Source organism: Schistocerca piceifrons, chromosome 3 (assembly GCF_021461385.2).
Source record: "Schistocerca piceifrons isolate TAMUIC-IGC-003096 chromosome 3, iqSchPice1.1, whole genome shotgun sequence".
Lineage (NCBI taxonomy): Eukaryota > Metazoa > Arthropoda > Insecta > Orthoptera > Acrididae > Schistocerca > Schistocerca piceifrons.
The window spans coordinates 535,699,118-535,843,296 of NC_060140.1; the positions used below are offsets into that span (position 1 = coordinate 535,699,118).

General features: G+C 42.3%; 1 protein-coding gene and 1 long non-coding RNA gene across 2 annotated transcripts; both read left to right on the forward strand.

Annotated features, from left to right (window-relative positions):
• Window positions 1-23,151: 23,151 nt before the first annotated feature.
• LOC124788804 (venom carboxylesterase-6-like) lies at window positions 23,152-72,998 on the forward strand. The gene is made up of 8 exons (XM_047256086.1): window positions 23,152-23,252; window positions 24,912-25,046; window positions 31,385-31,661; window positions 46,633-46,818; window positions 48,596-48,801; window positions 52,793-52,934; window positions 54,063-54,244; window positions 72,828-72,998. The coding sequence occupies exons 1-8, from the start codon at window positions 23,190-23,192 to the stop codon at window positions 72,996-72,998; spliced, it is 1,362 nt and encodes a 453-aa protein (XP_047112042.1). The 5' UTR covers window positions 23,152-23,189.
• Window positions 72,999-83,230: 10,232 nt separating this feature from the next.
• Window positions 83,231-86,258, forward strand: LOC124787704. Its single transcript, XR_007015993.1, has 3 exons — window positions 83,231-83,364; window positions 85,656-85,841; window positions 86,090-86,258. It is a non-coding gene; the product is annotated as an uncharacterized LOC124787704 (long non-coding RNA).
• The last annotated feature ends 57,921 nt before the right edge of the window (window positions 86,259-144,179 follow it).

The window sequence follows — 144,179 nt, forward strand, 5'->3', positions numbered from 1 at the left end:
AAAACTTTTATCTCTCAACAACTTAGAAATGGAGGCTGCTGCCCTCGTCGAAGTACAGGGTGATTATAATTAAAGTCAAATTTTCAATTCGCTGTAAAAGTAACACCACTGGCCAGAAGACGTCAAATTGCAAAAGAATATTATCGGAGAAGGGGGAAACATTTGGTACAAGAAAAATAAATAGTTACAAAATGTAGTAATAGATGACGCTGTAAGCATCATAATATAATAGTGGTCGACTATAAATGACAAATCAATCATACGACAATGCCTAAGGTGTACGTTTGACGTTAAACAAGCTGTACTGCTCAGTGTGCATAGGTGTACAGGTGTGAGACTGTTAGTTACGTAAGCCCATCCACCACGGCAAGGTCATATCACATCGGATGGGAAAAATCGGTTTTTTATTGTGTGGTCAAAAACCGCACAAAAAGCATCAATCACATCGGTTTTTAATTGTCCTCAAGCCAAAAACCGCATCAAAAGCACCAATCAAAATACAATTAATTATTAATTTCCGTGTGACTGGCGCAAAACATGTTCCATATGCTGTCCACCGTTTTTTGCAACAAGCTGAATTCGAGAAACAGCATGTTTCCCAAATGATAGAAGTGTTTCCAGGGTCACGTTCAGAATGTGTTGCAAAATGCGTGCCTTCAGTGCAGCTAAGTTTGCAAGCGGAACACTGAACACAACATCTTTTAGATAGCACAACAGCCAGCAGTTACGCGGACGGCCAGGCTGTAGAGACATGGCCACTGATAATTCTAGCATTTACGAAATGGCGCTTCAGCACCTGCTTAACGGGATTTGCTACGTGCGGAGGTGCGCCACCTTGCACAAAAATGATCCCATCCACACATCAACGCTGTTGGAGAGCTGGAATGACGTGGTTGCACAAAAGACACTCATAGTGCTTACCAGTGACGGTGCAGGTAACAGGACCAAGAGCACCTGTCTCTTCGAAAAAATATGGCCCTATGATAAATGTTCCCGTAAACGAGCACCACACACTGGCCTTTTCAGGATGAAGTTGTGCTGGTTGGTTTGCGTGTGGGTTTTCCGTTGCCCATATTCGACAGCTGACATATCCAGTCAGACTGAGGTGGGCTTCGTCTGCTCGCAAAATCTTCCATTGCCAATCATTTTCCACTACCAACCGAGCAAGAAATTCTAAAGCAAAGGTCTCTCTTGCTGGCAGGTCGACAGGAAGCTACTCGTGCATATGGGTAATTTTGAATGGGTAGCAAAGAAGGGTGTTATGTACGATTTTACGCACCGTGTTCACGGGTACGTCCAATGTTCGGGCAATTCTCCGTGCACTACACGTTTGCACACCACCACTCGTCTCCTCCTGCATTGCTGTGGCCACTGCTTCCATTGACGTCGAATCAATTAGTTTCCTCCCTCTAGCAGGTTGGACACCAAAAGAACCTGTCTTTTCGAATTTCCGAATCATTTTCTCTAGACGCACGGCGGTCTTCGGACAAAAGCCTTTTTTCAAACCCTTGAGTAGAAAATTCTTAAATTAGAACGAACTTGGTGGGCCACGGCGATGAGGTTTTGAAAAATAAATAGCAAGAAATGACTGCTGTTGGAAAAAACTTGTCAATTTCTTGGAGTGATTTTCTAAGTTCGACTAAAGAAAGTATACAAGAATAGCTTTCACTAACGCCTCCTAAATTTAATTATTTTTTATTTAAAGAAAACCAGATGAATTGGTTAATCTTCGAGGCTTTTTAGCGCTTGCCGCGCTGAAAAATCGTGAAAAACATGTTTCATATTTATAGTAAGAAAGAAATGTGGTTTCAAAACTTACTGCAATTCCATGACTATAGAAGTATCCTTCCTCTTCCTCAGACAAGCTCTGGTTCTGAATTTGGTGCTGTATATTTTGTCCGGGCTCGTTTAATAAACTGAGACATCCCTCGCCTTGGGACGGCTACGCGTTTCGTACCAGATAACGCCGCGAGATTTCCCTTTTCGTCCCTGTGACAATTCCAAATAGTCGTACGTTCACGGTCTTCAGAATACACGATCAACCTTTGTCGACTATAACTGCAGCTGTATATGCTGCTATTTCAACAGGTTTTCCCCGCAGTGAAGTTGTTTCGCATTCAGTTTCAAAATGCACGCATTGGGGGGTTGGGTTCTTGGGGAAGAAGACCAGACATCGAGGTCATCGCTCTCATCGGATGAGGGAAGGACGGGGAAGGAAGTCAGCCTTGCCCTTTCAAGGGAACCATACCGAAATATGCCTAGAGCGATTTAGGGAAATCATGGAAAACCTAAATCAGGATGGCCGGACGCGGGATGGAACCGTCGTCCTCCCGAATGCGAGTCCAGTGTCTAACCACTGCGCCACCTCGCTCGGTAATGCACGCATTAAAGCTGTCTTCATCATTTTGAATATTCACAACAGTGCATCTTTTGAGCAAATATTCATTGTACAGAAGTTCATACATTGGTCTTGAACTAATTCATCGAGTGTCTACAGTCCATTCAACACGCACTAACTTCTAAAATACTCCCACAATCAAAAACTCCTCTTCCAGGCTCAGTTTATATACTTCGTTCTCGACCAGAAGCTCAAACTATTTCGCCGAAAGGCGCGTGGGATTAGTTATGAGATTTGTGACTGAAACAATGTCTTGTTTGTGAATCAGTAACTTTCATGGAGGAGCATATTAACAGTAAAATGTTGCTGAAAATACTTGCGTGGTTGGTGATTGGCTGTTTACTTAATGTGGAAACGTCAAGTACCTAAGGTGTGAATGTGAAACAAGCAATATTATTAACACTGCACAGGATGAGCTTAGGCACTGTAAGGGAAAAGTGTTAACGTGCCGCCGGCCGGAGTGGCCGACCGGTTCTAGGCGCTACAGTCTGGAACCGCGCGACCGCTACGGTCGCAGGTTCGAATCCTGCCTCGGGCATGGGTGTGTATGATGTCCTTAGGTTAGTTAGGTTTAAGTAGTTCTAAGTTCTAGCGGACTGATGACCTAAGAAGTTAAGTCCCATAGTGCTCAGAGCCATTTGAACCATTTGTTAACGTGCCAGAGGGACAATGAAACAAAGTAATTCTTGTTGTACTGTTGTTGCTTGAGATTTTCCATTCTTTAATTGAATAATATTTGAACGTGTCAGACACATATTCGCAGTATGCACATGGTCAGGCTGACTTTGCAAGGACCATGTTCTCTTCGTAAAGCTGCCATGCTCGAGTCTAATCGACCGATAACCGCAAAAATTATTCAAAAACAAACTGAAAAAAAAAACATTATCCGAGCTTTACAGCTGCCTCAAGGTCCCCCTACTCTCTTGCTGTCCGGCCGATTGCATCTCTCTTTGTATCTCAAATAACTGCTCACATAACTCACAGACGATCCGAATTTTCCGTCGTATCGGCATTGTGATCATCGATCTGAAATTGCAGTTCCATCCAATGGCTGACGAACATTTCGTGACCTTGACATCGTGCAGGTGGACAATTTCAGATTTTGTGGTAGCTCGTATGAGGCTCGGGAATTCCTACTTTTTCTCGCAAGTTCTATGCCGCCGAGTTATCAGCACTCGCTGCAATCTCCCCAGCATTTTGTTTCGAGTGTTCGGCTGCGTTCTTGAGTTGTCGAGAGTGCACCCACTCTACAGATAAATTTATCGTTTGTTATGGGAAAGCCTGCTCTTCGTGAAGGCGTCGGAAGGTGCCCGTGGCTTATCGGTATCTCTCTTGGTGTCCGTCAAACTTTACACAGGGCAGCTCTTCGAGAGTGGGCAGGCACTTCACAACAACGATGCATCCAAATGTCTGAAGGCGTCTGTGACTTATCAGCGGTTTGCTTTCCGTCAGCCAGACTTTAAGCGGGGCAACACTTTCCAAAGGAGTTAGAAACCCCAGTGCGCCCTTGCAAATGCACGCACGCCAGCCGAGGCTGAAATGTCACTCTTGTCCGTAGTGCATAGCGGCAAACTACTACAGTACCAAATTCCATAACGAAAATAAATCTAGATTCGTCTTGGTAATTTACCACGTACGCACCTGGGGCCCCTTTTTTAATATTACTATTCCAAAAGTAGATTTCATCTTTTCACAGACTGTCTTAATAAAATAAGTTACTTACAGTACTGATCCAAATGCCTGATTCTGACCAATTTATGAGAGTAATTTCACATAATTTACGTATCTGTTTATTCTAATCCAGTCCTGACTCATTTTCCTCATTTCTGGGTCACAATGTATTTCGGTGATTGGGTCTGCGTTGTGTGTATGTAAGTGTGAATTATTTAAAATGTTTAAATAAGCGTGATGAATGTGTTTACGGTGTGCTTTTATGTCCCTGTTGTTAGTTAGTTACATCATTTTAGTTAAATCATTTGAAAGATGGTTTTATCGAAATGACGTAACGAGTCATATTACGGGGTATGTATAAAGGATCAGTGTTAACACTGATCAACATATCCTTATTGTAGTACCACTCATGCAAATACACTTAAAACACGGCTTTCATTTACTACCAGTTTTCAAGTAGAAATTCATCAATGGAAAAGAAAGAGTTGTCCAGAGGAAATGATTTTAAGTAATGTTAAACGCTTGCTACCTGCCGGACATTTTATGTTTTGGAGCAAATGATCAAAGATTTTTGTTGTAGCGTACTGAACTCCCTTCTGAGCCTCTGACAGCGTTAATAGCGGGTAAGGTTGGTCCCTCCAATGTTTTAGGTCTGTACATCACTGCTCTTCTCCAAATGTGATGGATTAAAAATATGTATACTGTGACAGAGTAGCTGAAATTCGTAGCTCCTTGAAAAGTTACCTACATGATGTCCATGTGTGAAAATCCAGAAAATGATGAAATGGGAAATTACTGAGTGAAATATGCAAAGTAAATTAGGAGGCTGATTCGTTTGTCTCCAAGATTAGCAACTATATAGAGAGCGAAAGTAATTGGACGTAATTGTCTGAAAATCTCAGCAATATGCTCCCTCCAGTTCAAGTTTTCATTAATAGGTACACTCACAAACTTAAAGCATTCTACTCCACTTATAGACTACTTTTCGTATGGTAGATCTGTTGTTGGTATGACTAATCGTTGTACAGATCTGTATGCAATGTGCTTTTTCTTTTCAAAATTTATGGAGAGTATTTTCTTAAAACCACTTTATAATTCTTTGGAAAATATAATTTACCTTTTATTCTGTTACTTGCCCTCTAATGGAACCTATTATAACTAGTATAATCTGGAAAAAGGACAAATTCTGTTTGTTCAACATTAATTAGCAGGTCATTCATATATTTGAGATACAGGAGTGGACTCAAAACTGAACCCTGGGGAACGTCTTTTCGATTTATCTCATGTTACTTAAACTTTCTACCCTTTATACATTGCTTGGATTATTCTGCACAACCTTTTTCATTCTGATTGTTTAGAATGATTCAAACAAGCCTGGTACAAAGCCTTCAATTCCGTTAAATTTGAGTTTTCTGAAAGAGTAATGTGATGTGCACAATAAGACGTCTTGGAATGATCACCAAAAAAAACCAACTGGCCATATTTTATTATTTAAGACTTGTACTGTTTTATGAGTGAATATGTAAGTGTCATGACTAAGAACTGGGTTTGATGCGAAGTCTGTTTGTTAGGAAATCACCACCATGCCTGCTGTGCTTAACGCCCACATCCGAGAAATGGATCACCCTCAACCGTGTCATATGCTCGTATGAAACTGACGCGGAAGCAGTGATCTACACAGCTTACATTGTACATCGCCACTTCACCTCACTTCCAGGCCGTCATATACTAGTAGCTAAACTTTCTTTCACTACCTGGATTCGAACTTCCTACCTACAGGTTGAGTGTTAAATCACTAATAAGTTAGTGATGTCAGATACAATTCACGCAAACGACAATACTGAACTCAGAGAGTACTTATTTTCTCAAATACAGCGACCGAGCGAGGTGGCGCAGTGGATAGCACACTGGACTCGCATTCGGGAGGACGACGGTTCAATCCCGTCTCCAGCCATCCTGATTTAGGTTTTCCGTGATTTCCCTAAATCGTTTCCGGCAAATGCCGGGATGGTTCCTTTGAAAGGGCACGGCCGATTTCCTTCCCCGTCCTTCCCTAACCCGAGCTTGCGCTCCGTCTCTAATGACCTCGTTGTCGACGGGACGTTAAACAACACTAACCTAACCCTAACCCTCAAATACAGCGTAATACAGTGTAACCGTACTTTTATAACCGTACTTTATACTAGATTCTCTCAAATACAACGTAATACAGTATAACCGTACTTTATATTAGAAATGTGAATATAGAGCTGCCCTCCTTTCAGTACAGAACGGGGCCACGCAGTGGTAACACAACGGATACGTATTCTGGAGTACGGCGGTGAGTCGTCCAGGACATAGATAGTGAGGTGGACGCAACCTTCGTGTCAGATCAGACTTGAACGCGAGTCTTCTTGACTGGATAGCCACTGAGCACCTTGATATAATGGAATGAAGTTTTCACTCTGCAGTGGAGTGTGCGCTGTTATGAAACTTCCTGCCAAATTAAAACTGTGTGCCGGGCCGACACTCGAACTCGCGACCTTTGTCTTTCGTGGGCAAGTGCTCTACCATCTGAGCTACCAAAGAACGACTGAAGACCCGTTCTCACAGCTTCAATTCTGCCAGTACCTCGTCTCCTACCTTCCAAACTTCACAGAAGCCCTCCTGCGAAACTTGCAGAACTAGCACTCCTGGAAGAAAGGATATTGCGGAGACATGGCTTAGCCACAGCCTGGGGGATGTTTCTAGATTGAGATTTGCACTCTGCAGGGGAGTGTGCGCTGATATGAAAGTTTCACACTGATATAATATTTACTTCACAAACTTTCCCTTTGCACAGGAACACTTTGCTACAAATGCGCACAATTTTACTAAGAGATATACATAGCGGGCCTTAGCCCCTTTAGCAAATATTATTAAATCTTAAATAATTTATTCTGTGGACGTTTGCCTTAGTCGACGTGATAATTCCAATTTTAATGTTGACTTAGACATCAGGCCCTCCTCGTTCTTAAGAAAATACTTTGAACAGTCAAATATGCAATAGATGCACCAGAGAAAGTCGGATTTGCATTTCAACAACCTGGCTTAGTCCTAGCCCTTTATCAAATATTATTTAACGGTGCATTACTCCACGGAGCCACTGTGGTCCGAAATTCAAAGTTTACTTAGACCACAGGCACTGCCCCTTCTTAAGAAAATCATTTGTACAGTTAAAATACATAAGAGAGACACAAGACGTCGATAGATAAACATTTAATCAGGGGGCGACGCCCTTTTGTCATAATAGTATTAAATTTTGAATTACTCCACTGATTGACTAACTGATACCTTGGCCATTGGCCCTTCTGTAAGAAATTATTTGTACAGCCGAATGGCGATGGATAAGATCTACACTTAATCACTGGCTGAAGGCACGTAGAAACCGCAGGGAGCAGCCGACAGACAATTAATGGCGTCGCCATTCAAAACATTGCAAATACTGAGGCCAGGCACGGCCCCCTCTTACGACATTTATCTGAACAGTTAAAGAACACAAATAAGCGAGAGTACACTCGGTTAAGAGGTCTTACTCTTTTTATCGTAAAACAATCTGACGATCAAAACTTCCAACGCTATATCACTGTATAATAATCAACTCGGCGGGTATCGCCCTTTGATAAACACACGGTCGATACTAGCTAGATACCGGCACCACCCTTTCTTAAGAAGATAATCAGAGCAATTAAAACAGGCAAGATATGCGAACTACTAACCTACCATCAGTTAAATTCAGCAAATAATTCACAGGAAGAGAAATTTTACGGGCATATCCCTGCCGGAAACTTGCATATGTCTAGACAAGGAATCAGAAAATAGTTTAGCACTGAGTAAATCAAGCAATGCAAAAGTACTGCGGTAGACACTCAAGATTAGCAGAGAATGTAAAATTCGCTTTGCCATACATACATGTTTTAGGACTATTTTTTGCGGGGAAATTCCTATGTTGATGCACGCTCTGCTTCGAAGGGTGTACGATTACATTGTGTGCAGTTTTAAGAGTTTGTTGTGGATCTGAGACGAAAAACTGTCCTTCCTTGCTAGCCAGCGACTTAAAGCAGCTATTTACAAATTTCGGTGGTATCCAACCAGCCGCTGGAGACCCACCGGGCACATAAGACCAGAGGACTTCAACGCAGGTCGTCGCTTTATACTGCTTCACCCTGCTCTGCCTTAATACCAACTAAATTTTCGCAGGTTTCTACAACAGAGTAAATGCGTAATTAAACACTACACAACTTGCACGTTGTCGTAGTTCGTCCTCATAACACTTCGTCTGTTTACCAGTATCAGCTGGTTCTCTGAATTTTCGTTTCCGTTTAAACTGTGTTGTGCTACATCGCGAACATTAACAAGTCTGTATCTCGACCAAACATTTCCCTGTGTTCAGTTACGCCTGACTAGCTGTGTTACTTGAGCCGTACAAGTCTTTCACGCTTTTTTACACGTTCTTTAACTGCGCGACGTTTCTCTCCTATGTAATATTTTATCACATGCGCAGCTAATTTCGTGTACAATTTCAAACTGTAGCTGTTCTAATTGGTCGTTCTCTGATCGTAAAATAATTTTTGGCTTCTAGCTGCATGAAAGACACCTCCCTCCTCGACCTTTACGCCGGGGGATCTTGCAGATACGATCAGTCATGCTCCAGCTGTGGCTGAACAACCAACTGTCGTGATGCTCAATTCTCTTCAACATTCTGATCTGACAGTATTCTACACTTCATAGCCCCGTCTATTGATGTTTCATCACAGCCATTCAATTAAAGTTGTGTTCATAGATGACGTAAGTCTTGTTCTAAATTACCTTCGTCACTATTACTGTATATTCTTGCGAGATTCAGCATGAAGGAGTTTTTCGCTATTTGTAGATTTCCTGTACACTTTGCATCAGGGAAACACAGTAAGGACCCCAGGAACTAAATATCGATCTCTCTGCTGTGCCAGTCACACAAGATATTCCAAAGAACGCCACTCAGCCGCCTCATTCAGGGTGTTGAGCTAAATACAGCTCATCTCACAACAGGCTTCAGACCAGGCAAGATCGCTGTTGCACACATCTTCGGCCTAACTCGACATACTGTAGAAAGTTTTGAAAAGAGACACATCACAAGAGTAACACTGACTGAACTTAGTCCTGCATACGATACGGTCTTATGACCCTGTACCTGATTTCGGATTCTCTATCTGACCATGGTGTAATGTGACTGAAATCTTCCCATATCACCCGGCCTTTTCCAAGAACACCTCCTGATCTTATGATGCTTGAACAGAATATTCGCTGTTATTTGCGAAATTTATTACGGAACTCAATTAGTCTTCCTCCTCTCTCATTCCTTGTCCCAAGCCAGTATTCCCCTGTAACCTTTTCTTCTGTTCCTTCCCCTAGAACTGTACGTCAATCCCTCATGACTATTAGATTTTCATCTCCATTTACGTACTGTATCACCCTTTCATTGTCCTCACATACTTTCTCTATCTCTCCATCTTCAGCTTGCGACGTCGGCATGTATAGCTGAACTATCTTTGTCGATGTTGGTTTGCTGTCGATTCTGATAAGAACAACCCTGTCACTGAACTGTTCACATTAAGACACTCTTTGCTCTACGTTCCTACACATAACGAATGCTACTTCCGTTATACCATTTTCTGCTGCTGTTGATATTACCCGATATTCGCCTGACCAGAAATCCTTGTATTCTTTTCACTTCACTTCGCTGACCCCTATAGTGTCTAGATTGAGCCTTTGCATTTCCTTTTTCAGATTTTCTTGTTTCCCTACTGTGTTCAAGCTTCTGACATTCCACGCCCCGACCCGTAAAACATTATTATTTAGTCTTTTTCTCGTGGTCACTTCCCACTTGGGAGTCCGCTCGCGGAGATCCTACTAGGGGGCTATTCTGGAAACTTTTGACAATGGAGAGATCATCATGACACTTTTTCAATTACAGGCCTGTGGATACACGTCACGTTTCTTTACTGCAGAGGTTTCCTCATGCCGTTGATCACTGCTGATTCTTCCAGCTTGAGGGACCGTTTCCCACCCCCTGGGCTAGCTTTGTCTGTTCCTCCACCCTCTTTGACCATGACGTTGGCAGGATGCGGGTGACTTCTTATGCCGGAAGCCTTCGGCCGCCAATGCTATTAATGAAAATTTAAGCAGTGGTCTGTTTCGAACCAGGGAGCAAGCATGTCTTGATTAATAATCACAGGCGCTAAACGTAGAAAGAGTAGAAAACAAATAAATAGCCAGGTATAGATAGAATCCCAATTTTGTTTTACACAGTATTTTGCGATACTGGTCCCTTACTTTGCCTGGATTTAGCGCGGATCTCTCGCCCACCGCATAGTCCCAAGCGACTGTAGAAAACGGCAGGTGACTCTTGTATTGTTCTTAACATTGGTTCGCTGCAGAGTTCTCAAGCATATTCTCAGTTCTAATATTTTAAATTTCCTTGATACGGAGAAGCTTCTTTTAGAAAGCAGTGCTCGTGCAAAATTCAGTTTGCTCTTTTCTTACATGATATATTGCGAACTATGGATGAAGGGCAACAGCCAGATATCATATCCCTAAATTACCGCAAAGTACGTTGTCCTCGACGGCAAGTGTTCATAAGAGACAAGGATATCGTCAGAAGTGCCCCAGAGAAGTGAGATAGTGCCGCTACTATTTTCTGTATGCATAAATGACCTTGCAGACAGGGCTAGCGGCAATCTTCTGCTATTTGCTAATGATGATGTTGTGTACGGAAAGATGTCGTTGTTGAGTGATTCTAGTAGGATAGGAGATGAATCAGACAAAATTTGTAGTTAAGGTGATGAATGGCGGTTAGCTCTAAATATAGAAAAATGTAAGATAATGTAGATGGAGAGGGAATACATATCCGTAACATTCGAATACAGCATTAGCAGTGTGCTGCTTGACAGAGTTACGTCAGTTAAATACCTGGGCGGAACGTTGCAAAGCGGAAGGCGAGGCGTTGAGTAAAAAATGCAGTAGAATGTGGATCTTCCGTAAAGAAGATCGTATATGTGGCCTTGCAGGACCCATTATTGGGTATTGCTCTAGTGTTTGGGATCTGCACCAGGTCGGAGTAAAGGAAGCATAGAAGCAATTAGTAGGCAGGCTGCTAGATTTTCTACCGGTTAGTTCGAACAACACACAAGTATTGCAAAGATGCTTCACGAATTCAAATGGGAATGCCAGGAGGGAAGGGGGCTTTTTTTGGAGGAACACTACTAAGAAAATTTAGAGAACCGGCATTTGAAGCTATTCTACGACCGCCAACGTACTTCCCGCCTAAGGAGCACTTAGGTAAGTGAAGAGTAAGTAGGGCTCGCACGGGGGCATATAGACAATCGTTCAATCGTTTTGCCGTCACTCTATTTGCAAGTGGAATATGGAACAATCAGCTACGCACCTGAACGAAACTTGCAGGCTGATTGCAGGGCCCTTGAAACCTACCCTTACTGCCTTGTGATTTCGCACCTCCAAATGTTTGTCAAGAAGTTTCCGCCGATCATGATCGATTGAAGGCTGTGAAAGTTGAATCTCCCTCGTTGCCCGGCCATGATCTACACCAGCCTGAGCTAAAATCAAGAAAAAATATCATACGAACAGAGAAATCCTTGAAAGTTTCTTAAGATAGGCAACACTTTTTCAATGGAAATCCGTACAACAAAACTGAATACAAACGCTGGAATATCTTCCAGAGAGCTATAACGAGGATTGGAATGTTTCGAAGTCCGTTGTATGGAACTGGTATCGGTTGGGCGAATTCGCCCTTAAACTATGGGATTCCGCGTAGGAGAATAGCTAGTGTCAGTGTGAAGAAGTGCAAACCGTGGATCACCTGTGCCAGTGTCCATTTTGCCCACTTACTTGTAACAAGCGGGACGTTCCAACGATAGTGCCCTAGGAGTGGCTTGGTCAATTACCTCCTGATGTGCAAATCTGGTCCGTGAGGTTTCTGAATGTTGCTTTTTGTAAACATTATATACTGTGTTTAACAGTGGGTACTGCAGTGGCAGGTCTCCGAAGCAAGTAAACGAATAAATCAAATTCTACGTGTGGTAGTACGTCACGGAAAGGCAATATGCTTGTACCCTTCCACTGCGAAATTTACTTAAGGTTGGATTATATTAAGATATCTATATAAAGTCATTTCCGTGTGCACAAATGACCGAAGTATCATCCACGTAAAGGAATCATTGTTTCCAAACAATAAATTCGTTAACACATAAAATCCGACAAACATGACAGCGGCAGCTACAAACGTACGGTAGATTGATAGGGAGATTACCGAACAACCCGAACCGAAGGTTGCTCCAACCCACCCTTACTCCACAAGAGGAAAAACGGACCGCCCAATTTATAAACAACCACCTTCCCGGGGGTGGACAAACGGAGAAGAATGGTGGGACGACCCCAAAGAAAACGGCTGGTGACCTCATCAAGAAAACAAGTAGAATTTAACAAGAGTAAATCAAACAAAATATCACCAATCACTTAACTTCTAATAAACTGCGATTTCTCAAGAAGACCTGGCACAGCATCCCCAAATCGCTCTCCCGAACCGTCCGCTGCCAGCCGCTTCAACGGACGCAGGGAGGCGCGCCGATCTCCCGTCTCACGGCGTCGCAGCTCGCACCGGCCAGACTGATGTCGTGGGTTGACTCCTGTTACTCTAGTGTTGACCGCGAAGTCACTACACCTCCCTATACACCGCGGCCCACTGGACTCAAGTGGCGACCTCGCATGCGCCGACGCTCAAGACGGACAAGTCATCTTGTGTCCCAGTGCGCTACCGGCCAACCGATCGATCCAACCGCCAATGACCACTGCTTGAGCAAGCTCGGGCAGACTGGCGGCCTAACGTGCAGACTCATGCAGGAACTAAGCCCCGACCAGGCGACCACTGGCTGAGTTCTCTTACTGGCGGAGTGGAAAGACTTTCATTTTGCCGGCTTTAAAGGTTGATCCGAACGACAGACATACTAGCACTCTGAACGACAGACAGACACTAACTGCCTAACAAATGCGGACGAGAAACAGACTAGCAAGCTGGGGACTAGAGACTGACCCCACTCTGACTCTCTGGCGAGCTCATAGCGCCCCTTAAGTGCACGTGAACAGGCAACCTTTCCCCTTTCCCACAAGAGGGAGACACCAAAGCTGCGATTGCCACAGCGGCGCCACCGCCAGAAATGGAGGGCGACTGCTTCACACTAAACGCTGCGGCGCACTCTTCGAAAGATCAATTTTTACCACGGCTCAGTGGTGTCGATGGTGTTTCATGTCCCTTGCTGCAAATGGTGCAACAAGTCATTATCCAATCATGAAGATATGAGGTGCACACTGTATCACAGCTGAAAATCAATCTGTCATAACATGACAGCAAAGAAGTCATTTGCACTGATGGGACATGAGACCTACCACATGCGCACTGTTCATTTGAGTGATACAGTCTGTGCATGTGTGTTGTATATATGGTGAAAATGGCTGTATGCATGTGGAATGTTAATACCTGTTTATGATAGTGTGTATGTAGGTGTATAAATGTCTGTATCTGTAAGTGCATGTACACATTATTTCATCCTGTGTACATAAGCTAATTTGTGACTGTGCGTGTGTTAAATTGTTTTGCACATTATGTGTTTAAGAGTATACTGCATACATGACTTAGTTTGCTTTTACTCATCATGTGTGCCAGTTACATTGTTTTACACGTTTTACACACCATCTATGTACTGTATATATTGTCTGAGCATTACGTTTTCACTACTGCTGGCCATACCAAAAAAGATCTTATTTAGTTTTAACATTATGTGTCACAAACTGTTAATATTCTATGTCAAATTTGTCAAAGTGCATCAACTGGAAACAAAAGTAAAAATCCATCAACTTATAAATTGTGTTATGATCGTTCTAAACTACTGGAAGGAAAACGTATAATTACATAAAATGTAAAGAAAAGAAAAGAGAAAAGCCTGTGAGGCATGTAAAGTATATATTCCTTTCTTTATGTACATTATTAAATTATTTTTTCTGAATATTTTACATGCAGAAATTTTTATCTTGTTTTTTTTTCTGTGTAAGAACTAGTCCGACATTCATTGAAACAAATATTATGACATATTTAAAGTCAACAGGCTAGCCCTAAATGTAAAATATACATGTTTTATAAAATCATATTAATAAAATATTAAATTCATTTTGAAGAAAAAAGACAGAACAAGGAACCAAGTTTGTTAAACTGTATTTTTTTTCATTCTCGTCTCTCATACACATATACATGGTGGTTAGAAACAGTTGAAACGCTTCTAAGGATGTTGCAGTGTATATTGTTCTGAGACATATATGTTAACAAAAATGTTAGATGCACTGCGCCCAAGTTGCACTTACCTGGTCAGGCTGTTGTGCACACAAACTCAAGGGCAAGCCAGAGGCAGTATCGCCAACCATGCTCTCCGTCTGGTTTCCTACAACTGTACAAGAGATTTATACAAAAATTGGACATGGGACTACAGTAAGGATCAAAGCCAAGCCAACAGCTGAGCAGTCTTGTGCACTATCACCTACGCTATGAGGACAGCTGGCACTAATTGATCCTAGCATACCTCTTGAATCTGTGTGCACAGTGGTGTGATTGGCCAATTTCAATTCTAATGAGCTTGGAAGCAGTGCTAAGTATCAAACTTTTTCTTAACAATTATTACTCAGTACAACCCACTCTATAACACCCACACTATCTTTTCAGACCGTTTCTGACCACCCTGTGTATGTTTATAATGTGCATTTACTTACGCATTGCAAACATTTCATTTTTAAGATTGGTTGCATTCATAAAATTTAAGTGTTCGGTTTTACAGTTACATCTGCATTGAATGCATATACACTCACTGGAAGCTAAGTTGACATTCAATGTGGCGGTTGATGACAGTAACTATTTACAGTCACTGCTACAAGCCTCATCACAGAGTGTCAACTCAGATTGAATGGACGGAATTAATGTCAGACAGACGAATGGACTTAGCATTAGCTCTGTGAAGGGAGTCACAGTGTGGCACATGGGAGTTGGCTAGCTGATGAACAGTGGTCCTTTGTGTGGTAGCTGAGGCTCGGCATGGCATGTGGCTATGGTCTTTATCTGGCGCCCATGGCTTGGGGGGTGAGGTGGCATCCCCAGGTCTCTGACAGTAGCGTGTGCAGAATTTGCAGCAATTCATGGTCTACAACCACTGAAACTCATGGACGAGGATAGTGGCAGTGGCAGGGTGAGGGCAGTGGCAGAACGTGCAGACTGCAAAGGACACACTGATGTGGTGGTTGTCTAAGTAACGACACTTTTCTTCCCACCCCATCTCAGCACTTGTTTAAGCACAAATGGACTTACACTATGTGTAAGAAAATGGGTAACAGAAGAAATACTTCAGCTGATAGATGAAAGAAGGATGTACAAAAATGGTCACGGAAATTCAAGAATACAGAAATACAAGACGCTGAGTAATGAAATAAATAGGAAATGCAGGCAAGCTAAGTTGAAGTGACTGCAAGAAAAATGCGAAGAAAGCGAAGTTAAGACATACGTTTACACGACTCCTCTTGGCCAGGAAAGCCCTTTTTTCCGGTGTTAGTCTGCTCTTTATGTCTTCCTTGCGTCCTCCATCATGGGTTATTTTGCCATCTAGGTAGCAGACTTCCATAAATTCATCTACTTCGTTATCGGAAATCCTGATGTTAACTTCCTCATATTTCTCACTTCTATTACTTGTCATTACTTTCGTCTTTCTTCGATTTACTCTCAATCCATTCTCTGTACTCATTAGACTGTTCGTTCCTTTCAACAGATCTGGTAATTCTTCCTCAAAATCAAATGGCTCTGAGCGCTAAGTGACTTAGCATCTGAGGTCATCAGTCCCCTAGAACTTAGAACTACTAAAACCTAACTAACCTAAGGACATCACAAACTTCCATGCCCAAGGCAGGATTCGAACCTTCGACCGAAGCGGTCGCGCGGTTCCAGACGGAGGCGCCTAGAACCGCTCGGCCACTATGGCCGGCTAATTCTTCCTCACTTTCACTGAGGACAGCAATGCCGTCAACGAATCGAAACACTGATCTCCTTTCCCAGAGAATCTTAATTCCACTGTTGAAACTTTCTTTTATTTCCGACATCTCTTCTTCGGCATAGAGATTGAAGAGTAGGGGCGGAAGACTGCATCCGTGTCTTACTCTATTTTTAATCCGTGCGTGTAGTTCTCGGTCTTCCAATCTTATTGTTCCCTCTTGCTTCTTATAGATATTGTATATCATCCGTCTTTCACTGCAGCTTACCGCTTTTATTATCAGGATTTCGAACTTCTTACACCATTTTACGTTGTCGAACGCTTTTTTAAGATCGACAAGCCCTAGATTCTTCGTATGTCTTGGTCTTTATATCGTTATTCCAAACAAACTTTAACTAAATGTTTTAATTTGCAGACTCGACGGCTATTGATTTCACTTAATTTGCACAAGGGTTTGAAAGAGATGTGCATCCTTCCGCTGATGTTCGCGATAAACTATCGGTTACAAAGGATCATGTATCAGTCATACATCCCATGGGTAAACTGTTACGTAAACTCTGATTAAGGGATTAGCTTACCATCAGGCTTCATTTCGTTGCCTGAAGGAGGTTACATGGTACTTATTGAAATGCTGTAGGGAGACGTAACACTCAGTTTCGTTCTGTCTGAGATATTCATTTACTGCCGTTTTTTCCAAATGTGGAGATATTAGCGTTAGAATCGTCTTCTTCTGTATCAGCTTGACTATGTAGGCATGACTCACTCAGTATATTCCAGTTTCCTCCGCAGAAACTGAATTTATATGCTATTTCTTCTTCAGAAACGTTTATATAACATCATACACCTTCTTGAAGTAGCTGATCGCTGTTATGATTGCTGTATTTCTTTTGACACACAACATGCAGTGACTGAAACAGATATTCGATCGAGGATACGTTCTTGGAATGCTAGTTTGGAACATTTAGAATCTTTAGTCTGAAAAGTTGTTACTTCTATTTTGTTTTAGCCATTACCACTACAAAACTGTGAAAAACCGATATTTTCGGGCAACTTGTAAAATACTGTACTAATATTTACAATGAAAACCAGTTGTTTTCCTTCACTTTCTGAAAAGCTCATCCATGAATGGACTAAAATGTGTATGGGAATTAACACTAACTTTGTCTCATTCCTTCCTTACAATGAATATATCTGAAGCGAAACTTTCTGACAAATTAAAACTGTGTGGTGGATCTGGGCTCCAACTCAAACTAGTATTTTTCTGATTTCTTTCTCCATATCACTCTAAATGTTACTCGTGTATGCAGCGTAACAAGCCTAGTCTTGGATTACGTCGAGACATTGCGGTGATACGTACTGTCACTGACCTCCCTCATTTAGGCTCCTAAGTGTTAGAATTTCCAAATCTAACGAAGAGAACAGTTATAAATATAAGCTTTATGGGTGTGGATTTTTATTTAAGAGAAAATGGTACCAAATGCATCGTGACTGTGTCCGGCTCTCGTATTATATTATACTGCAGGTTAGGACTTTCGCTGTTAGCTTTTTTCCATGTTTAAACCAAAGAACGCATTGACCAGGAATAATTAGTCAGAATTGTTGATTGTGGCCGCCCCTATTCCAATCAGCGTCAAAAATTTAAATAAATTAAACTGAATCACTGTAAGTTCAAATGTGTTCAAATGTGTGTGAATTCCTAAGGGACCAAACTGCTGAGGTCATCGGTCCCTAGACTTACACACTGCTTTAACTAACTTATACTAAGAACAACACACACACCCAAGCCCAAGGGAGACTAGAAACTCCGGACTGAGGGGCAGCGCAGTCCGTGACACGGCGCCCTTGGAACGCGCGGTCACTCCGCGCGGCTCACTGTAAGTATTTTAACGTGTTTCAACGTGTGTCTCCTACGAAACGAAAAACGACATTTCTTACCGTTTCGCTGTCTCCGATTCCATGGGAGATTGGAACGACAAACTTGATTGGGCCACAGGAAGTTTCCAGCAAACGGACTATCACTGCAGAAAGGAGATGGATTAGCGAGTCTACCTCCAAGTAACGTACATTACGCGCAGTCGAAAACAAAGTGTCCAGGCTATCCATTTCTACTGTAAAGTAAGATAATAGCAAAATCTGACTGCTAACTAAATTACGTATGTGATCTAGAGGCATGGCCCTACTGTTGGGAAACAGTACTATGCTGACGTTTGTGAAAACGATAATTTCAAAGCTTTGCTATAGTTTAGGTACATCACAATGCATATATGTTCCAAACTCACTCAACAAAGTTGCTCTCCGCTGTCAACTGCGCACTGAAACATTTCTTACTTTACTTCACAGAGTGAGGAAGGTTTCGCCTCCAATGGTTTTTATTGGACGCTGTGTTGTCTTCCAGACTGATCCCTTTCACTGGTCTAGTTACAGCGCCTACGCAATTACATCCAGCAAGCTTTGACGTTCCTATGTTCTAAGGTTTATGGTAAATTGTACAGGCTGAAATAATGGTCATATATTAACTTCATAATGTAATCTTTTGGTGAAAGTTGCGTATAGTGTTTATATCTGTCACAATACTGACGTTGGACGCTAAGGATAACGTGTCTCCCCTTGGGTTTTCTGGTTGTCATCTTTCAATTGTTAGTTTATAACTGTACATTATCGCAATAGCTTCTTAATCTGTTCATCTGATGTTATCTGACTGCTGTAAAATATTAGTGAGAATCCGCAACATGCAAAGTTTAATCGTCATCAAAGGAAATCCCGAGTCCTTATCTTGATACCACGTTCCGATGTACCTTCTACTTTGGGGAAGGTTTATGTTGCTCAATCGTATAATCTTTTCTGTGTTATCTTCAAGGTAACAGTGACCTCCAGTTCAGAGCATAGATCTTATCTTGGTCTTGATTCTTAGGGAGATGATTAGGTCTACGTGAAATAACGAAATCCCTTTTGAATTAAAACTTACTATTACCAGTTACTTTTATGGCACCAACTGTCATTATACACACTTACAAGTGATGGTACCAACTTATTCCACTGAGCTGAACACTTCACTGAAATAAAACTTGTTCGATAATGCTGCTATTATATAGTAATGTAGGTCTTCTGCCCGCAGTGTTCTGTCTTATATACACTGACAGAAGAAAAGATCGCAACACCAAACGATAATTAATTTAGAGTAGTGAAATTTAGGGAATACATTTGTCTAGGTAACATATTTAAGCCTTTAACGTTGCAAGGTAACGGGATAACGTAAACGCATGAGAAGCGGTTGCAAATACGAAATGCTGGTACATTAATAATCCGTTTAACCACCAGAATGTTGACTGCAGGCATGCAAACGTGCATGCATTGTGTTGTACAAGTGCCGGATGTCAGTTTGTGGGATTGAGTTCCATGCCTGTTGGACTTGGTCGCTCAATACAAGAACGGTTAATACTGTTCGTTGATGACACTGGAGTTGTCGACCAATGATGTCCCATATATGGTCGAGTGGAGACAGATTTGATGATCGAGTAGATCAAGGCAGCCGGCCGAGGTGGCCGAGCGGTTCTAGGCGCTTCAGTCTGGAACCGCGCGACCACTACGGTCGCAGGTTCGAATCCTGCCTCGGGAATGGATGTGTGTGGTGTCCTTAGGTTAGTTAGGTTTAAGTAGTTCTAAGTTCTAGGGGACTGATGGCCACAGAAGTTAAGTCCCATAGTGCTCAGAGCCATTTGAACCAAGATCAAGGCAACATGTCGACACTCTGTAGAGCACCTTGGGTTACAATAGCGGTAAGTGGGCGACAGTTAACCTGGTGGAAAACACACAGTCGAATGTTGTTCATGAATGGCAGCACAACAGATCGAATCACCAGACTGACGCACAAATGGGATAACTATGAGTGTGCTCCGACCGTCATGCGAAGTCGCACCCAGACCATAACTCGAGCTGTAGGTATAGAATGTCTAGCACACAGACGGATTGGTTGCAGGGTCTCAATTTGCCCCCTTCTAACCAACACACGGGTACCACTGGTAACGGGGTGGGACCAGCTTCATCAGAAAACACAACAGATCTCCACTCTGCCCCCAATGAACTCTCGCTTGACGCCAACGAAGTCGCAAATGGTGTTAGTTTGGGGATAGTGAAATGCACGCTAGAGAGCGTTTGGCTCGGAGCTGGCCTTGAAGTAACCGATTTGTAACAGTTCGTTGTGTGACTGTGGTGCCAACTGCTGCCCAAATTGCTGAAGCAGGTGCAGTACGATCCAGCAGAGCCATATTACGAGCACCATTTTTTTTTTGTCGTCTCTGTAGTGCCACGTGGCTGTCCGGAGACTGGTCTTCTAGCGACAGTACATTCCAAGGACCACCACTGGCAGTGATTATGTGCGGTGGCTGCATTCCACCAAGTCTTTCTGCAGTGTCACAGGCAGAATATCCAGCTTCTCGTTCGAAGTCAGTGAGGTGTTGATAATGGCGACTTTGTCACCTTAAAGGCATTATTCACTAACATCAAATCACGACGTGCACTCTCAAAGGAAACTAAAGCTCGCTACCGTTAGAGTGTGTGCTACTAGCGCCACTCTTATATGACTGGCGTCGATATGAACAAACATAACTTTTCAAATGTAGAAACACGCCTACCAACCTAAGCTTATGTCGCGTAACTCCTCGGTTTTATGACTTTTTTCTTCTTTCGGTGTATTTTTCTCAAATATTTCCGAGGCACTCCCACACCACTTACGTTCTTCGCTCCTCCACCCATCACCCTGGACGTCCGACGCCGTTACGCACATTTGCTGTTACGTGCTCTAACACTACTTGGTGGCCCGCTCCCTCAATTCTCGTCGCTGTGTCGCCCGCCTGGCTTCTCACGAATTACATCGCATAGCCTCAAGTAATTTGCCGATGAATATAGTATTCTTTCAAAGAGTTTCCTTTTATTTCTGGTGCTCGCTTGTTGTCAAGCTCCTGCATAAATTTGGGGGTGAGCGCAGAGTGAGTTAACATATTGATTTGCCTATACAAAAGTTCTAATGATGTTACAATTAATAAAAATGTGACGTAACATCGAAGATTTTTGATGATACAGTCAACTTAGAACTTGCACGGTTTGAGTTAGCGATGAGGGGTTGACGGTGCAGAGAGACGCCACATCCACAGGAATTGATGGGGATTCTTTATACGTCAGCCGAAACCACAGTGTAAACGTCAGAAAAGAGCATTCCAAAGACAATGATTTGTGAATGTGATTTTGTGTGAACGAGGCAGAATAATCTAATCCCAGGGAAGATATTGGTAATATTTCAGGTCGTAAGGGCATAGTGCCTGAACTGTATGTTTATGGATTTCGTAAATAAACGAAGTTCGTACGTAACAGCGGAAGTTCATTATACCATGTTTCAGAATGGCTGACGTATTGTCCATACAGCCTTAGCTTACATATGTTCTCGATATTGCTTCATGGGCTGTGGACCTTTCTGTGTCTACGGTTCGACCCATTCTGCAGTCAGCTAGTCTGGCAGCATGCATGCTGTTTTCACAACTTCCTGTAGCTAGAGAAATATATCCTCTAATAACGCAGTAGACATGTAAACATCGTCTCTGGTGCGGTGGGTTGCACTGTGTAGAGCTTCCAATCGAATTTAGTGTCAACTTGATTCTAAAGAGATAGTCATATTTGTCTTCCACGCCGACACAATGACTGCAATCTGTCAGCTCACATTGTTTTGCGGCGTAGCTCAAATACCACGAGTGTAATGGTTCAAGAAACCAATGTGTTGAGGAAAATCAGATCAGCAACCACTAAATCAAAACGTTATATAGCAACATGCCATGCAGCCCTGGACGATGTACAGTCATCTATGGTGAGAACTGTACAAGAAACTTTTGTAGGACTGAAGGGTACCACTGCTCTCACGATCTACACAATCGCTTGTTTTTTTACTCATCGATATGTGTAGAGCACAGTCCATCGTCAGACCTTTTCCTGAACACAAATTGCAGTTCCTCTTTCATTTCAAACCACGACGTTTAGAGAGTGTGGTTAGCGCACCGAGCAGCCTCAGTTCTCTACATAAATACACTGCCCGGTCACATTAATGTGACCACGTGCCAAAAGCCTGGAATAATCGCCAAGGATAGATGCGTTCTTGTGTCGGTCCACAGTTGCACCTCTTTTCGCGCTTACACATCTCCGCAGCAGTCATCCTCGGCCCACAGGCGTCACTGGATGCGGATATGGAGGAACATGTGACCAGTACACCGCTCTCCAGGCCGTATGTCAGTTTACGAGACTGGAGCCACTACTTCTCAATCAAGTAGCTCCTCAGTTTTGTCTTACAAGGGCTGAGTGCACCCCGCTTGCCAACAGCGCTCGGCAAACCGGATGGCCACCCATCCCAGCCTGACAGAGCTTAACTTCGGTGATCTGATGGGAACCGGTGTTACCACTACGGCAAGGCCCTTGGCTTATTTTTAAAACACTATATTTTTAATATTTCGCTCAACTGGTCAGACTGAATAAATCCTCTTGTCGACAATGACTTCGCTGAAGGAATTAGCTAACGTTTCTGACACTCTGCAAGATGATTAATGTCAATGCCATGAACCCACCCAAAAAATGAAAAGAACACTTCATGACTTAAGCGATGTTACAGAACAACTGTATTTAAAGCGAAATAGGAAACAAACTAATTCCAGATTCCTTCGGTGAACATTTCCTAAGCCAGTGTAACCAAATTGTGAACCGAGAAAGCAGTTAAGTCTGAGAATTCTTAATCGTCAAGATGCGAGTCTATATAGTGTTTATATTTAGAGTTCTAACAAGAAACAAATTGTTTTTTAAACTCCTATGTTTTTCTAGTCGAACTGTCCTTCCTCTGTTCAACAGTGCCTCTCATATCAGTTGAGTAACAGACGCCAGCATGTTATCTAATCAGGTTATACCCGCTACCAGCTGGCCTCCATATAAGAGCTTCCGCTTCGCAGTCAGCTTCACTGATCGCCCATTGACGCCACGATCCGTTGGAAGCACCAGCAGACATGGAGTTGAGACTTCCATCTTGTCTATGGTTAACGCTCCTCACCATAGCATCTTTAGCAAAGGTGAATATCGTACACATTGTTTCAGCAAAACACTTGTCAGTTTACAAAGTGATCAGAAGAGTGTGTTCGTATTACATGGACTCACAAAATATTTAAGTGCAGAATATTTACTCGTACGTCACCAGGAGTAGATTTCTGTTACAGGGGAAATGCGTATATCCGCACAGAATATTTCGTTGCTTTTCTAAAGCACCTTTCCGTACTGTTTTAGACTTTCCACGCAAGAAGGATACTGGAAATTAGTTTCATTATGCAAGGAACGTGTACACCAACAGTTTTGAGAAAAATTCAGTATATTTCGACGATTTCGTGACTTGTTAATCGTCATACTAGCTTTAAGCAGTTTCTGCCGGTTATGCGTCACGCTGTACAAAGTCCTGTTTCAGGTATCGTTAATTCTACCCGATGGACGCTGAGACCTGGCCGTACATGCCTACACTATTTTGACCTCAGAAACTTTCTTCAGGTTCTACACTGACCTGTTTGTAATGACGTGAATGTCAATAGTATGTTAAGATTGTAACCATTCGCTATTTACGTCTTCCGTTTCCGAGACATTTTTCGGACATGGCATAAACTGGGAATATATAACTTACAGTCACTCCATGACTGGACAGAATAGCTCCTTTGAAATTAATAGATTCATGGGATAGAAAGGAGCGTGACCGACAGAAACTGGACCATTGAGGACACACAATGTAGGTTATTATGGAGGCTGAGATGCGGCATGCGGCAAGAACCTTAGGACTCCCACCAGTATATGTATAGGGACTCTCCCCTGAGGGTCGTCAGGCGCATTCTCTCTGGTATTTCAGTAGATACTTGAAATTTAGTTTTTGCATCTTATAGTTGGACTCAGCCCAAACAATTGCCGGTCGTCACGTCTTTTACGCGACACCCAGTATCGTCGAAAAGCATCAGTTTGTTTTCCATTACAAACAAAATGATTTTTTAAGTGTAATTTTACGTGTCCATTCGATAGAGCTGTCTCAGATTAGTCTAGTGTGATATTCGTTTCATCGATGTGCAGTAACGGGAACAGTAGAACTCTGAGAACATCCAGTGCTCCAGCAGTGGCAGCACTACCCTGGCCCGCGGCAAGCATGAAATGCTGCAGCGTCTTCGCTGGATTGAAGGTTATTTTTCTAGTTTTACTGTCCGTATTACCGTAAGCCGATGAAACGATTATGACACTACACTAACTTCGGAATGTGAACTTTAACTGCGGAAACAATCCGTCTTAAGGACGCGGGGAAAATGCTGAATTTTAATTAATTATTTATGTATTTATTTTGTCAAATTCTTTTGGTGGTGCAGTGCTTTGTCCGGTCAATTGATATAGAGAAGGCATTTATCATCTACTAACATCTTACACATGGTTGCTGCTGAACTTCCCCTCTTTTCTAGGGGCGGAGCGAGGTAGCGCAGCGGTTGGAAGACCGGACTCTAATTCTGGAGCACGACAGTTCATATTCGCGCCTCCGCGCCAATTTTCCATGTCCTTAAATCGCTGAAGGCAAATTCTGAGATGCTTCCTTTCAAAAACCACGGACGATTTCCTTCCAGATCCTTCCTAATCCGACCTTGCGCTCCGTGTCCAATGGCGTCATTATCGACGGGGCGTTAAACATTCATCTTGCTTGATTTTTTTTGTTATAGGGAGAGGATGTGCTGGTGACTGTCAAGCAAGGAGTGCTAAGGGGGACCACAGCCACGAGCGTGTACAACGTGTCTTACACGTCCTTTGTGGGCATCCCGTATGCTACGCCGCCATTAGGGAAACTCCGGTTCCAGGTAAGTGTTCACCTGATGGAGAGTACATCTGTACATTTGTGACGAAGTGTCTCGCAGCAGACAGTCTCTAAGTTACATTTGTTCCAGTGGAACGAGAACTGTTAAAAGGCTGCAAAACGAAAACGTATCGAAACATAACATGCAGCAAATTTTTGAAAATGAAACCTGGAGACGTGGTTTCTGAAAAATAATTATGTTGGAACACAGAAAGTATTTGAAACTGACGAATGTGACGTGCCAGTTTACGATAATACAACTAACTTCCACACGAAATGTGATTATGCTACTCAGCATTTTGCACTCGTTGTGGGGCATGAAACTAATATAGGCTGTGTGCAGGGCCTATAAACAACTAAATTCTGAACCCAAATAAATTACGTCACAAATCCATATCATGGATTTCATCGATAACATTAATTAATTAAACTGGCTGCAGCCAATCTAGGAAATTGCTGTAAGAGTTTACTTACGCTAAAGGTGCTGTGTTCCATATAACAAATAATACGTCAAAACATTGATTCAAAGTACGTAATTTATTAGCAAATACAATTTCCTGAGTTCCCAATTCACAATAACGGTCATCAGCCATTTTTTTCCTTGTTACCAACTTAATTTTGGCAGGCCTGCTCAAAAAACTAAGTTTTGGAAATCTCAGCATCAGTTCAGAATTGGATGTGGTTTCCCTTAAAAACCTATGTATACACATGCCTCTAGCCATCAGATTAAGGATTGTGAGGTCACAAAACAAGTATCAATATGTACTCATAGAAGAAGTTAGCTGTCAAGAAGAAAGCACTAATTTAAATCATGATACTTTGAACATGAAAGAGATTGAACGTAAAATTAGTTAGAATGTATAAAAAATATGCAGCAAAAATACCTGAGCCAGTCATTCTCTCCATGAATCTTCTAACGTCTTAGTAAATTAAAATAAATATAATACTTAAAAACTTTAGAATGAGTGAAATGACGTGCAAAGTATCTCTTGTTAAAGGAATTGTTGTACTGATTAAAAATGGGTCTTAGATTTTGCAGGTCAGTAATGTTTCCAAAATTTGTGAATAATTTAATATTGTAGGTAATATTTTATCAATATTAATTCACTTGATGGGAGAGTGGAGGAATGGAGGGGGGAACCCATCATGTCTTCAGTGCAACGTTGCCACATCTACACCAGGGGGCAGGGGAGAGGGCTTGATGGAGGGTCGGTCATCTTTAACAAATTAAAATTGGCGTTGTTCTGTCTTTATGTCCCCTACTAGTATGATCCAGACTGGCTATCCAGCAGTACCTGACACTAGAGCTTGATGAGCACCTCCGTGACAATTTCGTGCATGCTAAATCAACCGATAACGAAACGTGCTACTCTTCTTTGAATCTTATTATTTCCTCTATCAATCCCATCTGGTTTGGATTCCGAACTGACAATTAGTATTCAAATATTGGTCAATGGTTAGTGAGCGACACCTCTTTTGTCTCCTCAGGATTCTTCCAATGAATCTCAGTTTGGCTTGTGACTTACCCATCGTGAATTTAATGTGGTCATTTCGGTTCAAATCGTTTCGTATGCATAGTACTGCATATTTTATGGAAGTAACTGCTTCCTGCAATTTTTCTGGAATCTGCTGTCCAAACAATAACGGCTATTTATGTCTATGTATACACGGTACGTTTCATTTGATTATGCTGTGGTTCAATTGCCTCTGCATGCACTTAGCGTTAATTCTCCGAAGGTCTTTTTGTATTTTGCCACAATCCACTGGCAGTGCGTCTCCTCTGTATACAACAGCATTACCTTCTAAAAGTCTCAAGGAATTTCTGATGTTATTCATTAAGTTTTTATACTCACTGTCAAATGTAATGGTCCTACAACACTCCCTTGAGCATACGCCCAAAGCTATTGTACTTTAACTTCTGAAGACTTTCCCAGTTGAGAATGATGTGCTGTGTTCTTTTTGCTAGGAACTCTTCAGTCCTGTCACACAGTTGGTCTTACCATCCAGACACTTTAAGTTTACTCATTAGGTGACGGTGCAGAATTGTATCGAGCAACCTGCGAAAGTCAAGGAACAACACAATATTTTGTTCAACACCAAAAAAACAACACTCTGAGGTACTAGTTTAAAAGCAAAGTATCCGGAGTAATAGAAAAATCCAACCAAAGCTCATCTCTTAGATAAACCGAGGCCGTTGTGAAGTCTGTCGTCGTTAAGTGCGAGCTACAGTTGAGAGCTGGACATGTCGTGCATATAAGGAGCTCTGTTTCTTTGTAGCTTCTGCTTAATTTATATTTCACTCCGGAATAGTCAACTCATTGTATTACCTGACGGCTGGAAACGTCGCCTTCACTTGCTGCATCACTCCTGCGACATGTTTCGGATTTGATGCGCCACCCACATGGTTCATAGACACATCGTGTCGTCCTCATTGGCTACCATTTCGCCGTCTCTTACTGTATGGGTGGTAACAGATTCCGGCTAGTCACTTTTCCAAGGCAAGCTAGCTGTCACACTAGAAGTAGAAGATCGATTTTGCTATTTGGGCAACAAAATAACTGATGATGGCCCAAACAGAGGAAATATAAAGACTTGCAGTCGTAAGAGAAGCGTTTCTGAAGAAATTTCTTAACATGGAGTATAGACTCAAGTGCTAAGAAATCTTTTCTGAAGGTATTTGTCTCGAGTATAGCCATGTATGGAAGAAGAACATGGACACAAACAGTTAAACAAGAAAAGAATAGAAGTTTTTAAAATGTGATGCTGCAGAGGAATGCTGAAAATTATATGGGTATATCACGTTACTAATATGGAGGGACTGAACGGAATTGGAGAGACAAGAAATTTATGGTATAACTTTACTAAAATAAGGGATCGATTGATATGATACATTCTGAGACATTAAGGGATCACCTATTTAATATTGCCTGGAAGTGTTAAGACATGAAGAGGCTTGCACACGATAGAGTAGGATGGACAGTTGTAACAAACCAGTCTTTGACCTGAAGACAACAATAACAACAAAGCGTCATAACGGCGTTAACGAAATGTGTTAAGGAAGTGGAACTACAAAAGGCACACAGGGACCCCAGAAAATAAGTTACAATGTCGTCCCCAGCTAATGTCACTGAGCAACAAGAGTGGTGCATTTTCAGATCTGCGTACCAGCCACTGCGTTTCCAGCAGACGCGTGCGTCACAGTGTGCGAGTTACGTGTCGCGGCAACTATAAATGTACTACAAAGTTGAAGTAAGTGGGCCAGTAGGATTCTCGTGTGCAAAACGTCTAAATTTCAACCAGATTCAGAAATGTTGCCAAAAACTTGACCAAGCTCGCAAAGAAGTTGGGACGCTGATCGGGGAGGGAGGCTATGGACACAGGCCACAGACGACTGCGTTCAGGCAATCGAGGATCTGATTTTCAGCAACCGAACAAGAAAGAGATTTCCGAACGATGAGGATATTCACGCGGCAGTCCTCGGATGGCGGATAGTCCAGGAACTTGACGATAGGTAGAATGTTTCGAGAGGGTTTAGAGGAACTTGGTGACTATGTTAAAAATTAGTACCATGAATATGTGTCACTTTGAAGTGTAGTTAAAACAGTGACATGAATATGTTTCACTTAACTTTATATGTCCGCTCTTACTGAATTGTCACTGTCGTTTGCCTCCATTTGTTACTTTCATTAAATGATAGTTTGCTATCGTTAATAGGGATATTAATAACCATTCTCCATTTCATTGACGTACTACGCCTGGTGGCTGAAAAATAATTTTATTTATCTCTAACACTAATTTTTTCTTCCCTCCATTTCCATCCTGATGTCAGGTCTGACGAGTGATACTAGCGGCCTAGTAGAGTCTGTACCAACTTTACTCTGTGAGCAAAAGGGACGCTAGCACCAAAGATAAACAAATTTAGCAGAGAAGAGGGTGTCATATTGCTCACTGCCGAGGAGAAATAATACCTCCCTCCCCTCACTGAATTCGAAGAGAGAGTCGTTGCCTTCTAGTTCCGCCCTTTAGGGCAAACTTGGGCTGGCTAGCAAACTGTGTGGACGTAGCTGTATACGGCTCCTCATATTATAGCAAAAAGAAGGTATCAGAATGTACCGTTTAGTCGTGCACAAAGCTAATACTAATACCTTCAGAGTCACTTCAGTCAGAAAAACTTTAAATAATGTTTTAATTGTCATCATGTTGGTGGATTAGATGGTGAAAGGAGGGGACTTGGCCGGTGCACTTTTAATTGCACGATCTACTTGAATTACACGAAGTGAAATATTGATGCACCGACACCAATTTTGTGGGAAAATTTTACTGTAATTTGAGTGTTTCCTTTGTGCTCAGTATCAGCCTGTGTCTACATGTTATTTATTATTGTGCCAGATCAAGGCACTCCTAGAGATCCAATTTAATAATTTTATGTTTCTTCCGAACTTATTTGAGTGCTATTTACTGTCGATGACACGTTTCGTGCAGGGCGTTTGATCAATTTGAAGTGATTTCGTTGTAAGTCAGCTTGACCAAGCGTTCTCACGTTTAGCGTCCACCGTATATTTAATGTTGACAACGCAACCATTATTAATCCTCTCGTATCCACTCTAAACTCAACTTATGTCCAAGTTTAAGTACGGATTTTTTTTAAACTTCCTGGCAGATTAAAACTGTGTGCCCGACCGAGACTCGAACTCGGGACCTTTGCCTTTCGCGGGCAAGTGCTCTGCCATCTGAGCTACCGAACCACGACTCACGCCCGGTCCTCACAGCCTTACTTCTGCCAGTATCTCGTCTCACTTTTTATTTTGTTTTATTATTATTATTTGACGTTCAGACCTCTCCTTGTCAGTATCAGGTTACGGGGCCACGTGGATAGATTTCACTGTGCATTTTTATGTTGTTGTTAAACTGACTGAAAGAATATTATGCGGATTATACGAAAGAAATTGAACCAGTGATATGTTGTTCCAATTCTAACGGACTTGCCTCAGTAGCGGTTCCGCTTACGAAAACTGACAATGGCTGAGAGAGGGGGCTGCTGACTGTTTGAGTTTATATGTAAGCAGAAGAACAAAAGCGGCACAAAGAGTATGTATTACTCTAATTTGCTGTATTTTTCATTCCACGTTTACTTAGCATCACTAATCTCAGTACGTATTTTCCCCACATGTAATGGTACTTAGCGTATTACACTATGTGTTTTCATGTTTTTCACATAATCTAGTCTTGCTTAACTGATTGTGGAGCCAAAATCAACTAAAATTCAGTTAATCTGCTCAATATAAATTCAAAACGCGTAGGGTTTAGCCAACTGACATTTCCTATTGTACGTGCTTGATACTTTCTATACGATAACAAAACGCTACTTTGAGAAGAAATTAGCCTGATCCAGGGTGAAAGAGTGAGTGAGTGAGAGAGAGAGAGAGAGAGAGAGAGAGAGAGAGAGAGAGAGGTTTATTATTATAGCCGTTATTGTTATTATTTTTTTGGTTTTTATCTCTCCATTTGGGCCATTATCAGTTATTTTGTTGCCAAAATAGCAAAACCTATCTACTACTTTAAGTGTCTCGTTTGCCAATCTCATTCCCTCAGCATCACGTGACTTAATTCGACCATATTCCACCATTATTCTTTTACTTTTGTTGCAGTTCGTCTTATACATCCCTTTAAAGGCACTGTCCATGCCTTTCAATCGCTCTTCCAGTCTTTTGCTGTCTCTGGCAGAATTACAATGTCATCGGCAAGTCTAATAGCTTTTATTTCTTCTCCATGAACTTTAATACCTACTCCAAATTTTTCTTTAACTTCTTTTGCAGCTTGCTCAATGTACAGATTGAATACCAACAGGGATAGGCAACTAACCTGCCTCACTCTTTTCTCAACCACTGCTTTCCTTTCATGCTCCTCTACTCTTGCAACTGCTATCTGGTTTCTGTACAACTTGTAAATAGCCCTTCGCCCCCTGTATGTTACCATCTTCAGAATTTCAAAAAGAGTATTGCAGTCAGAATTATCAACGGTCTGCAAATCTTATGTACGTTGGTTTGCCTTATCTTAACCTATCTTCCAAGATAAGTCGTACCGTCAGTACAGCATGACATGTTGCTACATTTCTCCAGAATCCAAACTAATCTTCCCCGAGGTTGGCTTCTACCAGTTTTTCCATTTTTTTATGGAATCCATGTTAGTATTTTGCAACCATAACTTATTAAACTGATAGTTTGATAACTTTCGTAACTGTCAGCAACTGCTTTATTTGCAATTGGAATTACTACATTATTCTAGGAGTTTGAGGGTATTTCGCTTTATCGAATTTTAAATTACTAGACAAATTCATTACAGGCTCCGCAACCGGCAGCAAACTGGGAAGGAATACTCAACGCCACCGAGTACGGCAGTGACTGTGTCCAGGAAAGCGGCAGCGGCTCCGAGGACTGCCTCTACCTGAACGTGTACGTGCCGGGTGTGCCGGAGGAGGGCGCCCAACTGCCCGTCATGTTCTGGATTTACGGCGGAGGGTACAGAGTCGGCAGTGGTTCTGGAAAAATGTCCAGCCCAGAATTTCTCGTCTCCTACGGCGTTATATTCGTCGCTTTGAACTACCGCCTGGGACCGCTTGGTAAGTATTGCTTTGAGAGAATCCGATCTGAGGGTAGTGTATTTGATTACCGCTCAAACGGTCCTGAATCGTGTGTTAGATCTAAGGAACTGGTTAAATTTTGAATAAAGTGTATCAGCAATACCTATCAAAGACTTTAAGTAGTTACCGTCATTCTGTCAACGGTCTGTTCAAGGAGGGCGTAGAAGTGGATAAAGTGTCAGGTCTCTTGCCCCTATAGTGGGAAACTGCCTTAAGAGATGCAGAGTTGGCAGTTAGCAATGACATTAGGAAGTTAATGGAAATCATTATAATAAATCAGAAAATAAGCATCCACAAGGATTGTGCCCTATAATTGAAAAAAAGTCATGACCATGTCGCCTTTGGCAAAATATTTCGGATTAAATCACCATTTGGATATCTGAATGGCACTACCAAAGGGGGAGGTACCCATGGAAACAAGATTAAAAGACCATCAAACGTGTACACCTCACGATACGGAGCGTGGACTGTTAGAAGTCTGAACCTCGAAGATAAAACTTCGAAAATCTGAAAAGGGAAATGAAAAAATTCACACTAGTTGCAATGGGGACCTCTGAAATGAGATGCTAAGAAGGTAAGGGTTTCCAGTGACACGAATATAGGGTAATATCAACAGCAGTAGAAATAGGAAGGTAGGGCAAGATCAGAGAGGGAGCTGTCATAAAATAAGGAAGAGCTTCGGAAGGCACTTAACAAGGATTCTGGGTTATTAGCTTTTAATGCTGAACAGGATCCTAGTAGTACTGCAGCTCAAAATTGCTTAGGGCTCCGTGAACACCTGCTGACATACTGCCTCTTGGCTTCTGTTTCAGGTTCTTCGGCCGACGTTTGTATGATGATTTTTGTGACTTTCGTCAGCATGAGTTGCTGGCATTGTCAAAGCTTCACCCTCCATCGCTGGCGGTTGACTGGAGCCGAGCTGGAGGCCGCAGATTATATGTACCTGTCGCGCCAACGTCCAAGTGTTTTTCCGTGGTAATTTCCGGTACGGTTCTCCTCTTGCCGCCTGAAAAGGTCGTTCACTGCAGCACGAGAATCCAAGATCCGTTCACCTTGAGGTTTTCTTCTCGTTGAAGCTATTGACATGTTTGCATATTTCTATAGCTTCACCGAACAAGCGTGTGTGATTGCTTTTATCTACAGCAATAACTTCTGTGTTGGCGAATTTTACTGTGTGGTCGGTTTCATACAGCGTGTGCTTCGTCACAGCCGATTGTTCCACCTGTCCCAGATTGCAGTGTCGGTTATGATCTGTGATCCTGGTGTTGACCGATCGTTCAGTCAGTATATAGTGTACCATGTACATGCGGAAAAGTTTTTATTGTTTCAGTCACATCAACATAAACTTTTCCGCATGTACATGGTATACAATATATTCCTGCCACTGCACGTGGGTACCACTTTTCCTTTGCGATCTGAGCCACTCTTGTATCTTCTTTGTCGGTTTATAAACAGCCTTTACTCCGTGTTTGCGCAATACACGTCGATGCTGTCCGTCACTCTAGGCATATATGGCAGAAAGGCCATACACTTTGATGTTGCTTCTTTGTTTAACAAAGTGCCACTCAGAGACTCTCTGGAGCACATAGGTTCAATCTTCCAGCAAGACATCACCAAGCTCTATTATGCGTGTCTCACTATGAGTTGTTTCGCTTACAATGATATCTTCTACGAACAGCTCCAAGGCGTCGCCATGGGTAGTTCTCTAAGTCCAGTGGTGGTCAACTCCTTCACGCAACATTTCGAAGCTCATACACTGGTCTTGGCACCTTGTACACCTAAGGTGAGATTCAGATACGTTGATGATACCTTAGTTGCGTGGAACAATGGTGAGGAACAGTTCGGTGACTTACCAAGACACTTGAACAGCCTCCATGCCAACATAAAATTTACCATGGACTCATAAAAGGACAAGCAGCCGTCCTTTCTATATGTGCTGGTCACAAGGGATGGTTCAAAACTGGGACACAGAGTGTATCGAAAACTGACACACACGGACCGATACCTTCGCATACTGTCAAATCACCACCCGAGCCAGAAATGAGGCATGATTAATACGCTCATAACGAAAGAAAGACGAATATGTAAGCCGCAGCACCTCAGTCGCGAAATGCAACACCTAGAAAGCGTTCTGAGGAGCAGCGGGTACTCCCCCAGTTGCATAAGAAATGTCACAGAGTCAAACACAAGGCGAAGTGAGACTTCGGAAACAGAAACATTGGGCACGACCTTTCTGCCATACAGTCCAGAGTAGTGGACAGAATCGGCTGTATATTCCGCATACGAGGCGTAAAGACTATTTATAAACCAACAAAGAAGATAAAAGAGTGTCTCAGATCAGTGACTTGCAATGTCGGAAATATATCGCATACTACATAGATCCGGAAAAGTTTTATGTTGGAGTGACTGGAAGATCAATCAGCATCACAGAACATACGCGACATTGCAGGTTGGGGTAGGTGGAGAAATTGGTCGTGGTAAGGCACGCGCTGTGCGGAGCGACCACACAGTAAAATTCGCCGACACGGAAGTTATTGCTGTAGAGAAGAGCTATCACACCCGCTTGCACAGTGAAGCTGTAGAAATACACAAACGTGACAATAGCTTAAACGAGAAAGAAGGAAACCTCAACGCGAACGCATCTTAGACTCCAGTGCTGCAGCGAAGGGAGAACCGTATCGGAAATGACCACAGCAAAAGCCCTTGGACGTTGCCGCAAGGGTACACATAATCTGCGGCCACGAGCTCGACTCCAGTCCCCCACCAGCAATGGATGATGAATCTTTGACAGTGCCAGCCACTCGTGATTGTAAAACGTCAGAAAAATCACCAAACAGACGTCGGCCAGACCCTTGCAATTTAAATTGACCTTTCTGTAACGAAACAGCTTCGGTTTTTACACTTGAAATCCTGTCATGAAAATCAGAATGCATCTCTTTCATTAAATGAGCGATTACCACATCAACTGTCCCTGAAATATTTTTTCCAGTGGATTATAATTTCTGCTCTAAATTCTATATCTTTCCCTATAAAGTGATAACCTTAGCTTGATGCTACCTTGCACTCGCCTCCATTCCCTCAGCCAGTTTTCTGGTTCTTCCATTTATTCCTTCTGAAAATTCCAAACCCAGTGTTATTTTACTAGTACCTAGCCTTTCGCCTAATTTTTCACTGACAAAAAAAGTTGTCGTGTTCGAGCAAACATTTATGTATGAAATTTTTGTTGCAGAATTTTACGTACCTCTCAATGTCCTGGTGACTGCCGATGTTTTCAAAACTCTGCAAACGTACTCTGTAAAATTCATACGCATTGCAGATATCGTAAACTATAAATGAGGACTATCAGTAAAATGCTCAGAGGAATACGAATTACTACAGCACGCACAGTATCGTCAACTTCGTAGGCAGCGTTCTGCTAAGAGTAACGAGGTGTTGGTGTCTATACTTCTGCAGATCATTGATTGTAAATGACCGAATGCATTTTCATGATAAAGAAACTCTCAATAAATTTTGGCTGCATGCTCCTGGAGCGGAGTTGAAGAATGTCTGTCGTTCTCTTGGCATATATTTTATAATGCCTAAAAAAATACAAGTCCAGAGGTTGTGTATATATTGTAGTTTTGGTTGAATGATTTTTACAACTACATCTTCTTCTCCAGAGGTTTCAATAGTACTTGTTCATCCTTATGTCTAGATAAAGAGTGTCAAAGTACTATTGATTCTGAGAGAAAATTTACAGGAAAAACCCTCCTCAGATTTTTCTTCGTCATCTTTCAGATCGCACTTGCATCTGTGAAGACATTAGGAGAACATCGTTTTACTGTTTCCCTTCACAAGCGAAGTACAAACTTCCCGTTTGGTTCTTGGAATCATACATGGAATTATTCTGCCAATCGTACGTTCACTGATATAGCAACGTCGATCGTGTAAGTGTATGTTGGACTATTAATTGATTGGAACGTCGAGACTCTTTTTCTCTCTCGTTTAACGTATAGCGTTCTTTCGGAACAAAATGTTTGAGCACCTTGAATGATCTCTTCCTCATCGTCTTTAACTTTTCGTGCATGGAGCATTGTTACACGGCGTGATGTTATCCCAGACATCTTCTTCGACTTTGTCCCAGTGACGCTATAAAGTTCGTTCACTCGAGATCTCTGGCTACATCCAATGCCCAGCGCTGAAATGCCGGTAATGAACTAAAGAAAAGCATTCTCGCGTTTCGTGTTACTTCGCCTTTACACACTGCTTGACGGCACTGAATACAGCCTACGATTTCCCATGAAAACTTATGTCTTTCCCTGTCACATAATCCAATACGCTATTAATATTGCTTTCAGTCTTCATTTTATGGTATCTTTTCAGGAATGTGTCACATATATTGAAACCTCTGCCGTCATAATCATTGTATATGTTGTCTACTTGCTGAAACCATCGCCTGTTCTCGAACTAGCCGTATCATTACCTCTTGCCGTGAGGTATTCGTCATTATCATCACTAGCATCATAAATATGTGTTAGCGTTACAGTAGTAACCGTTTCTAATCGGTGATAATATTTTTGCACTATAATAGATACCAGATAACGTGCGAATGATTCATACTTTCCAACAATACCATCTTCACGAAGAACCAATCGCAAAACGTTATCAGGGTTGATTCCCAATCGCCGACCCGCCTGACGCTTCACTACACAAATAACATCACAAAATGCAACTCCACGTACACATAGCACTGTCTCTACTGATCTCCACTGGCGTAGCGGCAGGAAAACGTCAAATTCGACGTGGCATACTCAGTAGCCTGTAATGGACGACTGTAGACGTTTGCAGATAAACGAATATCATAGGTGCAATAACGGACCTTTCAATGATTCCTTCCTCGTATGGACCTTGCCGTTGGCGGCGTGGCTTGAATGCTTCAGTGATACAGATAGCCGTACCGTAGGAGCAACCACTACGGAGGAGTATCTGTTAAGATGTCAAACATGTGGTTCTTGAAGAGGGGCAGCAGCTTTTTTAGTAGTTGCAGGAGCAACAGTCTGAGTGATTCACTGGTCTGGCGTTATAACATCAACTGAAACGGACTTGCTGTGTTGGTTCTGCGAATGGCTGAAGGCAACAGGAAACTGCAGCCGTGCTGTGTGGTTAAACGACGATTGTAAGCTCTTGAGTAAAATATTCAGGAGGTGAAATAGTGTCCCTGTCGGATCTCAGGGCGGGGATTGGTTAGGAGAATGTAGTAATTGGTGGGGAACAAAACTGGCGTTATACAGATCGGATCGTGTAATGTTAGATCACTTCGTCGGGCAAGTAAATTAGAAAATTTAGAAAAGGAAATGGATAGGTTGAAGTCACATATAGTGGGAATTAGTGCAGTTCAGTGGCAGAAGAACAACAATTCTGATCAGGTGAATACAGTGTCGTCAATACAAAATCAAATAGGGGTAATGCGGGTGTAGCTTTAATATCTAATAAGAAAGTAGGAATGCTGGCAAGCTAAGATTAAGAAAAAATGCAAAATGGTTAAGCAGGAATGGAGACAGGACAAATGGATGCCTTTAGAGAAAGGAGAACTATGAAGAAAGCTTGGATACCAGAAGAAATACTCCAGCTCATCGACGGAAGTAGGAAGTACTGAAATATAGTAAGGAATACAGCATTATAGCTCAGTTAACAATACAACAAATAGTAAGTGCAGGAAACGCATGGTAATATTATTACAGGAAAAACGTGAAGAACCCGAAAAAGAAATGGTCGTTGGAATAACTCATTCGAAATATAGAAAATGAGGAAACAGTCGTCTGTGAAATTAAAAACAAGTGCGTCAACATGAAGAGTGCAATGGGAATTCCATTTTTAACGCAAAAGAGAGAGCAGATAGTGGAAAGAGTACAGTGAAGATCTCTTGAAGGGCACTGATTTGTCTGATGACGTGATAGAAAAGGAAATGGGAGTCGATATGGAACGCACAGGGAATTCAATATTAGAGTCCGGTTTAACAGAAATTAGGATGACATGGAATCAAATAAAGTAAAATGGATAAATATCGTTACTTCGTAATTTCTAAGATCATAGAAGGAAGTGGCAATTAAAAGACTATCCAATTATTTGTAGATTCTATGACACAAGAGATATATCATCTGACTTTCAGGAAAATCTTCTTCACGCAATTCCGAAGATAACAAGGGCAGATACACTTGAAAACTGTTATATAAGCAGCTTAAAAGATCACGCATCACATTACTTACAAGAATAAAACAAACTAGAATGAAAAGTACGACAGTTTGACATTATGAAAGATAAAGCTAGCAGAGCGACAATTCTGAACTCAGGATACAGTCGTAGAATTTGTCGACTTAGAATACGAGGCGAAGGGGTATCAATGGTAATATTCACTGATGGCAACGCGGTCCTCGGCGAAAGAGACGAAGATTAACAGGATGTCTAGAATGAAATGAACAGCATAATGAGCGTACACTATAGATTGAGGGTAAATCAATGAAGACAAAAGTAAAATGAGGAGTACCAGAAAGGAGATTAGCGACAGACTCAACATCAAAAATGGTGACAACGAAGTAGACTACGTGAAGGACTTTTTGCATTTTGGATGCAAAATAACAAGTGATGCGCGAAGCAAGGACGACAGCTTAGCATAGGGAATTCCTGGTCAAGGGAAGTCCACTAGTCTACATGGGCCTCAATTTGAGGAAGAAATTTTTTAGAATATACTTCTCGAGCGCAGCATTGTATGAAAGTGAAACATGAACTGTGGGAAAACCAAAACATAAGAGAATTTAAGTTTTTCAAACGTGGTGCTACAGAAGAATTTTAAAAATTGGATAATCAGATAAGGAAACAGCAGATTATCCAAATAATTGCCGAAGAAAAGAACTCGTGGAAAACACTGGAGGAAGGGACCTGATGACCGAACATGTGTCAGTACACTAAGGAAAAACTTTCATCGTACTAGAGGGAGTGGTAGAGGATAAAGAACTCCAGGTAAAGGCAGCGATTGGGAAACATCAGGCAAATTATTGAGAATGAAAAATGAAGATGCTACTGTGAGATGCAGAGTTTGGCATCAGGGAGGCATCACGGCAGACCGCATCAAGGTTGTCAAAATACTGATGACTTTGAAAAAAACCATCCAACAAGCAGTGAGATAAATTATAGAGTAATCTGGAAAGAAGAATTAAAGTTTAGGGACGGAGAGATAATAACTTTTAAGTTTTTCCATAATATTACAGTGCTTTCATACATGGTAAATGACTTAGAAGATCAGTGGATGGAATTAATAGTTTACTGATAAGATGTTACAAGATGTATATAACAAAAACGAATGAATGATAAACGTAATATAGGAAACACAAATCTGGCGATGCTTGGAGGGATTACTAACAATAGTAGATGAGTACACTCGGGACACAAAACGAGCCAACGAAAGGAAAGCAAGCAGGATATAAATTATAGACTAACAACGGTATGAGGAAGCTTATCCTTAAAAGAAAACATTGTATAACCGCATATAAATTTCCCTGTTGGAATGTTCACTATATGAAAAAAAAAGTTGAAGCAACCAGGAAGCATGGCAAGATGACAGACTAACTTCATACAAGTGCACACATCGGCGAGAAGGTAAATGATAAGAGTTTGCAATTCGGTGTAACAAGTTGAACAACCACTAAGTGTGTTGGGTTGGTGGTGTTTATTATTGTTTCCAGCTCTCGTGGGCACATAAGCGTGAACAGCGCAACATGTTGGGTCATTACTGCGAAAGACACGGATAGGCTGCATATACAGGGTGTTACAAAAAGGTACGGCCAAACTTTCAGGAAACATTCCTCACACACAAATAAAGAAAAGATGTTATGTCGACATGTGTCAGGAAACGCTTAATTTCCATGTTAGAGCTCATTTTAGGTTCGTCAGTATGTACTGCACTTCCTCGATTCACCGGCAGTTGGCCCAATTGAAGGAAGGTAATGTTGACTTCGGCGCTTGTGTTGACATGCGACTCATTGCTCTACAGTACTAGCATCAAGCACATCAGTACGTAGCATCAACAGGTTAGTGTTCATCACGAACGTGGTTTTGCAGTCAGTGCAACGTTTACAAATGCGGAGTTGGCAGATGCCCATTTGATGTATGGATTAGCACGGGGAAATAGCCGTGGCGCGGTACGTTTGTATCGAGACAGATTTCCAGAACGAAGGTGTCCCGACAGGAAGACGTTCGAAGCAAATGATCGGCGTCTTAGGGAGCACGGAACATTCCAGCCTATGACTCGCGATTGGGGAAGACCTAGAACGACGAGGACACCTGCAATGGACGAGGCAATTCTTCGTGCAGTTGACGATAACCCTAATGTCAGCGTCAGAGAAGTTGCTGCTGTACAAGGTAACGTTGACGACGTCACTGTATGGAGAGTGCTACGGGAGAACCAGTTGTTTCCGTACAATGTACAGCGTATGCAGGCACTATTAGCAGCTGATTGGCCTCCACGGGTACACTTCTGCGAATGGTTCATCCAGCAATGTGTCAATCCTCATTTCAGTGCAAATATTCTCTTTACAGATGAGGCTTCATTTCAACGTGATCAAATTGTAAATTTTCACAATCAACATGTGTGGGCTGACGAGAATCCGCACGCAATTGTGCAATCACGTCATCAACACAAATTTTCTGTGAACGTTTGGGCAGGCATTGTTAGTGATGTCTTGATTGGGCCCCATGTTCTTCCACCTACGCTCAATGGAGCACGTTATCATGATTTCATACGGGATACTCTACCTGTGCTGCTAGAACATGTGCCCTTACAAGTACAACACAACATGTGGTTCATGCACGATGGAGCTCCTGCACATTTCAGCCGAAGTGTTCGTACGCTTCTCAACAACAGATTCGGTGACCGATGGATTGGTAGAGACGGACCAATTCCATGGCCTTCACGCTCTCCTGACCTCAACCCTCTTGACTCATTCATGGGGGCATTTGAAAGCTCTTGTCTACGCAACCCCGGTACCAAATGTAGAGACTCTTCGTGCTCGTATTGTGGACGGCTGTGATACAATACGCCATTCTCCAGGGCTGCATCAGCGAATCAGGGATTCCATGCGACGGAGGGTGGATGCATGCATCCTCGCTAACGGAGGACATTTTGAACATTTCCTGTAACAAAGTGTTTGAAGTCACGCTGGTACGTTCTGTTGTTGTGTGTTTCCATTCCATGATTAATGTGATTTGAAGAGAAGTAATAAAATGAGCTCTAACATGTAAAGTAAGCGTTTCCGGACACATGTCCACATAATATATTTTCTTTCTTTGTGTGTGAGGAATGTTTCCTGAAAGTTTGGCCGTACCTTTTTGTAACACCCTGTAGATGCAAGACAGTGTTGTCAGCACATAACAGAGTTTGAAAAAGGTGTGTCATTGCAGGGCTCCATTTAGTTGGCCTGCCGAATCGTGCAGTATCCAGGTTTGGGGAACATTTGGATGTAACCGTGTGCTGACGTTGGACTGTATCAGAACGTGAGGTCGGACTGACTCATCATCAAAATTTCATTCCACCACATGTGACCACCACACGAGTGTGGGAGGGGTGGGGGAGTGGGGGGAAGGATCGCTGCATAGTGCACCTAGCACACTGAAATAGGAGTCAGTAGATTTGTTTTTTGGTTTGCGATTTCTTTATTGCGGCTTTCCACCATGGTACAATCCGAACAGAGGCAGTGTAGCTGGGGCATCCAATTGCCTTCCTCATGTGTATGCGTGGCGTCCCACAATGCTGACAGGCGGTATGGCCGATCTGTGGCGCAACGCCACTGCTTCCGTCAGCGACGATCTCCAGCTCGGCGGCTAAGCAGTGGTGGGTGGTTGAGGAGTGGCTGATGTCTCCTGCGCTGTGGCGGCCGTGACCCACTATAGAAGCACTGTGGCCAATGCGCTGTGTCCCAGGACTGGGCAAGACGCGGAGACGGCTCTGTAGCTTATGTCTCAGGGCAGGTTGCTCTGATAAGAGATCCATTTGCGGATTCCTTACAGCATTCCAGACGGCACCTCAGTATTACAGATATGTGGTAGTAGTGCTGCAATTCCACGCAAGAATATTTCAGTACAAAAGCGACTAGGTATTTATAACTCACGGGCCTCACTTGCTTTGGCTTTGCTGTGCCTTGCAGCATGTATACTAAACACTTCTGCGTTTGCTTCCGCCTTCTTATGTTTAGGCGTTGCTGCCCAACTATTTCCGTACGTCGCCTGGATGGCTCGCCTCGCAACACGCTGTGGCTGTGTTGTATTTTGTAAGGCGTAACATCTACGCTCACCAGTGGCTGGCTCAGCTGTCATCTACTGCGTACTTTGCACGTTTCTAACAGAATACAGTCGGGGTAACTCCTTCACATTTGTGTGTGACATCCAAGAACAAGTAATGGACACACTGAAACATTCTGTGTCATCCCACACCACTGACTGGCCGCCGGATTAGGGAATTACCATACCATGCATAGCATGCCATTAACTCAACAACACAAATGGCTGCGATTGGAGTGGTGTTATGAAGGGGAAGCATGGACTACTGATGACTGCTATAACATTGTGTTCAACGGTCATTTGAAGTTCTGCACTACCTAGAATGACCATCATATGCTAGTATAGCGAGACCCTGGGGAGAGGTCCCATTCTTCCAGAGTGACACTACTGTTACTCCTGGTATTGTAGCGTGGGGAACTATCGAGTATGACTTTGGGCCAGAGCTGGTACTGGCTGATTACGTTTGGTTTGTGGGGCGCTCAACTGCGCGTTCATCAGCGTCCTGGTACTGACTGAGGGAACTCTGACAGCATAGCTGTACATCATGGACACTTTGCATCATCTTGTTTTACCTTTCGTATGTCACTAACGCGATGTCATCTTTCAATGAAAAACACTCGTCCATAGGAACATGTCTCTATGAACGGTCTTCGTGATGCCGAGGTACATCTGTGGCCGGCAAGATCCACTGATTTGTCCCCAATAGAACACACCTGGGAACAGTTTGGACGTCAACTCTGTCCCAGTGCCAGGATATCAGCTTCCAATTACAATAGTTTTGGGCCAGCTTACCTGAGATGTTTCCAGAATGAGATTTTCACTCTACAGGGGAGTGTGCGCTGATATGAAACTTCCTGGCAGATTAAAACTGTGTGCCGGACCGAGACTCGAACTCGGGACCTTTGCCTTTCGCGGGCAAGAGCTTGGGTAGCTCAGTTGGTAGAGCACTTGCCCGCGAAAGGCAAAGGTCCCGAGTTCGAGTCTCGGTCCGGTACACAGTTTTAATCTGCCAGGAAGTTTCTTACTTCAGATGACTATACAACGGCTGTATGATGCCCATGCCAACTGAATCGGTGTGTCAATGCAGATAAGTGAGAGTGCATCGTCATACTGATTCGTGTGCTCATACTGCCCAAGATCTTCAGAAATTTCATTAGGTTTTAGAATCAACAAAATAATGTTATATACCCCTTCATCCTGTGATATTTCATTTCCTTTTGTCCTCCTTTCTGGCTGCTTCACTTTTTTATCAGGAAATGTGTTTTCTGAATGTGTATGGAGCGTTAGTCGTGTGGAAGTCAAACGTGGGTGGTAATATTGTCATACAAGAACTCAATAGCAGGTTTTGAAATGTGGTGTTATAGAAGAATACTGAAGATTTGAGAGGTAGATCGAATAACTAATAAAGAGATACTGAATCGAGCTGGGAAGAAAAGAGCATTATGAAACAACTTGAGCTAAATGTGATACAACACACACAGATTCATCAAGGAACAGTAAATTTGCTAAGGGAGAGAAGTTTGTTCCGAGGTTAAAAATCTGTGTGGGTGATCAAGAACTGAATACGGTGATCACGTTTACATCTCCAAAATCTGTAGTAGGTATGAGGTGATGGGGAGACTTGTATGGGAAAAATTGTATGGAGAATGGCGTCACATTTATCTTCAGACCAACGACTACAACAAAATATGTTGGAATATTTTGACGATGCTGTGTACAGACTGACTAGCTGAAATATCAGTCGTGTCCGCTTATAAGTGAAGTCACCGCGTCTAGTCTTGTCTTAATGTGATTTGAGGCGAGGTACTTTATCTGGATTACCTCAACTAAATACTTAGATTTACGAATATTATGGTTGTAGAGATTGACATTTGGTACTAGTAGCATGGCAAGGTATTTTGCCTAGCGGTAGGTAGGACACAAAAATGATTCGGCAAACTGGTACATGTCCTTTAAAGATCTTATACAGATCGTATGGTTTAAGTAGTCTCGCTGCCGGATTATGACACGACTAGACTTCTTCGTAAACAGATCATGGTTTGACAAATTGTAAATGGTTGGTCCATCTTGAGTATCTGATAAATGCTGTCAATCGATGAAAAAGACGCTGTTTATGATAATCTGGCTGAAAATTTATTATAGTTATGAAAATGTTATATTTGTGTGTGGCCCAAAAGCACTACATGATTATTGTGTGGTTATATTTTTTTCTTTCTGAAAGCAGTTTGGAGCGTGGCAAAGTAAAATAGTAACGATGTACATAGGGGGAAGTGACAAGATAGGAGGAAGATCAGATTACCCTTGAGACACTATAAGGTCTGAGCAGAAACTCTTCAGTTTTTTATTTATTTATTTACTGTTCCGTGGGACCAAATTAAGGAGAAGTCTCCATGGTCATGCAACGAGTCAATACATGAAATTACAACATGATGGTAGAAACAGATAAAATGAAATATAAGTAACATATTCAGGCGACAATTCGTAAGTTTAAATAAGGAAAATCAACAATGTAACACTGGAATTTGCTTAATTTTTCAGCTCTTCCAGGAGCTCCTCGACAGAATAGATGGAGTGAGCCACGAGGAAACTCTTCAGTTTAGACTTAAAAGTGTTTGGGGTACTGCTAAGATTTTTGAGTTCTTGTGGTAGCTTATTGAAAATGGATGTAGCAGAACTCTGCACTCCTTTCTGCACAAGAGTCAAGGAGGAGCATTCCACATGCAGATTTGATTTCTGCGTAGTATTAACTGAGTGAAAGCTGCTAACTCTTGGGAATAAGCTAATATTGCTAACAACAAACGGCATTAAAGAAAATATATATTGTGAGGGCAATGTCAGAATTGGTTCAAATGGTTCAAATGGCTCTGAGCACTATGGGACTTAACTTCTGTGGTCATCAGTCCCCTAGAACTTAGAACTACTTAAACCTAACTAACCTAAAGACATCGCACACATCCATGCCCGAGGCCGGATTCGAACCTGCGACCGTAGCAGTCCCGCGGTTCCGGACTAATGTCAGATTTCCCATACTATTGAATAGGGGTCGACAAGAGGTTCTCGAACATACACCACACATAGCTCGAACAGCCCGTTTTTGAGCCAAAAATACGCTTTTTGAATCAGAAGAATTACCCCAAAAAATAATACCATATGACATAAGCGTATGAAAGTAAGCGAAGTAGACTACTTTTCGTGTTGAATTGTCACTTACTTCAGATACTGTCCTAATGGTAAATAAAGCAGCATTTAGTTTCGAACAAGATCCTGAACATGGGCTTTCCACAACAGCTTACTATCTATCCGAACGCCTAGGAACTTGAACTGTTCCGTCTCGCTTATAATATGCCCATTCTGTCTGATCAAAATATCGGTTCTTGTTGAATTGTGAGTTAGGAACCGTAAAAACTGAGTCTTACTGTGATTTAGCATCAAATTATTTTCCACAAGCCACGAACTTATTTCATTAAGCACATTATTTGATACTGTTTCAATATTACACACAAGATTATTCACTACCAAGCTGGTGTCATCAGCAAACAGAAATATTTTTGAATCACCTGCAATACTAGAAGGCATATCATTTATATAAATAAGAAACAGCAGTGGCCCCAGCACCGACCCTTGGGGAATGCCCCACTTAACAGTGCCACATTGGGACTGAACATCACTACCACTCTCAATATTGCGGAGAATTACCTTCTGCTTTCTGTTTGTAAAGTAAGCGGCGAACCAAGAGCCTGCTCTGTGACAGTTGTGGTTACGAGAGGGAAGTAATATTACAATTACAAGCAACTACCATTGTTTCGTACTAAGAGTTGCATAGGAATATATTGCTAGCAACTTTTTTTATATTCACATTGATAATGCTTTCCGGAAACTTGGATCCGCGGTGTCAAAGTATGTGAATTTTACATGTACTACGTTGCATTATATGTAGACGCCAACTGTATCTACAAGCTGTATGTTAAAAATATTTCGTTATAACTCTCGCTACATCTAGAGGATGATTAGTTTTCCTTAGAAGCCGCACGGTGCTGCTGGTCAGTTAGCCTTTGATACTTTGTAAAGTTCTTGAGTATCTTATCATTTTACAAGAGCTAGGACCCTTTCACGACTTTTACATTAGGAAATGTTGTACTATGTTGTTCTTGTTGTGTTTTTAGTCCGAAGACTGGTTTGATGCCTTTTCATGTCTTAATAACTGCTGTAATCTCTATCCTTCTGAATCTGCTTACTATATTCATCTCTTGGTCTCCCTCTATGACTTTTACCTCCCACACTTCCCTCCAGTACTAATCTGATCATCCACTGATGTCTCACAATGTGTCCTATCAACCCATTCTCTCTTTTTGTCACGTTGTGCCATAAATTTCTAGTCTTGCCAATTCTATTAAGTTTCTCCTCATTACCCATCTATATGTATATGTAGACATTTCTCGCTTTGTTTTGTATGCCGTGCACGATTAATTCAGATACTTTTGAACCGCAAATTAAAGATATTTTCCAAATGAATCATGAAAAATTGTCAATAAACAACTGCGATCTGTACATTTCACTGTAACATTTGGTGTCTACTTACAATGGTCGCTTGGTTCTTCTCTGAGTTGCTTTCTTATGTCATGGATGTCGTGTTCAATTATAGGTTTTCTGGGAACGGGAGACGCCGTCGCACCTGGCAACGCGGGACTCAAGGACCAGCAGCTGGCGATGGCCTGGGTGCAGAATAACATCGCCAGCTTTGGCGGCGACCCGCAGCGAGTCACGATTTTCGGACAAAGCGCCGGTTCCATGTGTACCTCAGTGCATTTCGTCTCACCCCTCTCGTCAGGTGAGAACTTGTGGCAGTGTTTATCTCCAACTTTACTTCACACGGTGACCCAGAGAGGACGCACCGTTTTCAGCAGTTCACAAAAACTTTATTCACACAGGTCGTCATGATTTACAAATGCAGACGTGTTAGTGAGACTTAGAAGTTTGATTCGATATGTGTTACTCACGTCGTAAAGATCGCATCACTCAGATGAGCACCGCCGTTATCGGAGCACTCATGTAGTTGAGCCATGAAGCTGCTACGAAACGTGTTTTCCAGTACAGCAACAGGGATACCGACGACTTCTTTACGGGTGTTGGTCTCTGGTACCTGGAAGCTTGCACTTCGATTTTAGAACACTTACGGTACTCCCAGAGGAAGAAATCTAGATTGGGGATGACCGTTATCGTTTTTTCAACGCCAGTTTATCCTGACCTCTGAAACCGCGAAAATAGCCAGTTTCTGAAATAACCGATTTTCAGTTTTTTCTTCCTATTACTTTTTTGTAGTAAACGTAGAAATCGAACAAAGACTGAAAAACTATGACTTCCTTCGTTTCGAAATACAGATAATCCAAATATTAAATGTAATATAGAGATAAAAGGAAAGAAAATAATCTGCCCAGGGTTCGTTGCTTCTCTCGAGGAGTGGTAAGTGTTGAACTACTACAAAAAATTATTGGTATTGTCCTGTTGATTGTAATTGTTTCAAACTACGCATATTACGAATAGGCAGTGCTAAAGGGTGAACACTGAGGTTGAGGAACTATTTTTCGTTCAAAAAAAAAAATGGTTCAAATGGCTCTGAGCACTATGGGACTTAACATCTGTGGTCATCAGTCCCCTAGAACTTAGAACTACTTAAACCTAACTAACCTAAGGACATCACACACATCCATGCCCGAGGCAGGATTCGAACCTGTGACCGTAGCAGTCGCGCGGTTCCGGACTGCGCGCCTAGAACCGCTAGACCACCGCGGCCGGCGAACTATTTTTCGTCTTAATTCGCCGGTTTTTAAGGGTTACGAGCTGATAAAGGCATATTATGTAAACACAGGCAGCCGATCACATACTTTGTATTTTTATTGTAAACTGTGAATGAATTGTTAAGATCTATGTGTGTATTTTGGAAGAATGGTTTTTCATTCGGGACAATTTTTAGTTTCTGATTTTCGTTTGTAAGTATGATGCAGAATTCGTCAATTGCAGTACGAAATTCAAATTTTATTGCTGTCGCTTTTATTCGCATTCCTTAGCAGTATTACTACGATGTTTCTCAATCCATACTAGTACTGTCCAAGGCGAAAATATCGGCATACGGAAGATTTGTATACTTTACTTCAGTTGACCTATATAGCTCAACCAAAGAATTGAATACTAGGACCCAAAGACGCGACAGACTTAACATTTTGTTCGAAATATGTATGTGCGTGCTGTATGTCTACCATCCGTTTTCTCTGTCCTGCATTCCTTTGTTTCTTAACATTCGTCTTCGCTGTTAAATCTGTGCAATACTTTATCTCTGGTAACTTCTGACGACATCGGTCAAAACCGACGGGTTGTATCCCATTCTTCAGTAAACTCGTGAAAAGGGAGATTTTCACATTTCTTCCTTGTCTGCCTAATGTACCCAGAAGTGCTTTCTAATTATTTAATAATGTCCTACAGACAGTGCCGCTAGGTGTTTAGATGAATAATACAGAAGCGAGGTGAATATGTCACGCCAGAGTACAATACCTATCATGCCTTTCTCCGCTCCAGCACTAAATTAAACTATGCAATACTTCATTTTTCAGGTCTGTTCTCACAAGCCATCCTTGAGAGTGGGACCGTTATAACGGAACATCCTCTGACAATCGCAGAAGCCCGGAACCATTCTTTCGGACTGGGTGCCGCCCTCGGCTACGAAACGGACGATTCGCAACAGCTGATCGACTTCCTACAGTCTGTGAGCGCTGAAGACCTCGTGCTGGTAGACGACTCACTCATCATGCCACACCAGGTATTCAGGAGCGCAGCCTCCTTGTTCTGTACTGCGGCTTCACTGCATGGCTCCCTATTCAAGAGCACACCGGTGGTCCCACGATCTTAGTTACAGTAGGTAGGAGTGTTAGTAGTGGGGGGAGGGAGGGGGTGCAGTGTATATGGTTTGAGATTTCACTAGAAACAGCTTTGGGTTTGGAATTAGAAAGGGTGTAAGACAGGGTGCAGTCTTTCGCCCCAACGGTTCAAACTCTGCATCGAAGAAGACGTGACGGAAACAAAAGGAAGGATCAAGTGTGGGATTAAAATTCAGGGTAAAAGGATAAGATTTACTGGTGGTAATGCTACTCTCAGTGAAAGTACAAAAGAATTACAGGCGCTGTTGTGTGGAATGAACAGTCTAACGAATAGAAAATATGGATTGAGAATAATCCGAAAGAGACAGAAGTAATGAGAAGTAGCAGATATGAGAATATCGAGAAACTTATCATGAAAACTGTTGACGACGAAGCAGACAAAGTTAAGGAATTCTGCTTCCTTGGAAACAAAATAATCCGTGGCGGAAGAAGTCTATTACTGTCAAACACAGGCTTCAATTCGAGCAAGAAATTTCTAAAAATGTACGTCATGAGATCATCATTTTATGGTAGTTAACCATGGACAGCGCCAAAACAGGAACAGACCAGAATCGAAGCGTTTGAGATGTGCTACAGAGGAATGTTGCGAGTTAAATAGAGTGATAAGCTGTGGGGGGGGTCTCAGCTGTATCGACGAAGAGAAGAACGTACGGAAAATACTCACGACAAGATGGGATGGGATAATGAGGACATGTGTTAAGACATAAGGGAATAACATCCATGGTACTAGAGGGAGCAGTAGAGGGTATAAACTGTGGGGGAACAGAGGATGGAATATATCCAACAAATAACTGAGGACGTACGGTATAAGCACTACTCTAAGATGAAGACGTTAGCGCAGCAGACGAATTTATCGCGGGCTGCATCAAATCAGTCAAAAGGCTGAAACTCAAAGAAAAACTCTTGGTTCAGTTGCTGCTAGTCAGTATATATTACACACTTTACTTCTTTACAGACTGATACTGAATACTTCTGTAGGTGCTGTGCGCCACAAAGAGATGTTGAGATATGTAAATTATTTAGTTCCTCGTGCATAGCTTATGATTTGGTGTTCAGATCATAATGTCATACGAGCTAAGAAGCATAGCTGATTATTGATTTGGTACAGTTTACGATTCTAATCTATTTTTAGAAAGCGTATATACTTTTTTTGAAGCGTTTGTGTTTTGATACATATAGACGTTTTTAGGAAAAAAATAAATTGTGAATAGGAATGACAACTGTTCGACTGCACGTGTATCTGACGTATGCATCTTAGTCCACGAACAAAAGCTTTAAAACGTCGTCAGAAATTGATCTGTGGCCTTTTTCTTTCAAATGAATACAAACTAAGTCATACTAAGAGAAATACATTTGTTTTCTGTTTTCACTGTATATTTCCCGATTTCTCCGTAATTCATTGTTCCTCCTGAAAAGTGACAAATCTTTGTGACATATCAAACAACAATAACTTAGTGCACCTAATATTCGATACTCTTTCAGAAAACATTAACATGATCAGTCGACTAATGCATACTTTTGATCTTTTCTACTATTATACAACGACGATGTGTTGCCAGGCAGCAGAAAGAAAAACAAAATCAAAGCGAGAACTCATTTATTTTTTGATTTAACATGTTCCGATTAGGGCCTTCAGGCCCTCTCCTACGTCGGACCAAGGTTTCACACATACAGTACCTTTTTCATATCATAGTTACATAAAATAGTTATTATTCTAATATAAACTAATAAAATGACTTGAGTTTCTATATAGACGAAGTAAGCTAGTTCTGGGGAATGCAGTTTTAAGAAGGCTGCACCATCTAAGCGTAGTAGGAAATAAGGAACAACTGGCCGGAAAGAAGGATGTAAAGGGCTAACGGGTTTCTACAGGGACAATGGTAGTCATTATTCCTGTTTCAGCAGATATGTCATTAATTGTCTTTTGAAACTGGAGATGTTATTGATTTCTCTAATACGTTGAGAAGGTCATTCCAGAGTTCATTTCCTGCAAGTGAAAACGACTGACAGAGTGGCTGGGTGATAGTGTGGGACAGAAAGGATTTTGCTCTGATGAGAACGGGTGCTCCTGCCATGTTTTCAGATAAGAACATGAAGGTCGAGGAGATATATGAGGGACAGTGTACGTTGATAAGACATTAGATGAGACAGAGCGTACGGCAGTCTCTGCGCTTTCCTGCTCGCAGCCAAGATGGCTGCGCATATGATGTTGAAGTATGATCAGAGGGCCACACATCACAGATGTATCGAACATAGGCGTTCACGACGTGTTCCAGGTACCGTGAGCTGTCCTGAGAAAGACGTCGCACAATAACATCGCTGTATTCAATAAATGAAAGCATAAATGTTTTCACAAGTTAATTTTTCTGTACGAGAAGAAAGAGTATTTTGTATTTTTGTAGGGCGTAGAGAGATGCTGATGCCATTTTACACACTGAAGTTACATGCGCAGACCAATTTAAATTTTCATCCGTTATCACTCTTACTCTATGGTGAGTGAGAGAAATTGGTATTTGTCCCATTTAGGATTAAAACTTTAACAACATAATTTGAGTCCAATACCGTAGTGTATACGGGCCAGTGTTGAAATTTTCGCTGTCTCCAAATTTGTCGGTTTCGCTCTTAGATGCCACTAGAGATCAACAACATAAATTGGTATCTGCAGTAGAACATAACTGACGACAGATCATTGACACATCAATGAGGCAATAGCGAGCCCTTGGGGAGTTCTGATACTGCCTGTCTCCAATGTAATTTTATGGCACCGAACACGGTGAGTGAGAGAGGTATGAGCGAAGCCATTGTACTACACTTGGCGAGAAACTTAGGCTTGGCTACTAAAATGTCGAAGTCGACAGAGTGAAAAGGCTTTGCTAAATCTGAGAAAGATATGCAGTCACCTCTTGTCCATCCATGGCGGGCTTCAGATGTGCTGTGATGTTTATGGAAACCTGATTGGCATTCGTCTGGTTAGTTTTTTGTAGTTGAGAAGTTTGTTAGAGGGGGGGGGGCACTATATATTCTCAGGCCTTGCGCAGTTCAGGAAGAATGTAAACATGTCAGTAATCAGAAGGTGCTGTGTCAACGTTCTTTTTTTATGGTAGTGGTTTACCTAGTCCTTCTTTCCAGACCTCATGGAGAATACCTGTGATTAAGGAGTATTCAAGATACATGTTATGGTGGGCATATGTGGGTCAATAATAAGCTTCATGATTTGGAATGCGATGCCACTGTGTCCGCTAGGTGCTGATCTGAAAAGCACAATGGCTTTGTTTTTGATGATACTGCAAATAGTATGCTTTTTATATAATTTTTCGTAGCTACAGACGTTTACCCCAACGAAGTAATCAATCATTCCCTGTTCCGTTTTCGCTTTAATTGCGATGGTAGGTAATGTGAAACACCGGTTCAATTCATCGGCTGCAACAACGGAATCAGCTACAGATTTAATTTTGCGTATGCCAAGACCACGCAGACCATGCTTGTGTTTAGCGTTTGTCATAGCCTGACTGACTGTTCCGTTTCTGCTTGTAACATGGTTTTCAGATGCAGGGCGTAGTTTTTATGCAGCCGTGGAACGTATCTGAGATTCATGAGCTATTTTAGTTAATCGTTAGCCATCGTGCAGACTTCTTTCTTCGTTTTCCATTCCTTGGGGAAAGGAGAAAGCTCATCGATCATCTGATTTCTTAAAATTCTGATGTGTAGTTGGATCCATGAAACAATCATTAAGGATGTGTTTTCTAGAGATGAAAATGAGGGTGTATATTATGAACAAAAATAAATATTTGTGGCTAAGCGCAGATTTGATACCTCATATATATCTTTTGCAACATTACATGTGTGAACTACAATTTGCGTTTCTGATTTCAGCCAATAATAGGCCTCTTATGGGGACCAACCATCGAGCCAGACTTGGAGGGTGCCGTCCTCTCTGAATCCTACATTCAGAGGCTTATCGACGGCCGTTTCAACAACGTCTCTGTCATGGCGGGCACAGTTTCTGATGAATCCGGTACGTATTCCGGGCCTGATTTATCGGAACTGATTAAGTTGACAATACTTGTGCTTTAATATGTAATAATCAGAGATTTAGAAGTAAAACTAGGATTGAAATGCCGGCCGCTGTGGCCGAGCGGTTCAAGGCGCTTCAGTCCGGAACCGCGGTGCTGCTACGGTCGCAGGTTCGAATCCTGCCTCAGGCTGGATGTGTGTGATGTCCTTAGGTTTGTTAGGTTTAAGTAAAGTTTAGGGGACTGATCACCTCAGCTGTTAAGTCCCATAGTGCTTAGAGCCATTTGAACCATTAGGATTGAAATACAATGCATCTATGACCATTCGTTGAGTTACTCTAAAGAATCGGAGGCAGTCCATCTACTTCACCGAGCGAGGTGGCGCAGTGGTTAACACACTGGACTCGCATTCGGGAGAACGACGGCCACCCTGATTTAGGTTTTCTCATGATTTCCCTAAGCCGCTTAGTGCAACGCCGGGATGGTTCCTTTGAAAGGGCTGGCCGACCTCCTTCCCCGTCCTTCCCTAATCCGCTGAGACCGATGACCTCTCTGTATGGTATGGTCTCCTCCCCCAGACAACACACTCACACACACACACACACACACACACACACACACACACACACAATGAATAACAAATTTCCACTCCATAAATGACAAAGGTTCTCTAGACAGATGTAAAATATGACACTTGCCCAGCTTGATTGGACAAATGGTAGGACAAAATCCATTCCCTTTATATTAGGGAACATCTCTATTCCATACAAATATCTCACTGTTTCAGGGCATCAACAAGCTAGATAAGACCTACTCACAGCTATTGTGGCCGAAGTACTAAAAAGAACTGACAGCTCATTGAGAGATGAAATAATTAATTCTTCACAATGTTCTTTATAATCTTTTTTTGATTACAGTACGGCAGATAAAAGCAGTATGAATTGGTGGCTGTTTTCTGAATTGTTTACATGTTTTCAGTAAATTAATGGTGTATAATAATATACTTTTTATATTTTTTAATGGATGTTGAAATTTATTTACCTTTCTTGTCTTAACAGTTTCGTACACTGATAACCTGTGCTGCGGTACACAATATTTATTTCTAAGTGATTACTTTTATTTTCTCACAGGAGACGAAATTATTCGGGATTCGGAAGCGATCGCCAGTATGAACGAAGACTTTGTGGCTGCGATAGGTCCCTTACTACATCTGCCTACCGTGGAACAGCAAACAGAGGCCGCTAAAAAATTGAGGGACTTCTACTTCGGCAACGACACCATTTCAACAGACAATCCAGACCCTCTGGTTTACGTGAGTGATTGCTTATTGCTAAAATAGTTCTTAGTTGTCTTGGTAACCTTTTCAGCGCAGATAAAAGTATCCGGACACCCAACCTGAGGGACTCATTGCGAAGCAGCTCGTTAATGAACACTTGTTCTCTGTCAGACTGAATGACATGAGAACACTGTGTAAGCAAAGAGAGTTTATCATATATTTGAAGAAATTCAAAGCTTCGTAGACAAATAAAAGCTCGTCGAAATAAAATTGAGCTTAAGGACTCCAGCACTAAATCGTCCAACGAATTAGAATGTGAAATGTAACTAACAACCTGGTAAATAATCGTAGAACGCTTTCATCTTATGTAAAGCCAGGAAACAAATCAAAATCCTTTATAGAACACTGAGTGATTCCACTAGAACCGAAATGAATTGTGTAACTAACGCCGAAATGAATTCAGCCATCATAAGTTATTTTACTGCGGAAAAACCTAACAGTGCCTCTCTTTTCAGTTGTCGTGTGAACGACCTGATGCACAGTGTCAGTATAGATTAGTGATCATGGTGTCATCATGTCGAAGATGATTACTAAAGTTACAAATCCGTCAAGGCGGCCAAGAGAGTGTTTAAGCTATAAAAAGCAGGTAAGCAGTTGCTGGCACTCCTTAGACAATGAATGGACATCCAGTGTGGTGGACGTAGAGTGATTAAGGACAAAGTTTAAAATGGTCGTATATGCCAAGAAGTGGATTAAGGATGGAAAGGACCCACCGTAGTATAATAATGAAATCCGGAAAATACTCAGGAAACATATTGTTGCACTTTCGGTTCAAACAAGAGCTCGTAAATGTTAACAGAATATAGGTAGCAGAAATTCGTGCGTCAGTAAGAAACGCAATACGCGAAGCATACAACAACTCACACCATCATAACTTAGAGAAAGAGCTTGCCTACAATCCGAGAAAGTTTTGGTTATACATAAAATCAGTAAACTGTTCTAAGTCTTCTGTCCAGTCACTCATCGACCAATCTGGAATGGCAACAGAAGCTGGTGAAAAGAAAGCTGAAAATTTGACGTTTAAGAAATCATTCACGGAAGAGGATTTTACATTCATTCCGTCGTTTGGCTGTCGTACAGACTCCACCAAGGTGGACGTAGAGACTGGCGTCCGTCGCAGTTACAGACCAGTATCCATAACATCGGTTTGCTCCAGATTTCTTGCACACATTCTGAGTTAGAATATGGAAATTTCCTTGAGATAGAAAAGCTTCATCACGGATTTAGAAGGCACCGCTTATGTGAAGCTAAGCTAGCCCTTTCCTCACACGGTATCCTGAAAACCGTGGAGGAAGGGCAATAGGCAGTTTCCATGTTCCTAGATTTTCGAAAGTTATTTGACACGGTGCCACGTTGCAGATTACTGGTGGAGGTCCGAGCATACCGTTTAAGTTCCCAGATATGCGATTGTGTCGAAGACATTTTATTAATGGAACCCAGTATGTCGTCCTCGATGCCTAGTGTACAGTGATACTCAAAAGTATCCGAACGACTTGAATTACATTTCGCCTGATTCGCATGCAACCGGCATAACGCAGCTGTCTAGCAGGTCCTCTAATCGCTCCTTGGTACAGTTGTCTGACTATTGAAAATGGTTCCAACAAGTCACCACTAGAAAACACTGCTCTGTATCGCAGTAACTCATGATGTAAAGTAATACCACGATGCTAAAAATATCAGGGAACACCTTATCACAGATAAGACTGTCCTTAAGCTTGTAAGCTCACATTTATTACAATAAAGGACATACCTGAAATGTTACCACTCTCATTATTACGACAGATAGGTAATGCACGTAGTAAGTTCGTCGTATTCATGATTTCCTCTTCAAAATAACATACGGTACTTATTATTCAACACAAAATGAAATTAAAAATTTAAGTTATCCACGAGCAGCTAGTTGAGAATATGTATGAACTTCAAATGACACGACGAACCGTCTCGTTCTGCTTATGGATTCAAACCCAGGTCAGGCTGACTAAGCAAAGATTTCGTGACTGACGCAAACTAACAGTCATTCCTGATTATGCATATAGAGAGTGATATACCTCGATTTTAGACAGTATCAGCAAATATCAACTTTAAATTACATAACACAAACATTTTTAACGGACGTGAATTCCTCCCCAGCATCTCTTGTCCCTGTTAACGAACTACGAGAGATGTTAAATATTGCTTCTTCACAAATAACTTACTTGAATTGCCGTGAGGTAAAGCTTTGTGTTGGACAGGGATTCGAACCCATAACCTAATCGGATTGATATCGAAATACAACCAACTGTGACATATCGGATAGCCTTGCCAGTAGCTAGATGTTTTAACTGAAATGACGAGAAGAAACATTAATGTTTTCCTTCCCAGGACTCCAACCCGGCACCTATCGCTTTTATATTCTAGAGAAAACGAACATTAAATATGGGTTTGTTGCACCAGCAGCGACATGTGAGCATATTTGAACTAGAAATAATATGACGAAGAGTTCAGTGCTCACTGGGAATAGAGATCCACACATATCGTTGTTGACTACACACAAAGAGACGTCAGCTACCGAATTTTTCTCCACCAGCAGCACGGAATAACATCTTGAACTTACAGTGATCTCGCAAATAGTTCTGTGTCCCACTAGGAGTCAAAAACGTCAGATATCGTTAGTGTCGACAACGAATGGAAAAACATTAAAAATCAAAATTATTATCCACCAGCAGATAGGTGTTCTCATTGTAGAGTTTGACAATACATAATGAAATCTTTAGTGCCTGGCTAGGATTCGAACCACACGTAATATCTGGAGATGTTGAGGAATCTGCAGTTTTGAACAAACAACAAATTGTAGCCGAGCTGCATTGCCACGAAGAGATCAAACTCCGCGTTAAGGGCGGTCTGAGTTGCATTCTCAGTTCAGAACCAATTTCATCGACATACAGAAGCTCAGATAAAAGATGGAATAAGTGTCCTGTGACTCTACATAGCGTTTGTTTCGTCACTAGAAATAAATAACTAGTATAAGAAAGGTTACTGGTGATAGAGTATCTACATGTCGCCACTCCAGACTTTATTGTGGTCCAACCTAAAGTCTACTTGGCAGAGAAGGAATATCATCCTTAATGTGAATTTCAGACCACACTGCCATTATATCTTCTTCACTTGGTGTAGTCAGAAGCGAATGGAATCTCTCTCTCCCTATCTAAAATCATTGACAGAAGTGGGAATCGAACCCAGACCATAGGTATAAGAACCTACCAGCAGTCCAACAGACCACCAAACCCTCTTTGCTGTGACTCATTTTTCTATTGTAACGCCGTTGCGCCACACTGGATGAGAGTTCTGACACACAGGCTCCCTGCAGTAAATTGCAGCATGTTCAGTAAATTCAGTTACTTGGTTGACCGAATCACCATTAACTAGCTGCCTCGGCTACCCAGTGCATACATTCGACTCTATTTTGTAATCACCGAAATAAAATCACGTAACTGCCACCTACACAGAAATGCCAACAGTGTAGGATGCAGAAATTTAAATAGGAAGTGTTCCTATTCTATTGCGCTATCTGTTTGGAAAAAACGCCGTGGAGCGCAAAAGAAAAGCTGTAACTGTTTCTCTCATTGTCAGAAGTCTAGACCCGGCCATTTGCATTATCTCGCAGTGCTGTGTTATGCAGAAGTTCTGGAGGAATTGTTGTTCAGCTCTGGAGCTGTTGGAGCTATGTGTCAGCTAGTAGCGTAATGGTAATTGTCGTGCACCATATATAAGATGTCGACAGTTCGAATACATTTACTACCTAACTTTTTTAAAACGCAATTCTGCTGTCTGCTGAAGTTAGCAATCTAATGGGACTTTGAATATAATTCCCTTCTCTCCTCAACCCAAAATAGTCGCATGTGGAAAAAGGGCTAACTTCTGTGACATTTTGTTCTTTTCAGGCTTAATAGACAGCCAGGCAGCAGATGCATGTCGAAACTTTTGTATTATGTATGGGAAGAGCGCATCGTGCCCAAATACGTCAGAAAAGTATGTCCTACATTAGCTGTTGTGTGGTAGGGGCATTTTATTCTTCTTCAAACATTTTTTGACAGCTTTAACTCAGAATAAGTTTTCTACATGCATGTAATCAATAAACTGCATGTGCAGCATCAGACTGTTATAGATAACATCAGAGAATTCGCATATATCGTTGATGATTAATTTCGCTCTCATGTTTACTATTGTTTCAACAACACTAAAGGAAATCTTACGAAAACTGTGCACCGTATTATAAGAAATGAAATGAAACTACCCACGATAATCTTACGACGAAAGCCTGTTTTAATAAAACTGAGTATCTGTACACAAGCATGCCTCTATCGACACGAATTAGTAAAATACTACTCACTTAGATTTTGATTGGGTCTGTGTTTAATTGGTATGCTGTGTCATACTCAAGAGGTATGCAAATGTGGCATTTCATAAATATAGTTATGTATTTCTAGAGACCCAAAATTTGCTTGTCAGCAGCGGAAAGAAGCGTTACCTGTTGTGCAGCATTGTAAATTTTTCACAATTGCACTATGAGCCGAAAGTATTTTCTTGCGATTTCCTTATTGATGTTTGATCTGACTGCTTGTAGCTCTTCCACAGAAGGGGTAAAATCGTTAAAGTCAGTGAGACTGGAACTGCGTACCATTACTGACGCTTTTTTACATGTCATGCACGTTACCACAGAGCTGGCGAACAGGTATGTGTGTGAGCTTCCTCTTACGAAGCCAACAGTGGGTAGAACTCGTAAACCGCTATTTAAAGGACGAGATTAGTTGCGATTTCCACTTGCAACGGCTTTCCTGGGCTGAAAACCGTAAGTTTTACTCATTGGAAATGACAGGTAAAATCAAATGAAGTTTGAGGCTTAACTCCGTGCACACAAGGAAGTAACTCGTCGATCACAGAGTTGCCAAACATACGTTGCTTTGTTGTCAAATCTCACTTACAATACCAGCAGGAAGAAGACGAACCGATGTGATCCTACAGCGGGCTGCGAAGTGACCATAGCTGGTGTCTCCAAGTCGCAGCTACAGGGTGTTTCAAAAATGGACGGTGTATTTGAAACGGCAATAAAAACTAAACGAGCATCGATAGAAATACACCGTTTGTTGCAATATGCTTGGGACAACAGTACATTTTCAGGCAGACAAACTTTCGAAATTACAGTAGTTACAATTTTCAACAACAGATGGCGCTGCGGTCCGGGAAACTCTATAGTACGATATTTTCCACATATCCACCATACGTAGCAATAATATGGCGTAGTCTCTGAATGAAATACCCGAAACCTTTGACAACGTGTCTGGCGGAATGGCTTCACATGCAGATGAGATGTACTGCTTCAGCTGCTCAATTGTTTCTGGATTCTGGCGGTACACCTGGTCTTTCAAGTGTCCCCACAGAAAGAAGTCACAGGGGTTCATGTCTGGCGAATAGGGAGGCCAATCTACGCCGCCTCCTGTATGTTTCGGATAGCCCAAAGCAATCACACGATCATCGAAATATTCATTCAGGAAATTAAAGACGTCGGCCGTGCGATGTGGCCGGGCACCATCTTGCATAAACCACGAGGTGTTCGCAGTGTCGTCTAAGGCAGTTTGTACCGCCACAAAATCACGAAGAATGTCCAGATAGCGTGAAGCAGTAATCGTTTCGGATCTGAAAAATGGGCCAATGATTCCTTTGGAAGAAATGGCGGCCCAGACCAGTACTTTCTGAGGATGCAGGGACGATGGGACTGCAACATGGGGCTTTTCGGTTCCCCATATGCGCCAGTTCTGTTTATTGACGAAGCCGTCCAGGTAAAAATAAGCTTCGTCAGTAAACCAAATGCTGCCCACATGCATATCGCCGTCATCAATCCTGTGCACTATATCGTTAGCGAATGTCTCTCGTGCAGCAATGGTAGCGGCGCTGAGGGGTTGCCGCGTTTGAATTTTGTATGGATAGAGGTGTAAACTCTGGCGCATGAGACGATACGTGGACGTTGGCGTCATTTGGACCGCAGCTGCAACACGGCGAACGGAAACCCGAGGCCGCTGTTGGATCACCTGCTGCACTAGCTGCGTGTTGCCCTCTGTGGTTGCCGTACGCGGTCGCCCTACCTTTCCAGCACGTTCATGCATCACGTTCCCAGTCCGTTGAAATTTTTCAAACAGATCCTTTATTGTATCGCTTTTCGGTCCTTTGGTTACATTAAACCTCCGCTGAAAACTTCGTCTTGTTGCAACAACACTGTGTTCTAGGCGGTGGAATTCCAACACCAGAAAAATCCTCTGTTCTAAGGAATAAACCATGTTGTCTACAGCACACTTGCACGTTGTGAACAGCACACGCTTACAGCAGAAAGACGACGTACAGAATGGCGCACCCACAGACTGCGTTGTCTTCTATACCTTTCACATCACTTGCAGCGCCATCTGTTGTTGAAAATTGTAACTACTGTAATTTCGAAAGTTTGTCCGCCTGAAAATGTACTGTTGTCCCAAGCATATTGCAACAAACGGTGTATTTCTATCGCTGCTCGTTTAGTTTTTATTGCCGTTTCAAATATACCGGTCATTTTTGAAACACCCTGTACTATGGCCTGGAATACGTAATGCGACTGATTCGCATTTCTGCAACTAGGTTTAGGGACTGGAGCGTAGTTACTAAACTTACTCAGAATTGACTGCAAACTAAGCATCATAAATAACTCCCATAGTTGTTTTTATATTTCTTTCGCAAGTGTACTCAAAACTAAGAAACTCATTCACAGGCTTTTTCGTGATTCGCCGATAGTCGAGCACAATAAACAAATAAAAAAAAATGTGTGTGTGTGTGTGTGTGTGTGTGTGTGTGTGTGTGTGTGTGTGACAGAGGGAGAGAGAGAGAGTGAGAGTGAGTGAGAGAGAGAGAGAGAGAGAGAGAGAGAGAGAGAGAGAGAGAGCGTGTGTAAAAAAATTGTTGTAAAGAAATTGAATCAGGATATGTAAAGAAATCTTTCATTTAAAATGATACGTTCCACATCATTACAAAATGTCATATTCATGATATATGGAACAAGAATTAATCTAATCTAATCTAATCACATCATATTGATGACTAGCCATGAAGAGTCATGAATTACCGAATTTTTTGCCGATACCAGTAACCAAATCTAAACTTGAAAATAAAAGACGACAATTTTTGTAATAAACCAGGACCCCTATCAAGACCCTTTCGTCCCTGTTAGCTAACCACGAAAGATGTCTGATATAGCTCCATTCTGAAGTAACAAAGTGTGCATGTATTTAAAGATGAAGTGCAAGATGTGAGGTTCTGTGACGGAGAAACGAACCCAGCACGTAATCGGATTGTTAACTAAGAAAAATCAAATGTTACGTATCGGTGTTTCTTACGAGCTGCTAGGTGTTTGAATCTAAAATAAGGATACAAAGTTTGTGCCTAAGCGACAATCGAACTGCACACCTACCGTGCATCCACGAATATAGCTTATGTATCAGTTGCTTACTCACCAACAGTAAGATGTGTGCGTGTTTGACCAGAAATAACGACACCTTAGTCGCAGACCATAACTTCTAGCTCAGAGTGACACCAGCGACTAAGTGTAAGGTCAATGAATCGGATACGAGTTTTGCAACTGTGAAATACTTTCCTACATTATAGAAGCGAATATTAAATTTGAACTAATATTGCGAAAATCTTGTGCTTGGATAGCTTAGAATGAAAATCTTTCTGTTTATTTCAAAGGAAAACAATTCATTTTCTAAAACATTGTTATACACAACTTGAAACAGGCCATGTCGATCAAATCATATGGAAGAACTGACAGCGACGTATTCGGAAGGCAGTATGATCTCTTGCCTTTTGGTTTGGCAGTACTCGACAGCCATTTCTAGGTACAACTAAATGAAGAAAGGCAGTGCGTTTTTGTTATCAAGTATCGTCTTCATCAATTACTTTAGCTTTAATGTAATCTACGAATAATTGCTGATGTTTGATATTAACATGAAAAGGATTCCGTAGACAGGGTAAGAACCTGTTGTTGGGAAACTACTTCTATATTGACCAAAAGGCATTAAATGATCTTCAAGCACGTGTGTTCCAGCAGCGGTATGAATAAAATGATGGTAATAATGACGGTAATAATCGAATTATCCGGTAACTTCACAGTGGATTTTCTCGAACTAAGGAATTTGCTCAATTTGTGAAAATTCAAAATGGCTTTACTTGCAGCCTATGATGCCTAAAAGAGTCTTTAGATCCTGCTGATATGAGAATAGCATAATCTCCACATCAGAAGCTTACTTCTACTTAACCATATAATAGACTCGCATTTTTTCTACCGTGACTAATTTTGTAAGCTAAGCACATAAACCGTTTCAGCACTCTTGAGGCTGGGAAATGTGGTCACAATGGTCTGGTGGAACGAATTATCACAGGTGCACTGCGTGGGTTCAGGAATTTACTTTTAAGAGGCAGAAACAGATTTATTTTACCTCTGGTAACCTCAAGAGAATGACGTTATAATCCATAATCCGCTTTAAACATCACGTTCCTTCATAACCAACTGGGCAGAGCCGGTTTACGTTGAGAAATGACATAGCGGACGTCATAACAAACAGAAATACAGTCGCCAGTAAACTCACTTACATTAGAAAATTTTATTTTATTTGATGAACCAACAGCCATTTAAAGGAACAGGTCTCTTATTTTACCTGTACTTGATTGAACTAGAGACGTTGAAAAATTTGGTGCTGGACTGTGAGTCGAATTCGTATCTCCTCTTTCGAGGATCTGAGTCTCTCAGAACAGTACAGTTCAATCATTTCGTTCCTTTTCCCAAGGCTGCAATCTTCTCTAGGTCTCCTCCAAAGGATCCAGTACAAAAATATTCATAATTTCATTTGAAGCCCTATCAAGTGCACACCCACCTGCTAGTGAAAATTAACGTGCATTTTTAATGTCTGTTCATGTGTTGCCAACAATCGCGATAGGTGTCGTCATTTCTGGTCAAACACGCACACATCTTACTGTTGGTGAGTAAGCAACTGATATTTAAGCTGTATTCGTGGATGCACCGTAGGTGTGGAGTTCGATTGTCGCTTAGGCACAAACTTTGTATCCTTATTTTAGATTCAAACACCTAGCAGCTAGTAAGAAACACCGATACATAACATTTGATTTTTCTTAGTTAACAATCCGATTACGTGTTGGGTTCGTATCTCCGTCACAGAACTTCACATCTTGCACTTCATCTTTAAATGCATGCACACTTTGTTACTTCAGAATGGAGGTATATCAGACGTCTTTCGTAATTAGCTAACAGGGACGAAAGGGTCTTGATAGGGGTCCCGGTTTATTACAAAAATTGTCGTCTTTTATTTTCAAGTTTAGATTTGGTTACTGGTATTGACAAAAATTTCGGTAATTCATGACTCTTCATGGCTAGTCATCAATATGATAGATTAGATTAGATTAATTCTTGTTCCATATATCATGATTATGACATTTTGTAATGATGTGGAACGTGTCATTTTAAATGAAAGATTTCTTTACATATCCTGATTCAATTTCTCTCTCTCACTCTCTCACAGACACACACACACACACACACACACACACACACACACACACACACACACACACACATTTTTTGTTTGTTTGTTGTGCTCGACTATCGGCGAGGCACGAAAACGCCTGTAAATAAGTTTCTTAGTTTTGAGTACACTTGCGAAAGTAATATAAAAACAACTATGAGAGTTACAGATTTATGATGCTTAGTTTGCAGTCCATTCTGAGTAAGTTTAGTAACTACGCTCCAGTCGCTAAACCTACTTGCAAAAATGCGAATCAGTCGCATTACGTATTCCAGGCGGTAGCAGCTACGGCTTGGAGACACCAGCTATGGTCATTTCACAGCCCGCTGTAGGATCACATCAGTTCGTCTTCTTCCTGCTGGTACTGTAAGTGAGATTTGGCAACAAGGCAACGTATGTTTGGCAACTCTGTGATGGACGAGTTACTTCCTTGTGTGCACGGAATTAAGCCTCAACGTTCACTTGATTTTACCTGTCATTTCCATTGAAGAATCTCAGTTATTATCGCTTGAGGTGTAACAAAAGACTGTAAACTTACGGTTTTCAGCCCAGGAAAGTCGTTGCAGGTGGAAATCGCAACTAGTCTCGTCCTTTAAATAGCGGTTTACGAGTTCTAGCCACTATTGGCCTCGTAAGAGGAAGCTCACACACATACCTGTTCGCCAGCTCTGTGGTAACGTGCATGACATGTAAAAAAGCGTCAGTAATGGTACGCAGTTCCAGTCTCACTGACTTTAACGATTTTACCCCTTCTGTGGAAGAGCTACAAGCAGTCAGATCAAACATCAATAAGGAAATCGCAAGAAAATACTTTCTGCTCATAGTGTAATGGTGAAAAATTTACAATGCTGTACAACACGTAACGCCTCTTTCCGCTGCTGACAAGCAAATTTTGGGTATCTAGAAATACATAACTATATTTATGAAACGCCACATTTGCATACCTCTTGAGTATGACACAGCATACCAATTAAACACAGGCCCAATCAAAATCTAAGTGAGTAGTATTTTACTAATTCGTGTCGATAGAGGCATGCTTGTGTACAGATACTCAGTTTTATTAAAACAGACTTTCGTCGTAAGGTTATCGCGGGTAGTTTCATTTCATTTCTTATAATACGGTGCACAGTATTCGTAAGATTTCCTTTAGTGTTGTTGAAACAATAGTACATCAGAGCGAAATTAATCATCAACGATATATGCGAATTCTCTGATGTTATCTATAACAGTCTGATGCTGCACATGCAGTTTATTGATTACATGCATATAGAAAACTTATTCTGAGTTAAAGCTGTCACACAATGTTTGAAGAAGAATAAAATGCCCCTACTACACAACAGCTAATGTAGAACATACTTTTCTGACATATTTGGGCATGATGCACTCTCCCCATAAATAATACAAAAGTTTCGAGATGCATCTGCTGCCTGGCTGTCTATTAAACCTCAAAAGAACAAAATGTCACAGAAGTTAGCCCTTTTTCCACATGCGACTATTTTGGGTTGAGGAGAGAAGGGAATTATATTCAAAGTCCCATTAGATTGCTAACTTCAGCAGACAGCAGAATTGCGTTTTAAAAAAGTTAGGCAGTAAATGTATTCGAACTGTCGACATCTTATATATGGTGCACGACAATTACCATTACGCTACTAGCTGACACATAGCTCCAACAGCTCCAGAGCTGAACAACAATTCCTCCAGAACTTCTGCATAACACAGCACTGCGAGATAATGCAAATGGCCGGGTCTAGACTTCTGACAATGAGAGAAACAGTTACAGCTTTTCTTTTGCGCTCCACGGCGTTTTTTCCAAACAGATAGCGCAATAGAATAGGAACACTTCCTATTTAAATTTCTGCATCCTACACTGTTGGCATTTCTGTGTAGGTGGCAGTTACGTGATTTTATTTCGGTGATTACAAAATAGAGTCGAATGTATGCACTGGGTAGCCGAGGCAGCTAGTTAATGGTGATTCGGTCAACCAAGTAACTGAATTTACTGAACATGCTGCAATTTACTGCAGGGAGCCTGTGTGTCAGAACTCTCATCCAGTGTGGCGCAACGGCGTTACAATAGAAAAATGAGTCACAGCAAAGAGGGTTTGGTGGTCTGTTGGACTGCTGGTAGGTTCTTATACCTATGGTCTGGCTCCGATTCCCACTTCTGTCAATGATTTTAGATAGGGAGAGAGAGATTCCATTCGCTTCTGACTACACCAAGTGAAGAAGATATAATGGCAGTGTGGTCTGAAATTCACATTAAGGATGATATTCCTTCTCTGCCAAGTAGACTTTAGGTTGGACCACAATAAAGTCTGGAGTGGCGACATGTAGATACTCTATCACCAGTAACCTTTCTTATACTAGTTATTTATTTCTAGTGACGAAACAAACGCTATGTAGAGTCACAGGACACTTATTCCATCTTTTATCTGAGCTTCTGTATGTCGATGAAATTGGTTCTGAACTGAGAATGCAACTCAGACCGCCCTTAACGCGGAGTTTGATCTCTTCGTGGCAATGCAGCTCGGCTACAATTTGTTGTTTGTTCAAAACTGCAGATTCCTCAACATCTCCACATATTACGTGTGAATGGGTTCGAATCCTGGCCTGGCACTAAAGATCTCATTATGTATTACCAAAATCTAGCAGGAGAACACCTTTCTGCTGGTGGATAATAATTTTGATTTTTAATGTTTTTTCATTCGTTGTCGACACTAACGATATCTGACGTTTTTGACTCCTAGTGGGACACAGAACTATTTGCGAGATCACTGTAAGTTCCGTGCTGCTGGTGCAGAAAAATTCGGTAGCTGATGTCTCTTTGTGTGTAGTCAACAACGATATGTGTGGAGCTCTATTCCCAGTGAGCACTGAACTCATCGTCATATTATTTCTAGTTCAAACATGCTCACATGTCGCTGCTGGTGCAACAAACCCGTATTTAACGTTCGTTTTCTCTAGAATATAAAAGCGATAGGTGCTGGGTTGGAGTCCTGGGAAGGAAAACATTAATGTTACTTCTCGTCATTTCAGTTAAAACATCTAGCTACTGGCAAGGAAATCCGATATGTCACAGTTGGTTGTGTTTCCATATCAATCCGATTAGGTTATGGGTTCGAATCCCTGTCCAACACAAAGCTTTACCTCACGGCAATTCAAGTAAGTTATTTGTGAAGAAGCAATATTTAACATCTCTCGTAGTTCGTTAACAGGGACAAGAGATGCTGGGGAGGAATTCACGTCCGTTAAAAATGTTTGTGTTATGTAATTTAAAGTTGATATTTGCTGATACTGTCTAAAATCGAGGTATATCACTCTCTATATGCCTAATCAGGAATGACTGTTAGTTTGCGTCAGTCACGAAATCTTTGCTTAGTCAGCCTGACCTGGGTTTGAATCCATAAGCAGAACGAGACGGTTCGTCGTGTCATTTGAAGTTCATACATATTCTCAACTAGCTGCTCGTGGATAACTTAAATTTTTAATTTCATTTTGTGTTGAATAATAAGTACTGTATGTTACTTTGAAGAGGAAATCATGAATACGACGAACTTACTACGTGCATTACCTATCTGTCGTAATAATGAGAGTGGTAACATTTCAGGTATGTCCTTTATTGTAATAAATGTGAGCTTACAAGCTTAAGGACAGTCTTATATGTGATAAGGTGTTCCCTGATATTTGTAGCATCGTGGTATTACTTTACATCATGAGTTACTGCGATACAGAGCAGTATTTTCTAGTGGTGACTTGTTGGAACCATTTTCAATAGTCAAACCACTGTACCAAGGAGCGATTAGAGGACCTGCTAGACAGCTGCGTTATGCCGGTTGCATGCGAATCAGGCGAAATGCAGTTCAGGTCGTTCGGGTACTTTTGAGTATCACTGTACATCAGAGACGAGGGAATCGTCATTGGTGCCCCAGAGAAGGATGATAGTGTGTATTCTCTATACACAAAAATGACTTGATGGATAGGGAGAGCAGCAATTTACGCCTGTTTGCTGATGACGCTTTGATGTACGGGAAGGTGTCGTCGTTGAGTGACTGTTGATGTATACAAGTCGACTTACATAACATTTCTAAATGTGGAAGAATGTGAGTTATTGTGGATGAGAAGGAAGAGCAGTTCCGTAATGTACGAATACAGAACACGTCGATTAGATATCTATTGATAACTTTGCAAGGCGATGTGAAATGGAAGTAACATGTCAGGTTGGCAGAAAGGAAGGCGAATGTTCGTCTTCGATTATTGTGAGAATTGTGCGAAAGCGTAGCTCATTCAAAAAAGAGATGGCCCATAGAACGTAAGTGTGACCCATTTTTGACTAATGTTCGCATGATTGGAATCCCGAGATCGCATTAAAGCAAGACATCGAAGCAGCACAGAGGTAGACAGCTGTATTAGTTATCAGTAGGTTCGATCAGCGTAAAACAATTACGGAGACGTTTCATGAACTCAAATGGGAATCCCTGGAGGGTAGACGATGCTTTTTCCGCAAATCACTACTGCGCAAATTTGCAGAAACGAGATTTGAGGCCGACGGCACAACGGTTCTATTCCCGCCAACGTTCATTTCGTGTAAGGATCATGAAGATAAGATGCGAAAATTAGTGTTCGTACAAAGGCCTTTAGACAGTCGCTTCTCCCCCGCTCTGTTTGCGAGCGGAGCAGGGGAGGAAACGACTAGTGGTGGTACAGAGTACCCTCCGCTATGCTCCGTACGGTAGTTTGCGAACTATATGTGTAGATGTAGACGATGTAACAGATATTAAAGTAAGTGATGGTGGAAAATAAAATCAAGCAAAGTAGCTTAACTGAGGGAAGGAACAGTGGTGTGCAAAACTTAAATACGGAAGCAACTTTCGGATGATGCGTCACCGCCAACGTCGTTGTGACACTGTACTCCGTCCCTTGTGCGTCTTCTCAGGGGTTCCTTTAGCCCTGAACACTTCGGGATGACAATGCGTTACCGCATCGAACAACGCAGGAAGAGGAGTTCCTGGAACGAGAAGACATACAGCGAATGGACAGGCTTGCCCGTGCCCTTGACTTACGTCCCGTCGAGCTCGTGTAGTATGAGTTGAGGAGATGCACTTCATCAACGTACACATCACCAAAGATCCTCCACGTTGTCAGCTGCGCTGGTGGAAGAATCGAACGCCCTACCACAAGAACTCTATACCAACCTTGTGCCCAGGATGGGAGCACACTGCACGGTACACAACGCCTTCCTTGGCGATCACACGCCCTGTTAAGAACCATGTCCTGCCGTTCGTAATATCTAGGGGACCATATGAATAACAGTGACTATTTTTTGTCTTCGAATAAATGAGTAATTTCGTTTCGACTAATTGCATATTTCTTTTAGTTATCTTCTGTACTATACTATACTATACTACACGGTAGCAGTTGTTTCTCTCAAAGTTTCATTGAGCTAAGTTACTTGGCAGTGACTCATCGTGTGAAAGTTGCTTTCGTCCTTAAGTTTCGCACTCATCGGAGCTACAACCGTCCCTAGTGATCTGAAAACCATGCATTGTCGATGAGCGTTTCTCGAGCAGACACGCCTATCTTTAAGCGAATAGCACTAACAACAATCTGCCGTACAAAGGTGGAATGAGTTTTACACTTGTGCATCGTTTGGATGTCTGATAATCTGTTGTCTACGAATGAACACATTGGCTCCTCAAGCAGCGATCTTGTGAACCTCGGTTCGTCACTTCCATTCGCGAGATCTAGAATACAGTAAAAACTATGTATAAGTTTACAGTGTGTTCCTTGGTATCCGGGACACATTCGACAGAGATACGAGTTGCTCTAACAAACAGAAAACTAGCTTACGGAATATCTGACTATCTCAATACGAAATTGCTACCACTGTCAGACCACCACTTGAGAAAACCATCAGATGAAAATGTAGCTTCGGGCATGCCCTAAGAGAACGTTGTACAGCCGTTATCGTAAGGACAGACGTACACGATGGAACAGATTTACATGTACAGATTTTTAGAAACACTTTTGCTATGTTACACAAATATCACAGGTGCATTACCTCCCCAGAAGTGGTCGTTCAAGAGTTGGACGCTGAACTACCCTACGGCGAACGTTCACAGTTCTTTTGACAGCTTCGTATACTATACATTGAAACGTGATTAGAAACTCAGCTGCCTTTTACTGCTACGAAGGATAAATTTTTATTATTACTAGCAGTGACCACATCATTGGATTAAACGATTACGTTATTACTGTTCTTATTTTCTGTTTCCATGACAGTTTCTAGTGATATTTAATGTATCTTGATGGTTGGTTACACTCGAACAGAGTTAGCTGATGTGCATCTCATTTATATGATGTCACGATGCAAACGTCTAGCAGCAAGGCACATGTATGCAGAAATATTTAGAGGCAGAATTTTATCAAATCATGAGGCATTTCCTAGACTTCATGGCCGTCATCGCGAAACAGGATGCCTCATTCCTGACCGTAGGTAGACACATCTGTGTGTGAACTGTTTAGCGTAAGGAGGCTTCGTTACAGTTGTTTGAAGACTACCCCAGTACCAGCACACAATCCACAGACGAGGAACTGAGGGGCTCCAGAAAGCCCTATCTTTCCAATGTTAAAATAGCGCTTATAAATTACATCTTTACTCAGAACGTATTTGAGCTAGGAAGTTGAAAATTTGACAGGTTATTTATTGGAGTATTGGCTACACTTAACACGGAGATTTTTAAAAATTTGACTTCAGTTGTTAGAGATTATTTTTTTATATCGTAATGAAAATTCGCCACTTTTTCCTGCCATTGTTTGGTTATAAATTCAACAGTAAACGGGTTTCTGGAAAAAGGCTGTGTTATGTTACGCAGAAGTAACTGTGTGACATTTCCTGAAAATTTGAAGGAAATTGCGTTGGTACATCCTGAGGAAATATGTAATTTGTATGAAAACATTAATACTTTTGGAAATCGAGCGTCAAAGTTTGGATTGCCTTTTCAGTGCATTCCAGGTCCGTAGGATGGATTATCTTCACCTTCTGCAAATTCCTCCTCCAGAATTCTCTTTTTCCTCCTCCTGTTTACTCTGGCTTGTATTTCTAGGTTATTTATAACCCTGTTAGCAGTCCGGAGACATTCCTTGTCTAAAGCAAGACTCGTTGGTATCATGTACTTCATTCCCATATTTCGAAATACTTTTCACCTTACAACGTTGTCATCACTGGAAGATGTACGTCATATTTTAACCTTCCCATTAATTTAGTGTCGTTCAAGATGTCCGAAACTAGGCAAAGGCTGGCTATAAGCTCGAAGAAAGTCGATCACCACCAGCGAAGTTTCCTTCCAAAAGTGGTAGAAGCTTCGTGCGTAAATAAATTTGTACACTTCTGACGATGCACTGACAAGACATTACGGTTCAGTTGCTAATTTCCTCTGCACGGTAGCTTCTGTGAGACAGTTTTCGATCAATATTAATTGTTCACTGTCACATATGATACTTTAAGAATGTATTTATTTCACTACGTTGACAGAGTACTTGCTACATTGGCGAACACCAGCAAAGGAATCCCTTCCAAACATCATGTTGTCTTTGAGCATATTTCACTGTCTACTAACAAGAACTTAATTTTAACACCAAATAATTACCTCATTTAATTCCAAATTCAGAATCATTTTCTTCAAGTGCGGTGCGGGAGGAGGATCTTTCCGTATTCCTTCAATGCTTTGATACTCGCGAAGAGCAGTAGCACTATTGCCGTTGTTTTAACAAAATAACTTTACCGGTAAAGCCCTGCTCATCTTGCTCAGACCCCTTCGACTGTCTGCAACTGTACTGTACACTGATGCTTATGTTTCAACGTACGGCGCCGTACCATTACCGGCACCTAACGGCAAGTCATGACACTAACACTACGAACAACGCAAAGCGTGTAGCGCGCAATCTGAACATCATTCCTATAAAGTTGGATACCCATACGGTAAATAGTTTTCCCTTTACACTGACTCAAGTAGCGAAAGGAGTTATAACAACCCCGTACTAAAAAATTGTAAATCATCAATCACATTTTTCAATTGAAGTATTGTTGACATAATTCCCGAAAGTATTATCGAAGAAGTGATACGCACACGTTTCGTATCTTTAATGAATATTATGGCGTTTCCTATTAATTTTCGATCATTCATTATTGTTTTTATATGGCTTTTTTGGGGTTAATGAATGATCCTTCATCTTCTACGTTAATATCCTTTACCCAGTCAAGGTAGCCGAGCGGTCTTAGGCGCTGCAGTCATGGACTGTGCGGCTGGTCCTGGCGGAGGTTCGAGTCCTCCCTCGGGCATGGGTGGGTGGGTGTGTCCTTAGGATGGTTTAGGTTAAGTAGTGTGTAAACTGAGTGACTGATGACGTTAGCAGTTAAGTCCCATAAGATTTCACACACATTTAACTCCTAACAGCAAATGTTTCTATTAAGTATCTTCATTATTTGTAATAACTTATAATCAGTTAGATAACCTTTCAAGCTAAGTTTTGACTTCTTTAAACACTGCATACCACTAAATTTCAGTTTCTTACACTGATTTCGTGCCCAAATAACAATAAGAATACGGAGGTAAAGGTTCAAAAATGGCTCAAATAGCTCTAAGCACTATGGGACTTAACATCTGAGGTCATCAGTCCCCTAGAACTTAAAACTACTTAAACCTAAATAACCCAAGGACAACACAGACATACATGCCCGGGCAGGATTCAAAGCCGCGAACGTAGCGGTCGCGCGGTTCCAGACTGAAGCGCCTAGAACCGCTCGGCCACACCGGGAGGTAAAGGAAATGCACTATTTGATTTTAGAAAAGATATTTCATTGCAATATCCTTGCTTGTTGCATCCGTTTAATATTGTTTTGTAAGATTTTGTGATTCGTCGTTTCAGTTTTGATGTTAATATAAATGAGTCTCTTACTTTCACAGTTCTTCGACGACCTCAAATGGTTCGACCCTAATGATGGCTTCATTAGAACCGCTGCCGAGCTCTCCAACAAGCCAATTTATTCCTTTGTATTCGACTACAGAGGAGAAAATATTCACACAAGTCAGTGGGGTAAGTACAAAAATCACAATTCTACATATACCTGCCAGTGAAGTCGATAACGTCAATATTGCTACTCTTACTGTTTTACAGATGTTATGCAATCCCTTGATGTTTCACTCCCACAAATCTACTATTAGCGATGCTGTTCATGTGTTGATTATAGTAATCGAGCAAATTTCGTCTGATACCACAAGGTTACTAGCGTACATTACAAACTGAACAAAGTTTCCTTGTTTAGTGAATCATTTCAAACATCTCCCTTCCGCATTAATTATGTTATTAGATCACGCAAGCTGACGAGCCGCTTTCTTAATCGCCCATTTCACAACCGTTCTTTTGCAACACTGGACTCGCATTTGGAAGGAGGGCAGTTCAAATCCAGATTTAGGTTTCCCATAGTTCCTCTAAATCGCTTCCAGAATAGTTCCTGTGGAAAGAGCACAGTCCATTCCCTTGCTCATTTTTGTCTCCCCCACCCCTGAAACAGACCTGGTTGTCGGCAGGGCGTTAAAACAAAAGAAAAAAGAAAACAATCCGCAGTACTGAAACCACCTTTGTTTAGAGCTGCCATCTACGAAAATAATACCAGTAATTCTCAACTTTACATCTAAATATTGGACCTCACTGAAAACTACCACCATCTTTACAGTCGGTTTGTTGAGCTGTATAGCAACGTGGGCTATTTAAATGTTAAACTTTTGTTCTCGTTGTGTACTCATAAATTTAAGGTGGCGGAGGAGTGAAGGGAAAGAAATGGATTCCCACTAGAAGTCGAACGAACATGTTCGGCAAGGGTTCGTATAACTGATTATCCTCGGTGGACAATGAATCCACAATCTTAAGTGCGTGTGCACATTTACGTTTGACCTCTTGCGGAAATCTCTCAGTAGTGAGTATGGAGCACATGAACAAGAACTGCAAATAGGTGGTGCCTGGTGAGAATGTGTGTGTCAGCTGGGGGAGCGTGACGAGACAGTAAACAGTGTGACTGGGTTTCACAGTGGTTCGGAAATGTGTGAGAGAACACACGTCACGCATTCCCATAATTTTTACTTTCATTTGTAAACGACTGTTAACGTTCATTCCCACGGTTCAATGTATGATTCTGTACAAGCCAAGAATTTTTTTTTGTTTCTTTTCTTTTTTTTGGGGGGGGGGGGGGGGGGTTCGTGGGTCTCTGACTGGTTTGATCCGCCTCGCCACAAATTATTCTTTTCTTCTCCTTTGGCAACCTATTCTTCTCAGAGTAGCACTTGCAACTTACGTCCTCATTTTGTTGCTGAATATATTCCAATCTTTGTTTTCCCCTACAGTTTTTGCCCTCTACAGCTCCCTCTAGTACCATGGAACTCATTCCCTCATGTCTTTACAGATGTCCTATCATTCTGTTCGTTCTCCTTTTCAGTTTTTTATACATATTCCTTTCCTCTCCGATGCTGCACAGAACCTCATCATTCCTTACCTTATCAGTCCGCATAATTATCAACATTCGTCTGTAGCACCATATCTCAAATTATTGGAATTTCTTTTTTTCTGGTTTTCCCACAGTCCATGTTTCACTACCGTACAATGCTATACTCCAAACGTACATTCTCAAAGGTATCCTCCTCAAATTAACAACTATGTATGATACTAATAGTCATCTCTTGACCAGAAATGCCCTTTTTGCCAATGCTAGTCTGCTTTTGATGTCCTCCTTGTTCGGTCCATCTCTGGTTATTTTGCTGCCTAGGTAGCAGAATTCCTTTACTTGATCTACTTCGTGACCATCAATCCTGATGTTAAGTTTCTCGCTGTCATCATTTCTGGTGCTTCTCATTACTTTAATTTTTTCCTGTTTACTTTCAATCCATAGCCTGTACTCTTCACTCAGGATCGCAATGTCATCAGCCAATAGTGTCATTGATCTCCTTTCACCTTGAATTTTAATTCCACTCGTGAAGCTTTCTTTTATTTTCATAATTGCTTCTTCCATGTAAAGATTAAACAGTAGGGGCGAAAGTACATCCTTCTCTTACCCACTATTTAATCCGAGCGCTTCGTTCTTGGTCGTGCACGCTTATTATTCCCTCTTTGCTCTTGTACATATTGCGTATTACCCGTCTCTTCTTATAACTTACCCCTATTTTTCTCAGAATTTCGAACATCTTGCGCCATTTTACATTGTCGAACCCTTTTTCCAGGTCGATAAATCCTATGAACGTATCTTGACTTTTCTTTACTCTTGCTTCCATTATCAGTCGCTACGTCAGTAATGCCTCTCTTGTGCCTTTACCGTTTCCAAAGCCAAACTGATCGTCATCTAGCACGTCCTACGTTTTCTTTTTCATACTTCTGTATATCATACTTGTCAGCAACTTGGATGCATGGACTATTAAACTGAGTGTGCGATAACTCTCGCAATTATCAGCTTTCGCAGTCTTCAGAATTGTGTGGATGATATTTTTCCAAAAGTGAGATTGTATGTCGCCAGACTCATACATTCTACACACCAACGTGAACGCTCGTATTGTTGCCACTTCCCCCCATGATCTTAGAATTTCTTAAGGAATGTTGTCTACTCCATCTGTGTTATTCGATCTCATGTCCTCCAAAACTCTTTTAAATTCTGATTCTTGCGCTATCACATCAGAGAAATCTTCCCTTTCGTACAAGTTCTCAATGTATTGTTACCTCCTATACGCTCTCTCCTCTGCATTTAACAGTGGAATTCCCACTGTACTCTTAATGTTACCACCCTTGCTTTTAATTTGACCGAAGGTTGTTCTGGCTTACGTATGCTGTGTCTGATCTCGCGGCAACCCTTCTATTTCGATTTCTTCGGAGTTTTCCTACGGACATTTAGTCTTAGCTTCCTTGCACTTCCTATTACTTCATTCCTCAGAGACTTGGATTTCTTTATTCCTGAGTGTCCCGGAACATTTTTGTACTTCCTTCTTTCATCGATCAACTAAAGTGTTTCATCTGTTACCCATGGTTTCTTCGCAGTTTGTGCCTACGTTTTTCTTTCAAACATCTGTGATAACCCTTTTTACAGATGTCCTTTCCTCTTCAACTATACTGCCTACCAAACTATTCCTTATTGCTCTATCTATCGCATTACAGAACTTCAAGAGTATGTCGTCATTCCTCAGTACTTTTGTATCCCACTTCTTTGCATACTGTTTCTTGTTGACCAAAGTCTTAAACTGCAGCCTGCTCTTCATCACTACTATATTGTGATCTATATCTACATCAGCTCCTGCGTACGTCTTAAAATCCAGTATCTGATTTCGGAATTTCTGTCTGGTCCGCAGCTCGTGTTCTCACGGTCGCGTTCTTGCTTCCTGAGCACGGGCCGGCCGTTGCGGCCGAGCGGTTCTAGACGCGTCAGTCTGGAATCACGAGACCGCTACGGTCGCAGGTTCGAATCCTGCCTCGGGCATGGATGTGTGTGGTGTCCTTAGGTTAGTTAGGTTTAAGTAGTTGTAAGTTCTATGGGACTGATGATCTCAGCTGTTAAGTCCCATAGCGCTCAGAGCCATTTGAACCATTTGAACCCGAGCACGGGATCCCGGGTTCGATTGCCGGCGGGGTCAGGGATTTTCACCTGCGTCGCGATGACTGGGTGTTTGTGTTGTCCTTATCATTTCATCATCATTCATGAAAGTGACGAGATTGGACTGAGCAAAGGTTGGGCATTTGTCCAAAATGGTTCAAATGGCTCTGAGCACTATGGGACTTAACACCTGAGGTCATCAGTCCCCTAGAACTTAGAACTACTTAAACCTAAATAACCTAAGGACATCACACACATCCATTCCCGAGGCAGGATTCGAACCTGTGACCGTAACAGTCGCTCGGTTCCGGACCCAAGCGCCTAGAACTGTTCGTCAACAGCGGCCGGCTGGGCATTTGTACGGGCGCTGATAACCGCCCATTGAGCGCCCCACAAACCAAACATCGTTATCGTCATCATCCATCTCGGTCCGACCATGATGTAATGAAACTGAAATCCTCCCGTATCACAAGGCCTTTTCCAAGAATACTTCCTCCACTTGTTATTCTTGAACAGAGAACTCGCTATTACTAACTGAAATTTATCACACAAATAAATTTTTCCTTCTCCTCTCTCATTCCTTGTCTCAATCCAATATTCTCCTGTAACCGTTTTTTTCTACTCCTTCCCGTACAACTGCATTCCAGTCCCCTTTAACTATTAAATTTTCATCTTCCTTTAAGTAATGTTTTACCCTTTCAATATCCTCATAGGCTTTCTCTATCTCTTCATCTTCAGCTTGTGAAGTTGGTATGCATACCTGAACTATCGTTGTCGGTGTTGATTTGCTGTCGATTCTGATAAGAACAACCCCATCGCTCTCCACGCTATCCTGTACTTTCCTGTGCGTGCATCTTCATCCCCAAACAACGGCGACTACCCGCATTCTAATAGACCTGCTTACTGTGTTTTTTTCTTGGTCTCCTCAAGCAACTTTCACACCTCACACTTTCCTTGACGCTCAACTGACGTTTCTCTGAGGTCTCAGAACGTGTCTTCCCATCGGATCCCTTCTTTTAGCCCAGTTACGCAAGAAATCCCAACATTAGCTACAAGATCCAGAAAACTATACTTGTCGAATATTTTCCAGTATTGAATATTCAGAGCAGCGTGTGTATAAAAACTCGTCCACTGACAAACCTTGTGCAATAGACTGAGGCGACGAAAGTCACTGAATAGCGATAAGCACGCATGCAGATGGCTATAGTATCAGATACACAAGATATGAAAGGGCAGTGCATTGGGGGACCTGCCATTTGTGCTCGGGTGATTCATGTGAAAATGTTTCGACGTGATTATGGCCGCACAACGGGAATTAACTGACTTTGAACGCGGAATGGTAGTTGGAGCTAGACACAGGGGACATTCCATTTCCGAGGTCCAAAGTGCCACGAGTGTGCCAAGAATACCAACTTTCATGCATTGCCGCTCACCACAGACAACGCAGTGGCCGACAACCGTCACTTAATGACAGAGAGCAGCGGCATCTTCGTAAAGATGTCAGTACTAACAGAGAAGCAGTAAGACGTGAAATTACCGCATAAATAAATGTGGAAAATAAGACGAATGTATCCGTTGGGATAGTGCGGCGAAATCTGGCTTTAATGGGCAAAGGCAACAGACGTTCGACGGGAGCGGCTTTGCTAACAGCACGACATCATCTAAGCGCCTATCCTGGGCACTTTGTCATATCGGATGGACCCCAGACGATTGGGAAACCGTGGCCTGGTGAGATGAGCCCCAGTTTCAGTTCGTAAGGGCTGATGACAGGGATAGAGTGTGGCGCAGACCCCACGAAGCCATGGACCCATGTCGTCAACAAGGCACTGTGGAAGCTGCTGGTGCTGGCTCACTAATGGTATGGCTGTGTTCACTGGGGAAGGGCCTGTGGTCCAACTAATCCGACCATAGTCTCAAAATACTCATGTTCGGCTACTTGAGGCGTTCCCAAACAACGATGGATCTTTTATAGACGACGATGGGCCATGTCACCACGCCACAATTGCTTCCGATTGGTCTGAGGAACATTCTGGACAGTTCTAGCAGAGACTCTGCTTCTACCCAGTAGCATTACAATGATGGGCGTTAACAGTTCAACATTAGGTGACAACATTTGATACATTAATATTACAAATAAATAGAAAGTTCTTACAATTTTGTAATGTAGATAACACAGTACAAAAAATTTGATGGCACTCTGTAGTAAAGGAGACTCACATTGTCCAGCAATGTCGCTTCTTACACCAACTCAAGCATTCTTAGCCATGAGTAAAGAAATGTGTGGCTTTTGGGAGTTAGTGAACCTTTGTACCGCATTCTATCTCTGTAGGTACAGACAATGTTCTGGTTGGACTGCTGGTAGAACTTGGAAACTTAATAATGATTCGTCCCGTTGATTGCGTGCAATTGTCACAATGATAGTTTCTGTTCGTCACTGAGTGCGACCGGCTGGTGTTAGCTTAGCTGTGGCTCTTCCTTCACGTTCGCACTTCACGATCACACCACCAACAGTCCACACGGGCAACTTTAAAAGGGATGAAATGTGTCTGATGAATTTTTACCCAAGTGACATCCGATGAATATTCCACGTCGGAAATCTCTGAGCCCTCCCTACCAACCCATTACGCCTTACAGCTTCTCTACATGTGACTTAGTACTCCCAACCTGGGTCCACCTCTCGGGTACTTTTTATCGAACAGTGTATTTATATCCACAGACCATACATTGTTGTGGCTTATCACCTCGGGTGACAAGTCTGTAGAAGCCAACAAGACAACAGGGAAAGTGGACACTAAAGCTCCAGGAACTCGATGCCACAGCAACGTTAGAAATGATCACACACATATGGCTGTTGACTACTTTCTGCAGGAAAAATTAGACAAACATTGCAGTACTGACGAATGAAGTTACGGTGTCGCCGTCAGTCTCCGCTGCAGCTGACCGCTGCAGACTCGAAATCAGTATGCCTCTGAGTAGCCTTCTTCTTCGTACTAGAAGTTTTGCCCCTAACTTCGGACAGCTACCTTTTGTTTCTGATTCTCAAGCACGTGACTGACAAAAAAACTTATGCTTGGGGCAACCATGAAAGCTGCCTATCATGCAGTAGATCAGAGACCGACTATAGTAATGTGTTGGAATTACAGTTGTTATTCGAAAAGGATCAGTTTGATACGCTGGACGACAAAACCCCGCCTCCCATGGTTACTGCTTATGTAGTTACTCTTCCAAACAGCATCCAACATCAGCGAACCACTTGCAGTCTAACTAGTGGTTACTGGTGCTTTAGGTACCTGGGCTATGCACGGCTGTGTTAATAAAATACATGGGAATACAAAATAAAAGTTACACGAATTATTTAATAACAAGTGTTCTAGTCTTACATCTGCAGCTTATACAGATGACAGAATTAGGCTGAATAATGTTTATTCAAGAAAGGGCATCTCAAATATAGGGGAGATAGTCATTTTGTTTTCAATAAAATACAGATAGAAAATATCCGTAGCAAATGCATTAAAATTACATTGAGAGCGTTACTAGAATGAAAGAAGAAACCGCAAACTAAATATTCGTCAAAGCCTCATGAAAAATAGATCTATTTCATGATCGCAGTACACGAAATATTCATTAGCACAAAAAAGTTCAGAGTTCAACATGATGATTCACAAACTGAAACACGTGATACCAAGAATAGTAATTCATACTCCACTTGTCTCAGTTCCATAGTAAAAATTGAAAATGTTACAGTCCTACACAGGAGCATGTTTAAACCTCTCGAACTATAGGTCTCTTCAGAATTTAAAGTATGGTAGCAGCTGTTCACAGTCGTAATCAATCGCCAAACGAAAGAATACCAGTTGTTACCCTGTCCCCTCCAATCACATCTGTAAAAAGTGTCCAGTATCTCTTCCGTGAGCTCTTCATTCGAAAAGTCCAATGCTTCCCTTGACTCCGATAGTTTTCCCCTACTGTCTGTTTTTCTATCGGCTGAAGATGTTATCCTCGAAAAATAGATGTTCTTAGGTTCTACAGTCATGATAAATTTCAACTTGAACCCTTCTGGACTAAAGCAGTATATTCACAACATTTAAACAAAGAAATGTTACATGCGGCTGACCACTTGTTAAGTTACCAAGACTGTTTATTATCAACTCCAGTTAATATTTATATAAAGTTACTGATATAAGTTCTTCATTAAATGAATACACAAGTGTAACAAAATATGTGGTATTCATGCTGTATTCATTTGCTGTGGGACTGTGGAGGATATGATGTTCTGCTAAACATTTTCATAAGGAAAAGGTATAAAAAAAGTAATAAATCAGGAAACGAAATAGATACAGATACATAGCTTGCAGAAATGATACCTAAAGTGCAGTGCCATCATCTGAGCTGTTGCATGTGTACGTCTCATGTAAGGTTTAAACGTTGTTAATTGAAAGGGTCATTGTGAAAATATTTATTTATTGCGAAATGTTTAAAGATATTGAAAATATTGTTGTGACATTGGATGTACCTCATTTTTCTAATATCGCAGATGTATTCAGATTTGTATGAATACTTGATTGTGAATTATTATTGATTCTCAAAGAGCTGTAAGAAGCCATAATTCAACATGTCTGACACTCCGTCATTTCTAGGAGCATTGTCCTCCGTCAAAATCCCCCATGCCAGGATTCGTCCACGTTCGAATCTTTGCTGACGCCCTTGCACCTGGCTCGCCTGCAGCAGCCACTGCTGCCCATCTGACCATAATACACTCTAGGCCATGGGGCCGCACAGCTTCACGAAGTAATTCACCTGACCTTGTACCAGTTCTAGGTGGCCGATTATCACGCCTACTTATGCATGACTTACAGAGGGCGTTATCTTGCTGAAATGTAAGCCTAAGATGGGTTGCCATAATAGGAAACATACAGAACGTAGAATATCATTGACGTATTGCTGTACTGTGAGTGTGTCGTGGATGATAACCAAATGAGTCCTGCTATGAAACAACATGGCATCTCCGGTAATCTGTCCTAATTGTGGGGCGCTATGGCGGGCGATAATCAGGTTGATATCCCACCTCTTTCTGTGTGGCGTCGGCAGACACGCCTTCGCTGGTCATCAGAACTCAGTTCAAAGCGAGACTATAGATTTAAAAAAATATATATATATGTCAGTCAGTAAGATTCCAGGCCGAAGAAAAAAATGATTCAAATGGCTCTGAGCACTATGGGACTCAACTGCTGAGGTCATTAGTCCCCTAGAACTTAGAACTAGTTAAACCTAACTAACCTAAGGTCATCAAAAACATCCGAGGCAGGATTCGAACCTGCGACCGTAGCGCTCTTGCGGTTCCAGACTGCAGCGCCTTTAACCGCACGGTCACTTCGGCCGGCCCCAGGCCGAAGACATTTCTCTAGACGTCATGGACAGTGGTCGGATAACAACCTGACTATCACCCGCCATTCATACCGACAACCAAGACTGATCGTCTGTGGTGGTACTTCATTTCGTAGCAGGAACTCCGTGCTTGTCTTCTGTGGCACATTTACTTCATACCAGTACGTCTAGGGTATTCTACGTACCACTTTGTTGCCCCTCATGGCAAGCTATCCTAGGCTTACATTTCAGCCAAATAACGTTCATTCGCACACGGTGAGTGTTTCTGCTGCTTGTCTTCGTTCTTGCCAGACCCTACCTTGACCAGCAAGATCGCCAAATCATTTCCCAGTTGAGAGCGTTTTGAGAATTACGAGCAGTGCCTTTTAACCAGCTCACGATTTTGACAGTCTAACTTGCAAATTGGAGACAATTTGCCGTCATATCCCTCAAGAGGGCGTCCAACAACTCCATAAATCAATGCTCAGCCGTGCAACTGCTTCGATAAGGGCCAGAGGTGGACCAACGCGTTACTGTCATGCTCAGTTTGGGAAGCTTTCTCTCTTAAAGAAATCAAAATATTCCTGACCTTGAAATCATTTATTTGTCTGTACATGTACATCACTTCCATCGATTTTCGTCCCACTCAGATAATTTCTTTTGTCTAAGTGTGTATATATGTATGCAAGTCCAGTCTCTCCCCTATCGAGAATGTGTGAGATGCCACGAAGCATGTCACCAGACTCCTACCCCACTCACCAATTTGTAGGGTCTCTGCCGTCAGATGCAAGCAGAATGCGACGAAGTATCGCAGTATTATATCCGAGATCTATACAACTCCACGCTGCATGTCTTGATTCTTGTATTCACAACCAGAGAGGTCAACACCTTATCAGCACATACGTTCATGTCCATGTAATACGATCATGTTGGTACAAGTTGAAAGTGGGATCAAATCATAAATTTGATATCATCTACTTGCATGCCAACAATGGTCACAATCCGCCTTGTCCTTCTGGGTGCAGCTCTATCTACGGTGATGAGTGTATTTACGTTTCGTAGTATATGGGCATAACCGACAAAGCACCACCGGTGGAGGGTTCGAACCAAAGTGTCCCTCTGTTTAAGTCAACTTCGAATGATAATGATCTGAAAATCTGTCAGAATGGTATGGGAAGAGAGAACATATTCTGCCAGGACATAGATAACACATTTTTACTCTTTTACTAGTAGAAAAAATGAAGATGTGTGTGTGTGTGTGAGTAACTGGTCGTCTATGCAAAAGACTAAAGTTGATCACTTTCTCGACACGTTAGCAGTATTCTGGGTTGAATGCGAACAACACCAAATATTTTCTGTTTGTCATTTTTATTTATTTCAGGAGTTGGACATGGGGGAGAGTTATCAATGATCTTCTATCAAAAGAATCAAGACTATAACTTTGATCCTGAATCAGAAGAAGAGAAAGTGCGCAGAAATATGTTGCGTCTCTGGACGAATTTCGCAAAATATGGGTACGTGTTTTTTCTACTTTAAATTTGGAAAACTGATAATCCCGTTTTCGGAAAGAGAGTACACATTTACTGCAGTGAAGTCACTAGAAATTGTATACTGGCAGAGTACGAGAAGACAGCTGCAGGTGAAACTAAGAGCATTAACAAACTGTACCCATTAAGACTCCAAACCATAGCAGTAAGCATGCCCCCTAGTGCTGCATTTAGCCTTTTGGATACGATGGCAGTATTTCAAACAAGGAGAGAACTGCAATACTGGCTCCACTCAGTTCTCAACAGACTTATTAAACAGAATAGTATGTTAAGAAAGTTGGACTGAAAAGTGTAGGGTAAGCCTAAGCCAACGAAGGAGAAAGCGACATATACCGCCACTTAACGTAAAACGGCTCTTGATATGATGTTCTGCAGAGAAACGCTTTAAATACTTTTAAACTGGTCCTCCTGTCGACATTATTTCCCGGGCACTGTCTTGAAGTGACGGATTTCGTATTTCATACTTGTTTCGTTGTCTCTCTTCCATCTACAGTAATTCTGACAGCTGCTTGCATGGAGGGATAGCAGATTCTGTATTTTGTACGGAATGCGGAAAAGTGAATTTATAGACGTCAACTGCTCGCGAATTCGTAAGCTTACGATGCAGAACCACAAAGGATTTGATCACCTCTAGAAACACCTGCTCGTTCATGTTTTGACTTACCCTCCATGATGAATACAAAGGAGACAACTTATGAACCGGTATTCTTATCCACATACCTGAAATAAGTTAACCATTCTTGACTCGGTAGCAAGCCGGGGAAGAAAGGAGAAAAACTGGTTAAACAGTACTAAAGATGCGGAACATGAGGAAATGCTAAGAGCAACACAAACTGCTAAGAATTAGAAATGACGTAGTAAATAATTATGCTCTGGGAAAAAAAATCTAGTGGCATCATCGTAAGGAACAGTCAAATGCAAACGCCTTTGTGGAGCTGAATTAAAGTTTGGATCAGTAACATAAACGCAGATGAGGAACAATGTAATAAAAGCACCAGACGTCCAGCTCTAAATAATCAATTTAAAAGGTAACTAGACAGGTACACCAGCAAATAAAATCTTTTGTTGAGTTAGAAGTGGAACTGTCACATTATAAACCAGCTGATTCTAGAGTATCCCAGAACTCCCGTGTTAAATAACAGCATCAGACGTTACTGGGAATAGAGAACATCGCTCGGGTATCAGTCGGAACAGGAAACTTGGTGCAGCACGAAGTCAACATTTACACGATTTTATCCCACATAATACATTGCACTGGTACAGACCGACTACAGTCGGTCACTACGTTAAAATGCATCAAGATTTGTTGGGTTGCCATGTTTGATTTTGGCGCGACAATACTCACAGCTCCACGAATCGTTCCAACTGACAATAGAATCACAGTCTAATACATACAGTCGCGACACTCACTGGTGAGAAATCCATTACTGTCTGATAGCTGGCGCTACGGTTGCGATTCTAGCGGTTAGTTAGGGTAACGCCTGTTAGTGTCATACATAATACGAATAATATTTTATTTTCTAACCTTTTTGTACGCCATTTACGATATGATTCTTTTATATTTGATTCGAAAGCTTGAATGTATTTAAATTCTAACGTAAATAGTTGAACAAGTAAAATAACAATGAGAAAAAACAGGTTTGCAATACGCTTGACATTACGCTACGCCGTTAACCATGAACAGAGCGCTGAATAAGTAAATAGTGCTATCGGAAAAACTTTCGAGAGCATTTTCTCCTTTCCTAAGGCCCACTCCGGCGAAATATTTAAGGCACGTGATGTGGAGACCCACCTCCTTCTACACACTCTATTTGGGCGAAACCGGCGTGTCCCGATTGGCGACCTCCCCCTGTGAGGCGCAGTGGTAGTTGAGAGGCCTGCCTCACAGAAAATGTCTCAGATTATTAGGAACATCTAGTGAGACGCAGCAATCTACTCGATATGATCACCAGTGGGCGGTCCCTGCCAGTTATGATATATCTGCAGAAACTTCTGGAGTCACATCCTCACTAAATTGAGACCTTTCCACAATACACGGTATTAGTCACCAGTTTTTTGTGCAGTGTTCTTGTAATACCTAATATTAGAGAAATACAAGCGCATGACTAGATACTTTACTTGCACTTGTTTCAATTTGTTATTGATAATTATCTTTTGATAAGAACTTAAAACAAGAAATTTAGTGCTGCTCTTTACATTTATTTCCTAATATCTCTAGAAAATATAAAGGATTACGCGTGTATTGTGTGTCTCAACAGGAACCCAACCCCTGAGGCTGATCCTGTGATTTGGGAACCATACGACCAGAGCAGCCGCAGCTACCTGCTGATGCAGGCCAACTTTACACTCGCACACGACAGGCTTGGGGAGCGCCTGGGATTCTGGAGAGAGAACGTGCCACTGCTGCCATTTCCCGACACACAGTGATAGACACACCATAAGAGGTACAAGTACAGCATGGGCAAAATACATTTTTGTGAAACTTCTGATAATTATGTGGGAATATTCTTGCTAGAATATTGGAACACTGGTAGACTACCGTCTCCAGAAGAATTATACCAAAATTTTGAAAATATCGAAAGAATGAAGGAAATACAATATTGACCATGTGTTATTACTTATGCCTACGTTAATCCTACAGGCACTTACCTTTCGAGAGGTAAGTAAATACGATTTCTGTTTCCTGTTACAGATATGCACAGACAAAGGAGGAAACGAAAAACAGCAGATTACAGCTGAGTACTGAGTGTCAGCAAAGAACTCACCCAAGAATTTGAGCCAGATACCTGTTCTGCATATCTGCTAAACCATTGTGAAATGCATCACGTAAAATAGATCGCCAATGCGCTTTCAGGCGTCAATTCAACACAAATATCAAGAAATTTCTGTGGACATTCGAAGTGCAGCGGATAATTACAAACTGCAATAATGCATGGAATACAATAATGTATACCGTACAACGGTTTTTTTCAGTAATCCTTTCTTTCAGTACAGAGAATTTTGAATACAAATATTATGCACTAATTCACTGTGTCATTTATTATTTACTCATACACGAAAATCCTGAGAAACAGTGATTTCTTGACAGATGTGAAAGCCGATGACTGTGTCACTTATTATTTACTCATACACGAAAATCCTGAGAAACAGTGATTTCTTGACAGATGTGAAAGCCGATGACGTAAGTTAATTGAGAAGTAATTTAAAATACTACCTACGTAGTAACTTTGGAAGTGGGACGCACTGTCTCTGTACCTGCAGGCGATGGACCACCCCTCAGCAATCCTCACTGGAATTCTTAGGAAGCGGCTTGAAGCTGCTCAGCAGAGTCACTTTTCAAAACCATAGTGTGTAATGCAAATTATAGTGTAAAATGTATTACAAAAATCATGTAAGTTCTTCTTGGCATTCAGTAGCTACTAATGTCAATTACCACTGGCACTTGTAGCTCATGAACATCCGATGTGGTGAATATGAATATAAAAATGGTGAAGAAAAAGTGTGTTAAATTTAGTTTATAGTTCTGAAACATCCATTGTGGCGTAAAAGGCAGATTAATACTCCCATATCCGCCAGTCATTTATATTTCCTTCCGCAACGTGTTTCCAGGACGACTTAAACCTTCGCCATTAGTTTTCATCATTATTATTTCTTTTCCTCTATGTAGCATCTGGTCTATTTCACTATTCAGTTTCGACATTTCCCAGCGAACGGCCCACTGCAGATCGTTATAGTGGTTTGGTTTACTAAATGAGTACCAACTGCAGGAAATGATCTCTGAGAAGATAACGAGCAAGAAAGGTCGTACATGTTTAAAACCGCAAATGCTTCCCCACATAAAGATGGATAGGTGGACATCAAAGATGTCGACACTGTTGGTTTCAGTGATTAAAGACACACTTCAGAACACACAGGTAAGTGGGGATGTTCTGTTTTTACTAGTGTTTTATCTCCACAGTCAAGGGGACAGTAATATTTTCGACAACTGCCACTACCGATATCACATCACGTACAGGACTTATTACCTATGTACCTGCCTCTGGAGCAAACAGTAGCACACACGTCACGCATGCCCTTTTCACTGTGGTGCTAAAACCCCAGTACAGGAAGAGCATTGCTGTTTGACTTATGTGAGTAGACGGCTATCTTTCTGGCACACTTTAATTAATGGGACATTTCTACAAATTGTCTGCAAGGATCCCCCTCCAAGGTAAAGGTGAAGACGAATGTTGGCAACAAGTTTACACACTATGACATCACAAGATGGCCGTGGAAAAAGATAGAAGGTCCTCGATGGTGGACTACAACAGTGTGTGACAGAATGTGGCTGGCTATGACATCACAAGATGGCAGACTGTGCTAGCCTGTGGAATCACAAGATGGCAGACTATGATGTCAGATAGTTCATGGTGCTGTAATTGCATACCAGCTGAGACACTTTTTTCTGTTTGGTGTAGAGGAAGAAACATCAAATATCAGCAGAGATCAGCTACCACCACTCGCAGAATAATAAGAATACTGTCATATTCGAATGCAATTATTATTATTATTACCAATCATTTCTTCTCAATATTCATTGTGTACAAGTACTTAAGGTTTTCCTTCTTTTCAGCAGCAGAACAGCCTTCTGATAGAGCACTAGCCTAATGCTGGAGCAGGGCACACATCTATTCCAGTATCTATTGGCTGCCCCACCCATCGAGCCACAGCAGTTATTATACAGGTTGCAAGATATATCTGATCAAGACACTTGAGCTGCAGTTAATTGGTGCTACTCTGTGCCACAACATATAATTTGACTGTCTGCAGATAAAAGCATGTAAATGTAGGCATAAGGGCAGAGTTCTCTCCTACTTGTGGTCAGTTGCAAATCAAATCGGCGACAGTGTTGTAGTGAGGGTTGGTCGAAGCCAGTGCAGGGAGATCTTTCAGTCTACAACTTTATCCTAAGAATGCGAGAATACTCTGTGACTTCCATCCACATCGGGAAAGATGGGAAATCGTATTCATAAATTACACACTGTGATAGAAGTGTTAGAAATATGTAGATAACCTAATTGCTATCTCGTGTATTTTGGTGTATACGTTCGAGAATTAATCATGAATGGACGTACTGCACAGTCATCTATCTAAATTGCCAGTCTGCTATTTGGTAGTAGATAACCTAATTGCTGTCTGGTATACTTTGGTATATATGTTCGAGAATTAATTATGAATGGACATACAGCACGGTCACCTGTCTATATTCGCCGTCTGCTCTTTGGTAGTGGATTGGTGGTTTAGCTATGGTACAGAAATTGGGAAACATGCTGGTGTGTAATTGAAGGGTGTTGAAATTACGGAAAACACTGTAAAATTGTTAAAATGCTCGCACTATCAACTGTGGCACTGATTACAGTACAGTGTTTCATATCAAAGGTGTCTTTTCTATCGCATCCATACACTGGTACACTGTTGATTACCACATAATGATTGACTGACACTATTTGTTTGAGATTTAGAGAGTCTTGGTGGAGGCAACACCTTCCAGGGATAGCTAGCACTGAAACAGTGACCATGTGCATGGTGGCAATATAAGGAGTCAGTGCTCTTGGTCTCTTTGAAATGGAACACCTAGACCTGTGCCAGCCCTCACTAGGAATGATGAGCTTAAATGTGAAAGTCATAATCTTTGGCCAAATGTTTACAAACGCTCCACAACGCTGCAAACTCTTACAGTTTCCATAGGTGGAGACGTTTTCCACATTTTTGCCAATGAGAGACACTGCCTATGTCTTATCTCAACTATATGGTGTGTTTGAGAGCAGCACAATTTACACCATACGATGTCCAGCTTTCTGTGAGAGCCAGTGGATGAAAATGTGTTAATGTCAGTTTAGCACCTGACACAGACGTCAAAGTCATGGTGGAAAATAAAAATGTATGGTGGTGTACAAAGCTGTAGTCATACACTGCTTCGATGTGTTTCAGCAGGAAAAAAACACTGTATCAAACTGCTTATGAAAGAACAACACAAGGAAGCTCTCTTTTAATTGATCGTCTGTGAAATACGGTCCTCCTACAGTACAGGTTCAAATGGCTCTGAGCACTATGGGACTTAACATCTATGGTCATCAGTCCCCTAGAACTTAGAACTACTTAAACCTAACTAACCTAAGGACATCACACAACACCCAGCCATCACGAGGCAGAGAAAATTCCTGACCCCGCCGGGAATCGAACCCGGGAACCCGGGCGTGGGAAGCAAGAACGCTACCGCACGACCACGAGATGCGGGCCTACAGTACAGGTGATGAAATTTTTGCACTGGGCTGTGCAAGCGACTTTGGTCACCCACTCCAGTGGAGCAAAATCTGTATATTTCATCGGATTGCTACATATGCTGGATGTCAGCACACGGACCGTATATTTTTTTGGCATATCAGAAGAGAATGACATGGTAATATCCTATCAAGTCCTCCAGCTCGTGACGTTAGTGGAACTTTAATAGGACATAGTTTTTCTCTGTTGGATAGTACAAAATAGCAAGGATAGAGAGAATCCTTGGGTGATAGACATGAATGCACGTTGAGGGAACATCTTCAGACTGCAATACCTATGTGGAGTTTGGAGATGCACCACAATGCAGTAGCAAAATCCTCACTTTTCTTGCAATTTCTGTGTGACGAGGAGTGTTCCTAATATGCCTGATAATAAACACCACCGTAACTGCTCGTACTATATTTTCTACTGCCTCATGTTGTAGGAGAAAGCTTCATTAGGCGGTGGCCTTAAACATTGTACACAGTTGGTGGAGCTATGACGTTCCCATTTCCATCGGATGGTCAAAACACAGACCTGTTGTGTTAACTCAGCTCCGTAAGATGCTGAAAGTCTTAGATACAGCGCTCTCTGACTGGCGCTCAATTTTTACTTAAGTTGGAACTATTATATGGAAAAAGACTGACAGAGGGCGGGGAGGAGACTGAGGAACACTTAGTCGATGCAGAGACGCCCAGGAGTCCTACCGTATGGGGTCCTTAGCAACCAGGTCCAAAATAGGTGAGTCGTTTCGAGATATGAGAGTGCCACAAATATGATTCACTACTGTCAGTAATCATTAAAAGACATCTCTGTAGGATCCAGTGTAAGCATGTGGTTGAATGGAGAGACTTGATTCCAAATCGCTGATGGCATTTCTACCAGAAAGGGTGACCCTACAGATCTGAAAAACCTGTGTACTGGTAATAGGATTTTGTACATTTCTTACTTCAATGTAGTGTTGCATTTTTTAAGTGATTTCTCACGCAGCACACCGTCTACCAAATGTGATCATTCTCAATAACCATAATCCTCCCTTGCTTATAATCCCATTGCTATCTTTCAGGATCTGTGTTACACTATCTACATGGTATTGAGATAGAAAGCGCTACAAATACTGTTTCATAGAGTGGGAAATACCTAGCAGTGGCAAGAGAGAGTAGCAAATACAGGCTTAATACAACTTTCCGTAGCGGAATCAGTTTTCAAATCAAGTGAAAAGAGTGCTTTTATTACTAGTGCAACCGTACTTTAGGTCTATTAACACACACGGTGGCGTATGAGTGGATTGCCGTGCTGTGTGTGTGTGTGTGTGTGTGTGTGTGTGTGTGTGTGTGTGTGTGTGTGTTGGGATGTGAGTGTAGTATGTGTGAGTGTTTCATAAATCTGCGACATCTAGCCATGACAGATACTGCAACAGATTTTATTGTAGTTCAAGTGTGTCAGAGCGGATTAGGTTGCGGAAAGGGGCCAAAATAAGTTGCTGTCAGTTGCACCCAACATACAAACGTTATTTATCAACACACAGTATTACAACAAGGAAGCAAAACACTCAAATCTGTAATCGACCTCCTTTGATTAACTTTAGATCGGTTGAAGGCCACACTCAAAATCCAAGACGCAAGGCCTAAGCAAGAAATTGAAATACAAGGTTCTTCTGGAGGTTTTACCCACAAATGTTTTCTGAATCTTCAATCTAAACAGTCTGAAGGTCTTAGTAATTTAATTTTAATGGAACTTGGCTGGAGGCCGCATATTAAGCAATAAGAAGAGTTTCAATCAGAAGGCAGAAGGCCGTACCTTAAAGCATTTCATGCAAAATTCGGCTGAAGGCCCTATAAAAAAGCATAACAACCTTATGCCTTAAGGGCAAGACAAGAACATTATTTTACGAGATATTGATACTCGGCTGAGGGCCACACGTCAACCAAATAACTGAAACCCAAACAGGGAAATTACTATGTAACACACAATGAACGGCGCTCAGAAATTTCCAAGGTTCGGCCTGGGATTGCAACACTAACGCCCATTTAGGTGAGATAGGCAGCCTGTCCAACGAATTCTTAATCTGAAGGCAACCCAACTGACAGACAGACAGCTGACCGACCAATCAACGAAATCAGTTGCGATCCACGCAACCAGCAAAGCGACCACAAGATTTCAATACAACGACACACAGAATATTGGCACCAACAACACCTCAGCTGTCGAAATACACGCAACGCAGGAACATCACGACGAGGGCCAGCCGGTGTGGCCGTGAGGTTTGAGGCGCTTCAGTCTGGAACGGCGTGACCGCTACGGTCGCAGGTTCGAATCCTGCCTCGGGCATGGATGTGTGTGATGTCTTTAGGTTAGGTTTAACTAGTTCTAAGTTCTAGGGGACTGATGACCACAGATGTTAAGTCCCATAGTGCTCAGAACCACAACGACGAAAATACACTGCCGAAACTTACGTCAACGACCGGGACAGGTAACCGGAACGTCAACGGCCACAAGGCGGAAGACACTGCTGGCCAACTCCAACAACAGGAAGGCGACTGGAATCTTAGTCGATTTGAATACACACACGTTGTTGCTCGCGGGAATGTCCCAAAAGGGACAACCAGAATCAAACGACGAAATGTAAACAGTTGAGGCTCGATAGTAGGTTAAGTGAGGACTCAACTTTCATGTCCAAGATCGGTGGGCGACGAACTTCGTAGCAATCGCAAGCAACATCTCAGACTCCAACCGTTCGTGCATACAGCCAGCGGCCCCGGCCAGAGTATGTACGACGGAGACTCCCTTGCTGCTCCACGCCAACCGACTTTTTTTTGTGGTTTTAGGGCGCACAGCGTCAATGGTCACTAGCGCCCAGACTACGTTAGGAATGCACCGCGAGGCACAAGTTTGAAACAGCAACTAAAAGGGAAAACACGATAAAAGACAGACTGACAGGCATAGGATTAAAAAAACAGCATAATCAAACGTCCTTAGAGAGGTTTGTCAAGTTGATAAAACGAAGAACGCGAGCAGCTGCTCGTGGGTCATCCGCTAAAATGGCATCTAGAGTACATGGCAGGCCAAGATCAAGACGCAGTGTGTTAAAATCCGGACAGGACGTTAAAATGTGGCGGACCGTCAGCAATTGCCCACATGGGCAGAACGGCGCCGGCGCAGCCGTCAGCAGATGGCGATGGCCGAACCGGCAGTGTCCAATTCGTAACCGGGCCAAAACGACCTCCTCCCGCCGAGAAGGGCGTGAGGAGGACGTCCAAGCCGCGGGAAGAGGTTTCCATGCCAGAAGCTTGTTGTCCGTAAGTGCAGCCCAATCGGCATGCCACAGCGATAAAATGCGCCGACAAATGACCCTGCTACAATCTGATGAAGGGACACAACAAGAAGCTGTCCGAGGCTGGAGGACCGCAGCCTTGGCCGCGGCATCTGCAGCTTCGTTCCCAGGGATACCGACATGGCCAGGAACCCACATAAAGCTAACCGGAGAACCGTCGTCCACCAGCTGCTGAAGAGAGCATTGGATCCGGTGCACGAAAGGGTGAGCCGGATACGGATCACTGAGGCTCTGGATGGCGCTCAGGGAATCGGAGCAGATGACATAAGCAGAATGTCGGTGGCGACAGATGTAAAGAACAGCCTGGTAGAGGGCAAAGAGCTCAGCTGTGAAGACCGAACTGGCCATGGAGCCGGTATTTGAAACTTTGTGCCCCGACAATAAAAGAACACCCGACCCCGTCAATGGTCTTAGAGCCATCTGTATAAATGAAGGTCAAATTAATGAACTTCGAAGTTCGACAAAACGGGAGTGGTATACCGAACCAGGGGTAACCTCCTTTGGGAGCGAGCTGAGGTCAAGGTGAACGCGAACCTGAGCCTGGAGTCAAGGTGGCGTGTGGCTCTCGCCCACTCGAAAGGTTGCAGGGAGTGAAAAATTAAGGTGTTGAAGGAGGCGACGAAAGCGAACTCCAGGGGATAGCAGGGCAGAGACATACAACCCGTATTGACGGTCGAGAGAGTCGTCAAAAAAGGAACCATAAGACGGGTGGGTCGGGCATTGACAGTAGCCGACAGGCATACCGACAAAGCAGTATATCGCGCCGGTAGGTGAGTGGCAATTCACCAGCTTCAGCATGAAGACTCTCCACGGGACAAGTATAAAACGCTCCGATCGCAAGACGTAAACCCCGATGTTGTATAGAGTTGAGGCGGCGTAAGATAGATGGCCGTGCAGAGGAGTATACGAAGCTCCCATAATCCAGCTTGGAGCGGACGATCGACCGATATAGGCGAAGTAGGACGGTTCGATCCGCTCCCCACGACATACCACTGAGAACACGGAGGACATTTAGAGAAAGGGTACAATGGGCAGCCAAATATCACACATGTGGAGACCAGCTAAGTTTCCTGTCAAATATAAGACCTAAAACTTTTGTTGTCTCCACGAATGGGAGAGCAACGGGACCGAGTCGTAAGGACGGTGGGAGAAACTCTTTGTAGCGCCAGAAGTTGATACAGACCGTCTTCTCGACGCTAACCGACTGACTGCCCAGGCCCGGAAACGGTGAAAGAACCAAATATACGTCGGCCGATGAGGCGACCAACCTAACGACCAATAAACGGACAGCCTGCTCCAATCTCCCTCCGTCGGACAGTTCATGTGCTAGCACTGGCTGTCCGCGCCTCATCGGCGCTCCGTCCCCGACTTCACTGCTGCTGCGTCCCAACTGCACTGCTCGTCAGCCTCCAACTGACTGCCAGACACACGACGACCCGGAAAACACTATCGGTCGCTCCAGAGATGGTACGACATTGCACTTATCGATACGCTGCTGCCGCTCATGGGCAAGTAAGGCAGGAAGTTAGTGACGTCAGTAAATGGAATAAGGAAACGAGTCGGCAGCACAGTAATAGAAGATGACAAACAATAAATGGCATGAACACGAACTGTGCATGGCTCATCATGTTTAGTGCTTCTCAATACAATGCAGTGGACACTGCCTTGCAGATGTATTTGTTGTGATCATCGTATCACACAGCAGGCTCTGCCTCCTCGTTATGAATGTAGCAGATAGAAGCAATTTAGGAATTCTATAGTCCTTTACAAAACCTATCACAACATAAAATAAGTGATTGATTAATTTATTGTTTCCGACAGTGGTATTGCGAGTACGCATCTGTCCAGTCTCTCCCACAACTTGTTTGAGGACATATCATGCAACTGAACTGAAATCTAAAATTTTCAGCTACCTCAAACGTACGGACTTCCTACAAAATGACCTAACTATGCTAGTATCCACGAATAAAAGGAAATGGGGAAAAATATCTAGTAGGGGTTGGAAACCAGGCAGTTGCAGGATCGAATCGTGCCAAATATACTAGTCCTAGTATACACCTATAGAATGTAAGGAAAAACTGGGTTCACAGGAAGGGTATTGATTTAGTTAATTAGCCAATCAATGTGACAGAATGAGGGAATACCTCTGAGATATCCAGAGCTGGGGGTTTTTACCAGGTATCCACTACAGTGGAACCTCGAATAGCGAGCATAATTCGTTCCAGAAACTTACTTGTAGTGCACAACACTGGTCAAGTGAAACAATTTATCACATATAAATTAATGCAAAATACGATAATGCGTTCCATACTGATAAAGTACTAAAACCTTTGTCTTATTCAAGCCATTTACTAAAAAAATTATACATGCAGTATTATGTATGATACATACCTAATTCTTTTTTACTTGGAAGCCATCTATTTGTTTCTGCTGACGCTTCAACACTTGGCGAAAATGCGACATAGCATTATCGTCAAATAAATCTGTAGCACTGCTTTATTGGGGTGATGATTTTCAGTGTACAAAGCAACCGATTCCCATGCTTTCAGCAGTTTTCTTATTGCGCCAGAAGATTGCTGCTCTGCTGTTACCGCCTTCTCCTCCTCCTCCTCCTCCTCTAAAGAACTCTCCCATGTTCTTCGGCAAAGACACTTTCTCATTGACTGCAGGCTTGACAGGTACTGACTCAAATGTCTCAGAGTCACATTCAGCACAGCACTGTGGCCAAAGCTTCTTCCACGCAGAAATGAGAATTATCTTGGTAACCTCTTCCTGCCTTTTCGATCATCTTGATGGAGGCAACGACGTTGAAGTGATATTTCCAAATCTCTCTGAGAGTGAGATTGGTAGCTTCAGTCACTGAGATCAGATCCCTAAGAGTATTTTTGTGTAGAACAAAGTTAGAAATATTCTGCTGTTCCATAGCCTGGAATAACAGAGTGATGTTGGAAGGCAGGAAACGGATCGTCGAAGAGGTGATCTTGTAGGTCTGGAGAATGGGAAGGGGCGTTGTCCATAACAAGCAAGACACGGAGTGGGAGATTAATCTCAAGCAAATATTTTTTCACCGAAGGACCAAACACTTTATTGACATAATCACAAAAAAGATAGTCACCCAAGTTTTTTGGTAGCATCTCCACATCACATTTAACCTGCTGTTCTGGAATTTACACTTCCTCAAGGCTCGTGGAGTTGCTGAATGATAAAGAGGCAACGGTTTAAATTTCAAACCGCCGCTTGTATTGCCGGAGAATGGCAGCGTGAGGCAGTCTCATGGGTTTGTGACTGGCAATGCACTCTCCTTTACTGTCATAAAGGTACACTTTGGCATCTTTTTCCAGACTAGATCTGTCTCGTCACAATTAAAAAACCGTCGCGGCAGAGAACCATCGGAATCGACAAGCATCTTTAAGTTGCTGACGAATTTCTCTGCTGCTTTTGTGTGGAAACCGGCTGCTTTTCTGTGCCTTACAACGCCGTGGTTGTCATCCCTTCTCTTCTCGAACCACCCACGACTTCCCTTAAACACTTCTCCACCCCCTGATGATCCTGGCGTCTTCTTAATGAGTCGTTTTTCTCGCCTTCTCACAAATGATATTCTCGTTAATAGCGTCACCTTGCAATTGCTTTTCATTTATCCATGCAAACAGCAACCTTATGACATCGGCCAGAATACGAAATCGTTGTTTAGGTACTCTTGCCACTCTCTCTTAAGCGTCTATCTCCTTAATCTTGTTTTTGTTCTTGAGCATAGTGCAAATAGGTGATGTATACCGATTGTACGTGCGTGCTAAATCAGCAACGCTGACACCGCGTTCGCTTTTTCAATGATTTTATGTTTGATTTCTAAGCTTATTTTCTTCCTCATATGCCTGCTCGTTTTCTTGCGACTTAATCTTTGGGATCATTTAAACGAAGATTATTAAAATTTGCACTCAAAAAATTCTGTGTTAGCACAAGTTTATAAAAATGTGTGACCACAAGCTGCACTACGAGGTAGCAGAAAAAGCGCTAAACCCATGCTGCAGTACGTACTAAAGACATTGCTCATGTGCCACTGCCGACAATGAAAGGACATCATATTGTTGAATATTTCCTCCGATACTTGCAAACAAGTGATGCATTCACACTAAATCATCGTTGCTCGTTATGGGAGGTGCTCGTTAAGCGAGGTTCCACGTACTTTGTTGAGAACAGAGATGGGGTTAATGCGGCACACGAGAGAAGCTACCTACTCCTTCTTGAATGTCTTTGTTCCATCAGCTACAGGTTTCCATGGCAGTGAAAGTGTTAGAACATATGGATGTAGCGACTACCAGAAACAAGAGTGCATGAGTGGCTAAGGAGGGGAGGGGGGGGGAGGGCAGGGGAGAGGGATGGAAGGGAGGAGGGGCCAGGAGGGAGGGACGTCTTGGTCTGTGTGTGTTTGCATACATTGGTTCACTTGAGTGAGAAAGTGGGAGAGCATGTGTTGTGACAGGAATTTCTTGGGTATCATTATCAAAGTACTGCCACCACCTGAAGCTTTTGTTCGGTGAAGTAGCGTAGCTTCTGGTCTATGCACCGCATTAGCTGCGTGGCGAATGGTGCGGCTGACACCTGCCACTGGGTGCGAGTGGGCGAAGTGTGGCCTGCACTTGTAGGAATACGTGATTATTCCCAATGACATCCGTGGAGGAGCAGTAGGATATGTTGTCTCAGGGTTTGGAGAATCAGACGGTTCCCCACGAAGCAACAGGGCGTCATTGAGAGGTGATACTTCGTTTCGACGGCATCATTATGCTTACACTTTCCTGTGGGACAGTAGTTTGTTGTCGGCTGTCCAGCCATGCTCCATTAATCGAATTATATCCTGGATAACTGGGTTGTCTAAATGTCGGTGGGCAGTGACTGCCAAATTCAAGGGAGAGCTGGCCATCACTGCTTATAGATTGTTGTCCATGTGGAAACAAATTTCTGATTCTAACCCCAAGTGTTGTTGCACTGTTGGCTTCTGCTGTAAGTCGTAGGTATACCACAAAGTGGACAACACTGATAGATGGAGAAGATGTGTCATTCACGATGGAATGTTGGAGTTGGCCTTCAATAGTTGCAAAACAGGCATGTAAAGTTTGGAAGGTAGGAGACAAGATACTGGCAGAAGTAAAGCTGTGAGGACCTGGCGTAGGTCGTGCTTCGGTAACTCAGATGGTAGACCACTTGTCCGCGAAGGGCAAACGTCCCGAGTTCGGGTCTCTGTCGGGCACACAGTTTTAATCTGTCAGGAAGTTTCACAACAGGCATATAATCCGTTAAAAGAGTTAAATGTCTGCCACGTATGTAATTGTGTAACTTTGTCAGGATAAGGATAACTGCTGAGGCTTCTTCCTCTATTCGGGTGTAATTATATTGTGCTTGAGTTAGTGTCTTGGAGATGAACACAATATGAGAAGACCACCCAAAGTCATAGTCCAATGCGCCTGATGCCAAGAAGAGCTTGTTTGAGATCTCAGAAATCCTTGTGCATGCAGCCGTTCAATCCCACATAAAATTTTTCTGCAATAGCTGATGAGCAGTTCAGCGATGGCCAGCCACATGAGGAATGAATGTTCTACGGTAGTTGACGCCCAATCAGTTATTTCATGCATGTAGTGTCATTGTGAGTCAGGAGTTTCTAGGCAGCCCAGATGTTTTACAGTATAATATTCTACTTATGGTATGAAAAACAGCATTTGTCTTTGTTACCCTTGAGATTGATTTTATGGAAAACAATAAGGAGTCGAGATTGGTGGCTAAACCTGGAACATTTATCAAAAGTTGACTGGCCCTGGTACATGACGTGTAAGATGCTCTACGTGGAGTTGAAAGATGGAGAATTCACTTGCGATGTTAATGAGTACCTCATTGCACTGGAAAATTTCAAATTGAGCGATGACGAGCAAGATGTTTTATGACACCTCATCTAGTGGGACCGAGCGAGGTGGCGCAGTGGTTAGACATTAGACTCGCATTCGGGAGGACGATGGTTCAATCCCGCGTCCGGCCATCCTGATTTAAGTTTTCCATGATTTCCCTAAATCGCTACAGGCAAATGCTGGGATGGTTCCTTTGAAAGGGCACGGCTGTCTGGTCTTCTTCCCCAAACAACCCAACCCCATCTAGTGGGAGTTGGAGGTATGCATCATGCAGATCAGTTTATGCGAAGATATAGCCAATGGCAAAGCATGTCATAATGTCTTCTACTTTTTGTGTAGGATAGGCATCAGTGACAGATTGAGAATTAGTGCTAGACATTAATTGTGGTTTTGAAGTCTACACGAATCATTAGTGGTCCACTGTCTGTTGGGGAATGGAAACAAGACCCCCTCACCCTATAAGCATTGGAACTGTCTCTGAAGCTTATCCCTGATGACAAAAAGAACATTTCTTGCATTAAAGAAGAGGAGCATAGCCAAGGGGAGGAATGGCTCATGTGCCTTAAATCCTGTGAACCTGGTTATAGGATTTGAAAGAACAGATTCTTATTTGGGGCAAACATCCCACAGGTAAGAACTGGCTTTGAACTTTGATACTAGAATAGTGAACTCCCAACCACATGGTATTAAAAACGCCTAACCCTAAAGTGTTCATAGTACCTGTCACATCAACCACAAGAAGGCGTGCTATGAAGGAGGTTGCCTGTAGTTGCTTCAGCAGTTTGGGGGAACACCTCACAGCTCGTCTGGGATTTGGTGAAAAAAGTACTTACTCATTGCAAACGGCTAGTACCCAAACCAACCTAACATGTCTTGCCTACTCTTCAGGTTATACAATCAATCTTTTAAAATGTATCAGCTATATTGTCAGCATGTTGGTGTTATGTTGACTAGTTGCACAATGGATTGATCTGACAAGTACCCTTTGGCTCCTGCAAGAAGAAATTTCCACCCCACACTACTACAGAAGTCAGACAGATGCTCCTAACGTACCAAAAAGAAATGTCTGAAAAACTTTCAGCAAAATATTCTGTTTTCTTATGTAACTAGCGGGATACTTTGGCACTGGAGTATTGCTGGTTAGTGTAAGAAAAGCATTAAACCAACGGAAAATATTATTTATTGCAAAATCTGAGAAAATCAAGTGAAACTTACTTATAATCTGATACACAAATTTCCGGCTTCTTTTCAGTATAGGAGGGTACCTCTTATGGATAGGAATCCTGTTAATGAAATTTATATACAAAGTGTAGGAAAGCTCTTTTATCCCTTTTCTTTAAGGATGTTATTTGCTCAGCAGAATGGCTGAGAGCCGCGCCTACTCAACTTGAATAATTATGTGATTGAATTTTTCTAAGTATAGTCGAAGCTGGAGTGATGTGAATGAAGTATGTTATTTCTAATGGGGCTTCCCTACGCTGTAGCACACAATATGGTGAGCTACGACGACTGCCTGCTTCGTTCGCCACTGAAAAATAACAAAACTATATCTGGATTGACCTATTCCAGTCGAATTCTCTCTATGCCTTGATGAAGTCAAGGACTCCTATCTGACCCTAGTCTATTGACGTGATACACCAGTCACATAACCAGTCCACCGCGATGCCACTCAATGTTCGCTCACAGGCGTTAACTAATACTCTGTGTTCACACTGCGCATTATGTGTCGTGGCCAACACAGAACAAATGCTTAATCGCAAGCGACTCAGTATAGAGTATCACTCCGATTCGCTAGCGACAAAGGTGATCTCTCAGTGCAGTACTGAGTAGAGACTTTGTTCATCGCTCTCTGCGTACGAGAGCTCCCGCTATGTGTTCCTGCTTCAAGAATGTCACCAGAACGACCCTCGCCATGCAAAAAGCGAAAGGGTATATCATTCAATGTCTTTCCCTCACTCCTCCGTCTCACTGCATCAGAAATAGTCTTCCGATCAGCATTACTCTTACAAACGGAAGAATGGCGCTCCGTTTAAGCCGACCAGTCTGGAAATATATAGCATCTGCATTAGGCGTTTACTGTCTAACTGTGAGAACTCTGAAACTGCGCACCAGGTCCATCAAAAAATGCGTATGCTGGGGCTCTCCCAAACAATACAGTGGGTTATGGTTTTGAGATGAACACGCAGGCCATTATCCCTTTTCTCTGGCAAAAAACTGTTTTGGTCCCTGGGCGGTCGGCCGGCAGGCAGGTTGCCTCTGCCGAACAAAAACTCCTGTGGCCATCATATCTTGAATGTATGTGTACACCAGCCTCGACTTTTTAATTTGGTGCACATTTGCAATTTATTTATTAGATTTGCATATCAATTAAATGGAAATATGTAAAACTGACTCTACCCTATCGACTTTGGGCTCGAATGAAACGTCTTGATATGCAGAATACGATGGTGAGGTAAGAAATGAAGGTCAGGAGAACGCACCACCTTACAATATTTCATGTTGTGTATGCATATTTCTGCATCTCGCACTTATACGCTGTGCTTATTAGACCTCTTGCATATGGTGTAGACCTTAAAAACCTCTGCTTTCCCCTAGCTCTGATTTCCGCCTGTCTCTCATAATGGACTGGGGTATCAGTGGTGAGCCGACTTGGATTGCCAATACTTCGTTATTACATCCCATGTTAACTCACTATTGGTGCCAAAAAATATGCACATGTTTGCATTGAAATGGAGCACAGACCTGTGCAGAACACGGATAACACATAATTTCCTCCACTGTGGTGTCGTCAGAAGAGTGAGATGCTATGTTGCAGCTGGCACTTCACAACCACACCACAAACTGAAGACACCGCTCCAGATGCAGCCACGAATGAGAGACGTCGACGAAGGCACACCCTCAAGAGGTTCCATGTGCTGCCACTGCTGGATGTCTTTTTACATGAGAGTGCAGTGCCACCCGGCGTACTCTGTGATGGCTGATGAGTGCAACATCAACAATTCTCAGATCCAGCAGCGCTAGTATTAGTAGTCAGAACTGTGTACCAAAGTTCAAAGTTACTGGTACATTATTTTTGAGTGTCCTTCAGTACTATGGGGAAGTAAGAGGGCAATCCGGAAAGTAAGGAACGATTGGTCACTAAATGGATCCCACAGAGAAAAATCAAAACTGTTTTATTCACAACGGTCAGCTACGCCTACCAGTAAGACATCTGTAGTAGAACTGTACCACTTATCCAATACCCTCATATAGAAAGCAGCCTGCTGTGCTATCTGACAATTTACTACGCTGGACTGCACCTCACTGTCTGTGCCAAAATATTGCCTTAATAGCGAGCAGTTCATTTGGGCGGAGACGGAAGTCAGAGGGCGTCCAATCTGGGGCTATATGGTGGGTGATCAAACACTCCCCATCGAAAGCGCTGCAGAAGCGTCCTCATTGCCTGTCCACTGTACGGCCGAGAACTCTCAGGAAGAAGGATATGCATGCCAGTTACGTTATGTGGGATGGCATGAAATCAGGCGAAATCTCTTGCCAGGTACCCATACACAGCGGAAAACACTATTTTCTAGACATATATACGCGTTCACTGTGCGCTCAGAATTGAGACGAGCAACATACGTATGTACGGACATACTAGGGACAATGACCAACACATGTGAACTAAGCGTCATTGGATTTTCACTGTGGTTTCCATTTCGCAACCATTCGTTCCTTACTCTCCGAATATCTCTCGTATAAACTAGTTATTCTTGCACTCTGTGGCAGTATAAATACGTATTATCGTTCAAGTGGACATGAGCTGTGTCTGTGTTAAGTATTGTATATAAAAATGTTACAGTAAAATGAAGTAACATTTGTGTGTGTTGTAGTAAACCCTTAACTCCCACCTAAAGAATATGTGGGCTTGCTACGAAATGCAGAAGATGCCGAAGTGGCCATGTCAAGTCCACACAGCACTATGATTGGCTTGCAAACTGACAGCCATAAGAGGTGTGGAAGCACCCAAGAAGAGACAGACAAAATATTTGTTTCATCAATTAATTGCACCAAAGTCGCAAACAGTGTCATAGTGGGTACGTTCCAACTGTTCTGTGTCGTCCAGATTATATATCTAAAATAGTTAGCTACCTTTATGCAGGTGACCTTAGAGTACGGAGCTAATCATTTCAGTGAAATATTTACGACCTCCTTCTCCTCCATGATAATGCAAGGCCTCACAACTCTGCGCCCCCGTTAGGAGCTCTCAAGTCCAAACTGGACTGTTCTTCCTCATTCACCCTGTAGCCCGGATCTCTCACCTTCCCACTTCCATCTGTTTGGCCCAACGGAGTATGCACTCCCTGGGAAGCAATATGTGGATGATGGAGAGGTTATATATGTAACAAGACGTTGGCTCTGTCGTCGACTTGTAGCGTGGTACCATGTGGGCATACAGGTCCTTTCAGTTAGGTAGCCTAGGCCGTCGTATTGAATGGAGATTATGTTGGAGGGTTTTGAAGTCAACAGAGTGGGAAATAATATGGTGAATTGGAATACTGAATACAACCGATCTGCTTTCAGAGAAAAGAATGTGTTGCATTTTATTGAACGCCGTCGTAGAACAAATAACTTGATGCAGCATACAATCAACTTTTAAAAGAGTTTCCCTCTAAAATGAACTTCTGTTCTACAGAACCGTCGTAGTCGGTAAAAAAATTGTAAATTTGTGGTAAGGTCTTATGAAACTGCTGAGGTCACCGGTCCTTAACCTTATGCACTACTTAATCTAACTTTAACTAACTTACGCTAAGAACAACACACCCACTCATGCCCGAGGGAGGACTCGAACCTTTGACGGGGGGAGCTGCGCGGACCGTGGCAAGGCGCCCTAGACCGCGAGGCTATCCCGCGCGGACCTAGTCGGTCACTGCGTGTAAATACATAAAGATAAATTCCGAGATATCCACTTCATCCAAGCACTGACGACCCAGACAAACAAGTTAAAAAGAATATCAGCCGAAGTTAACTGATATGGACACTATAGTGGTGTAGAATGTGCTGATCGCTGATACAGGACCACTTTGGCTAGTATGTTTAGTGTGACAGGTTACCCGGCACTTCTTGATTCCCTATGCACTCAGAGAGTTTATTTTCACTATCCCATGTGGAGCCGGGTTCACATTTTATCCTCACTTCAGATGCTCTCTTAATCCCTTGGAGCACTGCTTTCTTCAGTTCTTCCTGCACTCTCTTGGTTATACGGTCCGCTACAACGTGGGAGTTTTCTTGGCCACAACAAAATCCTGTCGTTGAAGCAGAAGATGATCGGCTCAGTGGAGCATTGATATCAGGACTCGTAACTACAGATTCCCTGATAGAGTCCGCTGAACTTCCACGAGCAACAGTGGAGTTCGTATGCTTCAAGAATATAACATTTTCAGAGCATCGTACCTCTCTGCCTCTTTTATTCTGCGTTCTTCTTATTCTGCTATACAGGCTTTTGACGCAGTTTTAGTACTGTGTGACAAATTTGACCAGTATTTCCAAATTGTAACTGATTACTTGGAACTGTTTCTCTGCTATCAAGCCTTATCTTATTCCCTCCCTGATGTTGTTCAGCTCTCTCCTTCTCCGTTTGGATATGAAAGTTCTCTGCCTGCCCCTGTGTACTCTTTTATACTTCTACATGAACATCAGTTCTGATAAAGCCACCCTGGTACCCACGTTACACTTTTCGCGAAACTTCTGTCTTTGATAAGCAACTCTTCTTTTCCTTTCATTAAGTTTCTCTGGTGGTGTTTTAGATCAGAAACGGAATTTATGGATTTCCAGCAGCTCTTCAGCGTCCACCTGCCAGTGATTCGTCTCAAACGACGTCCCAAGACCATATTTTTGACAACTACACAACGGCCCAGTAATTACCACCTCAGTTTTAGCTGTGATACTCATGGTACCAAAGGAGGAAAGAAAACTGTGGTACCACGACTCACTTGAGTTAGCAGCCGCAGCACTCTGCTTAATCAACAGTTCGCGCTCACACGAATTCACACGCTGTAATCCAGCAGATTCGACTAAGGACGGAGGGTTCCTAAACACGAAAGAAAGAAAGAAAGAAAAAGACAGTGTGTAAATGCCACACTTGGGTGTATATACAGAAAGTCCTAAAGCAAGAAATTACCTGTCCTCAGAAAGAAGATTTTGAGTAGCTGAATCGGCATACGAGTACCATACAATTTCTAACAGCACATCAGAAGACATCAAGTAGGTGAATCCTGAGCAAGGGTGTCATAGCATGCAAGACGTCAACGTGGCCGCCGACTTAAGAGTCAGTTTAATGCCTGAACCCCTCCAGGACTATCGGGAATCAGAACACCCCCATGTGTTCACAACTGAATATATGGAACTCACGCACTTAATAACGCAGAATAGCCATTGTAAATGATCCATGGGTTTTGAACTTGCATTGACTGTTTAAATGATAGGAAATCAGGGATTTTCTGACTACGGAATATAAAAGGTAACTCCCGATTTACCCTGCTTAACACTTCTCTTGGCCACACAAGAGAAAAAAAATCTACATGATATTTAGACATGGAAGAGGTAGAAAAATATTAATAAGGGTGGACAAGAATCACAACTTTACGTTTTCACGGTGCAATGACTGCTACAATAAATTTCGTGCTTGCAGCAGCATAAATTTAACTTCTGATATTAAGGCTCAACAAATTTCGGCTCACTCTGAAGGTGTCTGCTGCTTCCTGAGTATTCTTCAAAGGAAACACCACCTAAACTTCCTCAGTCAATCAAGGCACGTAACTAGTGGTTAACTAAGAAGAGCGACAATCCCATTTAAGAAAATTTCGAAAATATCTAACAGGGAGTTCTCACGCAAGGAAAGAGGGAGAGTGTTCTCTTTAAAGGCCGGCATACCTCCAGTCCATAATGAGGCACCTGCATTCCGAAATTATGAAGTGCCGTCACGTAGTCCTTTGCCAAAGAAGAAAGTTGCGTTCCTGGACGTGGAACTCGACTTTGTGGCGCCATGTTGACGCCTCCTCCTAGTTCTGACTAATGGCTTTAGCAGGGCAAGGATTGCAGTGTTCTCACCAAACCCCTCATGGCGTTAATAAAAAAATGTCTCTACAACGTAGAAAACTATCAAGTCGTCACCCCCCCCCCCCCATCCGCCCCCCTCTACGTGAATCATGGACCTTGCCGCTGATCGGAAGGCTTGCTTGCTTCAGTGATACGTAACGTAGGTGCAGCCACAATTCAGAGGTATCTATTGAGAGGACACAAACGTGTGGTTGCTGAAGAGGGACAGCAGCCTTTTCAGTGGTTACAGGTGCAACAGTGTGGACAATTGACTGAACTGTCCTCGTAACATCTACCAAAACAGCACTGCTGTGCTTGTACTGCGAACGGCTGAAAACAAGGGGAACTAAAACGATAATTTTTCCCGAGGACATGCAGCCTTACAGTGTGGTTAAATGATGATGATGATGTCCTCTTGGGTAAAATATTCCGAAGGTAAAGTAGTCCTCTATTTCGATCTCCTGGCAAAAACGACTCGGGGGGGGGGGGGGGGGGGGGGAGCGTGGAATGTCATATCCCTTAATCGGGCAGGTAGGTTAAAAAATTTAAAAATGTGTGTAGATTAAAGTCAGATAGAGTGGGAATTAGTGAACTTCGGTGGCAGGAGGAACATGACTTCTGGTCAGGTGAATACAGGGTTGTAGCCGGTCGGGGTGGCCAAGCGGTTAAAGGCGCTACAGTCTGGAGCCGCGCGACCGCTACGATCGCAGGTTCGAATCCTGCCTCGGGCATGGATGTGTGTGATGTCCTTAGGTTAGTTAAGTTTAAGTAGTTCTAAGCTCTAGCGGACTGATGACCACAGCTGTTAAGTCCCATAGTGCTCAGAGCCATTTGACCCATTTGAATACAGGGTTGTAAATACAAAATCAAATAGGGGTAACGCAGGAGTAGGTTTAATAATGAATAAAAAGTAGGAGTGCGGGTAAGCTACTCCGAACAGCACAGTGAACGCATTATTGTAGCCAAGATAGACACTAAGCCGACGCCTACCACAGTAGTACAAGTTTATATGCCAACTATCTCTGCAGTTGATGAAGAGACTGAAGAAACGTATGATTAGATGAAAGAAATTATTCAAATAGTTAAGGGAAACGAATATTTTATAGCCAAGAGGGACTGGAATTCGATAGTGAGAAAAGGAAAAGAAGGAAAAGTGATAGGCGGATATGGACTGGGTGTAAGGAATGAAAGAGGAAGCCGCCTGGAAGAACTTTACACAGAGCATAACTTAATCATCGGTAACAGTTTCAGAATTATGGAAGAAGACTGTATACGTAGAAGAGAGCTGGCGACACCGGAAGGTTTCAGATTGATTGTATAATGATAAGAAATAGATTTACGAACCAGGTTTTAAAATGCAAGACATTTCCAGGGGAAGATGTCAACTCTGACCACAATTTATTGCAAACAATTCTGTTGGAAGAAATACACATCCGAGCATTATACCAGAGCTTGAAAATACCGTTTCAGTTGTAAGTTTCTTTCATTACTACACGACCGGTTTCGGGCCCTTATAAGCCCATCTTCAGGTGTCGTAACTGTGCTGTGGCCCCCGAGCGCCGCAGTGTGCACGTCCACTGCGGAGCTTATAAGAGACGGAAACCTGTCATGTAGTAATAAAAGAAATTTACAACTGAAATCGTATTTTCATCCTCGGGCACAGTTTATTGGTTATAAGCTGTAGATTAAAACAGGAGAAACTGCAAACAGGTAAGAATTCAAGGAGATGGGACCTGGATAAACTGAAAGAACCAGAGGTTGTAGAGTTTCAGAGTGAGCATTAGGGAACGATTGACAATAACAGGCGAAAGTAATACAGTATAAGAAGAATGGGTAGCTTTGAGAGATTAAATAGTGAAGACAACATAGGATTAAGTAGGTAAAGAGACGAGTGCTAGCAGAAATCCTTGGATAACACAAGAAATATTGAATTTAACTGATGAAAGGAGAAAATATAAAAATTCAGTAAATGGAGCAGGCGAAAAGTAATACAAACGTCTCAAAAATGAGATCGAAAGGAAGTGCAAAACGGCTAAGTGGGAGTGGCTAGGGAACAAACGTAGGGATGCAGAAGCGTATATCAATAGGGGGCAAGATAGATGCCGTCTACAGAAAAATTAAAGAGATCTTTGGAGAAAAGCGAACCACTTGTATGAATATCAAGAGCAAAAATGGAAAACCAGTCTTAAGGCAAGAAGAGAAAGCCGAAAGGTGGAAGGAGTATACAGAGAGTCTATACAACGGCGATGTACTTGAGGGCAATATTATGGAAATGGAAGAGGACGTAGATGAAGATGAAATGGAGGATGTGATACTGCGTAAAGAATTGAACAGCGCACTGATAGACGTAAGTAGAAACAAGGCCAAGAGAGTGGACGACACTCCGTTAAAACTACTGATAGCCTTCGGAGAGCCAGCCATAACCAAACTCTTCCATATGGTGGATAAGATGTATGAGACAGGCAAAATACCCTCTGATTCAAGAAGAATATAATAATTCCAAATGAAAAGAATGAGTTTAGTAAATCACAGTTGTAAAATACTAACACGAATTCTTTACAGATGATTGGAAAAACTCGTAGAAGCCGATCTCGGGGAAGATCAGTTTGAATTCCGTAGAAATGTAGAAACACGCGAGGCAACATTGACCCTACGATTTATCTTAGAAGTTAGGATAAGGAAAGGCTAAACTACGTTTATAGAATTTCTAGACTTAAGGGGCTCCGGAAAGGCTCAAAATCATGAAAAGTTCAATTTTTACTTTTTTGCGTTTTCTGAATCTGCAGACTATTACCTTTTAATAGATACATAATTTATTCAATTCCGAAGACTACAACTATTTTTAAATTTTTTTTGAAATGTGTTCTACATGGGCGTGACCCACTGTGGCGCTGTTAAACTGCTGTCAAATGGTGTTATTATTAACGTCCGTGTTCATCAGGTACATTTTAGTGATGTGAGATAAAGTATGTGTTGTGGCTAACCTGTGATGGTTCAATATATATCGCTGGTGTGATTGTCGATTGTTTCATGTTTATTTACTCTGTCGTTATCTCGTAAATATTCGTAATTAATTCTGTTTCTTGAGTCTCTGTTTTGTTGAAGTATAATAATGAGTAAAAGTAAAGTTATTAGAAATCCTCTGAAGGCTTTTAAGAAAAGGAGAAATGTTGGAAAGCCAAAGGTATGTGTTATTACTGTAAACAATAAAGACGATAACCAAGTGAGTGAACCTAACCTCTCAAGTACACCTGCCCATACCAGTCAAAGTGGGAAAGAAAATACTTCACAGAAGAAGCTTGGTTCAATGAGTGAAAACTATGAATGTTTTATGGGCGAATCGGATGTGACCATCTTTTGGAACAGTGTTGCAGTAACTGCAACTGAAGAAAATCGTAGCAAAATCTACGAACACAACAACGAGCGGTGCTTGCTTTAGACAAGGAACGCCTTCGGGCTGCAGACAGGGCTGTAAAGAGTCTAGAAATACAAGCAAGAGTAAACAGGAGGAGGAACAAGAGGAAGCTGGAGGAGGAGTTTGCAGAGGATGAAGATAATCCATCCTATGGACCTGGAATGCACTAAAAAGTTAATCCAATCTTCGTCGCTCGATTCCCAAAAATTTTATTTTCTCATACTAATTACATGTTTTCTAAGGATCTTCCAAACATATTTGTTTCAAACTTTCAGTAAATGTTACACAGTACCTTCTGCATAATTTAACACAGCCTTTTTCCAAAAAACTGTATATTTTTGAATATATAAATAAAAAATTGCAAAAAATGTTGTGAATTTTCATTACAATTGAAAAAAAAATCATCTTTAATAACTGAACTAAAATTTTGTAAAATCCCTGTGTTAAGTTGTAGCCCATATTCCAATAAATAATCTGTAAAAAGTTCAACTTCCTACCTCAAATACTTTGTGAGGAAAGATGTAATTTATAAGCGTTATTTTAACATTGCAAGTATAGGGCGTTCCGGAGCCCCTTAAGGAAAGCTTTTGACAAGGTTGACTGGAATACTCTCTTTCAAAATCTGAAGGTGGCAGGGGTAAAGTACAGTGGCCGAAAGGCTGTTTATAATTTGTACAGAAGCCAGAAGGCCGTTATAAGAGTCGAGGGTCACGAAAGGGAAGCAATGGTTGAGAAGTGAGTGAGACAGGGCTTTCACCTATCGCTGGTGTTATTCAATTTGTTCACTGAAAAAGTGGTAAAGGAAACCAAGGAAAAATTTGAAGTAGAAATTAAAATCCAGTGAGAAGAAATGAAAACCTTGAGGTTTGCTGATGACATAGCAAGTCTGTCAGGGACAGCAAAGGACTTGGAAGAACAGCTGAACGTAATGGACAGTTTCTTGAAAGGAGGCTATAAAATGAACATCAACAAAACCAAAACGAGGATAATAGAATGTAGTCGAATTAAATCAGACGACGCTGAGGGAATTAGATTACGAAATGAGACAAAGTAGTAGACGAGTGTTGCTAATTGGGCAGAAAAATAACTAGGGATGGTCGAAGTAGAGACGATATAAAATGTAGACTGGCGATGGCAAGAAAAGCGTTTCGAAGAAGGGAAATTTATTAACATCTAGTATAGATTTAAGTGACAGGAAGTTTTTCTGAAAGTATATGTGTGGAGTGTAGCCATGTGTGGATGTGAAACATGAACGATAAACAGTTTAGACTAGAAGAGAAGAGAATAGAAGCTTTTGAACTGTCGTGCTACGGAAGTATGCTGAGGATTAGATGGGTTAATCACGTAAATAATGAGGTACTGAACAGAATTGGGGAGAAAAGGAATTTGTGTCACAACATGACTAGAAGAAGGGATCGGTTGGTAGGATACGTTCTGAGGCATCAACGGATCACAAATTTAGTCCTGGAGGGAAGCGTGGACGGTAAAATTTGTAGAGGAAGACCAAGAGATTGATACACTAAGTGGATTCCAGAAGGATATAGGTTGCAGTAGTTACTTGGAGATGAAGAAGCTTGTACAGGATAGTATAGCATGGAGGGCTACACCAAACCAGTCTTTGGACTGGAAACCGTAACAGCAACATGCAAGCAGTTTTCAAATTTGTAACAAACGTTTTCTACCACACTAAATGAAGGCATATTTTGGGTTAGTACGCGATTCCGTTGCGCCTCACAGCAAAACACTAGAGAATAAGTGGTATCTGTCCTTTTAAATTTCCACCCTCACAGCCTTTGTACTCTCAACTAAGGAGTCACTATTTGTGAAGGGACAGAAAAGGGCAGAGCACCAACGCTGAACGCAGCTACGTTACGGATACAACGAATCGCCTTTGTTCTTGCCGTGCATGTCTTCCCTACCTCCTGAGTTGAGATGACCATACAGGTTCAGCTATCAAGCTAACCTCTTTTACTATAGTAACAAACAAAACTAAAATTGCTCGTGCCTCGAAACACGTGAGAGGTGCAACTAAACTACAATCGAAGATGGGATGTGTGAGGACCTAGTTACTAATCTTGTGGAATTATTTCTTTTCTGCTGGTCTTCTATTTTTTTCACCAGTGTGCGACCGAACCGCCGAATCTTTCCATCAGTAAATGGGGTATGTTCTCAACTGACTCTGTTGTTTTAACCCCCTCCACTGACGGAATGACCCGCTTCCTAATTCCGTATGTATAAAATCAATACGGACTTGTAGCTGTCACGCCTTTGCGCTTACTGCTACGTATTTTAACAGTAAGTAGCTCAGTCCTAATGGTAAGAGGTAGTAGTGAATTCACGTTGTTAATACTTGATTACAGCACAGCTGCCATAAGCTCAGTTCACTATTACTCCACTCCTACCCTCGCCATTGCACCACATTAACTATGTGCTACGTGGACCTTGCTAAGCTATTAAATTCACTTGCGTGTACATTTTGACCGTTACTCGCCAGTATTTACCTAATGATTAGCACACTCCTAACCGGACTATTTCCCAAAGAGCTGTGATTATTGAACGGGTTCGATCCACGGCCAACAGTGCCCTACAGCTCACACGGCAACACTGCCTACCTGACCCACTTAACTTGGTAGTGAGCTTATGTATCCAATCACCACTGCTCGCAGCAGTGGATAATCCTATCAGCACGACGAGAGCAGCAGACTTACCGTCGAATCCTCCTGAAAATACTTATAACTACGGTCGCCAGCTCTGAAGGAGCAAAAGAATAAATCAATTTTTGGCTCGTTTCAAAGTGAAACAGCTTGAGTTGAATTTAAACTTAATCCTGAATATTACTATTTCTGATCATTCGAGGTGATTCTACAAAGCAAATACTCTTTCAATTTCTGTGTGTTGGCTTGGTAATTACTACCAAGACTATTTATGCAACTTGGGTTAACAAAATTCTATCCTTCAACTTTATGTAATGATTTTGGATATTACTCTTTGAACAATTGATATAGAATTACTTAAGTGACGTTACTTAAAAAGTTACTCAGAAAAATTTAAGTTAACTATAAAATGGCGACTCATTCTGGTGTGACCATTGCTCTTTTCAACATTCTTATACGCTAAAGTATTCTACAACAAAAAGAATTGTAAATGAAAGAGGCGATGGTGGTCTCAGTCTGATTTCACTATACTATGTTTGAGGTTACTACACTTCACAATGAACAACATGCGTCGTAATTTTACTCATTACTATATTCTGTCCTCAGTACTTGCATAAAAGAAAACTGGTATTCTCCTTTTACATTTCTACAAAGTTCGAATTAACAATTGCAAGCAGTCTTGCCTTGGGTAGACGTGTCGGTGCTGGTGGTGAGATGCATGTGGCTAGCGCAGCTGTTCACGCCTCATGCCCTTAATGGAGGCTGGAACTACGAGCCGTAGCACTCGTATAAGCTACTGCACGTCCGCCATAAAATCTCGGCGCAGGAACTCTTACAATCAGCCCCAGTGGCATAGAGGCGGCCTCGATAACCATTCGTCGCGTTTTACTCCACAAACGGCAGCGATATTCGCCTCTTCGCTGTTGCACAATCACTTTTGCGTGAGCACAGTTACACACGTCCGATCACGTCAACACTCCCCAGGCCATTCTATTGTTCAGTCCCTGTGTCTCCAGCTACCACTAGCTACGCTCGTATCACCAAGAGTGGGGGCGTTCCCCTACCACCTTTTTACCGAAATCATTTAGTATTTAAGAAAATTTATATTTATTACCCTGGAGTTCATACCAGTCATAATAATTTACTACTAGCGCTTTACAACGTTGCTATGTGCTTGGTACATAAGCAGATCGTCCGCTTGCAGGTCAGAAAGATTAACCGGTGCCTTGACGACGATAATGCTTGCTATTACATTCCCATGCACTCCAGAATTTGGCCACACCCGAATGGCACATAGATCTGTATACTGAAAGGTTCTACAAGCCAGCCGTTTGAAAAACCAAACTGATGCACATAGCAACCTCTGTCTGGTGCTTATAATGTTCTCTCAAACGAGTATGCAACAACTTCGTACCCTTAACAGTGATCATTGAAATGCTTCGCTGTTCATGTCCCTTAAGTACTCTAGTAGTCCTAATAACACTATACAGAAAAAACAGTAATGAACTCTCGTGACAGTTATACATGTTACACCTCTAATCTTTTACTGAACTGCCGTTCGGATATATATGTGTATACATGTATGAATCTTGCGTTGAAGTTCCATTTTCATGTATCTCAATGTTTGTATCTTTTATCCCCTGAACTATGTGTCGTGCAGTGTATATCTGGGCACCGTCTACCAAATTTGTTATGAATAGAGGGAGCAGTAAAGAAGTAATAAATGAAAACTTCATGCATGAACGCATCACGCGATAGTTTTTCCACATCTCTCAGTGTTTACTCATCATATCTCCTGACGTATGTGTCACACAATGATATAATTTTGCTGGTACGTTCAGTGATGTTTACAAGGGCGAATTAAAAAAAAATATGGCTCTGACCACAATGGGACTTAACACCTGAGGTCATCAGTCTCCTAGAACTTAGAACTACTTAAACCTAACTAACCTAAGGACATCACACACATCCATGCCAGAGGCAGGATTCGAACACGCGAGCGTAGCAATCGCGCGGTTCCGGACTGAAGCACCTAGAACCGCTCGGCCACCGCGGCCGGCAGGTGACTTGTTAGCGCGTCGTGGCCTACGCTACTTTTTCACCTCCCTCCCCCCTTTCTTACCACCACAGTGATTCACTCTGGATATGTGATATGAGCACCAAGTTTGGCTGAAATCGGTCCAGTGCTTTAGGAGGAGATGTGGAACACATGAAACATTCGATTATCGGTGACCAAATATTACCCTTACTTCCACATCTTAATGATGGGTATGCTGTGGACCCACCCGTTCTGAAACAGGAAACGGTCGCGTTCAGAGAAGTCATCCGACCTTAATCGGCTACAGTATTTCTGCTAGTATTTGGAATATTGGATGAATCGTGGCAATCTCTACGAGATCTAATCATCAATGAGTGGCTTTAGCTGAAAATATACCCGGAGAAAGTTGTCGGGTTACTCCCCGCCGACTTGAGGTTGTTATAAACACAACCGGTTGTGCTATGCGCTAATAGCGTGATGTCTTCTGAGGGAGGGTAATTTTTATGTGAAGTGCTTTTTTAATACTGAATACTGCTTGGTGACGTACTGCAGGTTGTACTTTCGTTAATTCCTTATTAATAAATAACTTCTCATAACAACATTGAATAAGAAGTTTTATCTTGCTCATTAGGTTTACTTGTGAATGTCTCTAGAAAATATGAAGGACCGTCCACATACTGTTCGTCTCAGCAGGAGCCTAACTCCTGGGGAGGATCCCGTGCTGTGGAAGCAATACGACCTGAGCTGCCTCAGCGACCTGCTACTGCAGTCCGACTTCTCGGTCGCACACGAGAAACTTGCCGAGCGCATGACGTTCTTGGCGTGAAAAAGAGCCACTGCTGCCGTTTCCCGACACTTTATGACACAGCAGAAGAGGTAGAAGCACGTCACGAATCATATGTTTTTGCGAAACTCCTGATAAGTGTATCGGAATATCTTCGACACAGTGATGGAACACAAGTGAACGACGATCCTCTCCAGAAGAATTACACCAAAATTTTGAGAACAACGTTGGTACGTGGGACTTAGGGAAAGCAGGAAAGGCGTCTACGGGGCCTAATCAGTTACCATTGGCTGCAGAGAAAACACTTATTAAAAAACAAAACTCAAAAATCATTTTTAAAAAAAATCACTACACTGGCGGTTGAAAACCCTTATTAGAAGAATTGCAAGTTATTGTCGGCTGAAGGCCACAAGCAATGTTACAGACAATCAGCGGCTTAAAGCCTGATTAAGAAGGTTCAAAATTATTCGTCGGCTGAAGGCCAGAAGCAATTTCAAAAATACACAACGGCTGAAGGCCTGAATTACCAATAAGGTGGATAATTACACGTCAAAAATACCAAAAACCCTTTTAACAGTGTTAACTGTAACGTGTTATAATGACGGCTGAAGACGACAGGCAGTGTTACAAACAACGGCTGAAGGCCGGAATTACAAGTGGGTAAATTTTAAACAATTATAACAACTTGCCCAAATAAGACGGAGTGATCCACAGACAGTGGTTCCTAGATCGACGAGAAAGGTAACTTCAGCTGTGTAAGCAGTGAAACAGGCAGCCAAGAGTTTTACTCACTTAACAGGATGGCAACTCACACTGGAGGTAGCTTAAGTGCCGACCTACCGACTAACCAATCCGCCTAACGTCCGATCACCGGTACAACGATGGACTATTCTTAGGCAAGGGTGAAGAGACGGACAGTACCACGTCTTCAGAAACACACCAAAGGACGAAGGAAACAATAGAACCAAGGTAGACCTCCCAAAACATGCACAGTAGAATTCAAGAGGCTGTCGAACTACACGCCGTGTCAGACAGCATCAACACGACGAGGAAGGTACACTGCCGGAAATGTACGCTAACCTCTAAGGCAGGTAACTGGGGGACAAGGCAGAAAAATACGGCTGGTTGCAATTCAGTAATAAGAATAATACTAAATCCAAACTAACTCCAAGGAGCAAATGGCAGCTAATAGCTTCCGCCAACCTGACAGACTCCACTTGTTGCGGTTGGTCTCACCGACCCTGGGAGCAGCAATCCGTAAACAACAGCGAGATCTCGAACAATGGAGGCTTCAGTACTGAAGACGGTTAACTCAACTTCAAACGATCTGGGTTCGGTCGTCGGCTACAGCCCCTCGGTCCTACAGTGCCTGCACGACGCCAGTTGTCCTGGCCTGCCCTGGCGCTGCGGACCTCCTCGCTGCTCTGTCCGAAGCCGAACGGATGTCCTTCCGCAAAACCCTCTCTAAATCCAGTACGCAGACAGCATTAAAATAACTGCTCATTCAGAAGCAGAAGATACACACTGATCCGGGAAAACAATTCCACCAACAACTCACACTACTAAAACCAGTCACTGTGAAACAACACGAAAGAATTATAAGTCGGTACAAACATACAGAAGCCAGAAACGATCGGAAGACCAAATGGACGTCGTCCGCTGCGACGACCGACCGACCGACCGACCGACCGAACGACCAACCAACAGTGGTCCCCACTTAAGTCAGACACGGAAAAGATCCCAATATAAATCGTCAACTGACATTGCCACGAGGGAACGTCGATGGGCGGACACACACACACACACACACACACATACACACACACAGACAGGTGAAGGTTCCACTACTCTAATATCACGGTCCATTCAATTAAAACTGGCTGAATCCGGTCCTTAACGTGGCTGTTCATTCTTGCGACCACATCCTTCCGCCGACAGTGCATGTGTGTGTCACCAGCGCTCGGTCGGTTACTGGCTGTCCGGATCTCACTGATTCTCCGTCTCCCAACTCCACTAACTCGACACACGACGACCCGGAATACGATGCCGCTCCAAAGATGGTACCACAGTACGCGCTACCAATAAGCGCTGCTGCAGTCATTCAAGGACAGACAAGGCGAGCAGAAGTAGTGGCGCCAGTGAACACACTAAGAAAACGAAACACCACTATCGGTATTACAAGATCCCAAGCTATAAATGGCTCAACCGCTAACGAAGGAAGTATAATAGTTAGTGATGCATTATTAGTTATACCTACGTTAGTGTTAGAGGCAACTAAATTTCACGGGAAAGGTGAACACCATTTCTGCTTCATGTTTCAGGTGTAAGAGAAGAGGAAAGCAACACACTATAGCTGTGCAAAAAAAGAACTCTATCAATAATTTGAGCCACACACCCCTCAATGCATATTTTCTGAGACATTACCAATTATGTCTAGTAAAGTTTGTCGCCAGTGTGGGTTCAGGCGTTCCTTCATATAATTCTGGCTCTTTCATGCCACAAATGTCAAGAATTTCCCGATGGAAGACACAAGTGCAGCAACTACACTCCTGGAAATGGAAAAAAGAACACACTGACACCGGTGTGTCAGACCCACCATACTTGCTCTGGACACTGTGAGAGGGCTGTACAAGCAATGATCACACGCACGGCACAGCGGACACACCAGGAACCGCGGTGTTGGCCGTCGAATGGCGCTAGCTGCGCAGCATTTGTGCACCGCCGCCGTCAGTGTCAGCCAGTTTGCCGTGGCATACGGAGCTCCATCGCAGTCTTTAACACTGGTAGCATGCCGCGACAGCGTGGACGTGAACCGTATGTGCAGTTGACGGACTTTGAGCGAGGGCGTATAGTGGGCATGCGGGAGGCCGGGTGGACGTACCGCCGAATTGCTCAACACGTGGGGCGTGAGGTCTCCACAGTACATCGATGTTGTCGCCAGTGGTCGGCGGAAGGTGCACGTGCCCGTCGACCTGGGACCGGACCGCAGCGACGCACGGATGCACGCCAAGACCGTAGGATCCTACGCAGTGCCGTAGGGGACCGCACCGCCACTTCCCAGCAAATTAGGGACACTGTTGCTCCTGGGGTATCGGCGAGGACCATTTGCAACCATCTCCATGAAGCTGGGCTACGGTCCCGCACACCGTTAGGCCGTCTTCCGCTCACGCCCCAACATCGTGCAGCCCGCCTCCAGTGGTGTCGCGACAGGCGTGAATGGAGGGACGAATGGAGACGTGTCGTCTTCAGCAATGAGAGTCGCTTCTGCCTTGGTGCCAATGATGGTCGTATGCGTGTTTGGCGCCGTGCAGGTGAGCGCCACAATCAGGACTGCATACGACCGAGGCACACAGGGCCAACACCCGGCATCATGGTGTGGGGACCGATCTCCTACACTGGCCGTACACCACTGGTGATCGTCGAGGGGACACTGAATAGTGCACGGTACATCCAAACCGTCATCGAACCCATCGTTCTACCATTCCTAGAACGGCATGGGAACGTGCTGTTCCAACAGGACAATGCACGTCCGCATGTATCCCGTGCCACCCAACGTGCTCTAGAAGGTGTAAGTCAACTACCCTGGCCAGCAAGATCTCCGGATCTGTCCCCCATTGAGCATGTTTGGTACTGGATGAACTGTCGTCTCACGCGGTCTGCACGTCCAGCACGAACGCTGGTCCAACTGAGGCGCCAGGTGGAAATGGCATGGCAAGCCGTTCCACAGGACTACATCCAGCATCTCTACGATCGTCTCCATGGGAGAATAGCAGCCTGCATTGCTGCGAAAGGTGGATATACACTGTACTAGTGCCGACATTGTGCATGCTCTGTTGACTGTGTCTATGTGCCTGTGGTTCTGTCAGTGTGATCATGTGATGTATCTGACCCCAGGAATGTGTCAATAAAGTTTCCTCTTCCTGGGACAATGAATTCACGGTGTTCTTATTTCAATTTCCAGGAGTGTATATACACGTTGCAGTAAAGTATATTATACTTAGTTTCGTCATCAGTTCTTTCCTTTCAGCGTCAGAGGAATTTGAATACAAATACTATCCTCTAACTGACTGTCAATGCTTATTGACTCACATACGACAGTTCTGAAAACCAGTTGTTTTTGTACAGACGTCACAGCCGATACCCCAAGATGATTGAGAAGTAATTTGCAAAACTACTAGCGGAGTGAGTACCAATGTACATGACGTGCCCCTGCTGGAAATGGACCATCCTTCAATACGTGTCGCTGGCGTTCTTGAGAATCTCCTTGAAGCTGGTCATCGGAGTGACTTTTCTAAATTATAGAATATAATATATTACGAAAAGTAGTATCATTTCGTGTTGGAGTTCCGTAGCTACTAACGACGATTGTCATTTGTAGTTCATGAGGATCTGCTTAAGGTGCACCTCATGAATATAATCATGTCGAAGATAAAATTCTGTTAATTTATAACTGTGAAAATTGTAATGTAGTATAAATGCAAATTAGAACAATTACAAGGTGCCATTCACTATTATTTTCTTGTGCGATGCATTTCGAGGATTCATAATCTCATCATTGGCTTACATTGTTATTTATTTACCTGTATTAGCCTTTTGTCTGCCTTACTGCGCGCTTTCAAGATGTTTCGGCAAAAAATCCACTGCGGTTTTTTATAAACATTTCATTCCATAAATATAAGGTTATTCTATATCCAGTGACATAAATACGAGTATTTAAGTATAATGAACTGCCGTGTACATTTTACTGAATCATCTTCGATATGGTTATATCTATGTAAGGAAATACTCATTTAACCAGTGATCCACCTAAATATCTGTGTGTAGGTTCTCTAAAAACGTGATGGAAGAAAAAAAATGTGACTGTCACCTGAACTTGTCTTTCATATTATAAAAAATTGCAATTTTTAAACCACTGTCCAGCAAGGATGAAATTATCAATTTTGGTGGCAAATCTATGGGGAAAGTAAACTAAAAGCCATTCTGTAATCATTTCATTGCAAGCATAATAAACACAGTACATCAACAATTATTATTGGTAAAATACACAGTTAATGAAATAATGACGTGCAGTGATTTTCTTGAAAGTAATCTAAATATGTGAGTAATTTCGGGGCACATGCAATGTTCTTACTGAATTAGGGTCTTAAGAGCAAAGTCGTAAGATTTAAAACATTGCGTATGAGTGTGACGCACTTTTGAGGTGAGTCAGATTAATTTAAGCATGATATTACAGCGGCCGGAGTGGCCGAGCGGTTCTAGGCTCTACAGTCTGGAACCGCGCGACCGCTGCGATCGCAGGTTCGAATCCTGCCTCGGGCATGGATGTGTGTGATGTCCTTAGGTTAGATAGGTTTAAGTAGTTCTAAGTTCTAGGGGACTGATGACCTCAGATGTTAAGTCCCATAGTACTCAGAGGCATTTGAACCAAGATGTTACCTTCGTAAGCCTAATATCACAGCCGCTTCGAGTACGACCGACAAAATTAGATGTGTGGAACATTTGATATTAACATATTTGTACCTTAAAGATGGAATAAAATGTAAGAGTGCTTAAGTATATATTTCCATACTTGTGGGTATCATTTCGAACACAAACTCGGATATGGAGAGGTGTATATCGTTTTCATTGCATTCAGTTTTCAAGAAAATGTTTACCTTGTATGTATGTATGTATGTATGGGGATCCAGAAACGACGGAGAGGCTTCGTTTCCGACATAGCCCTCAGTGGTACACAACACCACAACAGGCTATAGCAGTCCACTCACCCCATCACCGCCCCACACCGAACCTAGGGTTATTGTGCGGTTCGCCTCCCCCCCCCCCTCCCCCCACCCGGGAACGCCTCATTCCAGACAACTGTAGCCCTAATGTTTGAGTGGTCGAGTAATTAAGGTGTACGCGTACGTGGAGACAGTGTGTGCACAGCAATCGCCGACATAGTGTAACTGAGGCGGAATAATGGGAACCACCCCACATTCCCCGAGCCGGATGGAAAATCGCCTTAAAAACCATCCACAGGCCGGTATGCCACCGGATCTCGACACTAATCCGCCGGGCGGATTCGTGCAAGGTATTAGCACACCTTCTCGCTCCGGAAGCAGTGCGTTTGACAGCACGGCTAGCCGGGCGAGCAAAATGTTTACCTTAGGTGGTATATCTTTGAAATTACATAGGAGATTACTTTAAAAAACCAATTAAAGTTAAAGTGATTATGTCTATACTGATGGAATGACTAAATTAGGACTCTGTCGAGCTGTTCTATGAAATTACGAACAATATGATGTTTCATCAGGAATCGGAAGGTACTTTCATCTATGGTACTTGGCAAAATCAGAATGAAATTACCATGATAATTGAAAAGAAAGAATAGATTCTGATGTTAGTGTATTTCATCTACACTCCTGGAAATGGAAAAAAGAACACATTGACACCGGTGTGTCAGACCCACCATACTTGCTCCGGACACTGCGAGAGGGCTGTACAAGCAATGATCACACGCACGGCACAGAAGACACACCAGGAACCGCGGTGTTGGCCGTCGAATGGCGCTAGCTGCGCAGCATTTGTGCACTGCCGCCGTCAGTGTCAGCCAGTTTGCCGTGGCATACGGAGCTCCATCGCAGTCTTTAACACTGGTAGCATGCCGCGACAGCGTGGACGTGAACCGTATGTGCAGTTGACGGACTTTGAGCGAGGGCGTATAGTGGGCATGCGGGAGGCCGGGTGGACGTACCGCCGAATTGCTCAACACGTGGGGCGTGAGGTCTCCACAGTACATCGATGTTGTCGCCAGTGGTCGGCGGAAGGTGCACGTGCCCGTCGACCTGGGACCGGACCGCAGCGACGCACGGATGCACGCCAAGACCGTAGGATCCTACGCAGTGCCGTAGGGGACCGCACCGCCACTTCCCAGCAAATTAGGGACACTGTTGCTCCTGGGGTATCGGCGAGGACCATTCGCAACCGTCTCCATGAAGCTGGGCTACGGTCCCGCACACCGTTAGGCCGTCTTCCGCTCACGCCCCAACATCGTGCAGCCCGCCTCCAGTGGTGTCGCGACAGGCGTGAATGGAGGGACGAATGGAGACGTGTCGTCTTCAGCGATGAGAGTCGCTTCTGCCTTGGTGCCAATGATGGTCGTATGCGTGTTTGGCGCCGTGCAGGTGAGCGCCACAATCAGGACTGCATACGACCGAGGCACACAGGGCCAACACCCGGCATCATGGTGTGGGGACCGATCTCCTACACTGGCCGTACACCACTGGTGATCGTCGAGAGGACACTGAATAGTGCACGGTACATCCAAACCGTCATCGAACCCATCGTTCTACCATTCCTAGACCGGCAAGGGAACTTGCTGTTCCAACAGGACAATGCACGTCCGCATGTATCCCGTGCCACCCAACGTGCTCTAGAAGGTGTAAGTCAACTACCCTGGCCAGCAAGATCTCCGGATCTGTCCCCCATTGAGCATGTTTGGGACTGGATGAAGCGTCGTCTCACGCGGTCTGCACGTCCAGCACGAACGCTGGTCCAACTGAGGCGCCAGGTGGAAATGGCATGGCAAGCCGTTCCACTGGACTACATCCAGCATCTCTACGATCGTCTCCATGGGAGAATAGCAGCCTGCATTGCAGCGAAAGGTGGATATACACTGTACTAGTGCCGACATTGTGCATGCTCTGTTGCCTGTGTCTATGTGCCTGTGATTCTGTCAGTGTGATCATGTGCTGTATCTGACCCCAGGAATGTGTCAATAAAGTTTTCCCTTCCTGGGACAATGAATTCACGGTGTTCTTATTTCAATTTCCAGGAGTGTATATGATTTGAATAAACCTTATTTTCTGTTGTGACATCGTGACCAGATACTTAACCAACATTGAAATTTCTTCTACGAGCCTTTGATACTCATGACACCTTACGAATGACTACAGATTTTTTTAAAAAAATGGAGTAATGATTAACGTGCAGTTGCCATGTCTCATTGTAAGTTGGGAAATAGTTTTCGTTGTCTGCTACGTAGTATTCCTCCATCGACTGACAGGAATTTTAGTATTTTGATAAATCAACACTGAATATTAACTGCTATAAATTTTCCGAAAGGACTTGCTTGAATAGGGGCTATTCACTTATGCCAATTGTGATTCTGCGACTGACTCTAGAGAACCATGACTGCCTCCAAAGGATATTCATACACGCAGGAAATTTAGTCTAGCAAACGTTAGTTCAACTGAACACTCTTATCCAAGATAGATAATTTAGTACAAAAATCGGGTAAGGTGGCTCCCACGATCTAGTAAAAGTTGTCCCCTCATTATAACATTATATTGGTCTACCTCGAGTCGTCCTGATCGCTCAACTACCTATTAATGCTTCCATAACGTGAGGTTCAACGGCGGTAATGTATTTAATAAAATGCATTTTAACCCCCGGCTCTTTATTTACCGCATTAGTCATCTACCTGTTTTTGTTATTAACCATCATCCAAGATGTAGGGTACAACAGATCAATGCTTTTAACTAATCTGTTGTACCCTAACTCCTGGATGATGGTTAACAGCCGAAACAGGTAGATGACTAATGGGACATATAAACAGTTGATGATTAAAATGCATTTGATTAAAAATACTGTTTATTAACTGTTTCACTTAAAGCACTGAAGCCCTTAAAGTCAACAGACTCGTGAAGTAATTATCGCCAGTTCCTAATTAAGATGGATACAGCAATGCTGAAGACAGATAAAATGTACAATGAGCAAAATACTAATAAAAATTATCACATTCATCTACGGAACGTCGTAAAAAGCAAAAAGTCGGCTCAAGCTGAAAGTACCGACAGTTCCATCTGTACTGATATCATAAATCCTTAAGTGTATTTGTCTGTTACCTTGTCACCAAAAAGCCGCTGAACACGTTCCGATGACATTTGGTATGGAAATAGCTTGAACCCTATCAAAAAATATAAGCTACTAAGAAAGTGTGTAATGCAAAATATTTATTGATTTGAAGAATGTTACATGAATTATGGAAAATATTTACTCTTTCCAAAAGATATGTAGTCTTTAACAAATGAACTTCATGATATGTGAGAACTTGATTAATTGGTTGATATGTTCTGCACTATACAGTTTAACATAATGAATGCAAGAGTAGCCAATCCTCAGTGTTTAATCTATACATCCGCACTAATATCATTGATTGCAAAGGTAACTTTGTAATGTTTTCACGACTAAACTTCTGAACAGCCTACGAAATCTGTAATGGTGAACCATGGTCTTCAACTCTGAGGAATGGTACTTTAAAAAATGTAAGAAAAAGTCGACTATTAAGTACGTAAAGTAAGGAATGTAACATCTTTTTTACACCAGTGAACATAAACCATGTTAAAATATTATCAAATTTTTTGCATAATTGCATATTGTATAACGTATAGGTACTTCAATACTATGATGCATACGTACGCAGTCCTAACGATGTCGTTCTGCATAGAGATGGTCGAAACTGTCCTTTTCAGAGATTAGATCACAACTAATCACACACTGGAATAAACAAGTTCTTTTTCATTACTCAACACTCACTCACAAAATAATTAAAAGGAAGGCTACATTGCGTTTTTAATTCAGGTCACTGAACCTGTATCTTTATGTGATTTGTTCCTCTATTGAAAGAACATAAGAAGAAGAAGAAGAATGTTTTCGTGTTACCTCCCTAGCAGTTTTGAAATATAAAAGTTTTAAATATCGTCTGCTATAAAAAATTTAAATATTACAACAAAATCCTAAATATTTTTTATCTATAGGAAAAATTTTAAGAATGGAGACTGAATTGTTACATTTTGATAATTTTATCGGAAAAAATATAGTATAAGAATTATAACATAACTATAATAAAAGTATGGTCGTCATTTACAGTCAGTATTACCATACACGTACCCAAAAAGGAAAAATTAATCAATATTGCCATTTATAAATAAGATCTGACGCATTTTAGTCGATGTGCGTCCGTTTCTCTTCTTAGTGCACATTTGTCTTGCTTTTGAAGATATTCGTTCACAGGGCACTGATTTTGCTGTGATACATACACTCTTAGAACCAATTGATATAGCGTTGGCCACAGCAATTTTCTTGTTTCTCACCAGTTTAAGGGATCGTTGTTTCTAGGCAAATATCTCTTCGCTAAATATTTCTCCAAGTCGACAAATGCTGAATTTTCCAGGTCGTAACTTGCTTGAAGCTGACCAATAGTTTCGTCAAACTCCTCTCAGATTGAAGAAGTCTCATGAATTATGGTGGTAACTGGTTGAGAAATGAGCTGTGTTTTTTCTTGTTGAACAACCAACCTCCTTTATTCCTGCAGCAAACTTCATGTAGCAATCATGAAATGTTTCGTCTGCTGAAAATCCTTGCCTTTTGAATCGGGGGTCCAGTAACATTGCCTGACCAATCCATTCACTCCAGGAGATAACCCCAAACCACTCTGATAACCCTTTAAGGAAATTACAGGTCAATGACACTGTTTCTTGAGGACATTCTTAATTTTTGTCTTTAAAAGATTTGTGTTGCTGTTCCATTAATATTGGCAGGATTTGCATTTGTGAATGTGAGACTGCTTTCTCTGAGGACACATGTTATTTCATCGAAAACTTTCAAAATCTGTAAATTCTCTTGCACTATTTCCCAGTCTCCATCTTTTAAGTTCAAGGAGACTGATTTTCGACTTAAAATAGCGAAGCAAGAAATTTTGGGATCTTTATTTAAAGTAAATCTTCGAAACATTTCATAAGTAGAGTTCCATCTGGTTAGGATATCTTGTTTCAGTTTTAGTCGGTCATTTTTTAAGTTTTCTTACATTTCAGCTAGTTTGCTTAAAGCAAAGGGTCTCTCCTTAAAACATTATTCTTTGGACTTCGTCAACGGTTTTATCAATGGACTTCTGAACTGCGTGTTGCACATGATGTTTAAAGAATGTGCAAAGCATGAGATATGTGGAAGTTAGAGAAGCACGGCAGTTAATTTCATATTTGACTCATTGTCAGTTATTATGGAGATGATTTTAAATCGATATTGTATTTGTCAATAACATTTTAGATGTTTTCTACAGTGAGTCTGTCTTCGAATTGTGAGCTCTGTAAAAGGTATGACTTAAGTTCAACCTTTTCATCTAGAAATGTGCAGTGAGAACATAATGTTATTTACACTCGTACACCCATCGACGTAAGGCAGACTAGCCATGAGGTGGCCAAATGATTTTTAATTTTATCGAACAATTCATGTTACAAACTAGGAATAAGAGAGTCTGGCAACATTTTTCGGCTTGGTACATTAAAATTCGGGCAAATCATATATATTTTAAATTCTGTGTCTTCAAGTATAGAGAAAGGAGGGTATTCCCTACAAATCATTTTTAAAGGCTGTGCATCTAATGCCGTACTATTATTTATTGTGAGCTGCTTTATAATATTAAAACATTTACTTATTGGTTGTTGTAAATGAAAAGCTACTGGGGGAGTGCATCGCAAAAGAAAATAAATCAGAACTTGGTTCAAGACTCATTTTGCCTTTCTGAGAGGATGCATTCACCCGAGTGGAAGCAGATGTCAGTGAGGGCGGTACACGAGAAATGATTTCTCGAATGTGTGCATAGATTTATGGCGATATTGATCAGCTTCCTAACCCATCTCTTTCCTCAGGTACCGTAGGATGCTTGGATTATAAATGTCCCTTCACGTTTGACGATGAGTCAGAAGCCATGGAAATTATCTGCTGACAGTGGTGGCATTTTCGTTTTTCTCCCATTTTGGTTAAATGATACCGTACATCGTTCGTAACTCTTCTAGTCTAAGGCATTGTGATTGACATATTGTTGTGCAGCACTGAAAAATGCGCTGGAAAAATGCAGAAAATTCTGTGAGCAGAAGTTATAGAGCAGAATGTAGGACGTTATGATCTGCGAAATCTAGACCCACAATCGTGTAGTTCGTATCATATACGAAAAGGTTTGGATCAGTCATGGTGATTAAAGGATATGCGAAAACAAGTCTGACAATACGCGAGAATTTCACTCCTGAAAGATAGAAGTTTTGAATAATGTGATATCCAAACTTAGGCTACATAGCGTATGAACAAAAGTCGGCAGGATAATGGTGAAAATAAAGGCTGAATAAAAGGGGTGTAAGTGAAATCTTAAGGCCTGTAATTTAGGAGCTACGAACTTGTCTACTCATACAACCACAGGTTCTTCCAGTGTGTCTGTATTGTTACTGTAGAAGATAGTTGGGCATCACTTCCATTCGTTTCAAAGAATTCCTCCATATATTTCAGAATATCGACATGCACGCCTTTCTTCTTACGAACCTGGACATCTGGCTCAAGCCAAGCATGTCCTAAGACACCACAGAAGTAACAAATGAGGGGGTGGAGTAGCTGCATACAAACACTTTTCTCTATTACCACTGGCACTACTCACGTCCAGTACTAATGAAGGCAAACAAGTCGAAAATGAGTTCGAAAATATGAAATCCCTTAACAAAATTCGCCTAATCCTTGTCCACTGCAGACTTCCGAAAGTAGGCGGGGTTGCCTGTTTCAAAACTGACCTTTCAAAGTTCGGTTCTACTTAGGATCATACAAATAATGCTAGAAACACGTAAATATTCTGTCTCATCATTTCATGTGTGTAGTTTCTCCTTCAAATGTAACAGTACTTCGGCTTGCACCTACCCATAACGCCGCCAATAATCACATTCTCATACATACTTATATATTTGCCACGAAGTCGATAGCAAAGAAATTCGTACCTACAATCAGCTCATATCATCATATTCCTGACTTATTCTCTATAACATCCAAAGAATGAACTGTAATTGACAACACACAGAAACTTCAAGTGTATCAGTGTAGCTCAACTTGCATTGGAGGTGCAAGAGATAATTTGGGAGACGATTTCCATTCCATTTCTGGGTTGAAAGAAAAGCTCCATGGTTTTACTACGGAACTAACTGGATTACACAATAAATACTCTCTCCTAAAGACCAGAACCTGAAAGGAAAACCTGCACCTTGGCTAAAGGAAGAGCTAAAACAGTTCTCGAATAATCTCTGCGACACTGCTCATTGGACTTAAGAGTCCACTCCTATAATTTAAAACAAAACTGATTACAAGCAAAAAGCAAACAGTTAATGCATCTTAGAGAAACGATAACTAAGGCATGGCAGTACATTAATCTATAACACAAAGACTAGATGCTCTGTGGAAAAGCTTTTGTGATCTAGGGAAGTACTGGAAAAGTGGAAGCTGCAACTGATCCCTTTGTCCCAACCAAGGAACTTGGCCAATACTTGACTTTAACGACAACAATCATTGAACTGTAACCGAAACGTAGATTACTGATCATTCCATGGAGGTAAATGAGGTTAGTCGCGAAAAATTCTGTGTTGAGGTGACAACGCCATCGAAAAATCCTTCAGATACGTATTTACTGTACAGTCCAAGTGATCAAGCTTATTGTTGACTGACTTCTGCTCCTTAGACGCTGAAGCTTTTGCCTGGACAAGACAGCAGAAACACTTGTTCCCATCAGAATACAAGAACTACAGATCCGATTGCTAAGAAAAGTATCTGGGTACATTCTTGATGATATTGTTACCTAGTGGATATAAAATATTCAGCAAGACCGAGGAAAATTACCAGTTTCAACTAAGAGGGTCCAACAACCAAATGCAGAGAGAAGAAGGAGAGATATATTAAAAATGTTATGATTTTTTTAGGTAACTATGATTTTGATCAGTTTTGTAGTTATATAGAAGACTCTAGTCTGATTTAACACGGGACCTGAAGCATAAATCTGTCCAGGTTAAATAAATAGTTCAAAAAATGGTACCTAACATGCAGGTTGTCCCAGGACAAATAATCAGTGTCCACTGATGACAGAAACGATCATATGAAGTGAAAAACTTCATGTGGACATATGCACTATTCTGAATAATTTCCGAGATAGAACAGACTTAACGTAAATTTTTATTTATTCTCTTTATTACTCGGTACATTTTAATTTTTTACAACGTACCACTGTGATATAGGTGGAGTCGAGATGAATAATTAGATATAGAACACGTGGTTTATCAAGTCGGGAAACTACTTCAAATTGGCTTACAATGCTTACAACATCTCAGCACATGCACGTCAGGCTAGATTTACTTTATTTTCCCGCTTTCTTCACATAAACTGTAAGTCCTAGAGAAAAAATGGATAGAACCTTTTTACAGGAAATTTAATTGGTTTAATTTTGTACTGTGACCCGTTTTCACTAAAGGTTGTGTATTTCGAGTTTTCCCCCTGAGACAACCTGTATATAAGGACTATCATATTTGTTAAAATAATTATGTGTTACACACACCATTATTTTTTATAAAAAGCTGAACTCAGGTGGAGAGAGGTGCTCAGTCAGGAAAGCGAGATGCAACCTGTATCACTGTGCTAAGAACACAGAGAACAGTGGCGCCTCAAGTCGCCATGTGATCTGCTCCGTGCGATCTCATCCGTGAGACTGGTGGGAAGCAGTGACCTATCTGGGAACCTGATCCATAAGAATGGTGGGGAATAGTGAGCTAGTGAGCTACCTTGCGGTCCGATCCCTGAGAACAGTGGCGAGCAGTGAGCTAGTGGACAGTGTACGGTCTGTTTGATGTGGTGGGAGTGCTGAGCTATTTGGGAGGGAGTGATGCCTGGATCGCCTTGCTGAAGGCTACACGCAGCTTGTACGATCACTGACAACGCATTATGAGTCCGATGCTAAGTCAAAAGACAAGAAGTAACAACTCACTCAAAAGTATGTTAATGCTTACTGAACTTCAGAAATTTGAGGTTTTCTTTTCGAATAAATTGTAGAAACATGATGCTGGAAGTGTTTTGTACAGTAAAATAGTTCTAAAGAGCCAATGCATCTTCAGCCTCTGTAATTGCGCTGTCAGAGTGGTGGGTTTCCAACTGCATGGATCCAGGTTAGATTCTCAGCTGGGTCGAAATGCTTTTTAACATATATACAAGGGTTCAATGAAAAGTAATGTCTCCACATTCGTTAATTGGGTTTGGGTGAGAATATTTTGATAAATCAAACGCAGAAATAATCCTTAGATTGTGATCTTTAATTACCAATATTTACTTTTCCACATAATCACCAGCCAATTGGATACGTTTCTGCCAACGATGAACAAGTTTTCAGAAGCCGTCACGGAAGAAGTCGACACTCCGTTTCAGCAAGCACAGTCGCACATATCTCTCAACGTCTTCATCAGAAGCGTAATGATGTCCCCGCAGATCGTCTTTCATTATCGGGAACAGATGGAAGTCAGACGGTATTAAATCTGGACTGTATGGAGGATGCCGTACAGTGGTGAGCTTCAGATTCTGAAGTTCTGCTGTGGTGGCTAGTGAAGTGTGTGGTTTGGCATTGTCACGCTGCAGGAAAACATTTCCCTTTTCCCTTCGGACCCATGTTAGCCGTCGTTTCAGATTTCGCAGCGTTGTGATGTAACGCTTTGAATTTGTTGTTGTTCCACGAACAAGGAAATTAACATAGATAACACCATCTGCGTCCCAGAACACTGTGGCCATGATTTTTCCAGTTGAGAGCTGCGTCTTCAATTTCTTTTTCTGGGGCGAGTCTTCATGTCGATTTTCCGCAGACTGAGGTTTCGTCTCCGGGTCGTAATGGTGTATCTACGTTTCATCTCCTGTCACAACTGAATGGAGAAAGGCGTCATCTTCATTCTCGTAAGGCGAGAGGCCTTCCTGGCAAATTTCAAGTCCGTGTGGTTTCATTTCAGGAGCCGGCAGCCGGGGTACCCAATGTGCACAGATCTTCCGATAGCTAAGCAAAGCAACGATGTGACCCACATGTCCTTGTAAACCGCCGATTGTGCTTGCAGTATCTCTGAGTGATACGACGATCGTCCGAAATCAATCTGTCAACGTTTTGCTTGTGAAACTCGGTAGCTGCTGTCAAAGCACGTCCAACTCTTTGTTTGTCATGTAGGTCAGATGTTCCCGCCTCAACATCTTTGAACTTACTCGCCTAACGACGCACAGTACTCATATCAAAACAATCTCCATAAACTGCTTTCATTTTCTGATGAATCTCCTTTGGGGTGACACCTTCGGCTGTCAAGAATTCAATGACTGCACGTTGCTTAAATAGAATTGACCGACCGTCTGCGCAGGGTTCCATACTTTACACTGTAACAACACAATCGTTCAATGCTAAGGCTTCCCGCCAATTGGAGCTGTACAGAAGAGTCTACGGAAGAAGCCAGTATCTGCCGCATATCAATTCTGCAGACTGTTGAAGCATTACGAAGGTGGAGGTACTGCTTTTCAGTCAAACCTCGTAAATCCACATGTGTCCATGGACTATACCACATTTTTTGTAGCTTTGGAAACGCTTCCTTCATGATGCGACGTGGGGCGCCATTGCAACAGCCTACCGGAGAATTTTCATTGTGCTCATTACAGCCATCAGAGATGCATTTTGAAATCAGATGAGCTACCAGCCATTTCTTCTGAATAACACATCACGCACTCCTTAGAAGGATCTGGCTCTTTGAATCAATTCAGGAGTGGACTGTCCAGTTCTAGTTCTGCAGACATCAATCGGCGGTCATGCGTGGCTCTACATCTTGAGCTGTAGCAAATAGGAGGTGGGCACACATTACGAGCTTTGCTTACCCGAGCAGGAGACATGAGGCGGCAGTTGGCATGACTGTACATAATTTGCTGAATTACCATCACCCATCATAACAAAAGCACTGATATGCGAGCAAAGCTGTGGATAACAGCCAGTTTGTTATATTGCCTTCCCACCCAAGACAAGATAAAAAAAATGGCTCTGAGCACTATGGGACTTAACATTTGAGGTCATCAGTCCCCTAGTACTTAGAACTACTTAAACCTAACTAACCTAAGGGCATCACACACATCCATGCCCGAGGCAGGATTCGAACCTGCTCCCGTAGTGGTCGCGCGGTTCCAGACTGAAGCGCCTAGAACTGCTCGGCCACAACGGCCGGCGTCAATTTCAACAACCAAAGGGTGACTCTGAGAAAAAAGCTATGGGACAAACAGAAGTTTCGTGAAAGTAAGTTTGTTATACTCGTCTGCTGATAATGCCATGGTAACAAAGGGCGTGGAACCAATGACACTGGCAGTTAGCGAAATGGACAAGAGGGACACCGACAGGTCGCACCCGCATTCTGTGTACTGGAGAGAGCAGCTGGTTTCTGGGGCGAGGCGTTAAGGCACCCGCCGACTCACGTCAGTTGGATTTTTTCTAGTTTAGAAGCCTGACCTGCGGATATTTTGCCGCAGCCGATCGCATGTTTAGGGGCTATTCTCTTCTCGGCATTCTCTCTTGCCGTATTACGTGTCCTGTTGACGCTCTAGCTTGCGGTCTCTTTCGATTGGTTTAGTCTTCAGATGTTGAAACTCTCGCTGTTGATAACTTGACCCTGTATATGTGAGTGCATACCTCCTCTCTTCCTTTCTTCATAATTTTATGCAAAAAACTTCTTCCGCATATCCACCGCGTTTCGTGGAAATCTGTTGAGTTGTGTAAGGTGTTGACTGCATATTTTCAGAGCGCCGTTAGTTAAATCAGTGACGAAAAGTGCTCAACGAGTCGTACAAGGTATGTATAGCGGAGTTACGGTGCTTGTCTAGGGACTGTAAGTTTGATTGTAGTCAGTGCGGCGTATCCTATGCAGATTCTATTATTTTATTATTAGATTAGCTCTAGATAAGTCGTCTCAAGCCTTAGAATCGTGTGACCCATGTCCAGCTGCTGTGAGACAGTTGGCACGGTGGTATGAGGTGTCTGCAGCGGCCCAGGAAACCTTTCTTGATGAGTGCCACGTCGCGCAAGCCACGTAGGAGGTTGTTAGACGACACAGCAGGGTTTCTTTGCCTGGAGTCCGAAAGGCCTTGTTCGCCCTTAGTTATTATATAGCGGTAGATACCAGGAATTGGTTATCCCCTCCGCTGGGCCGGCCTTCAGCCAAAAGGCGAAGTGGTTCTCACAATTCCTGGTCCCGTATGCCGTCATCCCTAGGCATCGGGTAGTTCCTTAGATGGTAGGGCTTGTCCCGATTGCCACACGCAGCATAAATGGTGAATATTTCCGCATTTAAATAATGTTTGTTTCAAGCGCAACCAATGGGGCACATATCTGCAGTCTGTGCTGGGCAGTATCCTATTCGCAACGTTGGAGAATTTTCTACTAAAGCTTTCTCCGTGTAAAGCTTACATATCTGGCTATCGGCTCATAAGCGAGTGTTGCAATTATCTATTTTGGTGCTCTACGTTGAGTTTCAGCCTGATACTGCGGTTACAGTCTCATTGATCAACTTGGCTACATATCAGTAGCACGGAAGCCCTCCGTTACATTCATTACCAAACAGTGGTTTCCTACAGTCACCAACGAATTCGGTTGCGGTGTCAACTGGTTGTGGCGGAAAAATATAAGAATGGGGCGCCAAGCAGCGTTATGAGTGGTATTTTCTGCATTGGCGTCGAATATTTTTCGTTTATACACTTTTACAGCATTTGATTTCCAAGTTGTTGATAATGTTAATTTATGTTTCCAGTCATGCCTTCCGCGACGTTGTCTTTCTTTGGCAGTCCCAGCCGCTCGGGGTGGCCGAGCAGTTCTAGGCTCTACAGTCTGGAACCGCGCGGCCGCTACGGTCGCAGGTTTGAATCCTGCCTCGAGCATGGGTGAGTGTGATGTCCTTAGGTTAGTTAGATTTAAGTAGTTCTAAGTTCTAGGAGACTGATGACCTCTGCAGTTAAGTCCCATAGTGCTCAGAGTAATTTGAACCATTTGGCAGTCCCATAAACAGTCGTTTGATGCAGCGTTGGGAAAGTAAGGGATCTTCTGGCTCATGTTTAGCTTAAGCCGTATGCGATGCCTAAGTTTCAGCGTGCTATCCATTTTCCATTTGCTATGAGAGAAGACAGATGACAGGAATTGGGGGTTAATTCGCCTACAGCATCGAGTCAGTGTACAACGCTGTTGGTGGTGGTTAAAAAACCCAGTTAGAGTGTATAGCAGTTTTAAATCCCCAATTAACGCCCAGAGTGAAGAGGAAGTTAATCCAATCCCTCACACCGAGGAGTCACTGGTGACGTTGGTTGGTGGACTTTACTTTTGGAATATTGGTTCCATGAGACACTTGCCTGCAGTTGCCTCTCAATGTTCCGTCACAGCTGTTGCTCGTTATTGATACGTCGTTTGGCCTCTACAGGTTTACCAAGTTACCTTTTGGCATTCACCCAGTTCCAGCAATTTTTCAGCGTTTCATTGAGCAGAGAGTTCGCCATATCGCTAAGTGTGCGACTTAATTGGATTATTTAACTCTGACAGGGAAAAACATTAGCAAAATTTAGACACAATGTTTCACGTGCTGGTGGACAGTGGTCTGCTTTGTAAGTTGGAAAACTGTACGTTTTAGCACCCAGTGTCAAGCTCTTAGGACCTGTTAAGTAATTCGGGCATTTAACCACTCTAGGACCTGTTAAATAATTCGGGCATTTAACCACTCAATGTCCGCGACGCAGTGGTTGATCAGACACCTGACCCTCAGAACTTGAAAGAGCTGCAGCCGTTCGTTGGCCAGGTAAACTACCATAACAAATTCACTCCAAATACATCGGAGGTCTCACAACCTCTTAATTAGCTTCGTAAGAAAAGTGTGAAATTCTTCTGGTCTGACGCTTGTCAGCAAGCCCTTTTTCAATTAAGACTTTGTTTGCTAACTACTTCTTGCCCTTCTACAATTGATCTGAAGGAATGCTTAATACTATTGAAATAGATAAGCAAATAGAAGTTATTGGAAATGTAAAAACAACAGACATTTTCCTGTTACTGCGTGGACAGTACACTGTGATAAACAGAAACTACATGTTGTAATGCTATCCTACTTGAGATGAGCGTGCTAGTGTTCTGTAACGAAAAGGAAGACATGTCTGTGGTTAGTCTCTTCGCTATGGAGATGGTATACTGTATTATCAGGTATTTAATTTAAATAATATTTCTTTATGTCTTCTTCCAATACTTGTAGTACAAATGAAATGAACGATTGGCACAAGAAAGGCGTCCCTTAATTTCCAGTTATTTGTAAGTGCATATCAAATGGTATAAATGGCTCTGTGCACTATGGGACTTAAGTGCTGAGGTCATCAGTCCCCTAGAACTTAGAACTACTTAAAACTAACTAACCTAAGGACATCAAACACATCCATGCCAGCGGCAGGATTCAAACCTGCGACCGTAGTGGTCGCGTGGTTCCAGACTGAAGCGCCTAGAACCGCTCAGCCACACCGGCCGGCAAGTGCATATCATTTATGTTGCTGTATGGTACGGATGGAACGTTCATTTAGTGTGAACAAAATGCAGATTTTTGCATGTTTTGGGTTAGTACTCTTACACGAAATGTTGATATTGTCCTGCGAATAGACAATGTTGTCCTGGCCTACATAAACTTTGGTACATTCAGCATGCCAAGGTATTACAAAATCAAGCCAGGTAAAAGGTAACTATTCTGACATTTTTGATTTATTCCTGTAAAAGAATATCCATCTAATTCCTGCAGAACGATATATATAATTTCTTCTGTAAACATTTTACCTGTTTTTAGATTTATTAAAAACATTGAGATCCTTGTGGGTGACACAAAAGCATGTAATCTAAGTAATATATACTGACAACCTGTGATTTAATGAACTCGGTTACTAGAAGGTCATTGTATTAGTAAGTATACGATGAAGATATGGAGCTCTCATGAACCCCGCATGGTCAAAAGTTAAGCCACAGACAAACTTGAACTTTGTTAGGACACGATGAAATGTATAACAAAAAATAAAACTCAGGCGGAAGGTCTATGAGTAAACCTTTACTAACCTGGGATGAACTCAGCAATCTGCTATCCACTTGCGGCATAGTGCGCGATGATCTTTTCTTCTGTGATGTGGGACGACGTTACGCTCGCTCTCGCATATGGTAAGGCCGGTATTACGCTATCACATTTCTTTGACAAGTAAATATGGCCTGCCGGCGGCTGTGGCCGAGCGGTTCTAGGCGCCTAGTCCGGAACCGTGTTGCCTCTACGGTCGCAGGTTCTAATCCTGCCTCGGGCATGGTTGTGTGTGATGTCCTTAGGTTAGTTGGGTTTAAGTAGTTCTAAGTCTAGGGGACTTATGACCTCATGTGTAAGTCCCATAGTATTTAGAGCCATTTGAACCGTTGAATTATGACCAAATATTCGTCAAATTTCTTTGATAAAGATCTTTGGCGTGATGCTAAAAAGGGTTGTTAAACTGTCGTCATTTTTTCGTCAGATTTCAAGGTGGCAGTCAAGATAACCTGTTAATATGCAATGTTGTTGAGTATGTTACAATTTCATTGTGAATGCATTTGGAAGATAAGCGGCGCAAAAAAAGGAAGCCATGGGTATTACGTCGAGATAATAAAAGCATTTAGCGAAATTTTGTTGCGAGAGCTACAAGTGGAGAATGTCGAGTCTTATATAAATTACCTGTGAGAGGATGACAGTGCATTTCAGTATTTTCTGAGTAAAGTGGCCTCTCGTTTTACAAAACGGAATACTCACTTGAGAAACGCTGTATGTAGACTCACTGTGACCCTACGATTTCTTGATAATGAGGTAGCTACTCCAGTTTACTATACAGCACTCCAACACCACAGTGCACATTAACCTAAATAATTCTAGAAACTCGTGAAAAGATTTATAAAGCACTGAATGTGGAATATCTGAAGGCAAATGACTATTTTTACTTTTGCATAATTTAATTAATAGAATTAGTGCTCTAACAACTACAAAAATGATGAAAAGTACGAGACAGATGAAGTGCTTTGTTAACTTGTAGCATCCAGAGTTCAAAAATAGACAAAGTAGAATGGAAAATTAAGAAAATAAATTATTTTAGAGTGTGGCCACCTCCTCTATTCCGGCTTGCTGAAAAGTTGCCTCGATGATTCTAGATATTGAGGTGGATGGCTGTAGCTGTGATTGTGGATATAAAGTCGTCTGCAGCATATTCCACCTGCCCATCAGCACACGATTATCAGCATGCACTGAGCCCCTTGCTCACTCCCCAACCAGTCGAAGCAAAGACATTAAAAAAAGAAAGGGTTGAAGAAACACACCAACTATGAAGCAATGTTTGCAAACACACTACAAAGACGTCAAATAGCTGTAGCGATGCCAGCGTTCCAAGCGGTTACATTTCACATTGCAGTGAACAGAAGAGGAACTATTTTTATGATCAAATCTACGGCGAGGCCCTAGATCTTATAATATTTCTTTGAGGAAAGACGAGATTTGACGAAGTTCCTTATTAGACTGTCAAATTTCTTTGACGATCCTGTGGAGACCTGAGGTGCAAATTTCTCGACCTCCGCTATCGGGTGGAGAAATGTAGGGTCCCCCTGAATAGGTCAGGCGTGCATTACATGCAGGAAGCGGCTACAAGGGTAGCGGAGTACGTGTGGAGTGCACATGTGGGTTTTTGAGGTTAGAGAATTCCCTTCCTAGGCCCGAAAAGACGCCTCCTGAGACGCGACAAGGAAGCAGTAGGCAAAACGCAACATGGAACGACAATGTTATTGTGGTAATAGTAAACAGCAGGAGCGTCTATAGAAAGGTTCCAGAACTCCTCTCATTAATAAACGGTCACAATGCCCACATAGCACTAGGGACGGAAAGTTGGCTGAAACCAGATGTAAACAGTAATGAAATTCTAAACTCAGATTGGAATGTATATCGCAGAGACAGGCTGGATAGTGAAGGGGGAGACGTGTTTATAGCGATAAAAAGTGCAATAGTATCGAAGGAAATTGACGGAGATCCGAAATGTGAAATAATTTGGGTGAAGGTCACGGTCAAAGCAGACTCAAACATGGTAATTGGATGTCTCTATAGGTCCCCTGGCTCAGCAGCTGTTGTGGCAGGGCACCTGAGGGAAAATTTGGAAAATATTTCGAGTAGATTTCCCGACCATGTTATGGTTCTGGGTGGAGATTTTAATTTACCAGATATAGACTGGGAGCCTCAAACGTTTATAACTGATGGCAGGGACAATGAATCCAGTGAAAGTTTTTAATTGCATTATCTGAAAACTACCTTGAGCAGTTAAACAGAGAACCGACTCGTGGTGATAACATTAGACCTTCTGGTGACACACCCGAACTATTTGAAACAGTTAACGCAGAACAGGGAATCAGCGATCATAAAGCGGTTACTTCATCGATGATTTCAGCCGTAAATAGAAATATTATAAAAAGGTAGGAAGTGACAAAAAGCAGATTTCAGAGTACATGACAGCCAAACACAACAGTTTTGTCTCAAGTACAGATAGTGTTGAGGACAAAGTTCAAAACCATCGTACAATATGCATTAGATGAGTATGTGCCAAGCAAGGTAGTAAGAGATGGAAAAGAGCCACCGTGGTAAAAAAACCGAGTTAGAAAATTGCTACGGAAGCAAAGGGTAATTCACCGCAAACATAAACACAGCCAAAACCTTGCAGACAAACAAAAATTACTCGAAGCGAAATGTAGTGTGAGGAGGGCTATGCGAGAGGCATTCAATGAATTCGAAAGTAAAGTTCTATGTACTGACTTGGCAGAAAATCCTAAGAAATATTGGTCTTATATCAAAGCGGTAGGTGGATCAAAACAAAATGTCCAGACACTGTGACCAAATTGGTACTGAAACAGAGGATGACAGACTAAAGGCCGAATTACTAAATGTCTTTTTCCACAGCTGTTTCACAGAGGAAGACTGCACCGTAGCTCCTTTTCTAGATTGTCGCACAGATGACAAAATCGTAGATATCGAAATAGATGACAGAGGGATAGAAAAACAATTAAAATCGCTCAAAAGAGGAAAGGCCGCTGGACCTGATGGGATACCAGTTAGATTTTACACAGAGTACGCGAAGGAACTTGCTCCCCTTCTTGCAGCGGTGTATCGTAGGTCTCTAGAAGAGCGTAGCGTTCCAAAAGATTGGAAAAGGGCACAGGTCATCCCCGTTTTCAAGAAGGGACGTCGAACAGATGTGCAGAACTATAGACCTATTTCTCTAACGTCGATCAGTTGTAGACTTTTGGAGCACGTATTATGTTCGAGTATAATGACTTTTCTGAAGACTAGTAATCTACTCTGTAGGAATCAGCATGGATTTCGAAAAAGACGAGCGTGTGAAACCCAGCTCGCGCTATTCGTGCACGAGACTCGGAGGGCCACAGACATGGGTTCCCAGGTAGATGCCGTGTTTCTTGACATCCGCAAGGCGTTTGATACAGTTCCCCACAGTCGTTTAACGAACAAAGTAACAGCATGTGGACTATCATACCAACTGAGTGATTGGATTGAAGAGTTCCTAGATAACAGAACGCAGAATGTCATTCTCAATGGAGAGAAGTCTTCCGAAGTAAGAGTGATTTCAGGGATGCCGCAAGGGAGTGTCGTAGGACCGTTGCTATTCACTTTATATATAAATGACCTTGTGGATAACATTGAAAGACCAGTGAGGTTTTTTGCGGATGATGCAATAGTATATCGAGAGGTTGTAACAATGGAAAATTATACTGAAATGCAGGAGGATCTGCAACGAATTGACGCATGGTGCAGTGAATGGCAATTGAATCTCAATGTAGACAAGTGTAATGGGCTACGTGTACACAGAAATAAAGATCCTTTATCATTTAGCTACAATATAGCAGGTCAGCAACCAGAAGCAGTTAATTTCATAAATTATCTGGGAGTAGGCATTAGGATTGATTTAAAATGGATTGACCATATAAAATTAATCGTCAGTAAAGCAGATGCCAGACTGAGATTCGTTGGAAGAATCCTAAGGAAGTGCAGTCCGAAAACAAAGGAAGTAGTTTACAGTACACTTGTTCGCCCACTTGTTGAATACTGCTCACCGGTGTGGGATTCGTACCAGACAGGGTTGATAGAAGAGAGAGAAGATCCAACGGAGAGCAGCACGCTTCGTTACAGGATCATTTAGTAATCGCGAAAGCGTTACGGAGATGACAGATAAACTCCAGTGGAAGACTCTGCAAGAGAGACGCTCAGTAGCTCGGTACGGGCTTTTGTTGAAGATTCGAGAACATACCTTCACCGAGGAGTCAAGTACTATATTACTCCCTCCTACGTATATTTCGCGAAGAGACCATGAGGATAAAATCAGAGAGATTAGAGCCCACACAGAGGCATACCGGCAATCTTTCTTTCCACGAACAATATGAGACTGGAATAGAAGGGAGAACCGATTGAGGTACTGAAGGTACACTCCGCCACATACCGTCAGGGAGCTTGCGGAGTATGGATGTAGATGTTGATGTAGATATGACTCAAGCAATGTCTTGTTTGTCAATCAGTAATTTTCGTGGATGAACGTATTGATAGTAGAATGTAGCTGAAAAGAATTGCATGGTTAGTGATTACTGTTTCGTTAATGTGGAAACGTCAAGTACCTATGGTGTGAATGTGGAAGAAAGCATTACTGTTAACACTGCACCGGATGAGTTTAGTAATTGTAAGGGGAATGTATTAAGGGGAGTTAGACCGGAAAATTTTTATCGCATTTTCGGATTTTTATCTCGTTATAAAATTAGCAATTTTCTGAATAAACCACTTGGAAGTATTTTATTTAATTTTTTAAATATAATCCACCCCCATATGAAGATGGCATCTGTTCTTTTGGATACCATTGGTGATCTTGCAGCTCTCGAAGAATGAAATTACAATGAAATCAAGACCTTTAACTGCTTCCGCGGACAGTTGAAAATGTGTACCCCTACCGGGACTAGAACCAGGGATCTCCTGTTTACACTGCAGACGCGGTATCCGTCTGAGCTACCAACGACACAGAGAATAGTGCGACTGCAGGGACATCTCTGGGACGCTCCCCTTGAGAACCACACTTCCATCTTACTGTCCACACACTACATTTGTAGTACCCCTGCCCACTATTTCCATTACTCTTCGCAGTAAACCTACCGAATCCCGTAAGAGTTCGGGCAATGTGAGAGCATCCTCAATGAAGATCATTGGCCGGTAAGCCTTGTCTGTATGAAGATTGTATCTGTTCTTTGGGACATGTCCAGGAACAGTAAGTTGGAAGTGTGGGTCTCACGGGCAGAGTGCCAAAGATAAGTCCTTACAGTCGCACCATCCCATGTGTCCTCGATGGCTCAGACGGATAGAGCGTTTGCCATGAAAGCAGAAGATCCCGGTGTCGAGCTCCCAGTCAGGGCACACATTTTCAACTGTCCTCTATAAGCAGTTAAAGGTCTGGACTTCATTATAATTCCATAATCTGCACCTGTTGAGAGTGTTAAAATTTTTACATGCATTACTTCAATATCTAATAAAATCGGTAATTCTTTATATAGATGGCCATGGATTGCTGTATTATACAGGTATGTGTTAATCATGCTCAGAAGAGGATGGGCACCAGGTTAGGAAGTTGAAACAAAGTTTGAGAGACAAGAAACTATTATGGTGAAACCATAAGAGGCAGGCTGAGAGACAAAACGATTGATGAACTACAGCAGTATTATTGGATAACCATTAGAAATAATACTGAGGATTTCTTGAAATGAAGCACGAAGTATGGACTACCTTTTTACTCAGACTGTCAGCTGATGAAAAACAAGTACACCACTTTTGCCCTCCTGGACCTTATTCATGGTGCAGTTACCGCAGTGGTCTATATTCAAACAGTTCATACAGCCATAAATATTGCATCCCAGAAGCAATCATGGATATCATGAAACCTATTTACACAGATTTGGCAAATCCTGAAGTGTCTGCATGGCCAGTCTCAGAATCCTAATGAGTCCTTCAATAATCTCATATGGACTCGCTTACAACAAATGTTTTTGTTGGAATGAAGACGCTAAAGTGGGAGGTCAGTGATCTGTTATTGCATTTAATTATGGCAACATTGGTAGAGTGAAAGTGCTACAGCATATGGGAATTAATCCTGGAGCAACTTGCATCAGAGAGCTTGAACGTATGGACAAGGTTCGCATTGAGAAATCAGTGTATGCAGCACAGTTGCCAACTAAGGAGTCCAGAAACAAGAAAATAAGAAAAAACTTAAAAAAAGATCAAGAGGATGATATACAGTATCGTCCAAGGTGCTTCCGAGTGACTAAAAATAAACAATTAAACATATATTAAGTGATGTACAGTCTTTTGAAACTTTAGAAGCCGTATCCGAAAATTTACATTTTCTGTAGCCTTTTTCCCTAAATCTCAGAAACCATTTCGAGTAGAGTAGTCAATTTTTCAGGGAGTAATAACATACATATCCTGAATATACTGAGCTAAAAGAAAATAATGTTATGTATTATTAAATTATTTAAGATAACATGAAGAACAGTACACAAAATATTAACCGTGTAGTTAAGAAATTGTACTTCCGAAAGCAACGGCTGAAATGCAATTATTGTAGTTCAGTAGACTCAGAACACACAGTTTAATGTCCCGTAAAAGTTTCATGTCAATGGTTACAGTGGTTCCTGAAATACAGGGAAGCCAAGTCACTTAATTTAACATTGTCGGGATAGGGCGTTCCAACTCTTCTTAACGTGCCAGTGAGACAATGAAACAGAGTAATTCTGCTTGTGCTATTATTGTTTCTAAGCAATATTTTCCATTTTTTAACTGAATAATATTTTGAAAAGTATCAGAGGCTCTATGTAAAGCTCCCATACTCCGAGTCCGATCGAGTGATAGCCGCAAAAATCATTCTAAATTAAACTGAAACAAGCATTTTGGAGCCTTACAGCTATCTCAAGTTTCCCCTGCTCCCTTAATGTCCGGCTGATTGCATCTTTCTCTGTATCTCCCTTAAATGCTCACATAACTCAAAGACCATCCGAATTTTCCGTCGTATCGAGATTGCGATCGTCGATCAGAAATTGCACTTCCATCCAATGATTGATCAACGTCTCGTGGCCACGACAACGTGCAGGTGGACAGTTTCAGATTTTGGTGTAGGTGGTATGAGACTCGGGAACTCCCACTTGTTCTCAAACGTTCTATGCCGTGGGGTTATCAGCACTCGCTACCATCTCCCCAGCATTTTGTTTCGAGTGTTCGGCTGCAATACTGAGAGAGCTCCTACTTAACAAATAAATTAATCGTTTTCAATGGGAAAGCCTGGTCTTCGTGAAAGCGTCGGAAGGTGCCCGTAGCTTATCGGTATTTTTCTGGTGTCCGTTGGACTTTACGCAGGGCAGCTCTTCGCGAGTGAAGCAAGCACTTCACAATCGCGATGCGTCCAAGTGTCTGCAGCCGTCCGTTACTTACCCGCATGTTGCTTGCCGTCAGCCAGGCTTTCAGAGGGGCAACAGTTCTCAAACGAGTCAAACGGCCCTGTGCGCTCTTCCAAACGCTCACGCCCCAGCCGCGGCTCAAATGTCACTCTTGTCTGCAGCGCATGGCAGCAAACTGTTGTTGTACAAAATTCCATTATGAAAATTGCTCTAGATCCGTCGTGGCAATAAACCACCTGCGCACCTGGCGCTGCTTTTTTACTATTACGGTTCCAAAAGTGTGTTTTCAATATTTCACAGACTATATTAATAAAATAACTTATTTGCAGTTATAATCCAAATCCCTGATTGTAACCAATGCACGACAGCCATTTTCACATAATTTACGTAGTTCTTTATTCTAATCCAGTTGTCTTGACTCATTTTCCTGGTTTCTGGGTCATAATGTATTTCGGTGGTTGGGTCTGCGTTCATTTGTGTGCATAGAAGTGTGAACTATTTCAGATGGTTAAATTAGCGCGACGAATGCGTTTATGGTGAGCTAGTATGTCCCTATTGTTAGTTACATAATTTTAGTCAAATCATTTGAAAGACGTGTAACGAGTCAGATTAAAGGATATGTATAAATGATCAGTGTTAACATTAATGAACACATTCTCAATTCTCATTCTAGTTCGTCGTGCAACTATACTTAAAAGCAAGGCTTTTCTTTAGTACCAGTTTTTAAGTATAAATTCATCAATGCAATAGAAAGAGTTCAACAGGGGAAATGATTTTAAGTTATCTTAAACGCTTGCTTTGTTACCTGTCGGACATTATGTTTTAGAGCAAATGTTCGAAGATCTTTGCTGCTGCGTACTGAACTCCTTCTGTGCCACTGACAGCTTTAATAGTGGGTAATGTCGGTCATTTTCCCT

Bases quoted from the DNA above. Each gene is read 5' to 3' on its own strand.
- LOC124788804 (XM_047256086.1), top strand. From the start codon at position 23,190: ATGGAGTTGAGACTTCCATCTTGTCTATGGTTAACGCTCCTCACCATA. The intron at 31,662-46,632 runs GTAAGTATTGCT...GTTCAATTATAG, and splicing joins CTACCGCCTGGGACCGCTTG to GTTTTCTGGGAACGGGAGAC. The intron at 52,935-54,062 runs GTACGTATTCCG...ATTTTCTCACAG, and splicing joins CACAGTTTCTGATGAATCCG to GAGACGAAATTATTCGGGAT.